This window comes from Sminthopsis crassicaudata, chromosome 6 (genome assembly GCF_048593235.1).
Source record: "Sminthopsis crassicaudata isolate SCR6 chromosome 6, ASM4859323v1, whole genome shotgun sequence".
Classification (NCBI taxonomy): Eukaryota; Metazoa; Chordata; class Mammalia; order Dasyuromorphia; family Dasyuridae; genus Sminthopsis; species Sminthopsis crassicaudata.
Window position 1 is genome coordinate 252,368,536 of NC_133622.1, and position 122,151 is coordinate 252,490,686.

The 122,151-nt window shown below is 53.8% G+C and overlaps 9 protein-coding genes and 1 long non-coding RNA gene across 16 annotated transcripts in view; 6 read left to right on the forward strand and 4 right to left on the reverse strand.

The window, feature by feature from the left end:
* Positions 1–1,059: 1,059 nt before the first annotated feature.
* Positions 1,060–5,518, reverse strand: GPR152 (G protein-coupled receptor 152). The gene is made up of 3 exons (XM_074272597.1): positions 5,262–5,518; positions 4,275–4,490; positions 1,060–3,066 (listed from the first exon to the last, which is right to left on the reverse strand). Exons 1-3 carry the CDS (start codon positions 5,268–5,270, stop codon positions 1,702–1,704), a joined length of 1,590 nt encoding a protein of 529 aa, XP_074128698.1. The 5' UTR covers positions 5,271–5,518; the 3' UTR covers positions 1,060–1,701.
* Positions 5,519–7,719: 2,201 nt separating this feature from the next.
* CABP4 (calcium binding protein 4) lies at positions 7,720–13,842 on the forward strand. Its single transcript, XM_074275988.1, has 6 exons — positions 7,720–8,121; positions 9,060–9,090; positions 9,302–9,445; positions 10,501–10,610; positions 10,911–11,058; positions 11,196–13,842. Exons 1-6 carry the CDS (start codon positions 7,720–7,722, stop codon positions 11,222–11,224), a joined length of 864 nt encoding a protein of 287 aa, XP_074132089.1. The 3' UTR covers positions 11,225–13,842.
* Positions 13,843–13,848: 6 nt separating this feature from the next.
* Positions 13,849–17,900, reverse strand: TMEM134 (transmembrane protein 134). Of its 6 annotated transcripts, none has more exons than XM_074272598.1 (7): positions 17,446–17,894; positions 16,814–16,878; positions 16,645–16,737; positions 16,266–16,342; positions 15,423–15,467; positions 15,171–15,224; positions 13,849–14,895 (listed from the first exon to the last, which is right to left on the reverse strand). In XM_074272598.1, the coding sequence occupies exons 1-7, from the start codon at positions 17,602–17,604 to the stop codon at positions 14,813–14,815; spliced, it is 576 nt and encodes a 191-aa protein (XP_074128699.1). In that variant the 5' UTR covers positions 17,605–17,894; the 3' UTR covers positions 13,849–14,812. The 6 variants fall into 6 exon arrangements, with proteins under 6 accessions (XP_074128699.1, XP_074128700.1, XP_074128701.1 ...); XM_074272599.1 differs by having other exon boundaries at positions 16,645–16,734; positions 17,446–17,892; XM_074272600.1 differs by lacking the exon at positions 16,266–16,342 and having other exon boundaries at positions 17,446–17,900.
* A 5,774-nt stretch (positions 17,901–23,674) lies between these two features.
* On the forward strand, positions 23,675–27,779 carry AIP (AHR interacting HSP90 co-chaperone). The gene is made up of 6 exons (XM_074272605.1): positions 23,675–24,697; positions 25,307–25,486; positions 26,413–26,601; positions 27,047–27,223; positions 27,302–27,443; positions 27,538–27,779. The coding sequence occupies exons 1-6, from the start codon at positions 24,599–24,601 to the stop codon at positions 27,738–27,740; spliced, it is 990 nt and encodes a 329-aa protein (XP_074128706.1). The 5' UTR covers positions 23,675–24,598; the 3' UTR covers positions 27,741–27,779.
* A 172-nt stretch (positions 27,780–27,951) lies between these two features.
* On the reverse strand, positions 27,952–38,508 carry PITPNM1 (phosphatidylinositol transfer protein membrane associated 1). Its single transcript, XM_074272604.1, is given in 24 exon segments — positions 27,952–28,449; positions 28,729–28,857; positions 28,968–29,151; positions 29,341–29,490; positions 29,573–29,721; positions 29,854–29,970; positions 30,045–30,155; positions 30,492–30,640; positions 31,065–31,229; positions 31,731–31,901; positions 32,149–32,327; positions 32,758–32,912; positions 33,187–33,294; positions 33,778–33,967; positions 34,141–34,388; positions 34,739–34,809; positions 35,047–35,154; positions 36,133–36,228; positions 36,374–36,700; positions 36,802–37,026; positions 37,408–37,529; positions 37,750–37,814; positions 37,817–37,966; positions 38,265–38,508. Coding segments are annotated over 24 exon segments (3,708 nt in total). The 5' UTR covers positions 38,343–38,508; the 3' UTR covers positions 27,952–28,188.
* LOC141545521 (uncharacterized) lies at positions 37,920–55,950 on the forward strand. The gene is made up of 3 exons (XR_012483049.1): positions 37,920–37,986; positions 55,302–55,505; positions 55,618–55,950. It is a non-coding gene; the product is annotated as an uncharacterized LOC141545521 (long non-coding RNA).
* On the reverse strand, positions 41,278–44,284 carry CDK2AP2 (cyclin dependent kinase 2 associated protein 2). Of its 2 annotated transcripts, none has more exons than XM_074272606.1 (4): positions 44,150–44,284; positions 42,112–42,212; positions 41,888–42,020; positions 41,278–41,763 (listed from the first exon to the last, which is right to left on the reverse strand). In XM_074272606.1, exons 1-4 carry the CDS (start codon positions 44,229–44,231, stop codon positions 41,696–41,698), a joined length of 384 nt encoding a protein of 127 aa, XP_074128707.1. In that variant the 5' UTR covers positions 44,232–44,284; the 3' UTR covers positions 41,278–41,695. The 2 variants fall into 2 exon arrangements, with proteins under 2 accessions (XP_074128707.1, XP_074128708.1); XM_074272607.1 differs by lacking the exon at positions 44,150–44,284 and adding an exon at positions 43,487–43,597.
* Positions 55,951–74,832: 18,882 nt separating the features above from the next.
* Positions 74,833–76,752, forward strand: GSTP1 (glutathione S-transferase pi 1). The gene is made up of 7 exons (XM_074276804.1): positions 74,833–74,953; positions 75,044–75,079; positions 75,233–75,339; positions 75,520–75,607; positions 75,800–75,903; positions 76,262–76,369; positions 76,518–76,752. Coding segments are annotated over exons 1-7 (633 nt in total). The 5' UTR covers positions 74,833–74,952; the 3' UTR covers positions 76,707–76,752.
* A 27,071-nt stretch (positions 76,753–103,823) lies between these two features.
* On the forward strand, positions 103,824–106,381 carry LOC141546185 (glutathione S-transferase P-like). The gene is made up of 7 exons (XM_074273817.1): positions 103,824–103,911; positions 104,017–104,052; positions 104,246–104,352; positions 104,431–104,518; positions 105,244–105,347; positions 105,834–105,941; positions 106,159–106,381. Coding segments are annotated over exons 1-7 (633 nt in total). The 5' UTR covers positions 103,824–103,910; the 3' UTR covers positions 106,348–106,381.
* Positions 106,382–121,556: 15,175 nt separating this feature from the next.
* Positions 121,557–122,151, forward strand: part of NDUFV1 (NADH:ubiquinone oxidoreductase core subunit V1) — a gene marked incomplete in the record, with an annotated part of 2,665 nt that continues 2,070 nt past the window's right edge. Inside the window, 1 exon segment of the mRNA XM_074276501.1 lies at positions 121,557–121,779. Coding sequence (XP_074132602.1) covers positions 121,709–121,779 — 71 coding nt within the window.

Sequence of the window (122,151 nt, forward strand, 5' to 3'; positions counted from 1 at the left end):
ATAATCTACTAATCTATATATAGTGGATTTTTTTGGGAGGGTCCAGAGTTGTGGATAAAGGAACTCCTGGTGGGGAAAGTCCCTTCCTCAGTACCCACAAGCAGATGGGCAACCCAGAAGCATGGAGAGAGTCAGGGCCCGCTAAGCCGGCGGGGACAGTTGGTTGAGAACACCGAGAGGTTCCTCAGCTGCCCAGAGTCACACAGCCGGTTTGGAGCCGAGGCAAGCCTCCACCCCAGCTTTACTCGGACTGGGAAGCCAGTGGTCTCTCCACTGCACCCTGCTGCCTGTCAGGGATGGCACGCTTCTCTAATTTGCAAATGCTACATAGCTTGGAAGGACAGCGGACATGCTAGATCCAAAAAGATCCAAAGATCCCGAGTGATTTCACCTGGTTAGAATATTTGGCTGATTTTTAAAAGATGAAATTCGACAAGGGTAAATGTAAAGTCTTACCCTTAGGTCACACATGCTTTCCAAGAGCAAGATGGAAGAAGTGTGTTTAGAAAACGTGTCGAAAAAAAAAAAAAAAAAACTGAGGGGGGTTTGAATCTGAAAAAAAAAGATCTGAAGGTCTGAGTAGTCCACAAGATCAAGGTGAGTCACATGTATGACATGGAAGCCAGGAGAGTTAATGCCATTTTAATCCGCCCACATTTGCAGAGCCGTGCTCCACTTTGGGAACCACGTTTTTAGCAAAGCCGTTGGCTGGACGAGCATCGGGACCGCTTAAAATGCTTACATACAGCAAGCACTCGATGGATGTTTGTCCGATTGTCTCGATGGACCATTACATGAGACGTGCTTGGCGGTGGGGAAGCTTAGACTTGGGCCTATGTTCCTGTTGTCATGGAGAGGGAAGCTGAGGCTTCTTCGGCCCTTGAGTGTAAGGCCCGGAGCAGTGGGTGGGCAGAAGACAGAAAAGCGGAGGAGACAGAGTTGTAGAGAGGAAAAGTGCCTGGCAGAGAGGGTGTTGGAGGGAGGCACTTCCGCTCCCGAGCAGGGATGCTCTGGACGTCCTCCCATGAGTCTCTGGGGAGGGGCCTTCCAACCCCGAGATTCTGTAAAAATAGAGGAAAGGCTGGAGGCAAAGTGGGGCAGACGGGTCCCCAGTGGGGGCTTCCTGAAAAGCTGAGCATGGAACAGGCAAATTGTAGCCCACTGACCAGCATGGGCACTCGGGGAAAGGGCCTTCTGGGTAACTCCCGCTGACCCCTCGCCACCTGCTCCATCTTGGGTGCTGCCATTTGCTAGGGCTCCCTTCGGAGGGAGCCATGAGAGTGTCCCAGAGGCCACTTGGTGCAGGGCTCCCCCCCCAGAATTTCCAGTCTCCTCTTGGCATTTGGTGGGAAGGCAGAGGCGGCAGGGGACGGGGGGTTTGAGAAGCTGCTCCTTCGGGGAGGCTGGGGCCGCTCCTAGGCTCCGGGGAGGGGGGAGGGGACCAATAGCACCCTCCTTTTTGCTGCTCTGAGTCCTCAAGTCAGCGGGCCAGGGGAGCCACTGGTTCCTTTGATGCAACTTATGGCTTTCGCTCCCCATGGAGCTGGGGTCGCCTCCTCCAGCTCAGGTGATCAAGGGGGATTTTCCTTTGACTCCCTTCTCCGTCCACTCTCAGCCATCGGCGAGGGATGGATGCTTCTCTAGCTCCCTGGGGTAAGGCTGCCTTGTCTGCTTCCCTCCCCCCAGCCCATCTCTACCTTCTCAGGAGGGGGCTTGGGTAGGGGATGCCTCTGGAGGAGCATCTCCAGAGCCGTCCCCCTGGGGGGCCAGGGGCACGGCTGTCTCTTCTGGGGGTGCTGCTGTTGGCTGTTCTGTGGCTAGACCCGCTGCGGGTCCTTCAGGGGGGTCGGAGACTGAGACAGGGGGGGGGTCGGAGACTGAGACAGGGGGAGGCTCAGAGGGCTGAGCCGGAGGGTTGAGCAGCGGCTGCTCGGCCAGGTTTGGCTGGGACTGGGCCGTGGGGTTCACCTGGGCCTGGGCCACGGGGTTCACCTGGGGCCCGTCCTGGGGGGGCGGAACCGGCTGCAGCTGGACCACGGGCTCTGGCTGAGCTGGCGGCGAGGCTGCGGGCATGGTGCCCCCGAACCGCTCCTCAGCCAGGGCAGCAGCAAAGGAGGAGAGCGTAGCATGGAGGAGGGCCCGGATGTTGGTGCTGGCCAGGACGCAGAGGAAGGGGCTCAGGCAGCTGTTGAGCACCAGCAGGTAGTCAGAGTAGACTAGCGCCTCCCAGAGGAAGTAGCCGGGGTAGAAGTCCCACAGGTAGGCCAGATAGAGCAGCTGGGCCAGCTGGTAGGGCAGCCGGAGCACCACGTAGGCCGAGAGCACGGTGGAGGCCACGTGGGAGAAGCCGGGCGTCCGGGCCCCATGCTCCCTGGGCTGGCGGCGGCGCACCCGGCACGCTTGGATCTGGGTCAGCACATGAGAGCCCAGGAGTAGGAGGAAGGGCAGCAGCCCCCCGAAGATCTCCAGCACCCTCAGGGGCAGCTCCTCCGTGTCCCAGAAGTCCAGGCAGATGACCAGGTCGTACCACCACACGTTGGCCTCTGGGAAGATGAGCCAGGGGACGCTGAAGAGCGTGGCCAGCACCCAGGCTCCCGAGCACAGCCAGAGCGGCAGGCGGGCCGGCCGGCGGCAGGGATACCGGCGGGGCAGCAGCGCCATCAGGCAGCGGTCCAGGCTGAGTGCCGCCAGCAGGAAGAGTCCCGACGAGTAAGAGACGCCCCACAGGAAGTAGTAGAGGCGGCAGGCGGCCGTTCCTAGCGGCCAGTGGCCCTGAAGCCGGATCTCCATGACCTGGAAGGCGGTGGCCACTAGGAAGAGGAAGTCGGAGACGGCCAGGCTGAGCAGGAGGAGGGCCAGGCGCCTGCCCACCCTGAGCCGCGCCTGGGAGCCCGCTAGCCACCCCATGAGCCCATTGGCCGGCAGCCCCAGCAGCAGCAGGACCACCAGGAAGGCCGTGTCCCAGCCGCCCTGGGGATAATAGTCATCGTCCAGCTCGGATCTCGGCCTCCAGGCTGGAGCCCGCCGGGCACTGCCCGCCTCCATGGCGTGGTTGGGCTGATGGGCCTGCACAGGGAGAAGAGAGAAGGAGGAAGGGGGGATGGGGTGGGGGTGAGGGAGGTGAGATCTTCACGGCATTGGCTCTGTGCTGGGGGGTGGGGGGGCTGAACCTCACTGCCAGTGCCCATTTCCCAGAACCTCAGGGAAGGACACTGCAGAGCCAGGGGGCTTCTCCCAAAAAGACTGTCCTCCCTCCTCCTTTCTTCCTTTTTTTCCTTCCTTCCATTCTTTCCTCCCTCCTTCCTTCCCTCCCTTCCTCCCTTCTTTCCTTCTTTCTTTCTTTCTTTTCTTCCTTCTTTCTTTCCTTCCTTCCTCCTCACCCTCCCTTCTTTCCTTCCACCCTCCTTCCCTCTCTTCCTTTCTCCCTCCCTCCCTTCCTTCCTTCCTTCTTTCTTTCTTTCTTTTCTTCCTTCTTTCTTTCCTTCCTTCCTCCTCACCCTCCCTTCTTCTTTCTTTCCTCTTCCTTCCCTCCTTCCCTCTCTTCCTTCCTTCATTCCTTCCTTTTTTCCCTTCCTTCTTCCCCACCCTCCTTTCTTCTTTCCTCCCTCCCTCCCTCCCTCTCTCCCTCCTTCCCTCCCTCCCTCCCTTCCTTCCTTCCTTCCTTCCTTCCTTCCTTCCTTCCTTCCTTCCTTCCTTCCTTCCTTCCTTCCTTCCTTCCTTCCTTCCTTCCTTCCTTCCTTCTTTCCTTCCTTCCTTCCTTCCTTCCTTCCTTCCTTCCTTCCTTCCTTCCTTCCTTCCTTCCTTCCTTCCTTCCTTCCTTCCTTCCTAAGCACTAATTTCCCCCTCTGCAAAATGGGCTGCATGACTCTGAAGACTCTTGCAGACACTGGAATTCTCTTTCCCAGGAGGGGTTCTCAGATTGATCCTTCTTGAAACAATGAGTTTCCTGGGTCCCAGAGGAATAACAGGGACTGAGTTCTTTCTTCTGACTCAGCTGTGAGGTTTGGGGCAAGTCCCTCCCTTCCTCTGGGCCTCGGTTTCCCCCTCTGTAAAAGGAGAGGGTCCCTTCCAGTATTAAATCCCATCAGCTTTTGCTTCTGCCTTCAGTTTCCTGCCTAGGAGCCAACTCCTCTTGGTGGGGGGGAGACACTCGCCTGTCGGAAGCTCTCTGTTTAAAAGTCACCCTACCAGAGCCCTACCCTAGGAAGCTCCTCCCCAGAGCTCCCGGGCCTGGACAAAGCCCTGACCAGGCTCCTGAAGGTAGATGGGCTTACCAGCACGTGGGGAGTGGCCACCAGGGACCCAGACGAGTGGGGCAGAGAGCTGGGTGCACACACACAAGCCGGCTCCCCTGCACTGGCTCCCAGTTCCTCTGCGCTGGCTCCAGCTCCCCTCGCCGGACAGCGAAGGCCCAGGGCTGTGCCACCGTCTGCCAGTCTGTCTGTCTGGGGCCGGGCTCTGGTTGTAGTGGACGGTCGCCCTGTGCACTTCTGCGGTGGGAGAGGTAACCCAAGCCCAGTGGGCCATTAAACATTCATAGAGCTCCTCTCCTGGAGAAACTCTAACCCCAGTCCCTGCCGGGCAGTGCTCTGGAGTCCCGCGGCTGCCCCCCTTCCCCCAGCCGGGCCGCCGGTCCTGCCGCAACTCTGCTTCCAGCCCACCCCCCTGGGAGCTGGCCGGTCCCTGCCAAGTAGCACCCCCTTCTCTCCAGGACGGGGAGATCAGTCGTCAGGGGGACGAATCCGGAGGCAGAAGGGGGAGCCAGAGAGAAGCAAGGACCGCCCTCACTCATCACGTGCAGCCAGAGGCCTGAGGGACCCTCGGAAGGCTTGGGCTCCTTGTGGGTTGCTCTCACAGAGGTTCCCCAGGCACCTGAGTCCCAGCTAACATCCCTCCTTCTCTCCTTTTTTTCCTTCCTCCCTCCTTCCCTCCTTCTTCCTCCCTCCCTCCTTCCTTCCTTCCTTCCTTCCTTCCTTCCTTCCTTCCTTCCTTCCTTCCTTCCTTCCTCCCTTCCTTCCTTCCTTCCTTCCTTCCTTCCTTCCTTCCTTCCTTCCTTCCTTCCTTCCTTCCTTCCTTCCTTCCTTCCTTCCTTCCTTCCTTCCTTCCCTTCTTCCTTCCTTCCTCAGAGGAGCCTCTTAATGATCTCATCTCCAGCACGTTCTTGCCCCATGAGAGTGAGAGAAGGCACTGGGCTTCGCTTCCCTTCACTTCCCTCTCTTTCCATTTTTTCTCCTTTGGACACTCAGTTCTTTGTAGAGTACCTGGTGCATAGTAGGTGCTTAATAACTTCTGGGCCATCATACTCCTTGCTCATGTGCCTCGGTGGCCCCCACGGACTCGCTTTTCAGAGGACCAGTGATGTCAGGAGATGACGTCTTGACTTGCAGGTGAATTGGATTTCCGGCAGCAGAGCCCAAAGGCTCCGGCTTCCCTCTCTCATCAAAGCCATTGAAGTCCAGCTACGAGACAAGGTGTGACAGTGACGGTCCAGGACACAGCACATGACCTTGGTGTCTTCCCTGGCCGACCAAGCTCTAAGCTTCCCCCCATTCCATCGTGCTTGAGGGAGACGCCCCCCTGACTCACTGATGGAGCCCTGAGCAAGCTCAGTGTGCGTGGGTCCTCAGCTATATCACAGCCCAGCCATTGGGACTGCACGTGATGTCCCTGGGCGCCCGCTGGTCCCAGCATCTTGAGGAGTCCCCCTCCCAATCATGCAGCTCTGCAGATTTGCAGGATTTGTTCCCCACGTCTGGAGGGCATCCTCTCCTTCGTCTTCCAGCTGGAGCGGAGCCACCTTCTTTTGGTGAATAATAATAATAATAACAGCAGCGCGCATTGTAGAGAGCTTCAAGGTTTGCCACACATCCAACAGATCTTATCTCACTTGTTCTTTGTTGCCACTGCCAGGGATTTTTACATTATCCCCATTTTGCGGGTGAGAAAATTGAGGCAGACAGAGGTTAAGTCACATGCCCAGGGACAAATAACTAGTTAAGTGTCTGAGGCTGGATTTGAACTCAGATCCTCCTTATTTCAGGCCCTGCCTCTAGTCTGTAAAAGTACATGGTATTTCCTTCAATGAAATGTAAAGTTTTTTGTATCTTCAGCACCTAGGACAGCACTTGTCCCTTAGTCACTTGAGAAAGGCTAGTTGATGGATTAATCAATTGATATCAACAGCCTAAAATCCCTCAGTTGCATGAAGTGCTGTCTCCAGAAGGCCCCAGTGGAAATGGGAATAGTTGGGGGGATGGGGAGGGTGTATGGGGGCTCACCTAACAGTCACATCATACATTAATGTTGTAACGACCCCTCCCATTTCTACATGACTGATTGGCTCGTTCTCACTCTCCTACACACAGGAATGTGATCCTCAGAGAGAAGAAATGGCTACATCTGGCATCAGAGAACCTGGATTCAAGTCTCGACGGCCTGTGTGGCCCCGAGCCCCCTTCTCGGGCCTCTGTGAAATGTGAAGGTTGTGCCCTTCACACTTAGCTCCAAGGGGTGACTAGATGGCTCAGTGGATAGAGCACCCACTCTGCTGTCGGGAGAATTTGAGTTGAGACCTAGCTATGTGATCCTGGGCAAGTCACTTTCATCTCAATTGCCTCTCAAAAACATACAACCAAAGAAGCAAATAAATAAAAAAGCAAACAAACAAAAAGCCCCAACCTTCTCTAAATCATGAAAAGTTTGAGATTTCCAACGAATGTGACTCCAGGAGGCCCTCCCTTTTCCAAGAGAAACTGGGCACTGGCGGGGGATCTTGAGCTGCCCACTCATTTTTTTTTTTCTTCTTGTTCTCAATGGTATTTTATTTTTCCAAATGTGTGTAAAGATGTTTCCTACATTTACTTTTGCAAAACTTTGGTTCTCAATTTCTCTCCCTTTTCCTTCCCTCTCCCCTCCCTAAGAAAACAAGTCATCTCATTTAAGTTAAACATGTGCAATTCTTTCCAACATATTTCCATATTTGTCATGTTGTGCAAGAAAAATCAGCACAAAAGGTGAGAAAAAGACAAAAAGTGAAATCTGCCTTCATCCACATTGTCTCCAAAGCGCTCTGTGTGTGTGTGTCTGTCTGTCTCTGTCTGTCTGTCTCTCTGTCTCTGTCTCTCTGTCTCTTCTCTCTCTCTCTCTCTCTCTCTCTCTCTCTCTCTCTCTCTCTCTCTCTGTGTGTGTCTCCTGTCTCTCTCTCTCTCTCTCTCTCTCTCTCTCTCTCTCTCTCTCTCTCTCTCTCTCTCTCTCTCTCTCTCTCTCTCTCTCTCTCTCTCTCTGTGTGTGTGTGTGTGTGTCTCCTGTTTCTCTCTTTCTGTCTCTGTCTCTCTCTGTGGGTGTCTCTGTGTCTGTATCTGTGTCTCTCTCTGACTCTCTCTCCCTCCATGGTTGACATTTTCCATCCCAAGTCTATTGACATTTTGGCCACTGTTTCTACTGTCTCGATCTGCTTGGAGCCCAGGGGGCCCAGGGGGCCCAGGGACCCTGAGCTGGGCATCTCGGTGGTTCCTGGGCGGGGGTCGGGAGAGGGTTGAGCCCCATTGGGTAATCAGCCTGGGCAATGTCCTTCTTACTTACCTTAATCCCCAGTCAGCGACCTGACCCCAGCCTTGCTGTCCCCAGGGTGGGGGTGGAGGGTGGAATTAAGCTGCTTTCCTGGATCCTTGAGGACTGTACGTGAACTCAGTCACACCATCCCCTTGGGTCCGGCCCCGCATGGCTGCTAAGCATGGGAGCAAATCGAGGAAGGAAGGGGAGAGCCAAGGTGGGGGCCCCGAGAAGCCTCCCTCGGAGGACACTGTCAAGGCCAGGTCTGAAGGGGGGCTCCTGAGAGACTGGAGCACGAGGAAGAGCAAGAGGGAGCGGGAGCGAGGGGAAGCCCCGAAAGCCAAAGGTGGAGGGGACAAGGCTGAGGAGCGGGACAGGCCCTCCCTCAGGGGCCGCGAGGTGGACAAGAGTGTGGGGGGCCCTGCCGAGGGAGAGGCCGGGCCTGGGGAAGGCTCCCAGGCGGCCCTGGCTCCTGCCCCCCGAAGGCTGTCTCATCGGCACCGGGGCGACTCTCACCATGATCCTGCCCACAAGGCTTACTGGCCCCTGCTGAACACTGTCTTTGGCAAGGTGAGGGCCTGGCTGCTGGGATTATAGGGCTGGGAACCCACCCCTGGGGGGTGCAGGGATGAACTCTCTGGCCTCGTCTTCTTTCTTGGGAGCCCCCAGCTTGGTAAGGGGGGATGGGGGGCAGGGACCCCAAACTATCCTACTCAACCACCCTCCCACTCCCACACACACATTCCCAAACACTGTCTCTGTCTTTCTCTCTCTCTGTCTCTGTCTCTGTCACACACACACACACACACACACACACACACACACACACACACGGATAATCTCCCCACAGCAGGTCCCTGAGAGAGGATGGGGGTCCAGGCTGGGCTGGGAGCAGTGGCCGGGCCATTGATCTCGGGGACATTTATCACTCAGCTGTTCTGCTCAGGCTTGGTGCTGGCCTGGAGAAACAGGGCATCTAGATAAGGCAGTTTCTACACCCCCACAGGCAGTTCTTACCCAGGCCAGGTGTTGGCGCTAGAGAGGACGCTTGTTCTGGGCACAGCAATTGCTGAGTGACTTTGGACCAGTCACAGCATCTCTGAGCCTCAGGGGCTGCATTTGTAAACTGGGGGGGGGTCAGTTTCTTCCCTGCCAACCCGCACTCGTGGGGCTGCCAAAAGCCTCCCAGGAGCCAAGGGATGAGAAACCTCTCTGTGGAACGCCGGCAGACGTGGGCTAGAAGAGCTGGCAAGGCCTTTAGTTCAGTCCAGTTCAACCTCGTTTCACAGATGAGGAAACTGAGATGACTAAGGCCCCCAGGTGGGGGAGGGAGTGACAGCCTAGGAGCCCATACCCCACTCTCAGCTCTTCCCATCCCACGGAGCAGGCGGCCCCTTCCCTGACTACAGTGACGGGCATGAAGGGCACCTGGGGGCGGGAGCTAGCGAGTGGGCATGAGTGGAGGAGCCAGAGGCTTTGGGAACTTTCTCTGACCTCTCTCTTTGCAGGATCGGGAACTGGGCCCCGAGGAGCTGGATGGTGAGCTGCTGTGGAAACTGAGGCAGGGAGGGGGGAGGGACCTTGTGGAGCTGGGAACAGAGAAATGAGCAGGGGCTGGCCGGTCCTGGTGTTGGTGTAGATGGATGGTGGGGGCCAGTAGGGCCACAGGGGATCTGCATCTGTGATGGGGGGAGAGGGTGCTGAGTTCTGACCTTCCTTTCTCCCCCATCATGCCCTTGGGCCCGGATAGAGCTGTTCCAGGCCTTCAACGAATTCGACACGGACCAGGATGGCTACATCAGCTACCGGGAGCTGGGGGCCTGCATGCGGACGCTGGGCTACATGCCCACCGAGATGGAGCTCATCGAGATCTCCCAGCATGTCAAGATGAAAAGTCAGTGTCCGAGACCCTGGGCGTGGGGCGGGGGTCACGTGCCCAGTATGATTGTTAGTGTGTGTGTGTGAGTGTGATTGTGTATGTGAGTGTGTATGAGTGTGAGTAGGTGTTAGGATTACTAAGTGAGAACTCGGGTTGTCTTAGAGGAAGAAAAGAATGGGCGTGGGATAATGCAAGGGCTTCTGGGAAGAACCACCTCAGCCAATGAGCCTGCTCCTTCCATCAAGTCAACCTGAGTTCTCACCTTGTAATTGTCCAACCTGAATTCTCACCTTGTCACTATCCAGACAACCCGAGTTCTCACTTAGTAATCCTAACAAGTAGGAGTTGGGGGGGGGGGGCAGAAGTCTCCTGGTGGCCATATTGGAGCAGAATCTTGAAGGATGCTTGGAAAACCAAGCAGGTGAGGAGGGGGTGCAGCATGGCATCGATGGGCAAAGGCTCTGAGGTGGGAGGTGGGGAAGAGCAAGGAAGCCTGTCATTGGGTGTTTGGAGGGTTTAAAAACCAAGCGAAGGGTTCTGGATCCGCTCTCGGTGGGACTTTTTGATAGGTAGTTGGCCCAACCCTGGGCCAACCCGGGGTTCTGTCCTAGACTCCGTGGAGGCCGAGGAGGCCGGCCAGTGAGATAAGGGGGAGGAAGGCCCCTGGCGGGTCTTTGGGAGTCTCCAGGGAGGTCAGCTTTCCCCAAAGACCTGGCCAAGAGGCACCGAGGAATGGCCAGAGAGGGAGGAGGACGGGGGTCCCAGAGAAGCCCCCCCAGTATGAAGGGCTGCAGAGGGACCCACAGAGAGAGACGGGGACAGAGCCACCGAGTCCGGCCATTGCAGGGACTGGAGGGAGGGCGGCTGGCACCCCGGAGTGAGACTGTGGGGTCTACGCGGGCTGTAGCAGGAGCAGTCAGGGCAAAGCCCCTCCCAGGTTTGCAAATGCAAGGGAGGCTCTAAGGGAGCGGGCAGGGGAGCCGAGGCCCGGCCAGGGTGAGGGCTCCGGGCAGACGCGCTCTGGGCACAGAGCTCCCAGGCCGCCCGCTAACGCTCCCCGGGCTCCGCAGTGGGCGGCTGCGTGGACTTCGAAGAATTTGTGGAGATGATGGCGCCCAAGCTCCGGGAGGAGACGGCCCACATGCTGGGCATCCGGGAGCTCCGCATCGCTTTCCGAGAGGTAGGGAGAGCGGTGTGAGTGTGAGAGCGGGAGTGTGTGTGTGAGTGTGTGTGAGTGTGAGAGAGGGAGTGGCCAGCCCTTTCCCTGGGGGCGGGGCAGGGGCTGAGCCCTTTCCCTGGGGGCGGGGCAGGGGCTGAGCCCTTTCCCTGGGGGCGGGGCAGGGGGCTGAGCCCTTTCCCTGGGGGCGGGGCAGGGGGGCTGAGCCCTTAACCTGGGGGCGGGGCAGGGGGCTGAGTGAGCCCTTTTCTCAGGGGGCCTGAGGGGCAGGCGTCTGAGCCCCTCTCCCCGGCTCTCCCGCAGTTCGATGCCGACAGGGACGGCCGGATCACGGTGGCCGAGCTGCGCACTGCCGCCCCGGCCCTGCTCGGGGAGCCCCTGGTGGGACCTGAGCTGGAGGAGATCCTTCGCGAGGTCGATCTCAACGGAGACGGCCACGTGGACTTTGACGGTGAGACTGAAGTGCGCACGTGGCCCGGGCCCCGTCCCACTCGCCCCCCCCCACGGGGGCACTCCCAGGACTCCCCGCTGCTCCCCCCTTTCCCCCCTCCCCCCCGCCCAGACATTCATCGGCTTCCCCCTCCCCAGAGTTCGTGATGATGCTGTCAGCACCTTAAGCTGCAGCTCCGGCCCGAGGCCAGACCGGGCCCAGCGCGCCTCCTGCTGTGACGTCACCGCGCTGGCTGGCCCCGACCCCGCGGAGTCCGAGGCCTTCTCCAGCGTTCCCGGCACGCCCCTCGCCCCGTGGCTCCCCCCCCACTCAGCCGGTGGAGAGGCCATCTAGTCCCAGCCTGTGCGGCAGGGAACCGGAAGGCCGGGCCGGGAGGGGCCGCCCCGCCTCCGAGCCCCTCCTGCCCGCCTCCCACTGCCTTGGGCTCCAGTTGTGAGAGGGGGGATCGGGCTCAGCTCCGAGGTCCTCTCCGCTGCCCCGGGAGCAGCTCGTCACACACTTGATGGCAGAGTCGGGACTTGAACCCAGTCCTGTCTCCAGGTTCACACCTCCCCAGGAAGCCCTCCTTGGCCCGCCCACTGTCCCGGCGCCTCCAGCTGCGCCAGGAGCCAGCGGGATTCGCCCTTTTCCGGCTCTCCCAGAGCTCAGCCCACCAGGGCTCCGGCGGTCCCCGCCGGGCCAGCAGAGGTCCCCCAGAGGCGAGGTTTCCCATCTCCAGCTGCCCCGGGGCCTCGGGACTTGCTCCGCATGGGTTCTCTGGGCGCCTCCTGCGCTGGCTGCTCCCGGCTCCCCCCGGCAGAGCTGAGCTCAGAGGGCCCCGCCAGCCCCTTCCCAAGAAGCGACAGGAAAGGGCTCGGGCTCAGCCGGAGCTAGGGCCTGCCAGCTCCTTGGCGTGGCCCACATTCTGGGCTGGCTCAGACCGACCCGGGCCAAGAACTGGGACGCCGGCCCCCAGTTCCCCCGTCCGCGTCAGTCTCTGGATGCCCTTGGCCCCCGCCTCGGCCAGCTGCCACCCTGGGGCCCGGAGGAAGCCGCCCGCTCGCCGGCCCCAGAGCATCTGCCCGGCCCCCAGACTCCTTGGGAGGAAAGCCTGGCACTCAGAAAGCTGGGCTGCTAACGCGCTCGGGGAGGGGAGGGGGCTAAGGTCCTAAGGGATGCAGCTTCCGATACCAGAAGCAGGAAGGAGGGCTACAGGTGCGGAACAGCCCCCAGGCCCGGGCCGGACCACGTGTCCGGCAAAGAGTTCTGGAGGGGGAGCACAGATGGAGCACCTTCCCTTTGTCCCTGTATTCCATGTCCAGCTCCCTCTGTGCCTGCAAGTCCTGGGACCCAAAGTAAAGCGTATCTCCCGTGGCACCCAAGCACAAGAGCCCCTCCCCCCCAAATCCCAGCCCCTCCTCTCTGGCTTCCTAATCACTCACTGCAGGGTTTGCAGAGCGCTGCCCTTTTAGGGATGGAGACAAGTGCTCCTCTCCCCCCATTAGACGGACATTCGTCCATCTTTTATCTGCATAGTCAGGGCCTGAGGCAGGATCTGGCCTCCCTTTCTGGACCATTCAGCCAGCCTGCAGATCCTGCCTCTGACTGGTGAGCCGCGTGCCAGAGGCTGAAGATCCCCATCTAGGAGATGGGGATACACTGGCAGGGCTGCTATGAGAATCAGATGGAATCCCTCTCCATGTCAAGCCCTTGGAAAATGGCGAAGTGGGCTGTTCTTAGAAGGGGTGACCGCAGGAGGGGAGGGTGCCAAGCCTTCTCCCCAGGCCTAGGGCCCGAGGAATCCATTCTGGACCCGCATCCAGAGCTCGTCGTCCCAGGGGGCCAACTTAAAGCTCCTCCCCGGGTCCTGCAGCGGGAGGCTGGCCGCCTGACCAGACCCAGACCTTCACGCACTCACACACAATCACACTCAGACACACACTCACGGGGAAGGCTTCAGCCACTCTGAGGGAGCTTCCGGGGTGTTGAGCCCAGTTCTGGGCCTCACAGTTTAAAAAGGAAGGGCCCAGAGGAGAGTGAAGACGGTTACTGCCCTTGAAGGACCTGGGGGTGCCCTAAGCCGGCTTCAAGCATGGAAGGTTAATGGAGGAGAGACCAGCCTTGTGCTGCTGGCTGCCCCCCTCTCCCCAGAGGGCACAACTGGCAGCAGTGAATGAAGTGAATTAGGGGGTACCAGGAAGAGCTTCCTAGAAACCAGAGGGGAGGCAGCCCAAAGAGAGCCTGGGGATCCCTTCCTCAGAGATCTGCGTGTGGAGGCCCAGGACTACTGCCAGCCTCTGGAGGGGGCCAGGATCCCTTGAGATATAGTCGGGATCCCAGGACTTGGCATGAGCAGGATGGAAAGAGGTGAAGGGTTCTTCCAGAGCGCCGGGAACCTTCCTCCCTCACTAGCCAGGTCCCCGATCCAGAGTCCAGGGAAGGGGAGGGAGAGGCCCAAGGGCGTGGAACCCAATGGGATGTTGTGTAGGGAGAAATAGGAACAATCCAAAGTTTTGTATGGAATGACCCAAAGCCAAGAAAATCGAACCATGAGACAATTTCCAGGAGGACCCCAGTTCTATAAAGAACTAGAAGAGCAAGACTCAAGAACTGTGACCGAGGCAGTGACAGCTCAGTGGTGAAGCCAGCTGCAGACCTTTAGGCGGAGGTGGTGGGCTGCAAGTTTTGAATGAGTCATGCACTGGCCACCCAGTTGTTTTGCTGTGTTATGCTCTGTTACAAGGGAAAGATCTATTGGACGAGAGGGTGGGGTCTGTGCTAGAATAAATAAATAAAATAAACAAATAAAAATCCCAAACCTTCTCACCTTTATTTCCTGAGGGCAACCCTTTGCAGGAGGGGGGCAGGCAACAGGTGTGGAATAGTACATATGTGACCAGCCTGCTCCTCCATTTCCTTTTAATCATGTGACAAGAGGAGACTCTCTAAGGAAAGGAGCTGGGATCTCTTTGGAAGTGAGGGCGATATAAAGCTGATAGAAAGCCGGAAAAAAGGCCGGCCTGGTGAGGGGCGAGGTCCCCCTCCAGCCACAGTGGCAGAGCCAAGGCTGCACCTCAGGGACCCACGGCCAAGCCCTCGGTAAACCAAGCCCTTCTGGGTCAGCTGCCTCTGCGTGATGGGGATCCTCCCAGTCGGGTGCCTGAGTTAAGAGGTGGAGTCTTTAAACTTGGCCACTTGGGGGCGGCCGAGAGTGGGGACAGAAGCAGGGCGAGTAGGGAGGAAAGAGCCAGTTCTCCCAGACAGGATCAAAGCCATTTTGTTGAGACAGAAGGCCCAGAATGCAAGGATGCCTCGAGCCCCCTAATAAGTTAAAGGCACCGGGATTGAAGACTGGACGGGCTAAGGAAGGAGGAGGGACAGGGGCAGGAAACTTCCTGAGAAAAAGCAAAGCTCGGATCCCAGGGGTCCTGGGCCAAAGGCCTAGGTTAGGAGCCAGAGGCCTAGCAGGGTCGGAGCTGCCTTGGTGTTGAGGTCAGGAGGCAGAGGCCAGGGTGGGGATCCAGACTTGCTGCCCCCCAAGCTGGCCGCCTCTGGCCAAGGTACTGGTTATTGCTCCTCTCCGGGAAGAGCCAAGCCCAGAGGTCTCTTTCCACTCTGCATCCCAGGAGGGGGAAGGGATCCGTCCCCAGCCAGGCCCCTTCCCCAGCCTCTTCCTCCTGCCCAGGCTGGAGTTGTCCGGCCTCAGTGACTGGCCTCAGTATCCGGCCAGCTGCAGTCATTTCCGGGCTGCTGACGTAGCAGCCGGGCCCCGGGCTCATTTCTCAAAGTAAGGCAAGTAGAAAAACTGGAAACCTCGGTGGCCCTTGACAGCGAAGTAAATGAAGATGACGTGGTAGACTGGAAGGGAGAGGCTTGTCAGCACCTTGGCCTCCATCACCCCCGCCCAGGCCCCAGGAAGTGGCCTCCCCTCCCCCTCCCAGAACCCAGGAAGTAGAGACCCTTCCCCCCCTCCCAGACCCTTGGAAGTGGAGACTCTCCCCTCTCCCCCAGACCCCAGGAAGATGAGACCCGACCCTCCCCCTCCCAGACCCCAGGAAGTGGAGACTCTCCCCTCCCCCTCCCAGACCCCAGGAAAAGGAGGGCTCCCCCTTCCCCCCAGGCTTGGGACACACCTCCAGGAATGAGCAGCAGGAAGCCAGGGACAAGGAAGATGGCACTGGAGACGCCTGCAGGGGGAGAGGTAGGCAGGCTGGACTCCAGCCCAGGCTCTGGGCCCAGACTAAAGAGAAATGGGCAGGAGGCAGCCGAGGGCCCAGCCATCCTATCCCCAGAGCCCAGGAAGGAGCCTCTTTTCTCTTTCCCAATCCTGTTCTTCCTTCTCCCAAGTACAAATAAACTGCAGGGAAGGAGATCAGGGTGCTCACCTGGAGAAGGGTTCACCTGCAGTCCTATCCCGGTGAGGATGAGTACTTCAGTTTGAAGGCCAGGAGAGAAATGGGGGGGAAAGAAGTGGGGTGGGGGGGAGAAAAGGGTGCTAGGTCAGAGACTCTGGTGATCCCTGGATTGTTCCCCTTAATACTTCCCGGGCCCCCTCCCCCTTGGAGGCCCTCAGGATCTTCCCCACCCCCCAGTCAGAGTCAGATTTAGAGGCCAGCCTGCCCAAGCCCCCATTTTCCAGTTGACAAGACAGAGGCCCAGAGGTCACTCAGACATTAAGTGGGGGCTTTTCTGCCTCCAGATCCACTACTGCCCTCTCGGCCCCACCTCTGCCAAACACACCCATTCCCCCATCTTGCTTTGGGGATGGGAATCTGGGGGAGGGGCTTTCCCTAGAAGGGCATCAGCTCCTTGGGGTCCCCGGGGCTTCCTCGATCGCTGCCTTGGGGCCTTGCCACCACTAGCTTAGAGCGGGGCACATGGTCCCCTCTGCGGAGACGATGGGGGTCTGGCCCAGCTCCTGCCACTGTTCCAGGACTGTAGGCAAGGAGACTCGTGGGGGTGGAAGTATCTGTGAAACTGGGGCCCCCAGCCCCTCCCTTATCTCCAGAGGCCCCGCTGCTCATTAGCCTAAACGGTCTCCATTGTCTCTGGGGCACGATTAGGAGGCGGGAAGGAAGCCCCGGGGCCATCTTACCTGAAGCAGGACCTCCCCCCTTCCTTCCTTCCCTCCCCCTCCCAGCCCCCCCCTCCACTTCCCCCAGTGCAAAATGGGAAGGCCGCTGGGAGCCTCGGGTGGGAGGGGGCAGGCCGCGGAGTCCCACACTCACTGAGGCCCAACAACAGCAGCAGAAAGGAGGCCAGAACCACCCGGCGATTCTTCTGGATCAGAGGGTGCTGGGTCCAGCTGCGGCCATACCAAAAGTCAGAAACAGGGCGGCAAACATCACATCGCGGTTGTAAAGGCAGCAGCCAATCGGCTCCCTCCCTCCCGTTTTACGCCGGGGGAAACTGAGTCCCGAAGAGGTTAAAGTCACAGACAAGTCAGGGGCGGATTGACTGGTCTCCGCATTGGAAGCCTAGTGCCCCCGTGGGCCGAGTTTAGAAAAGGAGGGGGCAGGGGCAGGAGCGGGCTCCGGGAGAGCAGGGACGGAGGAGGGGGAGGGGCGGGGCGGGAGCGGGGGAGGGGCGGGACAGGGCCGCGCTCACCTGCAGCAGGCCCGGTAGGAGCGCTGGGTGCCGTTGCTGATGGTGCTGAAGGACCACTGGGAGCTGCGGGTGGAGGAGGGGCCGGAGTCCCTGCTGGGAGAGGCCGCACTGAGCAGGGGGTCTCCCGCCAGGAGCTGGGGGAGGGGCGGGGGGCGGGGGCAGCCCTAACCTGATCTTCGGAGCTCCGTCGGGGTCCGAGGGGATCCGGGGCCCGTCCTCGTCGTTCTCCAAGTTCTGCTCCAAAACAACCGAGGGATGGCTGGGCGGCGGGGAGGGCGGGGGAGGGGCGATCCCGGGGCCCCCTCCCCCACCGGCCCGGCCTCCGCCAGCTGCCACCAGCCCGACGAGTTGGATGATTCACAGAAACCGAAACCGGTCGAGGCGGGAGGCTCGGAGGCTGAGCCCGACCTGAGGTGTCTGCCCAGGCAGGGCTGCCGCGGGCCGGGGCTCTTTCTCTGGGGGCGCAGGGGGACTGGCGGGGGGCGGCGTGTGCTTACGGAAGGGAAAGGGGCCTGGCTGGGAAGGTGCCGCTCGCCAGGAAGGGACTCCAGGGCCTCGGAAGCGCGTCTTCCCTAAGTGTAATGGGGGGGGGGGGCTTGATTTCCAGGGTCTCCTCCAGTTTGGAGGCTTATGACTTGGGCTTGGGGCCAGATTGGGGCCCAGTCAGATCCTGGGATTCGAAGCTGGAAGGGGCCTTGGTGAGGATCCAGCGCGATGCTCCCATTTTATAGATGGGGAAACTGAGGCCGAGAAGCCGGGGAGCCGGCCAGGGACCTGGGGAGGCGGACGCTGTTCTCTCACCTGGTACTTGAGACGAGACTGCTTCTCGCCCTCCTCGCTTTTGCGCTCAAAGTGCAGCGCCCCGAAGCGCGCGGGGGCCCCCCCGGCTCCCGGGCCCCCCTCCTCCAGGGACAGCTCAAAGGCATCATCGATGCTGAACTCGGAGCGGCCGCCGCTCATGGCTCGGCGCCCGCATGGAGCGGCCCGCAGCTGGCCGCCCGGGCCGGCCTCAGAGCCCCATGGGCCGCGCGCCGCTGGGCTGCGCCGACCACTCGGCACCCGGAGCCACCTCGAACCTCGCCTCCGCCTCCCGGGACGCGGCCGCTCGCTCCAGCCCGGAGTGGCTGGGGGAGGGGAGAAGGGGGCTGCTGGGGGAGGGGGGGGAGGAGGAGCTAGGGTCCCCACCCCCCCACGGGAGACGAGGCAGGAGCAGTCAACCGCCTATGGCCGGATAGCTTCACCTAACCCCGGGTGGAAGAGGAGGGAGGGGCGCCAGTTAGGGGTGGGGGTGAGCTGGGAGGGAGGAGCGGAGAGGAGGAAGAAGGAAGGAGGAAACTCCCCTTCACTTATGAGTATTGATGTGGGAGGCCACATTAAACTGTTCCTCTGAAAAAGATCCCACGGTTCCAGTGGCCTGTGAATTCCATCTGAGTCAGTTGTGTGAACTCGCTGAACGACAATCGGCCATTAATTATCTTCTAAGAACAGACAGCCGGATGGTGCAGTGGATAGTGCCGGGCCTGGAGTCCGGACTTCCGACTCAAACATTTACTCGTGACTGCCCCCGGCTCTGGGTTGTCAGAGAGCTCACCCGACACCCTGAATGGGGGGTTAGGGACGGGGTCCCAAGGGGACAATTTTCCATTTTTCTTGTTTTCTTGTATCCATCTACACCAGGAAAAGCCGATATTCTTCGCATCTAATGCCCTTCCTTTCTAGGCACTTGAGGTAACAAATATATATTGAGAGCAGGACAGCCTTTATTTCTGGCCACAGAAAATTCCCAAAGCACAAAGCACTGCGGAAGTCTATAAAGATCCCAGAGCTCTGGAAGAGTTCCTGAGCTGCCCCGGGAGGAACCTGAGGCTGGATTGCTCCGCAAGGACTCAGGGAGACCTCGACATTCTGCCCTGGGGCTCTTTCCCCCAGAATTATGCCCAATTTCCCTCCTCCCAATACAATCTAGAGACTCAGATGGAAAGGGAACCTTGCGGGCTGCATATTGACTTCAAGAACCACAGGCTCTCCCCGATCCGAGAACCATAGGCCATCCCACTCCATACTGACTCCGAGAACCACAGGCTCTCCCTCTCCGTGTTGCACTTATTCAGCTAAACTCTTCCCAGTGCCATCCATCTGGTTCCTGACTCACTCTGGAGTTTGGAGAGCAGGGGGTTTGGACTCTAGATCAAGCCCCGCCCTTCCTGTGGCACTCCGGGGTAAACCCCTGGCTCTGCTGTGCCCTATAAATAGGACCTAGCAGCCAGGACTGGGGATTATCCTTTTCTTTCTCCAAGGAGGAAATCCTATCTCCTGAAGGTCAATCAAGCCCAGAAGAAAGAGGAGTTGCAGAACCACCCCCCTTCTCTCAGCCCCCCACCCCCACTACATGATTTAGAACTAAGTTGAGCCTTGGGAAGTGCTATCATTTATCCTCATTTTACAGATGAGGAAACTGAGGCAAACGGTAAATAGCTACTCGGTATCTGAGGTCACACTGGAATTGAGGTCCTTCTGACTCTAGGTCGGGATCCATGGGGAGGTGTCCCCACATGCTTCCAAACCCCTGTTTGCCTTGTCATCTCATTAGACAGAGAAGATGCTGTTCTGATGACCCCCCCCCTTTCCCTCCCCATCCTTCCTCTTCACCTGATTTATCTGAATGGAGGAAAATGACATTTACAAAGGCAATCAATTCAAAGGCTGAACTGGGGGGAGGGACCAAACCTGAGATTTCCTGGAGAACTCCCAGGGAGGAGTGCAGCTGAGCACCTTCTTCTTAATCTATGATCTCTGGGAGCCTTTAGCCACTGAATGGGTGTTGCCTCTGGGAAAGACCTCCACTTAGGAGGGAAGGGCCCGGTCTCCATCCCTAATTGTCCTGAATGATGTCTTGCCACTGGACTCAGGGGGCTCTGGAGGACAGAGGAAGGCTGGTGCCTTGCACAGCTGTGCCTCACTCACAGCCCATTCACGTGCAAGGCAAGACATCACCCTCCTGATGTCACGGGTCCTCTTGGAGAATGAAAGAGGAACCACGAGTCAGAGAGTTGCTTAGAGCATTGAGAAGTTAAATGACTTGCCCAGAGTCACCCAGCCAAAGATGGTGCTTGAACCCAGGTCTTCCTGCTTCTGAGATGGTTCTTTGGGTACACTGCCATCGAATTTATTGAGGGGTGTGTGTGTGTGTGTGTGTGTGAGTGTGTTTGAGTGAGAGTGTGTGAGAAAGAGACAGGCAGGTGGGCAATCGAGGGTGATAGTCAAAGACAGAAAGGGAAGAGAGAGAAGGAGACAAATGGGGAGAGCAAAGCCATGGTCAGATGTGCATTTTGGGAAAATCAGCTTGGCAGGAAGAAAGATTGGAGTGGGGAGAAACTGAGGTAGTGGCACCAGCGGAAGGCGACAGGAGGCCTCCCATCTCCAGCCTGTTAGGACTCACCAGAACCGACAAAGTTCCTCATGAACCTCGAGTCACCTTTACAACAAAATGAGACTAGGAGAAGCTGCTAACAACCTGCAAGCCCCAGCCTCCTGGACTGTTTGGCATTACCCCCCCTTTCCTGCTGGGAGCTGGGGAGGCTGCACCACTGGGTTCTCTTCCTCCTCTTTCTCCTCCCCTCCATCTCTCCCAGTGTCTCTGTGTTTCCACTAAGTCACCCCATTGAGGCCACTTGAAAGTCTCCATCAGTTCCTCAGTTTCCCTCACCCCACCCCATCATCAGAGAATCAGTGGCCAGATCCAAGGGCAGCTGCCCCACTCTACCTCTGGCCTTGGCCTGGGGCTCTCTAGCAGGATGAGGATAGCCTCCCCAGGCGGCCAGATGGACCTTCCTAAAGCACGGATCTGACCACTGGACTCCTCTGCTCAAGAATGGCCAGCGACTCCTTATTGCCTTTGAGAGAAGCAGCCGTTGTCCCTAGGGCACATTGCTCCTTCAGCCCCCCCCCTTTCCCAGGCTGTCCCCTTTCTCCGGGTCCTCCGGCCCCTTTGCCCAGGATGCTGCCTCCTAAACTCGGCCTCTGGGGTCCCGGCCCTCCTCCCAAGCTCTACTCAAATTGCACTTCTTGCTGCAAACCGTCGGATCCATTATTGGTTCGTGCCATGCCTGGGCTGGGACCAAATGGAATCCGGGGTGCCTTTCCTAGCCGGTGCGCTCACCTGAGGCCGCTAGAGGGCGACACAGTGCACAAATGACTAGGCCTGGCATTAGGAGTTCCAGTACACCTTCAGACACCTGTGAGACCCTGAACAAATCACTGAATGGAATCTGCCTCAGTTTCTTCACTTCTGAAATGGGGATAATAACAACACCTCACATTTATATCCCAAGATAATCGAATAAAAAAGGTTGTTTTGTTTTTTTTTTCCATTCCAAATTCTTTAGAAGATGTAACAACAGACAAAACTGCCCAATGATCAGATATCAGGTAGGGCATAAAAAAAAAGATGCACGCCCTTTTCGTAGTGGCTAGAAACTGGAAAATTAATGGATGCCCATCCATTGGAGAATGGTTGGGTAAATTGTGGTATATGAATGTTATGGAATATTATTGTTCTGTAAGAAATGAGCAGCAGGAGGAATACAGAGAGGCTTGGAGAGACTTACATCAACTGATGCTGAGTGAAATGAGCAGAATCAGGAGATCATTATATACTGCAACAAAATACTGTATGAGGATTAATTCTGGTGGAAGTGGAAATCTTCAACAAAGAGAAGATCTAATTCAGTTTCAATTGATCAATGATGGACAGAATCAGCTACACCCAGAGAAGGAACATTGGGAAATGAGTGTAAACTGTTTGCATTTTTGTTTTTCTTCCCAGGTTATTTTTACCTTCTGAATCCAATTCTTCCTATGCCACAAGAAATTCGGCTCTGCACACATATATTGTATTTAGGATATACTATAACACATTTAACATGTATGGGACTGCCTGTCATTTAGGGGAGAGGGTAGAGGGAAGGAGGGGAATAGAAGGGAGTGCGAGGGTCAATATTGTAAAAAATTGTAAAATTTTTTTGTAAATTTTTTGTAAAAAAAAATAATTGTAAAAAATTGTAAAAAAAAAAATATTGTCAAAAAATGTTATAATTATAAAATTAAAAAAAAAATGCATGCTCCACAAAAGTGCTCACCCAGCACAGTGAGGGTCAAGGTGTGATTCTCTGTGGCCAGTGAGGTCCCTAGGTGTTCTCATCCAAGGCTTACATTTCATTGGTTGCCTTGAGCTCAAAGGGATTGCAGAGCCTCTTGGGAGAAATCCACTATCTTGTCCAGTCATCAACACAAGAAAAACCAAGTGGATGAAAATGTCTAGTGTGCAGATTTCTACATGCCTCAGAGGGTCATTCTAGAATCTGACTTGTAGTATTTGTGTCTGGGATAGACAATATGGATGGACGTGGGACTGGGCCCAGAGATGAAAAAGAGAATGAAGGGCCGCAAAGGCTGCCTTTGGGAAACTGCAAAGAACTTTCACTCATTCCAATCTGGCTGTAAAGCTAAAGCCTGGCTTTTCAATATGTACTTTAAAAAATTAATCCATGTTCTGTGTGGCAATGAGATGTTGGGCCCTAAAGATGATGGCCACACAGATGACAATGGAAAAAGACAAGGTGGACATAAACACAAAGGAACTCAGAAAAAAGAATAGGAGTAAAGGAGGTCATCAAGGTACTGAAAGACACTAAGAGAATGTGGGATGATCACATGGCAAGAGAGAGGCCAAGAGGAGATGATGGGAGAGAGAGGAAGGCTTTTACATCAAGTGAGGAGCTTTGGGGAGGATCTGGACATGAAGCACCAATCGAGAAACATCTATAAAGTGCCTTCTGTGTGCCAGGAACTACACTAAATTCTAGGGATACAAAGAAAGGGAAAAGACAGTTTCAGGCCACAAGCAGCTCACCTAATGGGGAGACAAGAAGCAAACAAAGCAAGCTAGGATAAACAGGAAATACTTAGCAGAGGGAATGCACTGGGAATTAAGAGGGTTTATAGAAGGCAGAATTTCAGCTAAGACAAGGGAAACTGGTGAGGTCTGTGGGAAGAGATGAGGAAGAAAAAATTCCAGGTATGAGGGACAGTCTGAGAAAAAGATCTAGAGCTGGAAAATGGAGGATTTTGTTCATGGAACAGTTGGGGGACTGTTGTCACTGGAACAAAGTGTGAGGGAATAAAGTATAAAATGACTGGAAAGGTAAAGGCAATTAGGGTTATAAAAGGCTTTGAGTGCCAAACAAAGCATTTTGCATTTGGTTTGGGAGATAATAGGGACCTATAAGTTTATTTTTTGTTTTGTTTTTTGTTTGTTTTAGGCAATTGGGATGAAGCGAATTGCTTAGTATTAAGCTGGTAAGTATTAAGTAGCTGAGGTTGCATTTTTTTTTATTAATTTTATAATTATAACATTTTTTTCGACAGTACATATGCATAGGTAAATTTTTTTTTTTTTTTTTTTTACATTATCCCTTGTACTCCCTTCTGTTCCGAATTTTTCCCCTCCTTCCCTCCACCCCCTCCCCTAGATGGCAGGCTTTCCTATACATATTAAATATCTTACAGTATATCCTAGGTACAATATATATGTGCAAACCGAATTTTGTCGTTGTTGCTGTTGCAAAGGAAGAATTGTATTCGGAAGGTAAAAATAATCTGGGAAGAAAAACAAAAACAGTGCTCACAGTTTACACTCATTTCCCAGTGTTCCTTCTCTGGATGTAGCAGATTCTGTCCATCATTGATCAATTGGAATTGGATTAGCTCTTCTCTATGTTAAAGAATTCCACTTCCATCAGAATCCATCCTCATACAGTATCACTGTTGAAGTGTATAATGATCCCCTAGTTCTGCTCCTATAGTAGGTCCTACATAAATGCTCATTCCCTTCCCCCAGTAACTTCGAGTTTATAGGATAGAAGCATACTGGAAACAGCACATAAGTTTATTTCTTTTTTTCTTCTCTAGTTTATCTTTAAAAATATGTGATAGTAGCTTTTAATTTTCCAAACACACGCAAAGATAGCTTTCAAAAAGTTTATTTCATGAAAGTTTTTTGGGGCAGGTCATGTCATAAATTCAGTTCATGAAATCATTGAACAACTTCTGAAAAGCTGTTGGAATAACGTGTACAAAGGGTGGCAGTGACCCAGGAAGTTAAGACAATCCTGGTCAGAGGTTAAAGCACAGGGACGGGAGATGCTTAGATGTTGCCTCACAAAACACCAAAGCCTGTGCCAGCATCCCACAGGTAGCAAGTGGAAGGCAGCATTTGAAAACATCTCTCCCGACGCTGAACACTGAGGGGTTCCAGTAACTGAGCCGTTGTCCTTTAAGTGGAAGATCAGCCTTGGAGTCCATCGAGTCCCTCCCTCCACCCTCATTTTTAGGTGAGGAAACTGAGGCACGAGGGGTCGCGTGACCTGCCCAAGTTCACATAGGCCAGCAGGGCCTCTCCTAGTGCTTCTCCCGGTGCCGGGACCAGAAAAAGTGAGGCGAGATATGAAGAGGAAGACTTCATGAAAAGAATCACTTCCGAACACCCTGCGCCATCCTCAGAGAGGTAGTGAGCTCTCCATGGCCAGAAGTCTTCGAGTACAGGGCTAAATTGCGCCCTCGGGCCGTCATCGCAGGGGGAGGGAACTTCTGGTTCCGCCGCGGAGCCGGGCTAGATTTAAAAGTCTCTAGTTTGCCGATTTGGTGACTGCTCGGCCTTTCCGAGCTCAGAGTTACCAAGCCGCATCTCCAGGGAACTGGAAGGAGCAGGGGGCGGAGGAGGGCTGTATCTGCGCATGTGCCACCCTCTCTGGCTTCTACCCTCAGTAAAGATGGAGCCGCAGCCGTTTCCGGAAGTTTCCGAAACTGCGGTTCCGGAAGTTGCCAAAACGAAGCGTTTCCGGAAGTTGCCGAGATCGTCCGGAAGGTTCCGAGAGCAGAGCATCGGAGAAGCAGGATGGCGGACTTGATTAAGAAGCTGCGGGCAGAGGGCATCGAGAAGCGGGTTGTACAGGAGGGCACCGGGGAGCTGCCCGATTTCCAGGACGGGACCAAGGTACTCTCCGCCGTTCTGCGGGCCCGCTATGTGTACGGGGCGGGGGGAGGCGCCGGAGCGGGCGGCCGCGCAACCTCAGGGACCCCGTTGGCCCGTGACCGCAGCACTCACGTGCTTGCTCGCCCCGATTGGCCAGAGCTTGCCGTGGGGGCGGATCCGGGCGCGTCTGCTCCGCCCCTAGTCGTTAAACACCGCCCCTGTCGTCCTGGGCGTTGCCTGTCATTGGTCCTCCAGCGCCGCCTTGTGGTCGAGCAGGAGGCCCCGCCCCGTGCAGGGCCAGCTGGGGACTGGGGTTTGAAGCCCAGGTTTAGGTCCTGTCCCGATGGTCTGTGCCAGGTTCGGGAGGAATGGGCCGGCGGGACAGCTGAGCCTCAGTTTCTCGCTCCGTGAAATGGGAAGGCCGGTAGCAGCTTGTTCTCCTGCAGTACCCACGCACGGAGCGCTTTGCGGGGCGGGAAGTGCTACCCTGCTGCTGTTCTTACCGGGGTCCCCCTCGGCATCGGCCCCCCCCCCCCGCCCTCGCCCAGAGGGGCCCCACAAGAGGGCCTCCCGGGGGGGCGCGGGGACCCCCGATCTCGGGCGGCTGACCGGCTGCCCCCCCCTCCCCAGGCCACCTTCCATTTCCGGACCCTGCGCAGCGACGAGGAGGGAGCGGTCATCGATGACAGCCGCCAGCGGGGGAAGCCCATGGAGCTCATCCTGGGCAAGCAGTTCAAGCTGCCCGTGTGGGAGACCATCGTGCGCAGCATGCGGCCCGGGGAGGTGGCCGAGTTCCTGTGCGACGTCAAGGTGGGGGTAGGGAAAGAGGGAGGGGGGGCGTCACCCCGGCGGAGATGGGCGGGAGCGCTCTGAGGTCACCAGGACCTGGAGATGGCGGGCGGCGGTCAGCGGGGTGGGGGGCGCAGACCGGATGGCGGGGCAGCGGTCTTAGAGTCCCTGGGACATGGGGGGGGGCCGGAGCGGTCAGCAGAGTGGAGACGGGACTGGAGTGGTCACTTCCGCTTAGCCCCAAGGGCCGGAGGGCTCCCCCCACCAGCGCATCCGCTGCACCGGCCTAATGGACGTAACCTCAGCATCGGCTTCTTGTGCTGGGCGCCCGGGGCCCCCTTATCCAGCTGAATCCTGGGCCCCAGGGCAGGGCCAGCTTCGCCAGGACCTTATCACAGGATCTCATGGAGGCCCGCAGCGCCACCCAGCCCTGGCCTGAAGAAAGCCGCCCCCCAGTCCCTGCCCCGGGGTCTTCTGGCCTTTCCCCAGAGCTTCCAGGAAGTGGGGACAGCCCTGGTGCGGACCTCGGGCATCACTGGGAAGCTTCTTCCTGATGTGGAACCCAAACTTGCCTTTTTGCAACCCCTCCCCCCGGGAGCCCCCTCCCTGTGATGAGCCTCAGATTCCAAATCTGGTGGGGGGGGCAGAGGGGGCGGCACCTCCTGGACATCAGGCCTCTGGGTGTGCTGGTCCATTAGCACCTTTGGTGGCCCCCCACTTCCTCCCCCTTTTCTGGGCCCCTGGGAGAAGGCGTCCAGGCTCCACTGGTCCCCGGGCCGAAAAGCAGCCGGGCAGTGGGCAGTGAGTCTAGACCCCTCTACTCTGACCGCCTGGGGTCCCACATTCTTGGTCCTATGTCTAGCTCTCACAGTCACAGGTCCCTCCCCGCCTGCCATCCCCTATGCCCAGCCCCCTCCCAGCTCTAACGTCTTGTTCCTCATCCACAGCACGTGGTCCTGTACCCGCTGGTATCAAAGAGTCTCCGTAACATCGCGGCGGGCAAGGACCCCCTGGAGGGCCAGCGGCATTGCTGCGGCATCGCCCAGATGCAGGAGCACAGCTCCCTGGGCCACGCCGACCTGGACGAGCTGCAGCAGCGCCCCCAGCCCCTCATCTTCCACATAGAAATGATCAAGGTGAGGCTCAAGGGGACGCCCTGGGAGGCACCGGCTGGGGGATGCCCCCAGGGGCATTGGATGGCCCATGTTCCAAGACCCCCCAGCTGTGATGTTCCGTGTTCTCACGGCCCCTTGTAGCATGGATGGTCTATGTTTGTTCTCTCTCTCTAGTTATATACATGTGTAGATGCCCCCTCACAGCTGCCATGCTCTAAGGCCCCCAGGTTCTAACGGTCCATGTTCCAAGGCCCCCCAGCTCTGATGTTCCCTTTTCTCACGCCCCCTTGCGGCTCGGATGGCCCTCGTCCTGAGGCCCCTCCCAGCCTGGATGGTCTGCGTTCCAGGGCCCCGCTCTGACCCCGGAGAGGATGGCACGGGAGGGTCTCCTCCGTGGGAATGCCCTCGTCCTTGTTCCGGGCCTCGATGCCCTCTCGAGCTGTGACCCCGCCCCCTGTGCCCGCAGGTCGAGGCTCCGGGCACGTACCAGCAGGACCCGTGGGCCATGAGCGACGAGGAGAAGATGAAGGCTGTCCCCCTGATCCACGAGGAGGGCAACCGCCTATACCGGGAGGGGCGCATCAAGGAGGCCTCCGTCAAGTACTACGACGCCATCGCCTGCCTCAAGAACCTGCAGATGAAGGTGGGGGCCCGGAGAGGGGCCCCGGGCGGCCCTGGCCCCCGGGCGCCTCGCTGACGCCCCCTCTCTGCCCGCCCCCAGGAGCAGCCCGGCTCTGCCGACTGGATCCAGCTGGACCTGCAGATCACGCCGCTGCTGCTCAACTACTGCCAGTGCAAGCTGGTGGCCCAGGAGTACTACGAGGTTCTGGATCACTGCTCCTCCATCCTCAATAAGTACGAGGGTGAGTGCGGGGCGGCCGGGGGAGGGGCACTGAGGAGGGGGTGGGGAGAAGAGGCCCCGCCCCTCCCCTCACCCCCTGCGCACTTCTCCCACAGACAACGTGAAGGCCTATTTCAAGCGGGGCAAGGCCCATGCGGCCGTGTGGAACGCGCAGGAGGCGCAGGCCGACTTCGCCAAAGTGCTGCAGCTGCAGCCGGCGCTGGGCCCGGTGGTGAGCCGCGAGCTGCGGGAGCTGCAGCAGCGGCTGCGCCAGAAGGACCTGGAGGACAAGGCCCGCTTCCAGGGCATCTTCTCGTGACCCGCCCCGCCCCCCGCATAAATCTCGTATTTATCTGCCCTCCCGAGTCCGGCCTCTCTGTGCCCGCGGGGGGTGGGGGGAGGGCCTGGGTGCGAATTCCGGCTCAGCCGCTCACTCTGGCGCCCCCTCTCGTGGGGTCCTTCCTGGGGGCCTGGGAGGGAGGGGGCGGCGGGACCCTGCGGGCCGGCACCACAGAGCACGCTACGCCACGTCGGGGTGGGGGTTTAATGTTCACAGTTTCACACGTAGTGGAAGCCTGGGGGCCGCCCCCTCCCCCGCGGTCCCCTCACATTCAAGGGATTTGTAACACATTGACTGGGAATGGGGGGTGGGAGACACAGAATCGAAGGGCACGCGCGGGGGCGGAGTCTGGGGAGGTGGGCACAGGGCCGGCCCCCCGGGGCGGGGCCGGGGATCGTCCATCCGCGAGCAGGTCCCTGGGGGCGGGTCACTCCTCGCTGTCCAGCTTGAGGCTGACGCTGCGCGCCTTGGCCCGGGCCAGGCCCGTGGGCGGGGTCCCGGGGCCCTCCCGGTCCGCCTGACTGGGCCCCCGCGAGCGCAGCAGTTGGCTCTGCTTGCGGAGAAAGTCCACGGGGGCCGCCACGTAGCTGCTCTTGGCCAGCCCTGTCCTTGGCGGGGCCTGCGGGGCGTGGGGGTGGGCGCCGGCTTCCAGCTGGGCCAGGTGGGCCACATAGCCCTCAGACAAGAACTGCGGGGAGAGAAGGTGCTGGGGGGCGAGCGGGGCAGGGACCCCCCAAGGCTGAGGGGGTAAGCCTCGGTTTCAGGGGGAACACCGAGACCCCCGCACTGTGCAGAGCGCTCACCGGATCCACTACAAACCTGGGAAGTGCTATCAGCCCCATTTTAGAACTGAGGAAACTGGGCAGGCGGGCCCACAAGGGGTGCTGGAGGCTGGATTTGAACTTGGGCCCTCCCGTCCTGGCCCTGAGAGTCACAACCGCCCCCTCAATCCCAGCCGGCCGCTCACCTGGCATTGGGCCTGAAGCTTGCGGACCGCCCGGCCCACGATGTACGTCTGGCTGGGGGGGAGCCCCAGGGCCCCGTACACGGCCACGTCTTTGGGGGACCCGTAGCCGGCCACGATGTTCAGCTCCACCTGTGGTCGCAGGCAGGCCCGTCAGCCACAGAAGTTCCACCGGCCCTGCCCCCCCAGCGGCTCCGGGTGGGATTTCCCCAGGGCCCCAGGGAGCTGGGGGGGAACCTCACCTCCTGTACCAGGCTCTGCAGGAACACGGCCTTCTGCCGCAGGGGGTCGTGGGTGAGGCCGTCACAGAAGGAGACCACCCCGTGGGGGAAGTTGTGCTGGGACAGCCAGGCCACCACGCGGTGCTTCTGCATGTCCGGCCGGCCCGTCACGTACACAATCAGGTAGCCCGAGTCTTGCCAGTGCCTGTGGGGGGCAGCGACGGTGACGGGCCGGCCCCCGCGGCGAGTGGGCGAGATCCCCCCCCTTTGGATGGCGCAGCCCAGCCCGGGGCCCAGAGAGACCCAGCCCAGTGTCTGAGGTGGGCTGGGAAGGTCCCACTGAGAGCAAGGCCGGGAAGCGTGGGGGTGGGGCAGGCAGGGAGGCCACTCGAACCTGACCACATCCACGGCTCCGGCCCTCACTTTGGGGTCGCTGCCCATGATGGAGACGCTGGCCGTGAAGGACCCGTCGATGCTGAAGACCACGGCCTCGGTGCCTCGGGCCACCACGGTCAGGCAGCACTCGGCGTGAGTGTGATCCCCCCTGCGCAGACGGGACAGGGTCCTGGGCGCGAGGCCCGCGGAGAGCCGACCGCCCGCCTCCCCCCGCCCGTTCTGGCCCCTACCTGACCACCATGCGGACGGGGTAGACGCCGATGCCCAGGGAGCGCTCGGGGGGCACCGGGAAGGTGAGCCGGCCCGAGCTGTTGGTCACTTCGGTGCCAAAGTGGATCCACTTGCCGGAGAGGGGCTGGGTCATGATGTAGACGTCCACCTAACATGGAGGGGACGGGGGAAGGAGCAGCTGGTGTCCCTGGGCACAGGCAGCAGGGGCGGAGCTGGGGTTCCCAGGGGGTGTCCCCGCCACTGCCCCCCCCCATCAGCCCCCTTCCCACCGGGCGCTGACCTTCTCTCCAGTGAGCGTCACCACGTCCAAGGGCCCGTACATGAAGCGCCCGCTCAGTACCTGCGGCCGGCCCTCACACACGATGATGTCGCTGGCCCGGTGGTTGGAGGTCACGTTCTGCGGGAGAGGGGAGGGCCTGGGGTGAAGCCTGAACCAGGAGGAGGGGGCGGGGGGGGCAGAGAGTGCCATACCCGAATCTTGACTTGGGTCCGCTTCCTCTGCCACTTCTCCCGAGGGAAGGCCGGGCTGTACATGGACGGCTCCTCACACTCGGCCAGCTGGGGCCTCTCCTTCTCGATGACCTGGGGCCGAGAGGGGGGCTGCGCTCCCATCCGCCTCCCCCATGGGGCTGGCCTCCTGCGGGCCCCCCATCTGCCAAGGGAGACTGACCCCTGGCTGTGCCCGCTGTTCGAGGGCGGGGGGCCCAGGCCTGATGCTCCGAGCCCTAGTTCTACGAATGTTCCCAGCCCTGATGTTCCTGGTCCTGGTTCTAAGGGCCCTCCCAGCCCTGAAGTTCCATGTTGTGGTTCTGTGGATTCCAGGCTCTTCTCTGGTTGGCTCCCCATGTGTAAAAGGGGACCAGGGAGAGGAGAAGCTCAAGTGCCCCACAGAGCCCCTCCCCCCCCCTGCCCACCCACCTGACGCAAGATGAAGGCCACCACGTCTGCAGACTCCCAGTAGCTGGCGTGGAAGAGGTGGGGCAGGGTCACTGTGGGGAAGGCCGTGAGCGCCTCGGGGCAGTACAGGGAATAGTCAATCCGCTTGGTCCCCCACCAGCGCTCCAGGACTGTTGATGCAAGTCCAGTCAGAACCCCCTCCTGCCAGGCTGGGCCCCTCCCCCGAGCGGGTGCTGCCCCCTCCTGCCAGGCTGGGCCCCTCCGCCACAGGGTGCTGCCCCCTCCTGCCAGGCTGGGCCCCTCCCCTGAGCGGGTACTGCCCCCTCCTGCCAGGCTGGGCCCCTCCCCTGAGCGGGTGCTGCCCCCTCCTGCCAGGCTGGGCCCCTCCCCCGAGCAGGTGCTGCCCCCTCCTGCCAGGCTGGGCCCCTCCCCCGAGCGGGTGCTGCCCCCTCCTGCCAGGCTGGGCCCCTCCCCTGAGTGGGTGCTGCCCCCTCCTGCCAGGCTGGGCCCCTCCCCTGAGTGGGTGCTGCCCCCTCCTGCCAGGCTGGGCCTCTCCCCCGAGCGGGTGCTGCCCCCTCCTGCCCTGGCACTCACTCTTGACCACCTCGCTGGCCATGCTGGGGGTGCCTGTGGGGGCCGGGGGGTCGGAGCCCAGCTCGCCGCCCCGCCAGAAGCCGCCGCTGGCTGAGGTGGGGGTGGATGGCACCATCATCTCCAGCTCCTCCAAGAACAGGCCTGAGTGGGTCTGCAAAGTGTCGGCTGGCCAGGGCACAGAGGGGCGTGGGTGAGGGGCCGCTCCCAGGCTGCAGCTGCCTCCCCCAACAGCCCAGACAGGTAGCCAACAGGCATCATCTTCCCTGAGCCCGGATTGGAACCCAGGACCCATCCCCACCCTTGTCTAGTCCTTAGGGGAGATAGGGGGGACAGTGCTATGGGAAGAGCGGGGGCTTTGGGAGCTCTCGTAATACTGGGGGGGTGTGGCTATTTGGACCCGGGCCCCTTGGGCTCCTGCTTCTCAGGCCTCATGCTGGCAGGAAGGCCGCCAGTGCCCATCTGCCTCCTACAAGTGGCCGGCCACTGGCACAGCGGGCCGCGGGCTCCTGGCTGTTTGTATTCCCCAACAGCATACAATAGGTGCTTCATAAATGCTCATACACAGTACACTGCCATGTGCACAGGTGCCCCCTCCACCCCGCTCCCCCGACTTTGGCGAGGGTCCCCTGGAGCTGCTGGCCCTCCGGTCCCCTGGCCGAACCTTACCCAGCAGCAGGGAGGTACCGTCTCCCAGGGGGAATTTCTGATAGCGGGGCACGGTGAGCGGGGCGATGGCCTGGAACTTGGGGGCCAGCAGAGGCTCCAGGCGGGAGGCACAGGGGTCAGCGGCGTGGAAGAGGTTGTAGATCTGCTCGCAGGCTGGGCGCATCTGGGTCACTGGGCAGGGAGAAGGGGCAGGGGTCTTCAGGGACCTGGCAGCGCCCGGCGGGGGGGGCCATGCCCAGGTCCCTTCTCCCAGCGGGGCGCCCCGGGCAGGCTGAAGGGGCTGATGCTTTGGGGGCGGCTCTGGGGCTGGCGCGGGTGCGTGGGGACCGGACTCGGGGGATTTCACAGGCTTTGGGAGGACAAGCACGTGACCCCTGGCTTGCCTTGGCCCCCCCAGTGCCCCAGCTTGGCCCCTCACCCTCCAGGGCGGGCATCACGGTCTTGCGGAGGGCTAGCACCAGGCCCAGGGGTGAGCCAAAGAGGAAGAAGCCAGACACCCTGAAGTCAAGGCGGGCGGGGCCGTCCGCGGCCTCCGGGGCTGGGCAGGAGACGGTGCTCCCCCGCCGCGGTTCTGCCGGGGCTGTGCCAGCCTGCAGGCTGGCCCGCGAGGAGGCAAGGGGGGAGAGAGGGGGAACAGCGTGGGTGGCCGAGGAGAGCGCCAGCGGGGCCCCAGTCTCCTCTCTAGGGCGCTGCCCAGACAGTCCTGGTGCCCGGCGTGCCCTCCCTCCTGGCTCGGCCCGGCCTCCCCGCCCCGCACTGCCTTGACCCGGCACTTCCCCGAGCCAGTCTAAGGAGCAGTTTGGCGCCTGGTCCGCCCACTTGGTCAGAGCTGGGAATTAATGAAATGGCCCAAGGCCCCCTAAGGCCGGCCCCTCCGATCCCCTCACTTTGCAGGGAAGAAACTGAGGGCAGAGACCTTACAGAACTTCCCAAGAGCCGGCTGGGAGGGGGGGCCATGATTGAGATCACTCACGCTACCAGGGGCCAGAGGAACGCTAACGGGCCCGGGGAGCTTGGAGGCACCAACCTGCAGGCTGAGTCGGGCTCCGGGGCCGGGCCGTCACTGGGCGGGCGCTGGGCACCGAGAGACCCGGGCTCCGGGCTGGCCCGGCCCAGGGCCTCCACGCTGTCGGCCAGTGGGTCCCGTCCTGGGCCTTGTTCCGGGGAAAGCAGCTCGTTGTTCTGGAAGGAAGGAGGCGTCCTTTGGCTTGGGGAAGGTGGCAGGGTGCCCACAGCTCTCTGCCGGACCCCGCAGGCAGTAGAAAAGGGCCACAGGAAGGAGGGTGGAGGGGGAAAGAGGGAGGGAGGAGGGGGGAAGGGAGGGAGGAGGGGGGGAGAGGGAGGGAGGAGAGGGAAGGAGGGAGGGAAGAGGAGGAAAGAGAAGGGAGGGAGGAGGGCCCAGCCAGGCCTCTGGGGTAAGGGAAGCAGACAGGGGCAGGGAGGCGCCAGCACTGACCACGCTGCCTCGGCGGCTGCTGCCCAGGCTGCCAGAGCTGGCGTTGGCGCTGTAGCACAGCGCATCGAAGCCCAGGATGCCTCCGACGCCGTCCCCGATCAGTACCACCTGGCAGGGGCAGACACCCTGAGCGCTGCCCAGCCCAGAGCCCTACCCAGTGTAAGGAGCAGGGGACGAGGCGACTGGCGGAGGGACTGCTGAGGGGGATGAAGATGGGAGCCAGAAGGGAGGGGCTCACTGCCACTGCCCGGCTCTCGGGGGTCTCCAGTGGGGGCCTGCACGCTGGCCAGCTCCTTTCTGAGGTCCAGGGGCCCAGCTGGCTGGGGAGCCCCTGGGAGGCTTTGGGCGGGGACTCAGTGGGTGCCGAGTCCAGATACCTGGGGGGCTGGGTGCACCAGGAAGCTCTCTCTCCTCCCACCAAGGAAGGAGCCCACACTCCTCCCCCTTCCCCCTCAGTGCAGATTTGGTCTCTGTGGGGTCCAGGACCTCTGACCCCCAGGCCATCCTTTCCCCTGCCCCCCACCTCATCCTTTCCCCTTCCCCCAGGCTGTCCTTTCAGGGTGTCCCGCTGTCCCTCCGGTGCCCCCTGACCTGCCCACAGAAGCCGGCGCCCTCGGGCGAGCGCAGGAAGGCGGCGTAGGCCTGGTTGGTGCGGGCGATGACCGTGGCCACGGCCCCTTGGTACCGGGAGGACGAGGTGGCCAGCAGCGGCAGGGCGGCCAGCGGGATGTGGTCCTGGGAGCGGGACAGGCTGTCGCCGTCGTGGCTGTAGGGGCTCAGGCTGTGGGGGGACAGCCAACGTTGGTGGCCAAGCTGGCACCGGGCGTCCCCTCCCCTGCCCGGCCTATTCTTCAGGAGGTGGTGCCCCCGGCCCAGAGCTGCCCCTTCCCGTCTCCTCCCTAGCTCACCTCCCATCACCCCCCCGCCTTCCCCAGAGCCCGCCCAGGCTGGTACTTGGAGACTAGGGCATAGGCCGCAGCACAGATTGGGGGGCAGGGCACCAGGCGCAGTGCCACGTGGCCCAGGGCCTCAGGAAAGTGGACGCGGGTGACGGCGTCGAAGGCCGCGCTCAGGGTCTGCACATCGGCCTGCTTGGAGTCCACGTCTCCGGGCCCCGAGTCCAGGATGTTCCCGCTATGCAGGATGAGGAACAGGGCGTGGACAGCACAGGCCTCGGGGCCCAGCTCCCCAGCCCCAAGACCCTGCGGGAGGGACAAAACGTCAGCCCCGGGGCCAGACTGGGCTGGGCATTCTGCTGCTGGTGCCCACCTCCTAATGCAGCAGGCAGGGCAGAGGGTACTTCCAGTCAGGAATCCCCTCCCGGGTGAGGGCACCACAGGTTCGTCCCCACCCGGGACTTTTAGCAGGAGGTAATCTGCTGTTTCTCACCCCGGCACCCTCCAAATGCAGGGCCCTGTGGTAAGACCCTGGCTACACCACCCTTGTTCTGGATCCCTGGCTCATGGATCACACCACGTTTATTACACATCTGGCGCCACAAATGGATCTAAAAGTCCCTGAGATTCCCAGGACTCCTGGGGGGAGGGCTCACCTCGGAGTCCCTGGATGCGCCAGCCCCATCTCCTTCGCCCTTGGTGACCTCGGCCCCGGGGTCTGTGGGGTCTGCAGGAGGAGGAGGAGGAGGAGGCCAGTGGGTGTGCCAGAAGCAGAGCCCACCCCTCTGCCTTTTCCACAAGGGAGGGACCCTGGACAGCTCCCACTGTCCCTTGCTCCAGCCACTGTCCACTGCACTGGGAGGGCTGCAAGGGGCCTCTAATCAGGGGGCTCTCTGGGGTCAAAGGCTGGGATCAGGTTCCAAAGCCAGGGTGCAGGAGGAGCCCAGGGAAGTCTGGGGCTCACCGGAAGCCCCCGAAACCGCAGCTGGGGACGCAAAGGCGTCAATAAAGTCATTAGAGTTCCACTTGGTCATCTCCTTGGGGAAGACATCCTCGCTGTCTGAGAAGCCTTCTGCAGAGAAGGGGGGGCATGAGCAGAGTGAAGGGGCCAGGGGCAGAGTGAGGGGCTGGGGTAGAGTGAGGGAGAGCTAGCAAGCCTGCCCCCAATCTCCCAGCAGCCGCCCAAGGCCACCGCCACCATCTCCAGGGAGCCCTTCGGGGTTCCCCAGTGACCCTCTCCTCTCCTAGCCTGTTTTCGGCTCCTCCGGGCTGTCTGTGACAGAAATTTGTGCCTTAGAGTCTAATCTGTGGCCTCTTAACAGGACGCTGCAGGAAGGCCAGACCCAGGGGGGAACCCCTCCCCTCAGGATGTACGCCCCCCACTCCAGGCCCTGACCCCATGGCTCTGGGCAGGCCCTGGAGCCCGTGGGACCTGTTGGCCCTTGGCGGCACTGGGTGCTGTGGACATAGTCCGGGGACCTTCTGCTCACTCCCTGCAGAATGGTGGTGGCCACGGGTGGGTCTGTGGCCCCTAGCTTCAGGCGGGGGGTAGGGAGGGGGAGAGTGAGGGAAGGAAAAGGAAAAGAGTGAGAATGGAAGGAAGGAGGGAGGAAAGGGAAGAAGGGAGAGAGGAACAGAGGAAAGGAAAGGAGGGAAGGAAGGAAGAAGGGAGGGAGAGAGGGAAGGAAGAAGGGAGGGAGAGAGGGAAGAAAGAAGGAAGGAGGAAGGAAGAAAGGGAGGGAAGGAGAGAGAAGGAAAGGAGGAAGGGAAGAAGAGAGGGAAGGAAGGAAGGGAGGGAGGAAAGAGGGAAGGAAGCAAAGAAGGAAGGAAGGGAAGAAGGAAGAGAGGAAGAGGAGCTGAGGGAGGAAACTAGGAAGAGAGGAAGGAGAAGGGGGAGAAGGGATAAGGAGAGAGGGAAATGGAGGAAGGGAAGGAGGAAGAGAAGGAAAGAGAAAGGGAAAAGCTAGGAAGGGAGGGAGGAAGGATGGAAAGAAAAGAAGGGAGGAAAAAAAGGAGAGAGAGGAAAGGAAGGAGGGAGGGAGGCACATACCATGTGCATCAAAGAACTCGTCCTCGGAGCTGTTCTCTGAGTCCCGCGCGATATTCTGCATCCGCCACTCGGACAAGCTCTGCGGGGACACCCCCCCTGCACAGGCCCCTCCTGTCACGCCCCTGCCCCAGTCAGAGCCTCCCAAAGACCCCGTTTAAAGGGGGGCTCCCTAGAGCCGTCTGGGGGGAGTTTACAAAGGGGGAGGCGAGGCCCGAAGGCCGGCAGCTGTCCCGCGCCTCACCTCCGTGTTGGGAGGAGTAGGAGGAGCGCGGGGACGCAGACCACTGCTTGGAGAAGCTCTCGGAGTCCGGGGACGCGTCGGCCACGGCCGGGCCCTCCGGCCCCTCGGGCGTCCCCTCGGCGCTTGCGGCCGGCCCGCCCTCGGGCCCCGGCTTCCCGGCCGCCTCGGCCCCTTCCCCTTCGGGAGCGGCGCACTTGGCCATCTTTCTGGCCAGCATGCGGGCCGTCTCTTCCTCCAGGGCCCGGATGTCCGCCATGCTCAGCTCCGTCCACTCGTCCTGCCAGCACCAGGCCTGCCGGTGGGCCCGGAGCATCACCCGCCGGAGACCTGCGGGGCGGAGCCGGGCTTGAGGCGGCCCGGGCCGCAGGGCCCTCCCCCCGCCCCTCCCCCGGCCCCCAGACCCCCGCCCCCTCCCCCCAGGCCCTCACCGACGTCGTGGATGAACTGCTCGATCTTGGCCTGCATGCCCCAGTAGCGGAACTCCACCTTGCAGAGTTTGTAGGCGCACATCAGGGGCCCCGCCTGCGCCGCCTGCCGCGCCCAGTCGTCCCCCAGCGGCCCGCGGCCCGTCTTGGCGGAGCGGTAGAGTCTGGGGTCCTCCTCGGCCTTGTACTCGCCGGGGGCCACCGCGTCCCGGACGATGTCGATGGTGTCTGGGCCAAGGAGGCGGGCCCTCAGCCAGGTCCCGGAGGGCCGGGGGCCGTGCCATCCAACCCATGTTACAGGTGGGGAAACTGAGGCCGCGGAGCTCAGTGACTTTTAAACAGCGGGGCGGGAGACTGGGGTCCCCAAATTGTGCGGCCTCCCGGGTGCCGCCCCCAAGGTGACTGCCCTTTCCCAGTTCCTTCTCCCGGATCAGGAAGCTCCGCAGGCCGGGGATCCTCACACTCAGCGGGCTTTGCACTTGGGGGGGAGCTCCTGGTGTGGAATCTCCCTCCCAGGCCCATGGGGGGCACTGAGGGGCCCAGAGGGCGGTGATTCCCGCCCGAGCCCCCCCCCCCCCCCCCCCCCCCCCCGCCCTTCCCCAGCCGTACCCAGGATGCGCTGCCTCCTCTCGGCCCCGCTCAGGTTGAAGACATTGGGCTGCTGGCCCCCGTCGGGCCGGTAGTAGGTTTCTATTTCAATGGAGAATTTCTCCACAAAGGGACAGGTGTAGCTGTGGGAGGGCCGGGGGCACACTGGGAGTGAGGGCGGGCAGGGCTGCAGCCCAGTGCCCCAGGGCGGCCTCCCGGCCCCTCCCCACGCCCCCAGGGCAGCCCCTCCCCCGCGCCCCCAGGACAGCCCCTCCCCCACGCCCCCAGGACAGCCTCCTCCCTATGCCCCAGGACAGCCTCACGCCCCCGGGGCAGCCTCCCGCCCCTCCCCCCCAGCCTCACCGGGTCCTGGTGTAGGGGTAAGCGTTCCAGGACTCCTCCTCCACCTGCAGGGCGGCCCTTGGGCAGGCAGGGCCCGGAACCACCCGGGGATGTGGGAGCCCACGTGGTAGACCTTGTGGGTGTACTGCCCGCTGCCCCCGGGCCCATCCTCGTAGGGCCTGTTGGCCAAGATCTCCACCCCGCTGCCCTCGCCGCTGGATTCCTCTCGGCTCTTCTTCTGCAGCGGCCGGGGGTCAGGTCAGGGGCCCGCGGGCCCGGCCCCGCCCTCCGGGGCTCCCCGGGCCCCCCTTCGGGGCCCCCCTCCCCCATCCTCGGTGGCACTGGCTCCCCCACTCAGCGCTTCCCTCCCCCACCTCGAGCTGCTCTGCAATCTCCTGTCACCTTTCCCGGCTCTGCTCCCCTCCCCCTTTCTTCGGCGCCTCGCGGGGGTCTCCCCCTCGCCATCGGCCCCCCCTTCCCCAGCGCCCCCTCCCCTCCCCTCCAGCGCCCCTCCCCCAGCCCCCTGCGGGGCCCACCTGGATCATGTAGAGCTGGGCCACCTGGTACTCTTCCAGGCTCATGGGCAGCAGGATGTGGTACTCCTTGATCAGCATGGTGCCCGCCGCCCGCCGCAGGGCCGCTGCCCGCCCGCCTCGCCTGGCCTCCCCTCCTGGGTCGGGATCGGGGCGCGCCCGTCAGGGCTGGGGCGCGCTCCGGGTGTCCGGTCCCCCGGCTCGGGGAGGAGCCCGGCCCTGGCCCCGGCCGCCCTGCGCTTCCCCGCAGCCCCCCGCCCCCATCGCCCGGCCCGGCCCCGGCCCCGCGCCCGCCCCCCGCATGGAGGAGGAGAGGGGAGCCTAGGAGCCGCTAGCACAGGATAGGGGAGAGGAGGGAGGAGCGGCCAGGCGGGAGGAGGGAGGAGAAGGGAGGAGGGGAGAGGGAGGAGGAAGGAGGGCTGGGGCAGAGGAGGGGAGCAGCGGCGGCTGGCCTGCCGCAGGAGGGAGGCGGGAGGCGGGAGGCTGGAGGCGGGAGGCAGGAGGCAGGAGGCTGGAGGCAGGAGCCGCTGCTGCCTCCCGCCTCCCTCGCTCTCAAACCGAGCTCCCTCTGACCTCCTTTCAAACGCCACCGCCGCGGCCCCCCTTCCCCGTTACCGCGGCAACGGGATGCTGACGCGGCCACCCCTGGGGGAGCCGAGCCAGCCCAGCCAGCCGCCCGTGCCAGCCCCCCTTTCTCCCCCCCTGTCTCCGGCTTCCCGGCGCTCGGTCTCTCCCCCATCACCCCTCCCTCAGCGGGCCTCCTCCCCGGTCCCTCTCCTAGGTCCTGACACCCTGCCCTCCCCCACCACTTCCACAACCCCCTGCCCCGTCCTCCCCGCTGGCCTCCACTTCCTCCTCCCCTGCCCAACATCCTGCTCCCTCTTCCTTTCCCTCTCTTTCTATTCCTCTGCCTCGTTTCCCCTTTCTATCCCTTGTCTCCCTTTAATCCCTTCCCTTATCCCCAGCATCCCTCTTCCAGTCTCTTTATCCTTCCCCTCCCCCAAATCTTCCTCTCCGAGCACAGCTCTCCTCCCTCCCCCCCATCCATCCTTTATCTTCCAACCTTCCCCCCCATTCCTCAATGGCTCTTCCAGGCAAGGGATGGGGAGAAAGGAACCCCCATCCCCCCACCGCCCTCCAGGCTCCCTTATTGCCCTCCCCCTCCCCTTTCTACTCTTCCCCCCCTTTCTGCCTGAACCTCACCCTGGGCCAGGACACCCCCTCCCCAGCAGAGCAGCCCAGGTTCAGGTCCCCTCTCGAAGCCCACCTCCCAGGCCCCCCTGAGTTGGGACCAGCAGGCTCCATCCCCCGCAGCGCTTCGCTGCTCAGGGTCCCCTCGGGTGCCAGGCCGGGCAGGGCCTCCTGCCTCTTCTCCCCCCTGCCCAGGTACCACCTCCTGGAGCCACCGTCTCCCAAGCCACAGGGACCCGGGCTGGGGGCTCCCACTCACTGGCAGGAACTTGCCTTCTGGGTCAGTCTCGGAGCAGGAGCCCCCAGGCCTGGCCCCTCTTGCTCTGGAAGGAGATATCCCAGAAGGGGAAGTAGGGCCGGGCGATCTGAGCAGGCTCAGGCCTGGCCCACAGAGCTCCCCGGGGCCGGGTGGGCTGGGGCCCTGGGGGAAACTTCCCAGAAGGGGAAGGAGGGCGCAGGGGTTGGGGCTGGCTCAAACGGAGCTCAGCAGACAGGGAGCCTTTCCTGGCCTCCCCTGTTGCTTAGCCCTTCACCCTTCTGCCAGCGGCCCAGGGACAGGTGTCACCGAGTAACCGTGTGACCCCGGCTGAGTTACTTCCTCTCTGCCTGTCTTTCTGTAAAAAGGGCCTCGCTGGGCTTCAGGGACCCTCCCAGCTTTGGCATCCGCTTTCCTAACGGCCCGAGCCTCCCCGCAGCACCCACGCCTCCCACCTCCTCCGGCCAGCTCCGGGCGGGCCCCATCCCCGAGGCCCGCCCCCCCTCCCCAGGGTCCACATAGTTGCCCCAGGTCTGGGCCAAGCCCCACTTCTGCCAGCTAGGGCTCTGGGGAGGAAAGGCATCTGCACAGCCCGTGACCCCTCACCCCGCCCCCCACCCCCACGCCAAGCACGGAAGGGGAAGGAGCAGGCCAGGCTGCCCGAACCTGCCTTAGGTCTCCACTTCAGCTCGCCCCCCAGTGACTACACAGCCCCGCTGTCAGTCATGCAGTGGGAGCTAGGAGCCCCAGGAAGGGGCCAAGCTTAGCTGTTGGGCCAACGGCCTCCTTGATGGCATTGCCAAGCCGCCAGGCCCACCTGCGACAGGATGTGGGGGCAGGGGTGGGGGGCTACGGAAGGACTCTCCCTGTGCGTAGGCCTGCCAATCAGAAGGCCCGCTAAGCTCCTCAATGCTCGTGTTTCCTGAGGGGGCCTGAGCTGGGCAAAGGGTAAGTGGCTGGGGGACTTTTGGCTTGGCTGTGCCGAGAGCCCTGCCCAGCTCCACCCTGGGACCTTGCCCTGGGCAGGCCAGGGGCCTAACTGGCATCCCTCCCAGACAAGGAGGCAGGGCAAGAACTCCACTGAAGGATAATGGCTGGAGGGGGGAGGGGGAATCTCTAAACCTAAGGAGCCACAGCTAGGGCCAAGAGGCAGGCACCTGCCACTCCCTGACCTGGGACCCACCCTGTTTTCCAGACAAGGAAACTGAGCTGGTTTTCCCATGACCCTCCAAGTCATTGGGGAGAGAGCTGGGGTTTGAAGCCAAGCTCTGACCTCTAACCTTTATCCCTACTGTCCCCTCAGTCCTGGAGGGTCTGTATTCTGAGATCCTGCCAATTTCAGCAAATGATCCCAGAACACAGAACATCAGTGCCCAGGAAGGATGGCGGAACGCCAACTGTGACGTGGACGGGCTGACTGCTGGCACCTTCTCTGAGTGTCCCCAGCCCCTCTCCAGCCCCGCAGGGTCATAGCCAGCCCCCCTCTGGCCCCACAGGCACACAGCCGGCCCACCCCCCCCTCTGGCCCCGCAGGCCCACAGCCAGCCAGCGATGTCCAAAGAGAACAACTCCAAATCTCCTTTTATTTATAGAAAAAGAGCATTTTAGTAAAAGACGCTGAGAAAAGGCACCACCTTGAGCAGCCCAGAGGCAGGGCTGGAAGGTGGTGGGTGCCAGGGAGGCCCCAGGCAGAGGAGGGAGGAGATCCAGCGTGGGACAGGGAGGGATGGGGGCCGAAGGTCAGTATTGAGTCGGGCTGGAGATGGGGCCGGGCCAAGGACTCTCCAAGGCCCACTGAGGCCGAGGCATTGGCTCTGCTGCTTTTGCTGGGCGCTGGATCCAGCTTCTCCCATGCCACCCTGTGTGGCTGGAGGTCACAGGACAGGAGGAGGTCAGGAAAAGAAGGGCACGAGGGGAGGGGCTCTGCTCCAAAAGGTGATGCAAATAGGTGGGAAGGTCCATAGGGTAGAGAGGGGATGGCACGCCGTTACGTGCGGGCGTTGCGCTCTGTCTCTGCCAGGCATTCTCTGACTAGTGCCCGAGCATGGATGATGCCTAAGGAGAAAAAGAGAAGGCTAAAGTGACGGGCAGCCCGGAGCAGCCCACCCCTGCGGCCTCTTCCTTGGCCTTTCGGCCTGCTGTCCCCACAGGAGTTGGGAAGGGGCCCATTCCCACACACCTCGCTTCAGCCGCTCCATGGCGCTCTTGCTGCCGGCATAGGTGGGCCGGATCTCCTTGCCCATCTCTTCGATGACGGACAGCAGGTCTGTGTAGGTGCTCTGGGAGCCCTGGGAGCCGGGGGGCTTCATAGCCTGCAAGAAGATGTGGTGCTGGAAGCCTCGGCCCAGCCTGGGCCTGGCCCTCCCCCTCCTCTCCCCGGGGCCCCACCTCTCAGCCACTCACCTGCACGTAACCCATGGAAGGTGGCCCAAAGTCATTGAAGAGGGGGCGGAAGGCAGCGGTGGCTCCAGGAACTGAGCCCGAAGGGGAAGGGACGCTGGTGGCTGCAAGTTTTGGAAGATTGGGGAGAAGGAAGTGGTTAGAGGGCGGCCTTGGGGGGCCAGTGCTCCCCAGCTCCTCCTTCCCTCAGATGGCTCCTCCCAGGAGCTGTCTAGGCCAGGCCTTCCCTCTGCCAAGGGCCTCTGTGGCTCTCAGCCGGGCCTGTAGGGCCTGCCTTTGAGTCCCCGGCCCTGGGCACATTCTGCTTCCAGCTGACAGACAACCAGCCCTGAGTTACTTTTCCCACTCCCACCCGTGCCTGAGCCCCCCTGCTGTGGGCCATCTCTTGGGGACAAAGACAAAAAGCTCAAGCGCCGGGCCCCTGGCTTGGACAGGTGAACAGCCTGTGACTCTTTGTGGGGGGGGGGGAGGTGCCCGGTTCTTTCCTCTTCTCCTGAGCCTACTGTTGTTGCCAATTGTTTTCAGTCCTGTCTGACTCTCGGTGACGCCATTTGGGGTTTTCCTGGCACAGACACTGGAGGGGTTTCCATTCCCTTCCCATGCTCATTTTACAAACGAGGAAACAGAGGCAAGCGGGGTGAAGGGACTTTCGGAGGGTTACACGGCTAGCGAGTGTCTGAGGCCGGATGTTAGTCTCCCGGACTGCAGGCCCAGGGCTCTCACCACTGCACCACCTCCAGAGCTGAGGCTCCACCTGCTTCTCAGGGTTCCTGCGGCTTTGCACCAACTGCCCTTTCCCTCCCCCGGGGTCACTCCCCTCAACTGCCTTATGTCAAGCGTCTCTGGCTGCAGCTCAAGGAACCCGGCCTGTGTTAAACCGGGGCACTGCCCCAAGTGCTCTGCGGCTCTGCTCAGAATGTCAGGGATAAGAGAACACAGAAGAGTGGGGAGGGGCTTAGAACCTGAAGCGTGGCACAGAACCTAGAACACACACAGGTCAGTCTGGACCCATGGAGGTGGGGCTCAGAATGTAGAACATAGCTTCAGAACCTGGGGATATTAGAACTCTAGAATGTGCAAGTCAGAAGCTACAAGACGGCCTCCAGAGCTGGAGGGAGAAGGATGGGCTTGGGATCTAAAACATGGCGTGGTAGAGCTGTGCACTCAGAACCTAGAACGTGTAAGTCAGAGTGTGGGGGGGTCTTAGGACTCAGACTGTGCACGTCGACAGGAACAGAAGCTTAAAACCTACAAAGAGGCGCCAGAGCTGGGAGTTTGGGACCTAGAACAGAGCATAGAGGGGGGGGGCTTAGAACCTAGAACAAGCCATGTCAGAGCTGGGGGCTCAGAACTTAGAATGGGGAGTATTAGAACTTACAGTGTGCAAGTTGGATGGAGTAGATGGGTTTGTGCTAGTGCTGGAGGTGAGCTCCGCCCCAAAACAAGGCAAGTCGGAGAACTTCACAAGCCAGACCCCGGGCCTTGGATCCTATAAAGCTAGAGCTAGGGTAAAAGGCTTGGAACCCGGAATGTGGCCCTCAGAACTTAAAACAGCAGCGTGCCAGTACCTAGAACCCGGCACAGAGAGCCCAGAACCTAGAACAAGGCTTATCATGGGAGGGGGGGAGTACAGGGGAAAGGAGCTCAGAACACAGAACATGGCATGTCAGAGCCCAGGTGGAAGGGCTAGGAAGCCAGAATGCTGCACCCCAGAGCCCAGAATCAGGAGCATGGCGCACTGGGGCTCGGAGGACTAACTTCAGGGTCTGACCCGGGCCTTCCCCACCCCCCCCTTGCCTCAGTTTCTCCCCCTAGCGCACCCCCCATGCCTCAGTTTCTCTCCCTCGCCCATCCCCCCCTGCCTCAGTTTCTCTCCCTCGCCCACCCCCCGTGCCTCAGTTTCTCCCCCTCGCCCATCCCCCCCTGCCTCAGTTTCTCTCCCTCGCCCATCCCCCCTTGCCTCAGTTTCTCCCCCTCGCCCATCCCCTCCCTCAGTTTCTCCGACTTGCCCCCCACGCTGGTTCCGCAGCCCGTGACTCACCGGACGGGATGGGAGTGCCGGGCCCCTGCGTGCCGGAGCCGGAGGTGCTGCTGGGCGCTGGAGCGATGGGTTTGTAGGACATTCCCAACTCTTCGGGAGGGCAGGGACCAAGCGATTCTCCTCTGGATTGGCCGGGCCGCTGAGGAGCGCGCGCTCTAATAGGCGCGCCGCCAGGAAGAGCCCGAAGCTCGCACTTCCGATTGGTGGGGACGCACGTCACTCGCCGCTCCCAGGCCGCCGAGTCATTGGCCGAGAGCCCCGGCCCGGACCTGCTGCGGATTGGCCCCCGTCGCGTCGGGCTTCGCACCTGTCTGGCCGGGATTGGCGGGCGGAGAATGGCGCCTGCGATTGGAGGGTTCGGGGAGGCAGGCTAGCGCGCTCCCAGCCCGATTGGCCCGGGAGGCAGGAGGGCGGGGCCGGCTAGCACCGGGAAAGGAGTCTCCGGTGTCGGGCCGCCTCGGCTCGCGCTGAAGGGTCCCTTGGGCGAGGCTCAGCCGCACGCGCCGTCCTTCCGACCGGCTAGACTGGACTGCTCGCGCCTCCTTGGGCGAGCTCGCACCGTTGCCCGCGCCGCCTCCGGGGCCGAGCCGCTCGCGCTCTGGGGCCGCCGCCGGAGTCGCCGGAGACGCGCGCCGCCGCTCTCCCTCTTCGGACACCACTGGGCGCGAGGCTGTGACGTCGGATCGCGCCCCGCCCCGACGCAGAAGCATCACCGCACGTGGCCCCGCCTCTCCTGGCCCGCGCGCCCTGCAGGCTCCGCCCCGTCGCCATGGCAACCGCTCCGCCCAGCCACCTCCCTAGCGAGAGACCCCCTTACTCCCAGGAGGCTTGATTTCCTTGTCTTGCTCTAAAGGTGCCCCTCGTTACTTCTCCGAGACACACCCTTCCCTCTGCTTCGTGACCCCCCGGAGACCCCCGCCTCAGGGGCCCCCCTCATTTATCTGCTCCAGGAGACCAGGCCCCTTGTCCCCCAGGAGCCTGTTATCCTCTTTGTCCCCAGGAGACTTCCTCCTCCCCCCACAAGACCCTCAGGACAACCCCTCCCCCACTTTTCCCGAAGGGGCCTCCTCTTCTCCTGGTCCTCCCGGGAGTACCCGGCGTGATTTGTCCCTGCCCCCCCCATAACCCCTCCTCTTCCTCTGGAAGACCCAGCCCCTTTCCCCAATAATCCCTTCTCATCTTCCCAAGGCGCCTCCCTCAGCCCCTCCAGAAGGCTCTCTATTCTTCCCCTGGGGATTGCCCCCCACCCCGTCTCTGACCTTCGTTCCACCCCAGGAGAAGGCCCCCTCCTCCAAGAGACCCTCTCCCCACCATCAGGAGCCCCCACTTTCTCCCCTAGGAGACAGCCCACTCCATTGGAGACCCTCCTCAGACTTCCCGGGGGCCCCTCTGCCGGACTCCTGAATACTGTCGAGGTTCTCGTGCCATCGCTCTGCGGCCCATAATATCTTCAAGTCTCTGACCGCGGGGGTCCCCGAGATGGCGCCGAGCCCCCTCCTCTCCCTGCGCTCTGTGTCTTCCTCCGAGTCTCCTCTGACCGTGGGGGTCCCCAGATGGCGCCGAGCCCCCTCCTCTCCCTGCGCTCTGTGTCTTCCTCCGAGTCTCCTCTGACCGCGGGGGTCCCTGAGATGGCGCCGAGCCCCCTCCTCTCTGCACTTCTCCCTTGGCTCTCTGTGCGCTTGATTTGCAGATGGGCGCGTCTCTCGGGCTCCGTGCTGGGCCCGTCTCCCCGCATAAGCTGCCCTTTGCACATGTTGAGCGCGGGTCCTGCAGACCAACTTCTCCCCCTCCTCTCGGCGCTCCTCCTCCCATTCTCCCGGGCTCTGGGCCAGCGGGACCTTCTCCCCGCATTGCCCCCCCCCCCCCAGGGGCCTGGCCGGCTAGAAGCCTCCTGGGGTCAGCTTCGAGGACTGCCGAGGAGCAGAGCCAAGCATGTGCCTGTGTCTGTGGCGGAGTTTTTCAGCGGGTCTGATGCCTTGGCCCCTCTGGGGTTTCCTTGGCAGAGGGGTGGAGTGGTCCTCCTCCAGCTCATTTTACAGAAGAGGAAACTGAGGCAATTAGGGTGAAGTGACGTGGTGGGGTCACACAGCTACAACGTTGTCTCAGGTGGATTCGAACTCAGGAAAATGTGTTGTGGGCACGCTGGGGCCCCCTTGGCCCCCAGTAAACCCTGCTGGCTTCTTATCCCGTGATGACGTAGGAAAGCCTCTTCCTGCCCTTCCAGTTCTGCACAGACGCCCCCTCCACTAGTTTCTTTGGCACTTTCTATGCCAGCCCCAGAGGCCCCCCCGCCCTTCAGCGTCCTGGCTGGCTTTAAGGCTGCTCACACCCGCTTCCCCAGCTCCCCCTTCCCAGGGCCTTCTGTGTCTCTTGGGGGCACACAGTCGGCTCTGAGGCTGGCGCTTGGCACAGGACAAGCGCTTGGTTGGTGACTCTGTTGCTGAGGTGGTGCCGTCCAGGCAGGGCCCCGGTTCTCTGAAGGGAACGCAGGCAAAGAGGGGGCAGACGTGGGCTTCGGGGTGGGAACCGGTGCCGCGGAGTCGGCTTCTCCCTGGCCCGGGGAAAGGCGAGTCCGGGACCCAGGGGGAGCAGCTTGTCTGGCCCCTGCCACCGGCCTTCCTCCCACCCCAAGTGCTCCGAGCTTTGAGAGGATTAATAGCTGGGATGCTGCATCTGCTTCGGGTTTTTTTCGTTTGAGCAATGGGGGCCGGCCAGAGGATCAGCTGCCCAGGGATGAGGGCGTGGGGGGCAGGGGGAGGCCCGGAAACCCTGATGGGACTTGGGGCCGTTCCCGTGGGGGGGGGGGGGAGGTGGGCGTCCTGAAGGTGCTCGACTTCCTCAGAATTGTTTCCCTTAGTCATGTTGTTCCTCGTGGCCCGTTGCTGCAGCCAGGCCCATGCAAGCCCAGCTCCCCAGCTTCCTGTCTCCCTTCCCCCCAGCTTCGCTTCGGGATCTTGGGCACGCCATTTCCCCCTCTGGGGGGCTCAGGTCCTGCAGGTGCCTTCCCTCAGCACTTCCTCCTTTCTGGACCTTGGAGAGAGGAGTGTGTGGGTCCTTGAAGCCCTGGGGTCTGGGTTATAGAAATGGCCCCTGGGCCAGAACCACCCTTGGCCAGTGCAGGGCCGGACTTCTCCCCGGCAGGCCCGGGGCCGTCTGAAGGCCCTTCTGGGGTCCTACTGGCTCTCGTAGTGGGGTCAGGGAGGAACTGCAGCCCATGGCACTTGTGCCCCTGATGCTGCAGATTGTGGAGAGAAATCTAATTAAGGAGGATGAAGGATTAATTGGGATTTTCCAGGCTAAGTGATGCTGGAGCCTGCCCTGGCCAGCCCTGGCACCTCCTGCTCGGACGTTGTGGGAGGTGGTAAGGGAGGGCCTGGCGGCAGCTGCCATCATCATCCCGCTCTCCCCTTCCCAGGCCCGCCCCTGCGTTCCTAGATGATTGCTTTCTTTTCCAAACCTCCCCCGCCGGTCCAGACTCAATTCCAGCATCCAAGGCCAAGCTGCCACAATGGGCGCCTCCCCTTCGAGCAAACTGGCCCTGCCCAGCGCCTGCCCGGGGTCCGTTCTGGGGCCCATCCCTCGGTTTCCACACCCTGCCTGTCCCTCAGACATTACTTGTTCGCTGTTTGGAACCCACAAAGCAGGTGACCCCAAAGGCCGGGGTTTGCCCTAGTGTGCGCCCCCCGGTTCTCAGTTCTGTGACAGTGGGCGACTGAGATGACCCGCACAGGATAGGGCTCTGCACATAGTAGGTACTTCATGAATGTTACATTCAGAAAAGGCGCCACGGTCTTGTCTTACAGACAAGGGCACCCTCTTTTTGTTTCCGAACTCGAGAAGTCCAGGGCCAGGAGGCACGGGGCTCCATGCCAGAGGCAGGGTTGAGATGCTATCTCCACCCAGGGGCTCTGCCACAGGTTCTAGGTTGGGAGAACCTGCTTGGACAGCGGTAACCCAGCAAGGGCAGAGTCTTTGCACGGAACGTTGGTTAAAGGCCACGGTGCTTGGTCCCAAGTCTCCCTGAGATTTCTCCCAAATGGAGCCTCAAGCACCCAGTCAGTGTCCAAAGAAGAGGCGAGAGTCCCCGGTGGTCAGACATCCAGAAGCTTTATGATTAAGGGAGAGGGTGGGGATGGGGAGGGACACACAGAGCCACCATGGGAGCAGGATTGTGGGGAGTGCGGAGGAGTCGGGGGTTTAAATCAGGGAGAAGGGAGGAAGCTTCTGGAGAGTGCTCCAGGAGGGGACTGGATGACCCCTGGTGCGACTGAGCTATTTCCAGGGCTGAAGCTGCTGCCCTCGGGGGTCTCTGCAGGCGGCTCAGGTCAGCGGGACATCATCCGGACAAACTCTGTGGGGGCAGGGCCCTCAGCTCCCGGCTTTCCACTGGGGAGGTCCGGGGCTAATCGGAATGCTCGGCCCTGACGCAAACTGGGCCCGGCCGGAACCAGACCAGTCCTTGGGCTCTGGAGCCGACTCTGGGCAAGGGGCTCCCACTTGGTCTGGGGCCTTGGGTGCCGTGGCTTGCCCTTTGAGGTCCCTGCTAGCATTTCCGGGGGGGGGAATATGCTTTTCTAGGGGGCTTCCGGGAGGGCCAGGAGGAGCTACCTTCAAAGTCAATGAGCCCGTCCCCGTTGAGGTCAGTGTCGTGCAGGATCTCGTCCACCTCCCTCTGGCTGAGGCGCTCTCCCAGCAGGGCCTTCAGGGCCGCCCGCAGCTCCATCAGACTGATCTGGCCGTCGCCATTGGTGTCGAACTGGGAGCCCCCGAGGAACCCCCTCAGCCGGGGAACCAGCTGAGCGGCCCCCACCGAGCCCCGGCCCAGCCCCCTCCTCGGCGCCCCGCCCTCACCTCCCGGAAGGCATCCCGCAGCTCTCTGACGCCAATCATGTCCGCCGTCTCCGCCAGCATTTTGGGGCCCATCAGCTCCACGAAGTCTTCGAAGTCCACCTTCCCCCCAGCTGGCATTCGGGGCAAGCAGAGAGCTCCCAGCCTTAGCTCTGGGCCCCCTCCTCCCCTCCAAAATGGCCACCTGGAGGGCTCTGTGCCCAGGCCAGGCCCGTGCCCCTCCCCTCCCCCTCCTTTTAGGCTCAGCCTCCCCCATCACTTCTGTGTTTTCTCCTAATCTGGGATTTCCTGGTTGTCAGAAAGTCCCTCTAAGAGCTAACTTCCTCTGTCAATGCAGACAGGAGCCTTTTCGTTTTCATTTTTTGTCTGGGACACTTGAGAAGTTCTGGCTGGGGCCCAGGGCTTTCTGACCCCATTACTGTCCATCACGTATATAGTAGGCACTTAATAAGTGCTTATTGGATAAATGGAAATAGTCGTGTTTTGTGCTCTGTCTCTGAGACAGCAAGGTGTATGTAATGCAGAGAGGGTCTTAGAAAGGCTCGAGGTTTCGGTCCAAGGGGCTTGTTCGGCCGGGCGAGCATCAGAGGGGCTGCCCCCAGAGGTCCAGCCTTCTGAGGGGGGGCGTGGGGAGGACGAGGCCCACCAGAGACTTACTGATCTGCTGGGAGATCTCGATGAGCTCCATCTCGGTGGGCATGTAGCCCAGAGTGCGCATGCAGGCCCCCAGCTCTCGGTAGCCGATGTAACCATCCCTGTCCCGGTCAAACTCCTGGAAGGCGGTCTGTAGTTCTAGGAGAGGGGCCGGGTGAGTGTCCCGCTCCTCCCATCCCTTCCCAGCTCTCCCAGGTCCGTTGGGCATTCACTCCACCCCCAATAGTGATCCTCCTTCCCTCCAGATTTTTCTCAGACTCCTCCCTGTCCCTCCCTCTGGTCCTCCATCCTCCCCAGCTCTGAGCCCCTACTTACAAGAATTCTGGGTGTAGAACCTGAAGTGGGGGCAGGGAGGGGTTAAAGGATAGAGGGCTGAGAAATGAGGGGGGATGGAGGTGGTCAGGAGGCCGGCTCCATTTTACCTTCTATCTCTTCTGGACGAAGCTCCCTGTCCTGAGAGGGAGACAGAGCCAGGTTATGGGTGGGGGCTCCCCCAGGCCACTGCCCTTCCCAAAGTGGACCCTTCCCATCTTTTGCTCTCTCTCCTGCTCAAACCCTCCTTAGGTTTTCCCTTCTCCCTGATCCCTCCTGGGCATTGTGGTGACTCCCTTTGGTCATTGAGCTCTCATGCTGTACTTGGGGTGCTGAGGGCAGACCTCTGGAAGCCCTGGGCCCCTGGGCAAAAGGGACAGAGAAGTCAGGGAGGGGGCTGGTGGGGGGCCGGTCCTGCAGGGGACTCCCTTTCCCACCCCTCTCCTTCAGGGCTCCCTTTTCCTCACGTGTCTTTGCTCTCCTAGCTCTGCCTTGCAGCATCAGGGGCCACCTGGTTTTCCTTGGACCCTCTTGGCTTTCCTTGGGGGCCTCTGACTTTCCTTGGGCCCTCCTGGATTTCCTTGGACCCTCCTGGCTTTCCTTGGGGACCTCCTGGCTTTCCTTGGGGACCTCCTGGCTTTCCTTGGGGACCTCTGACTTTCCTTGGGCCCTCCTGGCTTTCGTTGGGGACCTCTTGGCTTTCCTTGGGGACCTCCTGGCTTTCCTTGGGGACCTCCTGGCTTTCCTTGGGGACCTCCTGGCTTTCCTTGGGGCCTCCTGGCTTTCCTTGGCTCTCTCCCACAAATCTCATCTCCTTGGGCAGATGCTTTACTGGATTTAAGTCACCGATGCACAGAGAACCATGCTAAGTCCTTTCCTCCAGGGGCCTCTTCCTTGCTCATCCACCCTCACCCCACTCCAGCATTCTCCATCCCTCCTGGACGCATCCCTCTGGACTGTTTTCCCTCCTGGGGCCCCTTTTTCCATCTGGGTACCCCGGTGTTTTTTTCTACAAAGACTTGAGCCTTGACAGAGTTTTCAGGGGGTGGCAATGGTAAGGAAGGAGAAAGGTCAGGATGGGGGACAGCCCTGGGGAGATCCAAGGAGAGCAGGGGCAGACCGTAGGACCAAACGGGTGGGCGTGTGGTGGGCCAGGAGCAGCATAAGTACATACAATCTGGGTGGCTGCGATGCTGGGCCGGAGGAAGATACAGGCTGGGCTCACCAGGCTGTTAAGTACTGAATAGGCTGGGGACTGGGACTCAGAAGCCTCTCCCTGCTCCTCTGAGACCGTGCGGTGGCAGGAAGTCCCAGGGGACTCCAGCCGTGGCCAGCGGTCCTATGACAAAGCAGGGAATGAGGTGCTCTGGGAGGAGGACACTGCCAAGGGCTGGTTGGCCCTCTGCTCATCTGGACTAGGTGATCCCTACGGCCTGAAGGGCGCCGAGCTGGCCCTCTGAGCCCAGAGAAACAGCCCTTCCTGGCCCAGGCATTAGCCCTCTCCAGCTCTGGCACATGTTAAATATGTTCCCTGTGTTGCCTGGGAGGGGAGGGAAGACCAACGCACTCCTATGTCAATGAAGTGCTAATCGGGGAGAGCCTGGGACAGGCTATAAGAAGCCTGGTCATCCAGAGGACATGCTGGCAGTGGGGACCAGGTGGCGGGGCCGGGGGGATCAGAGGCAGGGGGCATTCCCTCCAAACCCAGGAAAAGCAGGAACTGGGCAGGAGGGAGTGAAGCTGGGCGGCAGGATTGTCACAGGGCCCAGGAGCACAGTGGGGAAATGTATTTACAATTGTACTCGGGCTCAGCCCCTTGGGGATTCAGGCAACTCAACAGAACATAGATTAAAAGAACTGGGAGGGACCTTAGAATGTACCAGAGATCTTCAGAGCCTAGAACGTCTTAGAACACAGAACATAGAATATTGGAGCTGGGAGATCTTAGGACACAGAACATAGAATATCGGAGCTGGGAGATCTTAGGACACAGAACATAGAATATCCGAGCTGGGAGATCTTAGGACACAGAACATAGAATATCAGAGCTGGGAGATCTTAGGACACAGAACATAGAATATCGGAGCTGGGAGATCTTAGGACACAACAGAATATCGGAGCTGGGAGATCTTAGGACACAACATAGAATATCGGAGCTGGGAGATCTTAGGACACAGAACATAGAATATCGGAGCTGGGAGATCTTAGGACACAACAGAATATCGGAGCTGGGAGATCTTAGGACACAACATAGAATATCGGAGCTGGGAGATCTTAGGACACAGAACATAGAATATCGGAGCTGGGAGATCTTAGGACACAACAGAATATCGGAGCTGGGAGATCTTAGGACACAACAGAATATCGGAGCTGGGAGATCTTAGGACACAACAGAATATCGGAGCTGGGAGATCTTAGGACATAGAATATCGGAGCTGGGAGATCTTAGGACATAGAATATCGGAGCTGGGAGATCTTAGGACACAACAGAATATCGGAGCTGGGAGATCTTAGGACACAACATAGAATATCGGAGCTGGGAGATCTTAGGACACAACAGAATATCGGAGCTGGGAGATCTTAGGACATAGAATATCGGAGCTGGGAGATCTTAGGACACAACAGAATATCGGAGCTGGGAGATCTTAGGACACAACATAGAATATCGGAGCTGGGAGATCTTAGGACACAGAACATAGAATATCGGAGCTGGGAGATCTTAGGACACAACAGAATATCGGAGCTGGGAGATCTTAGGACACAACATAGAATATCGGAGCTGGGAGATCTTAGGACACAACAGAATATCGGAGCTGGGAGATCTTAGGACACAACATAGAATATCGGAGCTGGGAGATCTTAGGACACAACAGAATATCGGAGCTGGGAGATCTTAGGACACAACAGAATATCGGAGCTGGGAGATCTTAGGACACAGAACATAGAATATCGGATCTGAGAGAGGTCTTAGAACAGAGAACAGATTGCTACTGCCAGAAAGCACCTTAGAACACAGGCGGGCTTCTATTTTACTCTAGGAAATCTGGGCAGGGACTGCCAGCAAGGGATCTCTCCCTCCCCCACCCCGATATGCCCAGAACCCCGTTCCCCTACCAGCTTTCGTTGCCTCCCACCCCTCAGCCAGCCCAGAGGTCCAGCTCCCCAGCGCCATATCTGCCTTTCTGAGCATCTCCTGCCCAGCGCCCCATCTCATCGGCAGCCCCTGGCCCCGGCCCTCCCTCCTCTCTCCCCCGTCTCCCCTCCCATACCTTGAGTGCCCTGTGCCTGGGCCGTTTGGCACAGTTTCCCATGAGTTCCCGAACCATGCCAGGCCCAGGGGTCTTGAGAGGGAGGGAGAGCTGGCAGGTCTAGCCCTGTGAGCTGCTCTGCCCACCCCCCCCAGCCCTGCAGTTGGGTCCAGTGACCTCAGCTTGTTCCCTCCGTTGCTCTGGGCTCCCTGGTTGTGAGAGCTTTAGGAGATTTTCCAGGGTTTTGTTTGGGAAGATTGGGGGCAGGTGGGTGGCACCCGGCCCTGGGCACAGGGGCTGGGGCCCTAATCCTGGGATTATCTCCATCTTCAAGGGAAGGGGACACAGCTGGCCCATGGGAGCAGGCTGGGGTCCCCATTCCCCCAGAAGCCTCTACTCATGGGGTGCCCCCTCCCCCCTGGGGTTTTCCTCCTCCAGAGTCCCCTCCCCCTCACCCATTCTGTGCCATCCTTAATCTCTCTACAATCTATGGAGATTGAAGACTTCCCCAGGCTGAGGGCTGCCTCCTGGCAGGGACTTCCTGGGGCTGGGACCCACAAGTAATGAGGCTTTCCTGAAATAAGGGGGCTCCGACTGCCCTCAGCAACTCCTTGCCCCTGTCCTTGCCCTGAGCTCCAGAGCCGCTGGCTCTCCTGCCCTCTCCCCTCACAGCTTCCCGAGGAACGAGGCAGCCTATGGGCAATCAGGAGAAGACAAGGGCTCCCTGCCCAGGGAGAGCTGCTCACAACGGGCCTTCCCTTCCGCCCCGGGCCCTTACCGGACCATAAGCAGCCTCGATCTGGGCCGCAAGCTCATCAGAGTCCTGGAGCCCAAGAGCCCCGGGGCCGGAGCAAGGGCTGGCACTCAGTTGCCCCCCCGTCCCTGATAGGCCGGTCGGTGCCTGACTGGGGCCAGGGTCTTCCTCTGGAGTCCTCGAGGGGGGGTTCTGAGGCTGGGCCATGAGCTCCCCGGACTGGGCCTGGCTTTGGAGGGAGATGCTTCTCCTGGCCTTCGGTCCTCTGGGAAGCCCCCATGAAAAGGAAGAAGCCGCTCAAGGACTGCTCCCAGTCCTTGGCCAGAGCCCTCCCGGGGTACTGGGCTTTAGTCTGAGTCGGGGCGCCCCCAGGGTCGGCTCCTGCCTCCTGACCGGACCCTCTCCCTACCCCCATTTTTTGCTCTCTTTCCATCATCCCACTTTCCTGCCTTGGATTCCAGGATGTGCTTGCTGGAGGCCGGGAGGGGAACCTTAGAGAATTAGGGGAACCTGAGCCCTGCCTCACTGGCTGGGAGGCAGACTCCTAGCCCTAACCCTTGGTGGGGGAGCTGTGACTCTGCTGGGGGGGGCAGGGAGGAGGAAGAACAGGCGCCATGTTGGGGCTCAACCTTGCCCTCCCTATGGCCTGGAAGAACCCCGCAGTGGGAGCTCGAGCTGCCTCGGCCACATTCCAAGCAGCCTTCGGCCTTCCCTGAAGCCCCCGACCGCCCCCCCCGGCCTCTGCCTTCTGCCTCCCCCAATCCAAGCTTTCAGCCCCACTCAATCCCAGTCCTGCCCCTCAGAGTGTAGGAAATGCTTCCTCATTCTTCCAGGGATCTCTCCCCCTAAAGCCTAAGTCCTCGCCCTCCCGGGCAGGAGCCCTCCTGCCCAGCCCCTCTCACCAGCCCCGCTCCGGCTCCCTGCCGCTGGACAGAATGAGGTCAGCTCGCCTCCAGCCCGGCCTAGCACCAGGCCCCTCTCATGTTTTATTCACCTGCCCCACCTCACGGGCCCTTTGTCACTGGGAACCAGATCCCCTCCCGTCTTCCTGCCACCTGAGCTAGGTCCTGCCCGCCCGCCTGCCCCTCCTGGGCCTCCTCCCCAGCTCAGGCCTGCAGCCTGCAGCTCTCCCACCAGGACACGGTGCTGGGGGTGAGGGCGGGAAGGAGGCCCCTCTTGCCCAACCTTGATATGGCTACATGGCCCAGAGATGGCATCTGGAAATCCCCTCACTCAATAGCTGTGTTCCCCTACAAGTGACATCATCAAAGCTATCCAGCCAGGATATTCATTCATTCATTCATTCATTCATTCATTCATTCATTCATTCACACAGTATTGCTGGAATGTAATGGATCCCTGCAGGACCATGCCCAGTTCTGTGCCTACCAATGTCCAGGAAAGCCACTGACAGACCCAGGGAAGGGTGACCAGGACAGTGGAGAGACTGGACGTCTTGCCTTAGGAGGAGCTGGGGGTGTTAGGCCTGGAGGACACAAGGCTTGAGTGGGACCTGGTGGCTTTCTTCAAGGACTGGAAGGTCCGTCATGGTGAATAGACTTGTTTCACTTGACCCCAGAGGGCAAAAGGAGGAGCCCCCTCCCCAGGTCCCACTCTCATTGTGTTGTCTGCGGTTTGTCCTTGAATTCCAGGCGAGGAGAATCCTCCCAGTCATTGGAGCTCCCAGAGGACGGATGAACTCCCTTGGCAGGTCTGGAGCTCCAATTACAGTGTGTGCTGGGACAGCAAGGAGGCAGGGAGGCCAGCCTTGACTCCAGGGGCTGCTGCTGCTGAAGTGTGCTGCCCACCTCCCGACACAGAAAGCAGGCTCAGGAGGCAGAGCGCATTTGTGGGCACGGTCAACGCTAAAATTTGTAATCTTTTGCTCATTTCCTTTTTCTGTTTTTTCCCCCCAAAGGGAGAATGGGAGAGAAAAAAGTAAATGAAAATTATTAATTTAAATAAAAATTAAATGAAATAACAAACCAAAGGATTGCTGTGACCTACTTCTTGCCGAAGCCAACGGGCCAACGGGTTCTCCTGGGGCAAGGAGAGTCATTGTCCCCATTGCCCCCTCCCCCAGCACGCAGGACTGGGACTGAGCCCTCCACATCTACACGCATGTAGCAAGAGGCAGCTCTGCCCTTTTCTTAGTGACTACATTTTGGCTCTGGTGTTTTCGAGGGAGGGAAGGGCTCCTCCTCGGGCTGCAGGAGTCGGATACCTCAGGCTGAAGCTGCCAGGGAGCATTGAGGAAAGGATTCTTTCCTGACTCTCTCAGCCTGGGGAGACCCTCAGTGGTCCCAGGAAGCTGTTCTGCCCACTGCATCCTCCCCCTGCACTAAATGGCCCTTCCTAGGCAGCAAGGTAGAGCAGCGGATGTATCCTTCAGGAAGGCTTGTGTTCAAATCCAATCTTAGCCACTTACTACCTGTGTGACCTTGAGCAAGTCACTTAAAAAAAAAAAATCTCTCTTTGCCTCAGTTTCCCCAGCTGTACAATGGGGATAATAACAGCACTTACTTCTCAGGCACATAGTGAGGCTCACTGTGAGGAGCTGCACGCATGCTATTTCCCTTTAAGCTTTCAAGGACTGAGGGAGGGCTGTAGACATCAATGACCCTCTGAGCCTCAGTTTCTCCATCTGTAAAGCCAAAATGTTCCTCCTTGCTCCAGCTATATCATGGAATTGGACATTCAGTCCTGGAATGCTCCGGGGAAAATCTTAAGCATGAGCTAGAAACGTGAATCTGGCACATTATTGTCAGAATCAAAACTGGAGACCTGGACGGACCTCGGACCACAGGTGGGAGGTTTGGGTTCCAGGTCCAGGCCTGCCCCAAAGCCAGCTCTGTGCCTGCTGGTGTATGCAGTGAACGAGCACCTACTGTGTGCCGTGCATGGGGCTGGCGGTGTATGCAGTGCACGAGCACCTACTGTGTGCCGTGCATGGGGCTGGCGGTGTATGCAGTGAACGAGCACTTACTGTGTGCCGTGCATGGGGCTGGCGGTGTATGCAGTACTGTGTGCCGTGCATGGGGCTGGCAGTGTATGCAGTGAACGAGCACCTACTGTGTGCCGTGCATGGGGCTGGCGGTGTATGCAGTGCACGAGCACCTACTGTGTGCCGTGCATGGGGCTGGCGGTGTATGCAGTGCACGAGCACCTACTGTGTGCCGTGCATGGGGCTGGCGGTGTATGCAGTGAACGAGCACCTACTGTGTGCCGTGCATGGGGCTGGCGGTGTATGCAGTGAACAAGCACCTACTGTGTGCCATGCATGTGCCAGGTGCCTGAGTGCAGAGACACAAGCAAAGCTTGCCCCGCTGTTGGCAGAAACAACAGGCCCGCTAATAGGAATGGAGGGGGCGTCCCAGAAGAGCCGGGAGCAGGGGCCGGGAAGGAGTAGCTGCCCCCCAGCCTGCTTGGTCCGCCCCTCCCTCCTGAAGCGCCTTCCCCTTCCCCCGGGGCTCCTTTCCCCTCCCCCCTCCCCCCTCCTCCCCCAGCACCTCCCCTCCCCCCGTTCTTCGCCCCCGCTCCCCAGCGGCCAGGGCCCTGCACATCTGTGCTGCAGGGTTTTTTTCCTCCAGCAGAAGCTTCGGTAAGCAGGTCAGCAAAGCCTGGCCACCGTGGGCCGGGCTCCAGGGGCCAGGCCCGACCCAGAATTCCGGGCATTTGCCTGGCCTCGGGCCAGGACCCGGGCTGAGCTCCGGCACCCTCTGGGCGGGCTCCTGGCACGGAGCCTGCAGAATGCGGGGCACTCCTGGCCTGCTCCCACCGCACTGGCCCAGGCAGCGGGAGGCTCCCCAGCCCCCGGGGGTGCGCCCCCAGCCCCGAGCCCCGAAGGCCGGACGCCCCTCAGAAGGTCACGGGGAAGGCGCCCGCAGGATCCTATTTCCCTCCTTCCCTGGCTCGAGAGCCCCGAGGTGCCCTCAGCTGCTCGGTCGCTCCCCTGCCCCTGGGCCCGCCTTTGGCCGGAGGTCAGTAATGTCCCCAGTGGGATGGCAGCCCCTCCCCCCCAAGGCAGACACCTGCTCTTGGGTCTCTAGCTCCAGGGTCCAGCACACAGTAAGTGCTTAATAAATGCTCTAAGCTGAGTTTGCATTTTGTCCCTAGGCCTCTCTGCCTTTCTCTGCAGGAAACCTTCCCCTGCAGGACGGCAGCCCCCTCCCCCCCAGGGCAGAGGGCTTCTGGGTCTCTGGCCTTGCACAGCCCCGGGCACTTAGGAGCCTTGGGATTCGCGGTCTATGGGAAGTAAGGGCGAGGGCACATCCGGGCATTTAGGGGCCCGGTGGCTCTGGAGTAACAGCAGCAGCCAGCTGAGAGGCCTCCCTTCTCGTGTGGGGTCCGGGGGTTCGGGCTGGGAGCCCCCTCGTGCCCAGGAAGGGCCTGCTGAGCTGCCTGGGGGCCGCTGGGACCTCAGGGCCGCGCTCCCCGCCTGGCTTCCTGCAGACTGGGCCCCATCTGCTCCCTCTCAGCTGCCCCAAGGGAGGAGGAGGCAACAGACAAAGCGGGGCCTGTTCTGGACCACGTCTGACAAGCTGCTGGCCGTCAGGGCACGGGGCGGGGGAGGGGGGGGGCAGCCGGCCCGCACACGCGGTCTCCTGCCCAAACCTCCGCTCTGGGAGACCCAACTTCTGACACAAAGTGGAGAGGGGGACCCCAGGAACCCCGTGCTCCCAGCCCAGCCCACCCAGTTTACAGGGAGGAAACTGAGCTCTACAGAAAGGGACTGAGACGGCGCCCAGGGGACTGACAAACCTGCCTTCAAATACTCTCTGCTACGCAATGGCCCAGTGACTGGGCCTCAGTTTCCCCACCTGTACAATGGGCAGAGTGCGATTCCTGATCCCTCGGGCCCTTTCAGCTCTGGATGGGGGCGGCCAAAGTCCCCCAGCACGTCGGCCCAAGTCCAGGACTGGCCCCAGCCCCACAGGCAGCATCGGACCCTCCCCTGGGTAGCAAGCCTTCCCTTTGGACCTTGAGGATGCGGCCGCTTTGCTCTCCTGTATTCCTGGAGCTGAGCACAGTGACACAGGAATAACAAACACAGGGATTAAGAAATGACTGCAGCTGGGGGGCGCAGGGGGTAGAGCATCAGCCCTGGAGTCCGGAGGACCCGAGTTCAAATCTGCCCTGAGACGCTTAACACTCAGCTGTGTGACCCTGGCGAGTCCCTTCACCCCAATTATTAATGGTAATTCAATCAATCTATACAGACAAGCAGGAATTAGCGCACACGCATGGATGGATTCGTGACAATAACGCTTGCATTCATGCAGCTGCCGCCTCGCACAGGAGGGGGGGTCCTCCTCAAGCCCGTTTTACGGCGAGGACAGACAGGGCTCACGCGGGAGTGTCTGGGGCAGGATTAGAATCCAGCGCTTCCTGATCCCAGAGCCGCTCCACCTGGCTGCCTCGGTGACTGGTGCAGGTAGCCATCCCACCCTCCTGCGCTCTGGAGCTGCGCCCGGTGCGCCCCTTCCCTTCTTTATTAATGCGGTGGGCCCCTTGGAAGGCCGTTCTGGCCCCAGCGCTGGAGAGGGCGGGGGGGGGGGGGGAGGGGCTCCCACAGGGCCCGGCCCGGCCCCTGGGGGCTGATGGAGGGCGCTCCCAATGAGGGGGAGAACAGATTCTGCTGTGACCTTTCTGAGGACGGGGCTATTCTTTTGCCTCTTTTTGTCCCCCTAGAGCTCAGTACAAGGCACTCAGTACTTTGCTCTTGTCGGAGTACTGGACTTCTGAAGACTCTGGGTGGACCACCTGTGGCGCCGGGGAAATGCTGACTTTCTTTGATTATTGATTGGCAGAGACGGCTGTCGGAGCCACAGGAGCTCTCTTCAAGTGTTCGGATCCGGAGGAGCATCCGGCCCTAATTTTGTAGGACCAGGAGCCAGGTGAAGGGAGCAGGAGCTACATCCGGAAGACAGCAGCTCCTAGGGGAGCGCCTTGTGGGCGAGGCCTGAGCCCCACGGGGGAGGAGAGGCTGGCTGGAGCCCTCTTGGGACGGCAGAGAGCCGCTGGCCTGGGGCTCCTCTATCCGGGATTCTGGCCCTTGGGGCATCTTCTCCCCTCCTTCCACAGGAGTTGGCCGGAAGTGCGGGGCTCCGCCCTTTGAGAAGGAGGGAAGGGACTGTGCATTGTGAAGCACCTACTATGTGTCCCGGGCTGTGCTAAGAGCTTTACCACTATCCCCTCATTGGGGAACAGATAAATCCAGGAGTGGTTTGTGCAAGTCCCTCACCTGAACAACTTCCCTGGGCCTGAGTGTGTCACTAAACCCCCTTCTTACCGGTCTCCCTCCTAGAGCCCTGGCTCCCAAGGTCGAGTCAGTTCAGCCCGGCCAGTCTGGCTCAGCCAAAGCATCTGTTTCTCTTAAGCTTGCGGACAGTTGTAACTTGATGAGAAAATCTCTCTCACAAATCCTTAGGAACAAGAAAAAGCAGGAGAGGAACCCCCCCCCCAAATCCACCGTACAACAAGAGCATGTAACAGTGGGGGAGGAGGGAGAAAAAGTACTGGTCTTCTTCCATCAGGCTTAAAGGCTTTGGCTTTTGTTGTCCTAAACTAGGAGGATACCTTTTTTTTTTTTTTAAGCCTTATTAATGCCTTTGTTCTCTTATCACTTCTGGAAATCATGTTCTTTCCTTATACCAAAGAAAAAGAATTAAGCAGAAAACCAAACCCTAATATAGTGATTGCATCTGACTCTCCCTCTCTCCCCCCTCTCTGTCTCTGTCTCTCTCTGGGACTATGGGTATGGGAGTTTATATACATTGCCAGATTTGGTTATTATGTTAGTTTATTCTTGCTGAACCATTTTTCTTTTTCTCCTTTTTTTCTATTTTCCTCTTTTATTTTTCCTTTCTTTTCCTTTCCCTCCCTCCCTCCCTTCCTTCCTTCCTTCCTCCCTCCCTCCCTTCTTCCTTCCTTCTTCCCTCTCTCCCTCCCTCCCTTCTTCCTTCCTTCTTCCCTCCCTCCCTCCCTTCTTCCTTCCTTCCTTCCTTCTTCTCTCCCTCCCTCCCTCCCTTCTTCCTTTCTTCCTTCCTTCCTTTCTTTTTCTTCCTTCCTTCCTTCCTTCCTTCCTTCCTTCCTTCCTTCCTTCCTTCCTTCCTTCCTTCCATTATCCCTCCCACTCTCCCATCCCTTCCTTCCTACCCACTTTGTCTTCCTTCTTCCCTCCATTCCTCCCTCTCTTTCTTCCTTCCTTTCTCCCTCCTTCTCTTTCTCTCTTCTTTCCTTCCTTTGTTCTTTTTTGTTCCTTCTTTTCTCTCTTCCTCCCACGCTTCCTTTTTCTTTCTTTCTCTTTTCTTTCATTCTTTCTCAGTTTCTTTCTTTCTCTCGCTTTTTCTCTCTTTCTTTTTGTTGTTGCTAGAGATGCTCTGCTGAGTAGGGAAAGGGGGAAGGATATATTTAGAAATAAAAATGCCAGAAAAAAAGATCTCGATAAACTGCATTTAAAAAGAAAGTTAATAGTGTTGTGTAGAAGCTTAGCCTCTCATGTGGGAGGTAGGAGTAGGTGGTAGAGAGACAGCAGAGAATGAAGCAGGTGACAACGTCAGATCGATATAAAAGATTTCAGAGAAGTAACTGAGTAAGGGGGAGATTTTAATCGTTAAGGTTGGAACTGTGGGGAAAGAGGAAGGAAGTATGGGTGGAACGAGGCTGGTTTAGTGATGGGCCGGGGGGTTTTCAGGGAAATTTGGCAGTCTTTGTCTGGGGAACAGATCATCTGGACCCTGCTCTTAGAATGTCGGATATTTGGGTCAAGACAAAGAAGCTGGGAAGAAGAGACCTTTCTGATACTGAAATCCATCAATCAGCCAATGAGAAAGCGTTTATCAAGTGCTCCTTCTGTGCCTTCCTCTGGAAAAGAAAGCGCAAAGCACTCCAGCGTCTCTGCCAAGAAAGGCCCAAATGGGGTCACGAAGAGTCAGCCTTGACTGGAAAAAAACTCAACAAGAAGCAATAATACATGTCAAGTATGCCCAGTGCCAGGGCAGGGAGGCAGAAGCAAAGCCCGACCCGAACAGTCTCTGCCCTCAAGGAACCCGAGTTCTTCTGGGGGCGAAGGGGAGACAGTGGACCCTTCACCGCAGAGGACATAGAGGGATGGAGGTTGAGGGGGATGGGTAGTCACTAGCAGGATGAGTGGGAGGTGGGGGGCAGGAGAAGCCCCCCCCCCATAGATGGGAAACTCGAGCTGCCATGGGTTTTGAATGCATCGGTCACCAACGTGGCAGAGTGGGATTGTGTTTTATGCATAAGAGGGGCTTGGGAGCAAGTGTGAGATCCGAAGGGACGGTGGAGGGAGAAGATGGGGATGGTGGTGGGCGGCGATCACCAATAGCCAGTGCCGGGCCGTGCGGACAGAACAAAGATGGCTGAAGTCCCTGTCGCCAAAGACCCCTGGGAACGTGTCTGATGTTAGGAAGGCTGCTGAGCTGACATCTGGCCAGAGGAAGGTGACCGAGGACGGAGGGGTCTGCGACCCCCTGAGAACACTGGGACCACTGACCTGGAACACGAGGGCTGGGAACAGAGAGCCGCCTGCCACTATTTGAAGGACTGTCCTCCAGAGGAAGAGGACGGACGCGTTCTGCCCGGCCCCAGAGGTCAGGACCAAGGCCAGAGGGGACACTGTCTTACTAGTGAAAACTGTCCAGGGCCGGGCTGAGCTCCTAGAACTCTTCTCTCTCTGGCTGCGAGACTGAGCTCTCCTGTCAGGGCTATTTTGGAGCAGTGACGTCAAACTCTAAAAGAAGCAGAAGGTCACCGAGCTCCCACGGGATCCCTGGAAACTGCACATTAACAGCGAGTCTGTTCTACTGGACTTCTCTTTGTGCTGTTCAATATTTGCTGATGACATTTTAGTCAGCAGTGTGGCTCGGGGGCATGTGATGCTCTGTTTAGGGCAAAGCCGCTGCAGGCAGGGAGGGGACCACAGAACTGCCAGAGTCCCTTCTGCGCCCAAGAGTCAGGAAGAGACATCCCGGCACCTTTCCCCCGCCGTTCCCCCTCTGACTGGGACACAGGGCAAAGAGGCTGGCCCCTCGATACTGCTGGGGGCTCGGTCTCTCCTGAGCCACCAAGAACCCATTGGCTTTGTGGATGGACACATCGTGCTGCCGAATTCTACTGAACTTCCAGTCCTCAAAGACCCCTGGATCCTCTTCTGACAGTGCTCTCTCATCTTGCCCCCCCTGCCTTGGACATATGGGTGAATTTTGAGCCCAAGTATCAGCTTCCCATTGGCTCTGAGCAGATTTCATCTGTTCCATTCAGTCCAGTGCTTTGAGAGTCTGTCAAGATCCTTCGGGACTGTGCCTGGGTCCCCCAGTGTGTCCTCTAAGCTTTGTGTCCCCTACAAGCTAAAAGAGCTTACTGTCTCTCCCTTCTCCAAAGCACTGATGAAAATGAAAGTTAATGGCACAGCTCCCTGGGACACTCTGCTGGAGATGTCCCTTCAAGTGGCCATTGACTCATTAAGGCCAGCCTGCTCTGGGAATCTGGCCAGCCCGGCAGTAGCGAATCTATTTATCTGTCTCTCTCTTGCTTTGTGAAGACTGAAATTCTTCTAAACTTGAAAAAGTGATCTTATTTCGAGTTCCAAATGTTTGCCCTTCGCCTTTCCTCTTCCACCTATTAAAAGGGAAAGAAACACAATATATGTGTGTGTATATTTATAACCAAGAGAAATGTGTGTATATATATATATATATATATATATATATATATATGTATAGTCATGTAAAACACATTTCTGCATTAGTTATGATCTCCAACAAAGGAGAAAATTTCAGAAAAAGAAAGAGGAAAAAATAAGGTTTCTGGCTCTATTCTGGGTCTATCAATTCAGGTGGATCATAGGTCTCATCATGAGTCCTTTGGAATTGTGGGTGGATCACTGTTCCCATCACAGTAGCTGCCTGCCCCAGTTCATTTCCTTTAAATATTGCTGCCCCTGTGGGGATTATTCTGGTTCTGCTCACTTCACTTTGCATCTTGCCAGGTTATTCTAAGACCGTCCCCATAAGGCTCTCTTAGGCTCACTAGCATTCACATGCCATTACTTATTTTGTGGTTCCCCAAGATTGGGGAGCCCTATTTGGGATGGTTAGGTGGTGTCAGAATCCAGAGAGCCCTGGATGTCAGGAAGACATCTTGCTGAGTTAAAATCTGGCTTCAGACTCTTCCTAACTACATGAGCCTCGCCAAGTCACGTCACTGTTTGCCTCAGTTTTCTCATCTGTAAAATGACCTGGAGATAGAAATGGCAAAGGATTTTACTAAGTATCTTTGCCAGGAAAAGTGCCAGTGGGGTTGTGAAGAGCTGGACACACCTGAAGAACAAAATTTGAGGGAGATCCTTTCATTTTCCAATTCTTTGCCACCACAAAAAGAGCTGCTGTAAATATTTTCATACATAGGAGTTTTTTCTGTTTTTTTTTTTTTTTTTTTTTTGAGGGGGGGATTTATTTAACCTAATAGCAGCATTTCTGGGTCAGAAGGTCTGGTTTTATAGCTTTGGGGCATAGTTTCAAATTGCTTTGCAGAAGGGTTGCCCTAATTCAGCAATAGTGCACTGCTGTGCCTATTTCCCAAGGCTCTCCGGCCTTGTAATTCTCCTGTTATCGAAAACAATCTGACGAGCATGAGGTGGCACCTCAGAGTTGTTTTAATTTGTATCTCTAGAATTATAGGGATTTAGACTTTTTTCCTATGACTTGAATTTTCTTTTCTGAAAACTGCTTCTGCACATCCTTGTACCATTTGTTAATTAGGGAATGGCTCATTTTTTTTAGTTATAAATTCACTCTAGTTCTCTATTTGAGAAATGAGACTTTCATCAGAGAGATTTATTGCAAAGATCCCCTCCCCATTTCCTGCTTTTTCTTCTCATTGTGATTGTATTAATTGTGTTTGTACAAAACCCTTTTAATTTGATATAATCAAAATTATACACTTACTTCCTGGAACCTCTCTAAGATCTCATGTTTTCTTTTTTTCTTTCTTTTTTTCCCTGAGGCTGGGGTTAAGTGACTTGCCCAGAGTCACACAGCTGGGAAGTGTTGAGTGTCTGAGAGATCTCATGTTTTCAATGACGTCTTCCACAGATCTGACGAGAAATTCCTTCTGTGATCTCCTAATGTGCTTCTGTATCGCTTCTGTAGCCATTTGGGGCTCCCCTTTGAATGAGATGTGAGTTGCTGGTCCAGGTCTACTTTCTCCCAGACTCCATCCTAATTTCACGGACAGTTTTTGTCAAATAGTGAATTGTCTTGTTTGCAAAAGTACAGGAGCGGGTGAGGATGTCAGGTGGGCAGCAGACTTTCCTCTGCCCTGGGGCACCCTGGCTCCGGGGCTCTGGGGAGCTGTGAGTTGGAACCACTGGACCGGGGGAATTGTAACGTCCTGGTTGGCTTTCTGGAGGTCTTGGGAGCAGCCTTCGTTTTAGCAGAGTAAACACCAGGAGAACAGCCAGGGATAAAGTCCAAATTCTTTGTTGTCTCCTTGCCTGGGCCTGGCCGGCTTTCTGGGGGCCCTCAGAGGGGCCTTGGTCTCAGTGGGGGAAGCAGGAGGGCAGGCCGGCCTCCGAGCGGCTGAGGAAGATGGACTGTCTCTCCGAGTCAGACCCTGGCTCCGGGTGTCCCCGTTTCTGTGCGCTATTACAGTTACATCATGATGTCAGTGGGGCAGTCATACTGGAGGGAGGGAACCCACATCTAAACTAGACACCGTTTCTTACTGATTCCCCTGAGCGGTAAATCAATCATACTGAGCCTCAGGTATACCTGTCCACAGTTCCTGCCCTTCACAGGGAACCACCGGGCCGTGCTCCCTGGCTGTTGGTCAGTCACTTCGGTCGTGGCCGACACTCCAGTCCCTGTTTGGGGTTTTCTTGGCAAAGACACTGGAATGGTCTGTCATTTCCTGCTCAAGAGCATTGTTCAGAGGGGGAAACCGAAGCAAACCGGGTAAGGTGACTCGTCCAGGGTCACAGGGCTGGTGAGAGTCTGAGGCTGGATTTGAACTCAGGAAGATGAGCCTTCCTGGCTTCAGGCCCAGCACTCTGTGCTCTGTGGTGCCCCCTAGTGCCCTGACATGGACGAGATGAGAAGACAATTGCATAGACTCCAAGAGATGCAGAGGAAGCTTTGGACAAACTGCATCCCCCAAACCCGGCTCTGCTGCAGCCTCCATCACCTGCCCCCTCCTCCTGGGCCTGGGTCTCCTCCTTCCAGGAAGGGGAAGCAGGTCCTGCCTTGGGGAAGCAGCAGCCCCAGGTTCTTGGCTCTCAGACTGACCCCCTCCCCTTCTGGGTAAGAGGAGACTTTGAAGGCTGCTCCTGTGCAGGAGGAGATTAATGGGGACAGAGGGAGGAGATTCAGGGGGAGCTTTTATCTCCTTAGGGAGGGGAAGGACACGTCCCCACTTCATACAGTTGGGGCAGAAGGAGGGAGGAAGAGCAGACTCTGATCCCAGAGGGAGCCCCCAGAGCAGCCTTTGGCAACTATAAGTTTATATATATATACACACACCTGCCAAAGAGGAGAAAGAGAAAGTGAGAGAGGGACAGACAGAGACACCGAGAGAGAGAGAGTCAGACAGAGACAAGATATACAGACATAGATTTAGAAGTTACTTTTTGACCAGATTCTAAAGGTAATCACTAAGGATTTTGTATCTATTTGTCTATCTGTCTGTCTGTTTGTCTGTCTATGTCCGTCTGCCTATCCATCACCTCCTGGGATAGCAACTGAGCTTTCTTGAGACAAATGGAGCTATTCTGGGGGCAGGACCAGACCTTCTTGAATGAAGGGCTTGCTACATGTGGGATACACAGCCCTAAAAGCTGCTGAAAGAAAGCAGGTGGTGAGAAGCATTAAGATCAGTATAATCTCTTTCCCGTGAGGGATTGCAAAGCTCATCAAAGTCAAGTCCACTAGTTTGCTATTTGCAGATGCCATTTCTTCCTTCACCTCTTGAGTGATAAAAGTATCACTGAAGAAAGTAAAAATACTAATTGTTGCTCTTCTTTTAGTGGGGGGGGGGAGAGAAGGGAGAGGGGTGGAGGGAAGGGGAGGGACAGAGAGAGATCGAGCTCTAGCAGACATCTGGATGGTCCCCCATCGCTAGTACACTATGTCTCTGTACCAGGGTTATAAAGTTTCCTAAACACATCATCTGGTTCTTCCTTCTGACCAAGTGGGCTGCAGTACAGTCCAGTGACAAAACCCCTTCTGTTTCCTCCTTCTTCGATCTTTACCCAAAGGCTTTATGCCTGCTTCCCTCCTCTCTGGTTTCTGGACTAATTCTAATGAGGAACATACCATTGTCCCATGCCTTCACGTCTCCCCTTTGACCCATCCTCTTTCTTTTGAATAAGGCAGGACTCCCAGGGCCGTGTTCAGTCTTGGCTTTTGTCCCAGAGCAGAGAGATCTCTAAGGTTCATTTTCCTTCTTGAATTAAAACCTCATTTATCTTGTTTGCTGCTCTAATTTTGGGCACTTATAGAAGGACATTTGAGGCCAGATGTTTTACTGTGGCTCTTTTTGCAGGGGGGGGAAGGGTTGTCTTTCGTGCTGTCTCAATTCGTGCTGTCACAATTTCTTTCCTGTTAGCTGTTTTGTATGATATCCACCTTAATGGACAGACATTTTCCACCTTTTCATTTTGACTTGAGTGTCTTTTTCAACAAAAACAACCAGTTTTTATTATACTTGTTATTATATTTTATTATTATTATATTATTATACTTCCATTTATTAATACTTCAAACACAATGCTCAATGTTGGGATTATTAAGCAAGGCAAGAACCATCCCTCTCCTTCTAATGGAGGATTAGATCTGATGGGTGATGGTGAAGAGATTTGTATCTCATCTAGCAAATTTATTTATTCCCTTTAGCCTTTATGAAGGTCCTTTTCTGGTTAGGAACTTGAAAATCACCTTGACTTCATTCCATTTTGGGGGGTGTGGGAGGAAGGGGCAGATACAAGGCTTAGACAAATCAAAAAGCCATTTTGAGTTGTGGTCCAGAAATCCAAAGCCCATTCTCAGATATCATCTTCTTAGAAGTTAACTTCTTAACTCAATTTCTTCATCATTTGGGCAACAATAAGAAAAACTCAAGTGGTGCCCCTCACGTCTTCAGTTTCTTGCCCAACACTTGGTCATCCTTGGTTACCCTTCTCAGGCTCTTTTGCCAGAATACTGCTCTTCCCACCCTCCTTTGACCTTTACTGTATGATATCACTTCATAGCATGTGATAGATAGCGGTCTGAGATGTAAAATGTAAAATTTCATTTACATGAAATTAAAAACAATTTTAGTAGTCAAGCTCAGAAGGAAAGTTGAAAATAGTGTGGGGCGGAATTTTACAGGCAGTCTCTCAGATCAAGGTCTCATATTTCAAATATATAAGGAATTTTATCAAATCTACAAGAATTCAAGTCATTTCTCAATTGCTAAATAGTCAAAAAACATGAGCAGGCAGTTTTTTGATGAGTAAATCAAAACCATTTAGAGTCATATAAAAATGTTCTAAATCATTATTGATTATAGAAATGCAAATTAAAACAATCTTGAGACATCATTGTACTCCTACTAGATTGGCTAAAATTCTTCAAGGGGAAAGTGACAAATGTTGACAGGGAGGTGGAAAAATTGGGACATTTATTCACTATTCATGGAATTGTGAACTGATCCAATGATTTTGGAGAGCAGTCTGGGTTATTAAACTTATTATACCTTTGGATTCACAGTATCACTATTGATTGGGTCTTTATTCAAAGCTGATTAGGAAAAAAGAGAAAAAAAAACCCTATACATTCTAAAATGCTTTCTTAATGATGGCAAAGAACTGGAAATTGCAGGGAATGACTAACAGTTGAAGAATAGTTGGAGGAGCTATGGTGCGTGATTGTGATGGAAAATTACCTTGACTTCATTCTATTTTGGGGGGTGTGGGAGGAAGGAAGGGGCAGATACAAGGCTTCGACATCAGACACACATGAGGAGAGTGAGGAGGGTGGCAAGGATTCTGAAAGGGCGCAGTGAGGAGGAGACACGCTTCAGGCTTCAGGCCCCAGGGTCATTTTGTGCAAATGAAGGGACTGGGGAAGGTGAGTGAAAGTCAGGGAAAGATTGGCGATAATACAAGGTGACTGCAGAATGGAGCAGGTAAAGAGGAGGCTGGGAGACAAGATTGGAACAGATAGGTCTGGGACGGGTTAAATTCTACAGCCCTAGGGAGCCACTAAAGGTGTCTGAGCTAGGGATTGTGCCTTAGGAAGTTGAGTGGGTAACTGAGAAAAGACAGGTAGAATAGCCTAGAGCAGGTCCCCAAAAGGCTGGTCCTGGAGAGTGGGTTCTCAGCATTAGGCAGCTCAGAAAACACAAAGACTCCAGAATGGCCCTTAGGACTGTCCCCTCTTCCCATCTCTGCCTTAAGGATGCAAAGTGGAGGATGAGGCAACAGCAGGGAAATGCAGTCTGTCTACAAACTTTCCTTAGCTCTTGGGGTTCTATGAGGGAGATGTTGTTCAGTCCAGCTTTGCAGGGTGACTTGAATCACATCAGTAGGAAAGAAAGAAAATAGAAGATGGGAAAAGAAAAATAGCCTTTGTTTTTAAAATGTTGAGTTCTACATCCTCTCCCTTCTTCCCCATATCTCCTCTCCCCCATGGAGAAGGGCCATGTGAAATTGTGCAAAACATTTCCATAAAAGTCATGTTGCAAAAGAAAACACAGATTCCTGCTCCCTCCCCTGGAAAAAAAAACCCTCAAGAAAAAAAAGAAAGTTAAAAAAAAAAAAAGATATGCTTCATTCTGTAATCAGACACAATCCGTTCTTTCTCTGGGTATGGATAGCATTTTTCATCATTAAATCCTTCAGAATAGTCTTAGGTCATTGTATTGTTGAGAATAGCAAAGCCATTCACAACTGATCATTCCACAGCACTGCTATCACTTTCCACTTCATGGAGGACTCTCCAGGTTTTTCTGATGGCATCCTGCTCATCATTTCTTATAGAATAATAATATTATAACATTACACATGTGTAATATATAATAATAACAGTCCTTCATAAGCATACACCAAAACTTATTCAGCCATTCCCAGTTGATGGGCATACCCTCAATTTCCAATTCTTTGCCCTGAGAAAAGAGCTACTATAAATATTTTTATACATATAGGTTCTTTATCTTTAAAAAAAATCTCTTTTTGGATTCATGGATTCAGTAATAGTATTGTAAGGTCGAAAGATATACATGCTTTTATAGCTCTTTGGGCATAGTTCATTTCTTTTGACCATTTATTTGTCAAGTGGGTAAGTGACCCTTATTTTTTTTTTTCATAAATTTGATTTAATTCCCTCTTCATTAAAAAAAAAATGAGGTATTCGAGGCAGCTAGGTGGCACAGTGAATAGAGCACCAGCGTTGAATTCAGGAGGACCTGAATTCAAATCTGGTCTCAGACACTTAACACTTCCTAGCTGTGTGACCCTGGGCAAGTCACTTAACCCCAGCCTCAGAAAGAAAAAAAAAAAAAAAGAGGGATTTAATCAGAGAAACTTGCTTAAAAATTTCACTTGTTCCTTTCCCTTTTTCTCAGTAAATTCCTTTCTTACTCCTTGATTTCATTTTTTAAAATATTACCCCTTTATGTTCAACTCATACTTGTGCCTTCTGTCTATATATATACTCTTTCTAATTTCCATAATAATGAAAAACTTCTTATGAATCATAAGTGTCATTCATTCATGTAGGAATATAAACAGATTAACTTTAAGTGTTTTATGATTTCTTTTTTTCTGATTACTTCCTTATGCTTCTCCAGAAAATTTGAAAGCCAAATTTTCTATTCAGCTCTGATCTTTTTATCATGAATGCTTGAAAGCTTCCAATTTCATTGAATATCCCACCTTTTTACTTTGTAATTATTATCATTATTTATTATTATTATATATAAGGATGATTCTCAGTTTTGTTGGATAGATGATTCTTGGTTGTAATTTTAGCTCCATTGCTGTCTGGAATATTACATTTCAAGTCCTCTAATCTTTGAATGTAGAAGCTATTAAATCTTGTGTTAACCTGACTATGGCTCCACTGTATTAGGATTATTTCTTTCTGGATGCTTGTAATATTTTCTCCTTGACCTGGGAGTCCCAGGTTTTGGTTATAATATTCCTGAGAATTTTCATCTTGCTATCTCTTTCAGGAGATGATTGATGGATTTTATTTTTATTTTTATTTTATTTTTTTACTCTCTGGCTCTTGAATACGTCAGTTTTTCTTGAAAAATTTTTAAAAGATGGTGTTCTGGCTCTTTTTAAAATCATGACTTTCAGGTAGACCAATAATTTTTAAATTATCTCCTCTGAATCTATTTTCTAGGTCAGTTGTTTTTCCAGTGAGATATTTCACTTCCCCCCTCCCTTTTTTTCATTCTTTTGATTTTGTTTTATTGTATCTTGATTTCTCATAAAGTCATTAGCTTCCATTTGCCCAATTCTAAACTTTAAGCAATTATTTTCCTAAGTGAGCTTTTGTACCTCCTTTTCCATTTGTCCAGGTTTGCCTTTTAAGTCAGTCATTTCCTTGTTAGTTTTTTGGTTTTTTTTTTTTTTTTTTTTTTTTTTTTTGCATCACTCTCATTTCTCTTCCCAATTTTTCCTTACCTCTCTTACTTGATTTTCCAAATCACTTTTGAGTTCTTCCATGACCTGAGACTAATTCTTATTGTCTTGGAAGCTTTGGATGTAGGAGCTTTGACTTTGTTATCATCTTCTGAGTTTGCATTTTGATCTTCCTTGTCTCTATCTTTCTATGGTCAGAATCTTTTCCTGTTGTTTGCTCATTTTCCCAGCCTGTGACTTGGCTTTTTAAGTGTTTGTTGAAGCAGGGTTCTGTTTCTAGGGTGGAAGGTCCCATGTTTCAGGAATTTTGTGCAGCTATTTTCAGACATCTTTCCCAGGATCTGTGCTGTGAGCTAGCACTGCTGCTCAAATCTGAGTATGGGCAAAGCAACAAAGTCCTGTGCAGTGCCAGCCAAGGGCCCTGCTATCTCCCTCTGATCAGCTGTTTTGGCCCTTCTGCCTATGGCATGAGATCTCTAGAAGCTACTGCTGTTGCTGTCTCCACTGCTGCCCAGTCGCTCTTACTGCCCTCTTGATCCAATGGCTCCCAAAGCCGGATCCTGGGCTGGAGCTCCCTCACCACCTTGCTGGGCTGTCCTTGGCCTTTATGGGCTGAGAGGTCTGAAGACCAACAGTGCTGCCACAGATCCAGAGGTCCCATGGCTTATTTCTGGTTTTCTGGGGCCTGGGCTCCCCAGACCTATCCCATTGCAATAGACCTTCCAAGCCGCCTTTGGCTGGAAAATTGTCCCATTCCAGATTTTTTGTGGGGTCTGATGCTCCAAAATTTGTTTGAAATCATCACTTAATGGTATTTGTTGGGGTTTGGTGGAAAACTGGGGTGAGTCCCAACCTTCCCTCTGCCTCTCATTTGGGGCTTTCTTGGCAGATACTGAAGGGGTTTGCATTTCTTTCTCTAGCTCTTTTTAATGAGAAAACTGAGGCAAACAAGGGGATGTGACTTGCCTAGGGTCACTCAATTGTCCATAACTGGCCCAAGATGGAGGACTATTGTCTGGAAAGACTGACATACAAAGCAAAATGAGCAGAATTCCTCGTACATCGTGTACAGCAAGAGCATTATTGTATGGTGACAAACTGTGACTGATTTAGCTATTAGTAATACAAAGATACTAGTTTGAAGGACAGGATGAAAAATGTTCTCCTGCTTCAGAGAAAACACTGAGAGGGTCTGAATGCAGATGGAAGCACCTTTATTTTCTTTATTTTTCTTGTTTTTTTTTTTTAATCTATATTTTCTTCTTACACAATGTGACCTACATAGAAATATGTTTTGCAAACTGCACATGTGTCACTTATGTCAAATTGCTGGGCTTCTCTGAGAAGAGTGGGGAGGGAAGGAGAGAATCTGGGACTCAAAAAGTTAAAGCAATGCTCAAAACGGTTATTGCGCATACTTGGGGGGAAATATTCAATTAAAAATAAATCCTCCATATCCTTTCTCCCCAAGATCCCAGTACTGGACACGGGCTTCGAGAAGGCCAACGGCAGGAAGAAAGGTCCCAATGGACCCAAATCATCCTAGTTCACTGATCCCTGAGCGTTTGTGTGAAGCAGGAGGTTCCGGGAGGGGGAAGACCCTAGTGCGTTGGAAGCAGCCCCTTTGCGCAGCCCTGGCGCTCCTGGGCCGGGATTGGGGGCCCCCTCCCCAGGGAGATTTGAAGTTCTGGAAGCAGATGGGCTCATGCGCTGGCTGGGAGGTGGTGCACAAGGGGAGGGGCCCGACCTGACGGACAGATAAGTGGGAGGAGAAGGGACAGAAAAAATTTCAGGAAAACAATGGAAGGAAGAGTCTGGGCTGGGGGGGGGGGGCGTTGGAAGGGAGGCTCAGAAATTCCAGAGGAAGGTCTGGGGCCTTTGCAGTTAAGAAAGGCATAAACTGAGGTGTGATTGCACCGGGAGGGAGGGGCTGGGAAGGGCCGGCCAGTGTGCTGGGGGGGGGGGGGGGGGATCCTCTCCGGGATCGCTGGGATTGCCGCAGCTGCGCTCGGTTGGCCAGAGCCAGGGCAGCCTTTGAGGGGTCCTCGGGGCTCCGGAGGACGCAGGGGAGGCGCGCGCGCCGGGAGAGAGGACCCGACCCGGGGCCGAACAGGATGGGGGTGGGGCAGAGGTCCGGAGAAAGTCCCACTCCTCCGAGCCCGAGAAGAAACTGCTAGAGAAGGGCGCACGCAGGGGCGCAGCCTCGCCCCGGCCCCAGGTTTCTCTATGAAGGGGGCCCGGAGGGGAGCCGAGGGCCCGGTCTCCGTCCCGGCAGCTCGGACGTTCCGTCGGCTCAGACCCGGGGCCTGTTCCGCCCCTTGGGATCTCGGCCCGGCTTTGCCCCGGAGGCTTAAAGGGCACGAGGCTCGCGTGATGCTGCTGTCCCGGAGCGGTGGGCCGCCGCGCCCCCCCCTCCGTCCCCCCCCTCCGTCTCCCCCCCCCCCCCAGGACACGCGGCCGCCTGGCAGAATCACGGCCGGCTGCCCCTGGGGCGATCCCCGCTGGGGGCGGGGCACGTGAGCCAGGGGCGGTCCCCTCCGAGAGCACGGGACTTTCTCCCCCCCTCCCCGGGGGTGCTCTGAGGCGGCCCCAGTGGCCCCCGGAGCTCCCGCCGCGGCCAAAGCAGGTCCCAGATCGCTCTCATTTGGGGCGGCGAGCAGGTGCTGCTCCCGCGGGGTCCGGAGCTCCCGGCGGTGGCGGGAAGGGGCCTCCGGCCCTAAGTTTTTTTTAAGGAGTCGAAAAGGCCATGTAATGTGTTTATTTTTAAAATGGCACTTATTTTCATGCGCGGGTAATTTTAAGCACTGACCATTGCCAAGCCTCTCGCCCCCCCCCCCCCCCCGGCGGGGTGACCCGTCCGTGTAACTACCACACGTGTGCGCGTCAGCCCCAACTCTTAGGGAGGTGGAGCCTGAGGCCCGGAAGGTCCGGGACCAGTCCGCACCGGCCCGGGGGCGCGGGGGCTCCTCTCCCCCGGCCCCGCGCGAGCCCCCCCCATTAGCCCTGGCCGGGCCCTCAGTTCCCTCCTTCCCCGCCCCGTGACGCCAGCGCCTTCCCCCCGTTAATCAGCGCCCCTTTATGGGCTCCGGACTTTCAGCTCCGCGCCCCCCTCGGTCCCGGGCCGCTCGCCCCGCCCCGCCCCCCGGCCGAGCCCCCGCCCCGCCCCCTCCCGGCCGAGCCTCCGTGACTCAGCACATTTTGGGGCCCCGGGGCAGGGGGAGTGGGGGCGGGGTCGGGGCGGGGCTGGGGCGGAGTCCGGATTTATTAAGCTCCGGGCCGCGCGGGGATTCAGCTTCCGGTTTGCGCTGGTGCTTGTGGTCCTGAGTCCCTGGAGAGTAAGGCTCGGGTCTGCCGGGGGCCGGCGGGGAGGGGGGATGGCTTTGGGGGAAGGGCCCCCCTGACCTCGCGCTCTCCTTCTCTCCCAGTGCCTCCCTACACCATCACCTACTTCCCTGTCCGAGGTGAGTGGCGGCCCCGGGACGGAGGGCAGGGGGGAGGAGGGAGGGGCTCGGGAGGGGACCGTGGGAGCCCCCTCCCCCCGGCTGGGCCTGGGCCCCGGGATTCTCCCGCCCCGGAGGGGGTCCCAGGAGGCGGCTGACCCCCCCGCCCCCCAGGGCGATGCGAGGCCACGAGGATGCTCCTGGCGGACCAGGGCCAGACCTGGAAGGAAGAAGTCGTGACCAAAGACATGTGGATGAAGGGGGACCTCAAGGCCACTTGTGTGAGTGACCCGGGTGTGGGGGAGGGGTCCGCGTCGGGGGGCGGGGTGGGCGGCGTTGGGGGGGCATCCGAGACGCGGGAGGAGGCAGTGGGGGAGGGGTCCTGGGAAGCTTGGGAGGCTGGCCCGGGTGGGTGGGGCGAGTGCATTTTGTCCAGCCCCTCCCCCGCGCTCTGCCCCCAGCTCTATGGCCAGCTCCCCAAGTTCACCGACGGAGACTTCATCCTGTACCAGAGCAACGCCATCCTGAGACACCTGGGGCGCCAGCTCGGTAGGCGGGGAGGGGGGGGGGAACCGTGGGGGGGGAGGGGGAAGGGGGGGGTCTGTCCGGCCCCTGAGCGAGGCTCCCCTCCCCGAGACCCCCAGCAGCCCAGGGGGCGGAGCTTGTGCCAGGCTGGAGGGGGCGGGGCTCCCAGGGGGACCAGGTGGCTCCCGAACCGGTCCCTGCCCCCTCCCCGCTCAGGGCTCTACGGGAAGGACAACCGAGAAGCGGCGCTCTTGGATATCGCCAATGACGGGGTGGAGGATCTTCGGCTCAAATATGGCCGCCTCATCTACCAGAATTACGTGAGTGAGCGCGGGCCGGCGGCCCGGGCTCGGGAGCCCTGGTTAAGCCCACGCTGCCCCCAGTGATCCTTGTTGCTGCCTCGGAGGGAAGGGGGGGCTCCTCCCCGTCCCACTACACGCCTCCCCTGGGGTTTGTCCCCTGTAAGAGTTCTGTCCAGTTCTTCCTCCCAGCAGCCCCGGGGGTGGGGGGGTAACTGAGGCTGGGAGGCAGCAGGTCTCCCCTCCGTCCAGCGGCTGTGGGGGAGGCGCTGGTTTGCATGGGCAGGGAAGGCCTGGCCACTGGGGGGGGCACCGCTGGGGCTCCCACTTCTTCCCCGCCCCCCTGTCTCCTAACGGAGCTGGGGTCCGGGGTTTGCAGGACCAGGGCAAGGACGATTATGTGAAGGACCTGCCCAACCAGCTGAAGCCTTTTGAGAGCCTGCTGAGCCAGAACCAAGGAGGCAAAGCCTTCATTGTGGGGGACCAGGTGAGCTCTGGGGGCCAGGTGGGGTTCTTGAGGTCAGGGGGGCTCTGTGAAGGACCTCTGGGATCCGCAGACTCGTGCCCCCGACCAGGGCTGCCCTCCCTCCCCGCTCCCCTTGGCTGACCTGGCTGGGGCCCCCTCTCCCTGGCAGATCTCTTTTGTGGATTACAACCTGCTGGACCTGCTGCTGAACCACCAGGTCCTGGCCCCCGGCTGCCTGGACGCCTTCCCCTTGCTCTCCGCCTATGTGGCCCGGCTCTCCTCCCGACCCAAGCTCAAGGCCTTCCTGACCTCCCCCCAGCACACTGACCTCCCCATCAATGGCAATGGCAAACAGTGAGGGCTCCCCAGGCCCTCGGCTTGTAATAAAGGCTTTCCAGCAAACACCTCCTGCTGTGCTCACTTAATCGGGAGGGGAAGGGACAGGGGCTCCGCAGCGGCCAGTGTTCTGAGAGGAAGGAGGATGGGTTGAGGGAGCCACTGGTCATCTCCTTCCATCCTCTCCTTGGTTTTCCTAACATTGTTCCCTCCTGGTCAGAAGTGTAACAGGGAGGGGGCAAGTGGGGCTTTGTTTCAGGTGCCAACATGGTAGGGGGCAGCAGGAGGGACTTCTCCCTGGTCTTCTCCACACCTTCAGCCCTCGGAAACCAGAGTCCCCCAGGACTGGGAGGGGAAGGGGATTGCTAGGAGAGGGGAAGGTCGAACAGAATTCGACGGACAGTGATGGGAGGAGAAAGACGGGCATCCATCCCCTCTCCTGCCACAGACCCAAGGTTGGCCTTGTGCCAGGGCCCATCTGTGCTCCTCCCCCCTTCTGCATTGGTCACAGGTCCTGAGCTTTCTCGTTTTTGACCCTGCCCTGAATCTTTTATTTTCTTTCTTTCTTCTTGTTATTTATTTTTGGCTCCGTGGCATTCTACTTCTTTTCCAGTTACACTCTTCCACGTCATTGAGTTCCCAATCCCACTTAATCAAAAGAGGGCATGTAGTCGGAACTAGGTTATTGTACTCTATGGGACTGAAAGCTGAATCTGAGAGTGCCGAGCACTCACGGCTAATTACTATTCGATGTGAGATAATAGCTCTTTAAGCATATATTTAGATGATATGGTAATATGATGGCTCTCATGATTGGGGCTTGCTGAATGTTTAGTGGTGAGATAATCGAAGGCAAGGATTGGGGGGGGGCAGAGAGAAGTGAGAGTGGCAGGACGAGGAGGGGAGAGGCTGGAGACTCCAGGACCCATCTATGGCAGGGCCCTTCACTTCTCCCCCTAAAGACCAAGGACTTTGACTGACTCAGGCTGAGTCTGAGGCCCTCCAGGGAGCTGTCCGGACGTTATATTGTACTATCATGTCAAACATACTTCCACATCCATCCATCAGTGAAAGAAGACTCAGAACAAAATGGAAAACCACGAGCAAGAAAAACCCAAACCAGAAAAATAAAGTGAAAATCGTATGCTTGGATCTGCCTAAGGACCCCACGGTTCTTTCTCTGGAGGCGGGTAGTAGCATTTTGCACCCAGAGTCCCTTGGGATTGGGCTAGGGCATTGATTGTATCCCTGAGAAGGGCCAAGTTCCTCAGGTAATCTTTGTTACTTCGTCGCTGTGTACAATGTTCTGCTTCTGCTCACGGCCCTTGGCGTCAGCTCATACGAGTCTTTCTGGAACTCCCCCTGTTCCCGATTTCCTACTGAGCAACTATCCCTACTCCACAGCTTGTTCAGCCGTTCCCCAAGGGATCCATTTCCGGTTCTTCATCACCACAAAAAGAGCCATTGTGACATCTTTATGGTCGAGGCTCTTTTCCCCTTTTTTATGATCGCTTTAGGGTATAAACTTAATAAATTGCTGGGTCAGAGGTCGCACCCAGTTTTATAGCCCTTTGCCTGCCCCTCACCTTCCCACTCTTCCCCAGCCGCATCCCAGACTTCAGTCAACCTCATCCCTCTCCCCGCCCAATTCCAATCAGTTGCCAAGTTTGTCTTCTCTCCCCTGGTTCTACACTCAAGTCTCTTCCCATCAGCCCCTCCTGAGTCCCAACCCCATCTCCACTGGTTCCTGGATGTCCCCCGAGAAACTTCAGCTCAATAGGAACAAAATGGATTCTCTTCTCTGCCTCCCCCATCCCACCCAGCTACTCAACTTCCCATTTCCGAGGACGACTCCTGGTCTCCTCTCTTACTCCAGAATGCCCTCGAGCCCTTCTCTTCCCTCCCACGGCCAGGATCCCCCACTCAGTCCTCATCACCCGGTGCCACTGGAGCAGCTGTCTGCTGTTCCCCAGAATTTCTGCAAACGATCGTGCTCTTAAAACTCCTCAAACTCAGGTCTGACCTTGTCATCTCCCCAGTCAAAAATCTGAGATTTCCTGCCCAAGCAGCCTCCCTCCTGACCCCAGGCAAACCCTGAAAATTGGACCAGTGGGGGAAAGGCAGCTGCCCTGAGAACTGCCCCCAAAGCCCCGAGGTAATAGGGAGGGGCCCCTCACGCAGAGACCCAGAGAAGGGAAAGTGGGTGTCTGGAGGCGGTCAGATCTGAGGGCTCCTCTGAGGAGCCTCAGGCAGCCACCAGCCTTGTGACATCCCCAAAATGGGATTGGGGATGAAGTCAGGGAGACCTGACAATTAACTAGCTAGGTGACCTTGAGCCAGTCATCTGGCATTGTTTACCTAAATTCCTTCAGTATCCTAGGATTGTGGAGGTCAAATGAGATATTTGTAAATTAAAAAAAAAAAAAAAAAAAAAAAAAAAAAAAAAGTAAAAGTCTTAGCACAACCTAAGTTCGATAGAAATGCTTATTTCCTTTGTCCCTTCTTCCTTTCTCTTGGTAATTTGAGGTCCCTAACACTGTCTTGAAATACCAGAAAGTTCCCTGAATATATAGGATTCTGAACCTCAAAGATTCAGGAAGGGCCCAAGTCTGGAAGTTGAGAATCAGGAACTGAAGATGACTATATGGAAGAAAGCAACCAAGTATCAAGAATTATTGGAAATATAACTCCACAATTGCAAGCAGAGACTTGTGGATAGAAAATGGACTTTCCACAAGAACTCTATAAATACCTGGAAGAAGTTAATCAAGAGGTGAAAAATAAGCCCTGTTATTTTTTATTTTTCTCTCTGTTGTTGTTGAGGCAATTGAGGGTTTAAATGGTTTGTTTAGGAATTGTTAGAGTATTTGAGGACAGATTTGAACTTGAGTTTGAACTCAACTCCAAGGGCATCACTCTAGCTATAGCCATTTAGCTGCCCCCAAAAGAAGCCCTTTAAAAAAAAAATGTCATTTAAAGACATTTTTGAGTTCCAAATTTTTCCCCTCCACCCCCTCCCCGCCCCTCCCCATTGAGAAGGCAAACAATAGGATTTCTAGTATCTGTGTGAAGTCATGCAATACATATTTTCATGTTAACAAAGGACAAAATTATATTTTAATTTTCATTCATGAAGGTCATTGGTTCTCTCTCTGAAAGGGCATCCCATTCTTTATCACGAATCCTTTGGAATTCAAATAAGTTCTTGAAGAAAAGATTGAGAGAATGTCACTTAGAAGAGAACAGAAAACCTTGCCCCAAAAAACAGATTGCCTGAAAAAAAAAAAAAAAAAGAAGAGACTTCATAGAAATCAAGGACTCCCTCCAAAAGCAAGAAATGGTAGAATAAAATTAAAAGATTTTTTGATAATAGCTTTTTATTTTCAAAATAAATGCAAAAATAGTTTTCCACATTCACCCTTACAAAACTCCAAATGTTTCTTCCTCCCTTCCTCCCCTCCCCATAGACGGCAAGGAATCCAATACATGTTAAACTTGTGCTATTCTTCTATACATAAAACTAACAGATTTAGAAAAATGGGAGGAAATTGCAAAAAACAAAAACAAAATCAAAAAACTAAGCTGGAAACAGGCCAAGAATAGAGAATTCAAGAGTCATTGCATTCCGTGAAAAACTCAGTTTAAAAAAAAAAGGGGCCTGCACATTATATCAAGCAATTTTAAACCAAGCCTATTTTGATTAGAAGAGGTCCAAATAAATATAGAATCCACCGTCTCCCCAAAGAACATCCAAAAAGAAAAGTCTGAGAAACATCCCAGCCAGAATCCAGAGCTTCCTTGTCAAAACCCAAACCAAACCAAACCCCAGCCCAACGTGGCCGCTTTTTAGTCCCAGAAACTATGGTCAGGATTGGAGGGAAACAAGTTTCCTTAATGGAGTAGAGGATGTTAGGCAATGAGGAGGAGCAGAGTCCAAAGTAGCTTAGCAAGTGAAATTATCTGCCCCCTTGGGAGAAGCTATAAGACAACGCAATGGTAATGATTTTCTAGGCGGTGGAGAAGAAACAATTAATTTCTTCAAGGGGTATGCTGGGAAGAACAGGTCCTGAGTGGCTTTAGGTTTGGGTCTGTTTCTTTAAGAAGAAAGAGCTCTCCAACAATGAGATGAACCACATCAGCTCCAGGAGAGCAGAAATGAGCTGCACCAGCTGCACCCAGCGAGAGAACTCTGGGAGCCGACTCTGAACCACTCCGGAGAATTCCCAATCCCTCTGGTTTTCCCGCCTGCATTTTGGATTTCCTTCACAGGCTAATGGTACACTGTTTCAAAGTCCGATTCCTTTTGTACAGCAAAACAACCGTTTGGACAGGTAGACAGGTATTGTATTTAATTTATACTTTAACGCATTTAACATGAATTGGTCAACCTGCCATCTGGGGGGGAGGGGAAAATTAGAACAAAAGGTTTGGCAGTGGTCAATGTTGTAAAATTACCCAGGCATATGTCTAGTAAATAAAAAGCTATAAAAAAAGTAAGAAGAAAAAAGGGTTCCTTCTCTTTCTTCTTCTTACTTTTTTTTTTTTTTTTTTTTTAAATAGGGGAAATACATTAGTGTAGAAAAGAGGGAAAGGGGGAAGAGTTTATTTTTAAAAACTGTATAAAACTGTTTAAAACCCATTATTAACCCCTGGTTAAGTGTAGACAATCAGCTAAAGAGTAAATCAGTCCCGCTCTTTCTGAGGTGTCAGTGCTCACCCCGGGCCCGTTCCTGATTTTTTTCTCACTCAACGAGTGGGTGACGGTGAGGAAGTTCGGGAAGCAGTAATGAAGTGGGGGGGGGGAGGGAGAAGGGGCTGTTACTGAAATACCGCCAAACGACGCCTAGAGAGCCGAGGGAACTCGGCAGGTGCAGAAAAGTCGGATAATTTTGAAAAGGACGTGAACTATTTTTTGTGCATTTTGAAACCCAGCGGCGTGGGGGGGCTTTCCTCCGGAACCTTGGTTCTGAGTTCTGCCGGGTGCCCTTCGGGGTCTGCAGCACACTTATTTTGCAGAATTCACAAAAAGAACATAAGAAACGTAGGGGAATCCTCGGGCGGTCTCGGAGGCCCTCCTCAGTCTGGTCGCCTGCGCCTGAGCGGTCAGTGCTGCCCTCGCCGGCCTTCCCAGGACGCGCTCTCCCTCGCAGCCCGCGGCCCCCGCCAGCTCCTCGCACCGCGCGGCCTTCTCCTCTCCCCTGCCGTCGTGGCTGTTGGATGAACACGAAAACGGCCATGGCCTGCCCCGTTAGTGGTCCCCCTCTCCGCAAGCACCACCCAGGGGCATTGTGGGAAGCTCCTCCAGCCTCCGCAGATCCGCTCTCTCCGTCCCTGGGCTCTCCTCCAGCACCCGCCTTATGGGGAGGGCGGAGTCTCCCCCAACTGAGCCCACCCGGTGAAGCGGTGGGGGGAGGGGCAGCGGCGCTCCAGGCCTGGGGGACGACCCCACGTGGTTGTCCCCCCGCGGCGCCCCGAGAGCTCGGACCGCGGGCCGAGAAGGCCCGGCCTGACCCCTAGTGGCGGCCCCAGGACGGCCCGGGACGGCGAAGGGCTATGCGAGGCAGGAGGGCCGGGGCCGGCAGAATCTCGCCGAGAGAGACTCCCCCGGGTGGGAGCCCCGGCTTCCCCTCCCGCCCCTGCCCCGTCTGACTGCACACGGCGGCTCAGCTGGTCCCTTCTCGGCGCTGCAGCCCCCCTCCCCCCCCCGCACCCCCCTTCTCCCCCCTCCGCTCCTTCCCAGGCCGCCGGGCGGGGCCTTCCTCCCGCTGTGCCGGGACTCCTCCGCCCCTTCTCCCTCCCGCTGCCCCGCAGGGCTGGCTCAGCTCCCGCCGCTTCTAGACCCCCCACACTCAGCCCTGACCTCCCCGGCCCGAGTCCTTCTCCCTTCTCCTTTCTCACTGTCCCCACAGACCTCGGGCTGGAGCCCCCTCGGGCCCAGGAAGGGCCTGCTGAGCTGCCTGGGGGCCGCTGGGACCTCAGGGCCGTGCTCCCGCCTGGCTTCCTGCAGACAGGGCCCTCCTGCTCCCATGGGCTCCCTCTCAGCTGCCCCAAGGGAGGAGGCAGCAGACAAAGCGGGCCTGTTCTGGGCCCGCCGTCTGGGGCCGGTGTGGGGGATGGGCTGGGGGCGGCCAGCCCTGCCCACACCTCAGCGCTGGGAGACCTAAGGTCTGAGCTGCAGGCCTGACACAACTGGCCCTCAGCCGCCCTGGATTCCGGGCCCTTCCCATCCCGCTCTGGACACTCCCTGACCAAGGCAATGCTCAGAACCGGGCCCAAACCAGAGCCGGGCTCTGACTGGGGCACAGGGCACAAGGGCCGGCCCCTCGATCCTGCTGGCGCTGGGTCCTGCTGTGCCTCCTACTGAACTTGCAGTCCTCAGAGACCCCTGGATCCTCTTCTGACAGTCTGCTCCCTCATCTTGCCGCTCCCATCCTGGAAATGTGGGCGAAGTTTTGACCCCAAGTGTACGATTTCACATTGGTTCTAAGCCCCCGATTCCATTCAGTCCAGTCTCTGAGGGTCATTTAAGAAGGTGACCGGGTCATTCAGTGTCCTTTCGGCTTTGCGCCCCCTGCAGGCTGAGCGAGCTTACAGTCTATGTCTTTTCCAAACCATGGATAAAGCTGTTAACGGTGCAGGGCCAAGCCCAGATCCCCGTGCTCTCCATGGGAGGTGCCCCCCCCTTGAATCATTAAGGCCCACTCTTGGAAGCTGTCAGTAAGGAATCTATCCGTTTCTTTCTTATTTTTTGGAGACTTTAAAATTCTCATAAACTTTTACAAACAATATCTTATTGCATTTTACTTCTAAATTCTTTCCCTCCATTTCCCCCCTTCCATATATTAAGCAGGCAAGTAATACACCACCAGTTATATATGTATACCTGTCTTATATGTGTATACATATACATGGACCTGCATAAATTACATATAGACATAAACACACACATATAATTATGCAAAACATGATTCCACATTAGCCATGATCCTCCAAATGGGTAAAAACCAAAGTAACAAAGGAAGAGAAAAAAAATATGTTTCAGTCTCTACTCTGGGTCTATCAGTCCTCTCTCGTATTTCTTAATTGATTTTTTTTAATTTGGAATTTTTTTTCACAGTATATATGCATGAGTAATTTTTAAAATAATATTATCCCTTGTATTCATTTTTCCAAATTATCCCCCCTCCCTCCATTCCCTCCCCCCGATGACAGGCAATCCCATAAATTTTACATGTGTTACAATATAACCTAGATACAATATATGTGTGTAAATACCATTTTCTTGTTGCACGTTAAGTATTGGATTCCGAAGGTATAAGTAACCTGGGTAGATAGACAGTAGTGCTAACAATTTACATTCACTTCCCAGAGTTCCTTCTCTGGGTGTAGTTGTTTCTGTCCATCATTGATCAACTGGAAGTGAGTTGGATCTTCTCTATGTTGAAGATTTCCACTTCCATCAGAATACGTCCCCATACAGTATCATTGTTGAAGTGTACAGTGATCTCCTGGTTCTGCTCATTTCACTCAGCATCAGTGGATGTAAGTCTCTCCAGGCCTCTCTGTATTCCTCCTGCTGGTCATTTCTTACCGAGCAATAATATTCCATAACCTTCATATACCATAATTTACCCAACCATTCTCCAATGGATGGACATCCATTCAACTTCCAGTTTCTAGCTACAACAAAGAGAGCTGCCACAAACATTTTGGCACATACAGCTCCCTTTCCCTTCTTTAGTATTTCTTTGGTATATAGGTTCAGTAGTAGTACGGCTGGGTCAAAGGGTATGCACAGTTTGATAACTTTTTGGGCATAATTCCAGATTGCTCTCCAGAATGGCTGGATTCTTTCACAACTCCACCAACAATGTATCAGTGTCCCAGTTTTCCCACAGCCCCTCCAACATTCATCATTATTTGTTCCTGTCATTTTAGCCAATCTGACAGGTGTGTAGTGGTATCTCAGAGTTGTCTTAATATGCATTTCTCTGATCAGCAGTGATTTGGAACACTCTTTCATATGAGCAGAAATAGTTTCAATTTCATCCTCTGAAAATTGTCTGTTCATATCCTTTGACCATTTATCAGTTGGAGAATGGTTTGATTTCTTATAAATTAGGGTCAGTTCTCTATATATTTTGGAAATGACACCTTTGTCAGAACCATTTCTTAATTGATTTTAATACACAAACAAAAGGGAAAACTATGGGAGAGGAAAGAAACCCAGAAAAGAAGTGAACACTGCATGTGCTGATTTGCATTCAGTCTCCATAGTTCTTTTTCTGGGTGCAGATGGCATTTTCTGTCCAAGGATCACTGAGCCACTGAGAAGAACTGCGCCTTTCCGATCCGATCATCGCACGTTCTCCCTGTAATTGGGTACGAGCTATTCCTGGTTCTGCTTGTTTCTCTCAGCATCAGCTCCTGTCAGTCTCTCCAGGTCTTTCTAAAATCAGCTCATTCATCATTTTGTATAGAATAATAATATTCCATGACCTTCATGTACCACAGCTTGTTCAGCCGCTCCTCACTTGATGGGCATCCACTTATTTTCCAATTCCTTGCCACAAAAGGAGCTGCTACATTTTTGCAGCTGTGGGTCCTGTTCCTCCTTTCCCATTCCTGGGGGCACAGACCCACTTATGGCACCGAGGGATATTAGCTCTTTCTCAGGAGGTGGATTGTATGTTTCACCATGAGTGCTTTGTGGTAGATCACTCCTTACTCTCTTTATAATACTGCCTTCACTGTGGATTATCTTGGCTCTGCTCAGCTCACTTTGCATCAATTCATACAAATCTTTCCTGGTTTATTCCTGCCTCATCCTTATTTCTTACAGCACAATAGTATCCCCCATATTCATGGGAATTCTACCAGGGACGGCTAGGTGGTGCTATAGTCCAGAGAGAATGGATCTGAAGTCAGGAAGACATCTTCAAGAACTCAGATCTGTCAAACCACTCCATTATCTGCCAAGAAAAGCCCCAGTGGAGTCGTGAGGAGTTGTTCAGGACGGAAGAACAAAAATATTCCCTCGTTTTCCAATTCTTTGTCTTCACAAAAAGAGTTGCTACAAATATTTTCATACATATGAGTTCTTTTTCTTTTTCTTTGATTTTTTTTTGACCGAATAGCAGTATTGCTGGGTCAGAGGATATGATTTTATAGCTTTTGAGCCTAATTCCAAACTGCTCTTCAGAATGCTCCCTAATTTACCTCATTAGCAAGAATGCATTAGTGAACCTCTTTCCCACAGCCTCTACAGCATTTGCACTTTTCCTGACATCTAAGCCAATTTGATGAGTGTGAAGTGGTACCTAAGAGTTGTTTTAATTTGTATTTCTAGAATGATGAGTGATTTAGAGAATTTTTATATGTCCAGTGATAATTTGGATTTCTTTCTTTGAAAACTGCTTCTTCATATCATTGTACCATTTATCGATTAGAGAATGGCATTTTTTTTTTAACATTTTAACATTTTAAAAAATGTTTATAAATTTGTCCCAGTAATGCCTGCCATCTGGGGGGGAGAGGGGAGGGAAGGAGGGGAAAATTTGGAACAGAAGGGAGTACAAGGAATAATGTAAAAAATTACCTATGCATATGTAGTGCCAAAAAATGTTATAATTATAAAATTAATAAAAAGGGAAAAAATTTTTTAAAATTGCCCCAGTTCTCTATATATTTGAGAAATAAGATCTTTTTCAAAGAAATTTACTTCAATGATCCCTCTCTAGTTTCCTGCTTTTTTCTTCATTGTGACTGAATTAGTTGTGTTTGTGCAAAACACTTTTAATTTCATGTAATCAAAATTATCCACTCTACTTCCTTGAATCTATCTCATGTTTTTTATGAACTCTTCCATAGATCTAACAAGTAATTTCTTCCATGCTCCCCTCATGTGCTTATATTATCATTCTCAATGAATTAATCGTGTACCCATTTGGAGCTCACCATTGTATATGGAATAAGCTAGTCTAAGCTATTTTCTGCCAGACTACTTCCCAATTTCTCCAGCAGATTTTTGACAAATAGTGAATTCTTCTCCTAAGAGCTGGGATCTTTAGGCTCATCAAACACCACGTTACTGTGCTCATGGCTTCTGTATATTGTGGACCTAATCAGTTTCATCGAACAAACATTCCATTTCTTAGTTGGTAAAGTCATTTTGATAATTATACCTTTATAGTATACTTTGAAATTTAGTACTGCTAGTTCTCTTTTCTTTGCTTTTTTTTAATTCATTCCTTTAATATACTTGACCTTTTGTTTCTCCAGGTGAATCGTTATTTTTTCTACCTATAAAATAGCTCTTTGGTAGTTTGGTTGATAGGGCATTGAATATGTATATTAACTTAGATAGTACTGTCATTTTACTTGTCTTACCTACAAGCGATTCATATTTCTCCCAATTATTTATTTCTGTATTCATGTGAAAAGTGTTTTAAAAATTTTGTTCATATACTTCTTTTATGTGTCTTGGCAGGTAGACACCCAAATATTTTACGTTGTCAGCAATTCTTTATTTTTATTATAGCTTTTTATTGACAAAACATATGCATGGATAATTTTTCAGCATTGACCCTTGCAAAAATTTCTGTTCCAACTTTTCCCCTCCTTCCCCCCACTTCCTCCTCTAGATGGCAGGGAGTCCCATACATGTTAAACATGTTCAAGTATGTGTTAAATACAATGTATATATACATATTTGTACAGTTATCTTGTTGCACAAAAAAAAAATCAGATTTAGAAAGAAGGTAAAAATAACCTGGGAAGAAAAACCAAAAATGCAAGTGGACAGCAACAGAAAGAGTGGAAATGCAATGTTGTGGTCCACACTCATTTCCCAGAGTTCTTTTGCTGGGTGTAGCTGGTTCTGTTCGCCACGGATCAATTGGAACTGATTTGGATCCTCTCATTGTTGAAGAGGGCCCCATCCATCAGAATTGATCATCATACAGTATTGTTGTTGAAGTATATAAAGATCTCCTGGTCCTGCTCATTTCACTCAGCAACAGTTCTTGTAAATCTCTCCAGGCTTTTCTGAAGTTCTCCTGCTGGTCATTTCTTATAGAACAATAATGTTCCATAACATTCATATACCGCAATTTACTCAGCCATTCTCCAATTGATGGGCATCCACTCAGTTTCCAGTTTCTAGGCCCTACAAAGAGGGCTGCCACAAACATTTTGTCACACACAGGTCCCTTTCCCTTCTTTAAGATCTCTTTGGGACACAGGCCCACTAGTAACACTGCTGGATCAAAGGGTCGGCACAGTTTGACAACTTTTTGAGCTTAGTTCCAAATTGCTCTCCAGAATGCTTGGATCCGTTCACAACTCCACCAACAATGTCACCAGTTCTTTTAAAAAAATTTGTCTTTCTGTTTTTCTGCTGGATTTTGTTAGTAATACATACAATGCTGATAATCTGTGTTAATTTGCAATTTTGCTGGAATTGTTAATCATTTAGACTAGTTTTTTAAATTTATTTTTTAGTGTTTGTTAAGTAAACCATCATCTGCAAAAAAAAATTGTTTTTCCCCTTGTTTATGCTTCTTTCTTCAGTTTCTTTTTCTTGTCTTATTGCCATAGTTAGCAAATACAGTATAATATTGAATAGCAATGGTGGTAATGTGTATCTTTTCTTTAGTCTTGATTTTATTAGAAAGGCTTCTAAATCACATAATATTTACTGCTGCCTCTTGGATTTAGATATACCTTATCATTTTTTCCTTGAGGAAATTGGGGTTAAGTGACTTGCCCAGGGTCCCACAGCCAGGAAGTGTTAAGTGTCTGAGGTCAGATTTGAACTCAGGTCTTCTTGACTTCAGGGCTGGTGCTCTATCCACTGCGTCACCTAGTTTGCCTGTACTATTTTTAAAGAAAAACTTCATTTCCAATATTTTAAACAAGAATTCGTGTTGTATTTTGTCAAAACCTTTTTCTCCATCTACTGGAGCCCATCCGACCTTATTATGATCTAGTGTATCTCCCCATCTTTTCTACCAGAATAGAATGAGATACTTTGTAAAAAGCTTCACTAAATCACAACTCGAAAGGGCAGCATGAGAGGTTCCGAAGCAGAGATGGACGTTCATAAAAGGAACAGAAATAAGTTTCCAGGGTGATGTACCAACCGATTCCCCGGCATTGTCCAGTAAATCTAGTCCTCCATTAGACCTCAAGGGGAGGGCTGCTTTTGCCTTTCTTTGTATCCCCAGCGTTTAGCATCGTGCCTGGCTTATAATAAGCAGGTAGTAAAAACTAGTTGCTTTTGCTGAAAAAGACATTCAGCTCAAAATGAAAAGGGGAAAAGGCTGTCTGTCTGTCCCCCGAGATAGATACCACACAAAACAGCTGAAACAAAGGAAAACAAGGGGCAGCTAGGGGGCGCAGTGGGTAGAGCCCCAGTCCTGAGTTCAAATTCGACCTCAGACACTTAACACTTCCTGGCTGTGGGACCCGGGGCAAGTCCCTGAACCCCAATGGCCTCAGCAAAAAAAGAAAAAGAAAGGAAAACAAATAGCAAATCGAGACAGCACAAAAGACAATATCCCCTCCCCCTCCCAAGAAGTAAAACCTCAAATATCCTGTTACAAGTGTCCCAAATTAGAGCAAGAGACAAGAGAAATCTCAAGGAGACAAAAGAACCTCAGAGGTCTCACTGGTCGGTGATAAAAGCCCTGGCTTTTTCTAGAGGAAGGGGATGGGTCAGAGGGGTGAGTGAAGAGATGGAACAAGACATTCCTCACGAGAACTGATCCAGAAGGGGCAGCTAGGTGGCGCAGTGGCTAGAGCACCAGCCCTGAAGTCAAACGTCTGCTAAAGCTTTCTGTCTGTTTTTGTCTGTCTGTCTCTCTCCCTTCCTCCTTCCCTCCCTCCCTCTCTGTCTGCATCTATCTCTTGTCTCCCTCTCTGGATCTCTGTCTCTGAATGTCCCTCTCTCTATGTCTCTGTCTGTCTGTCTTTCTTTCCTCCTTCCCTTCCTCTTTTTCTTTCCCCCTCCCAATCAAAAGGAGAGCAGCAACGATAACAGGCCTTCACAAGCCCTCATAGGTAAGAGATTGTACAGAGCAATGTGAATGAATGAATAAAATTATTTTTTAAAATTCCAATCTTTTTATACAAATAAAATCAGATTTAAGTAATGGGAGAGATATTAATTGTTCATGGGCAGGCAGGGTCAACATAGTTGAAAATGACAATTTTCCCTAAGCGAATTCATATGTTCAATGCCATCTCAATTAAAGTACCCCAAATAAATTTTCTGAGTTAGAAAACATAATAAGCAAACATTTGGGAGAACAAAAAGTCAAGAATATCAAAGGAAATAATGGGGAGAAAATGGTAAATGAAGGAAGTTCAGCAGTACTAGAACTTGAACTGTATTATAAAGCAATTATCAAAACTATCTGATAGTGGCTAAGAAATAGAAGGGTAGGTCAGTGGAGCTGAGTAAATATACAAATTCCAGCAGGAAATCACTAGGGAAAACTTGTGTTTGACTGGTGTCAAGAATTAAATTTGGGGCATAAGAATTTGTTATTTGGTAAAAAACTAGAAAGCAGTTTGAGAGAAAGTGGACATAGCAATCTCTTCATCATTTGCCAAGGGGTTCCCTGTAACGTGCTGTCGTCTCCAGAAGCTGCCGATCGCTCTCTGGGAGGAGATCTGCTGTGTCTACTCAAATCTCTCGGACAGATTCTTCTTCCTGTAGAGAGCCGTTGTCTCCAGACAGTTGCCGTTAACTCTGGTCCAGAGAAGTGACTTCCCTTCCTGCAGAGAGCCGCGTCAAGCCTGGTGTAGATTAGAGACTCTCTATCTCTGGAGTGCTGCCCTCTTTATCCTCCCAGAGAATGGGCGAGGGATAATGCAAGGGCTTCTGGGAAGAAGTACTTCAACCAATGAGCTTGCTCCTCCTAAGCATGCAAGGCTCTTCCCCAGGAATTCACAAGTCAAACTCCCAGGAAAGGCCGGAACTAGAGAATTGTCAAGTACCGACTTAGCACTTAGTAAAAACCCAAGATCTCATTAGCACTCAGTAAGAACCTAACAGTTCCCCATATTCTCTGCTCTGCGCTGAACCTCATCACCATCACCTACTTCCCTGTCCGAGGTAACTGGTGGTCCCAGACCAGGGTGTGGCAGGACAGGGGCTGTGGAGAGGAGCCCCTCCCTTCAGGGACATGGGAGGGAACAGTAAAGTTCCTGGGAAACATGCTGATTCCCTCTCCCTCCCTTTTTGGCTTCATGGTTGTAAACTGAATTTTTTTGAGGAAATTGATGTAACCTTTAACCTTTGGGGGCCCTGAAATTGCATCTCCCTTTTGGGGGAAGGGTCTTCTTGAGCCTCAAACACCTTTCCCAGACAACACCCATCCCCAGGTAAGTGGTCTCATTCAATTGGAGATCTTGACCAGGGGCATAATCAGAGGCACGTCCTGTAAAATTGGAGATTAGTCCCTGGAACTGCTCCCTGTTTGGGGGTCCTGGGCAAGCCCCCCAAAATCTTCAGAAGTATAAATAAAAGGCCACTCTGAACCCCAAATCTTTGCTAAGTCCTAATCAGGAAGGCCCACTGATGGCGATATTTTCTTCTCGGTGCAAACTCTCTGCAAAACTATCCTGCAGGATTCTTTGTTCACTAGAAAGCTATGTTCTTAGTGGAAATAAATTCCCTCTTGTCAACAGACTTTGGGTTTGGGAATTCTTTAGCAAAGTATCTGAGGGATCAGGCTTTCTGTTTTTCTTCTGGGTGAATCTGGGGGAGGGAAGATTAGGGGAAGTGCAGCTGTCAAGGCCATTAGAGGAACAATCTCCTGGTCTCCAGCTCCTTGGGCTCCTCAGGGGCTAAAGGGTTTCCCCTTGCCTCAAAAGAAGCTCCCAGGTGATGTCCCTTTGCATGTATACCTGCCAGATTCCTCGGGGTCAGAAGGTTCTCCAGAATCTCTCTGGCTAGAGTATGGAGGATCAGCTCTTTACCCTCCCTGTTTACAAACACTCTTTCTTCCAAATTGTTCCAAATCCATGCACCACCCCAGGCGCATTTGGAACCTATCTATCTATCTATCTACCTATCTATCTATCTATCATCTTCCCATCCTGGTCCGTCAATAACTTCAATTCTTGGTTTAAGGCATACAATTCACAAGTTGGAGCTGACTGGTGGGCAGGCAGACTGCCCTTGGCAACAGTGGAATTTTCTTCTTCATCCACAATAGCAAATCCACTTTTCCTTTTCCCATCTACCACTCTAGGAGAGCCATCTGGAAACCAATTTACTCCCCCAGATGTTGGAGATTCTTGTAAATCTTCTCTTACTCTGGTTTGAAAACCAATCAACTCTAAGCCCCAGTGTCCCTCTCCAGGGGATTGTCTTGATGCAGAGGAGGCTGGGTGAAGGTTATGATCTTGGGTGATTGTTAGATCCTCCTTTTCTGATAGTATTGCCTCATATTTCAATGTCCTGGAGTCTCTGAGCCACCTCCCAGCCTCTGATTTACTTACATCCTTTCCTGCTGTGGAACACTTTCTATGAAACTGCCTCCCAAGGGGAACTTCCTACTTTCTTCCACCAGTGGGCCGTAGCAGCTCCCGCTTGTGTTCAGGGAGGCCATCCTTTGGCTGCAGTAGCTAAACATTTGGAAAGGAACTCCATTGGTCTTCTCTGCCCCCTCTCATTTGAGCAAGGACTCCCAGGGTCACCCCTCCCTCAACACTGACAAAGGGGTGTAAAGGTTTTCTGGGGCGGGGGCGCTGGTACAGGTGGTGAAGTTAACAAAGGCCTCCAACTTCTGCTTGCTCTCTTGATCCCACAGGATAGAATTGGACTTTCCTCCAGCAGGATTTGGGGCTTGAATCCAGCCATGTCCGACAATATCCTACGGACCCCGGGAATTTGCCCAGCTCTTTCTTTGTCTCAGGGTTGGGCCGATGCCATATTCCCTGCATTCTGGCAGGGTCCAGTCTCTTGCTGCCTTAACTGATCAAATGCCCTAAATGTTTCCCCTCACTCTTCACTAATTGTAGTTTCTCTTTTAATGTTCTAAACCCCAATCCTCCCAAGAAGTTTAATGGATCAATGGGACAACTCCTGCTGTGTTCCCTTGTATTCCCACTACTAATAGGGCAGCTACATCCTGCAGAACCCCAGGTCCAGCGAAGTTTTCAAGGATTCGACCAAACAAGTTTGGGGGCCCCGGTATAGCCTTGAGGTAAAATGCACCTCCTCAATTGCTGCTTCCTTCTCTGGATCTTCCCATCCAAAAGCAAAGAGGTTTACTCTTCTCCTCTGAAGGGCAGTTCCAGACTGCGTCCTTCAGGTCCAGTACACTGAACCACTCAGCAGAGCTGGGAATCTGGGCCAGAATGGTGAATGGGCCCGGAACCATAGTGTAGGATGGTTACACAATCTTGTTAATCTCCCTCAAGTCCTGAACTTACCTTCCCATCCACTTCCTGACAGGAAGTATGGAGAGAAAAGCAGGGTTCTGTCAGTCCATTTCTCAATTAGCCTTTTATCACAGGTTGGAAAGCTCTCCATCCATCCAAGGAAATTGGCTGTTGCCTGACCCTCACTGCCTCCCTAGTAGCTTTCCAGGAGAACTTTATCAGAACTATGTCTGCTCTGCCCGGATTATCAGGCCCTGCCCAAAGCTCAGAGTTTATTTTAGTCTGTTCCTCCTCATTCCTTAGTGCCATTCTACTGGGCTATATGCTGGGTCCCTGTGCAATCACCTAATTTCTAGTTTACTTATTAAATGTCTCCCCAGCAAGTTTGAGATGAGCAGAAATCTGCCCAATGTTTCCCTTTTTCCCATATAAATTTACAGGCCACGGTCACAGGTACCAGGAAATTTTCTCATGTAATCCCAGAAATCACCAGGGTCTCCTTAGGATTAACCCTCAGGCAAACAGGTCACTGAGGATCCTGATGCCCCACTGTCTGCTAAGACCACCACAGCTTCCTGGTGGGGCCCCACCCTTAAATTTCTCCAGGGTTCCAGGTGGGAGCCTTTCAAGAGCCCCTGACTCCCCTAATCTTCATCAAGCTCAACAAGGGAATATAGCTGCTATTCCATCCTCTGCTGGGGGCAGTCTTTTGTCCCTTTCGACACCCCCAGTGAATGAAACTGATTGGGTGAAGTTTTCTCAGTTTATGAGACTAGCCTAAGTCACAGGTCAGGGAAAGGCTGGCAAAAAATTGGAGAGTTGCAGAATGGAGCTGGTGAAGAGGGGGCTGGGAGACAAGGTGGGAACAGTAGGCAGGAGCCGGGGGCACAAGGTCTGAGGTGCCAAGCCAAGAAGCCTTAAATTGTAGAAGCAAGGGAGCTGTTCAAGGTGTTGGAGTTAGGGAGTGAAGGGTCAGGTCTGTGACTTAGGAAGGTCACTGGGCATCTGTGAGGAAGGAAAGGGGATGCCCCCATTTCTGGGAAGAGCCTAGAACAGGCTAGCCAGATCCCTCCTCAGAAAGCTGGTTCTGGGTCTGGGGTTCTTGGCATTGGGCAGCTCATAAGATACAGACTCCAGAATGGCCCTCAGGGCTGGGGTCCCCTTCCATCTCTGCAGTAATGAGAGCAGAGTAGGGGAAGGGGGTCGCCAGACAAACACTGTCTGTGCACAGATTTTCACTTAACTCCTGGGGCTTTAGAAGGGAGGTGCTGTCCAGCACAGCTCTGCAGGTGGAATCTTCCTAATATTAACATCCACATCCAGGAGCAGCAAAGAAGGAAAGGGCCATGATACCTGGCAGTTTATTAGTCAGGAAGAGAATTTCTTTCTCCTTAAGGGGCTTGGGTGACACAGAAGGTCAAGGAGAACATCTCACACAACCTGACAATGTGTTTGCAAGCAAAAATGCAGCCCAAGCAGATGAGGGGAGTAGCCTAGAGTCTCCAAATCACCACCAAAGCAGCTCTGAAAAGTCTTGGATGGTCCCCGAGACTGATGGGGGGGACAAAAAGCAGGCAAACCTCAGATCCCTTCCCCCAGAGAGAAGTAAACAAGACCTGGAGGAGCATCCAAAAGAGAAGAAACTCAAAGAATCAACAACCAGATGAAAGATGCTCCAAAATAAATGAGTGATGGGGGCAGCTAGGTGGCTCAGTGGATAGAGCACCAGCCCTGAAGTCAGGAGGTCTTGAGTTCATGTCTGGTCTCAGACACTTGACACTTACTATCTGTATGACTTTAGGCAAGTCACTCAACCCCAATTGCCTTAGCAAAATAAAATAAAATAAATGAATGATGGAAAAAACATAAGTGAACTCACATCCCCCACTCCCAAACTGGCAAGGATGACAACAAAAAAAGCAGTTGTGGTAATGTAAATTCTGTCCCCTTTAACCTTTGGGGGGCCCCTGATGTACCTCTTAGGGGGGAATCTCAAACTCTCCCAGCCTTTGGGAGGGGCCACACCCATTCATGATAAATAATCTCATTTAATTAGAGATCTTGGCCAAGGGCATAATCATTACCCTCTATTGAATTGGATATTAGTCCCTGAACTGCTCCTAGCTTGGGGGTACTGGGCAAATCCCTATAAGGTCCCAGAAGGGTAATAAAAGATAACTCTGAACCCCAAATCTTTGCTAAGTCCTAAGAGAATTTCCCCCATTGATGAAGATATTCCCTTCTCAGTGTAAACACACCCTCACCAAAATTCCTAATCTGAAAGGCACACTAAGAAAACTGTTTTCTTAGTAAGTTATCTGCTTAGTGTAAATAAATCCCCTTTTGACACAGCCTTCAGGTTTGTGAATTCTATCACCAAGGATCTGCAACATCGACCAGAGGGAATCTCTTGCCCTCAATTCTCGCACCTCATCATTTGGTGGCCTGATACAGGAATCCCCTAGATTTTGACCAAGGTAAAGCCTTTTCTGGTTGTCTACTCTATAGCTAGGAAGACCCAAATTTTGGGAAAATCTAGGTTGTGGAGCTCCATGCTGGAGCGCTTCTCTCTCTGTCTCTCTCTGTCTCTCTCTCTGTGTCTCTCTCTCTCAGGAAAGCCTGAAATGGGAATTCCTCTTTTCTGACAAAAAGTCACCATAAGCAGGCAAGTTTTGTCATCTCTCTGTCCTTCTCTAGGGTCGCCTAAGAGAAGGAGGAGGCACTATGGAATCAAGGAAATCTAAGGCTTGTGGCAAAATGGGATACCCCTCCTCTATTCCTAAGGATTCTCCTTTAGCAAGTCTCTTAAAAACGAACAAATTCGACTTAAAAAATCTCAAAACTAAAAAGCTTAAATTAAAACAGCACTGCAGGATGCTGCTTAAAATTACTAAAGGGAAATCAAACTCTCTCCTTTTGCTCCTCTGGGACCCCTATGCAGTTCTTATCAGGAGGCTTCTGAATCCCTTCCAGAAGAGGACCTTATGTCCGACAATATTTCTTTAACCCTCAACTGAACCAGATCCTGAGACTTCCCAGCCCCCACTCCTCAATTCCTCTGATACAGGACTGGGACCCCTTTTTCTCCTCCTCAGGATACTGGTTTTTATCCTCTGCCCCCTGGAAGAAGCAGCAGACTCTCAGTGAGAGACACTCAGAGCAGAGGTGCCTCCTTCAATGTCCAATCTCTCCCAGACTCTCCCAGGAAATGACAAACCATTCCCGAGTCTTTGCTAAGAAAACCCCAAACAGGGACTCTGAGCATCCGCCATGACTGAAGTGACTGACCAACAATCAGGGAGCCACATCCCCTGGTCATTGCCCTGGTCCAATGGTTCCAACTCACAGCTCACCAGAGTCCCAGGAGTCAGGGTGCCCCAGGGCAGAAAGGAAAGTCCCATGCTGCATGAGGAGACTTTGATGGCTGCTCCTGTGGAGGGATGTGATTGATGCTGCCAATGGGGAGAGATTCAGGAGGAGGGTTTTATCCCCAAAGTGAAAGACACATCTCCACTTCCATGGAGTCTGGGCAGAAGGAGGAAGGAAGAGAAGACTCTAATTCTGTAGGGGAACCCCCAAAGCAAGGCAGGAGTAGCCCTTGGCAACTAGAAGTTTACATCTACAGGAAAGTCCCAAATGAGAGAGAGACAGAGTCTGAGAGTGAGAGAGACAGGGAAAGAAACAGAAAGGAGAGACAGAGAGACAGAGACAGAGACAGAGAGTCAGGGACAATTTGTCTCACCCAAACCTATTTTAACATGTGGTGTGAGGGGCTGTTCTAAGCCAATTGCTGCCAGAAGGCTATCTAGTTGCCTGACAATCTTTATCCAAGAATGAATTCTGGATTTCTTCAGGTTTATTGATCACTCTGCCAGTCATGGCTTCTGTAAATTGTGTTGGGTGGAGGAGAGGATGGATGGGAGGAAGAAGGAAAAGGATGGGAAGGGGACAGGCTACAGTCCTGCCCATTCTCTTCCAAACCCAAGGAACTCCATCTAAAACTGCCTAACAAAAGTGGAATGAATAAGAATGAAATGGGATAACACACAATCTGCTCCAGGAAAACCTTTAATCCTTCTCTGGAAACTAGTTACATCACCTGTAACAGACACCTGGTGGAAAGAGGATAGGGCTAGGGGCACTGACCTGTGCTAGTGCAGCCTAGAAGGAGACAGGGCTGGGAGGGCAGTCAGGATCCCTGAGTTCAAACGCAGTTTTAGACTTTGGCTAGCTCAGGGACACTGGGCAAGTCCCTTAACTTTGGCTTGCTTCAGTGCCCTCGTTTGTAAAATGTGCAGAAGAAGGGCAGCAATCTCTCTGGTTTTCTGAGAGGATTAAAGGGAACAAAATTTGTAAAATGCCTGTAAAATGAGATATGCTGATTCCCTCTCCCTCCCTCCCTCTCTCATGGTGATGTAAACTAAAATTTTTGGGGGAAATTGATGTAAATTGTGTCCCCTTTAACCTTTGGGGGGCCCTGAAATGGAATCCCCCTTTTGGGGAAGGGTCTTCCTGAGCCTCAAACACCTTTCCCAGACAACACCCTTCCCCAGTTAAGTGGTCTCATTCAATTGGAGATCTTGACCAAGGGCATAATCACCACCTTCTATAGAATGGAAATTAGCCCCTGGAACTGCTCTCTGCTTGGGGGTCCTGGGCAAGCCCCCCCCAAAGCTTCAGAAGGATAAATAAAAGGCCACTGTGAACCCTGAATCTTTGCTAAGTCTTAATCAGGAAGGCCCACTGATGGCAATATTTTCTTCTCATTGCAAACTCTCTGCAAAACTATCCTGCAGGATTCTTTGCTCACTAGAAAGCTGTGTTCTTAGTAGAAATAAATTCCTTCTTGCCAACAGACTTTGGTTTGGGAATTCTTTAGCAACGGATCTGAGGGTCCAGGCTTTCTGTTTTTCCTTCTGAGTGAAACTGGGGGAGGGAAGATTAGGGGAAGTGCAGCTGTCAAGGTCATTTAGAGGAACAATCTCCCAGTCTCCAGCTCTCTTTGATACTCTAAACCCCAATTTTCCCAAGAAGTTTAATGGATCAATGGTACAACTACTGGTTTATCTCCAGAAACTGCCGATCGCTCTCTGGTCTAGAGGAGAGACTTCTTCCTCTAGAGAGCCACCTCAAGTCTGGCCTAGACAAGACTCTCTATCTCTCAAGTGCCGCCCTCTTTTATCCTCCCAGAGAATGAGATAATGCAAGGGCTTCTGGGAAAAATTACTTCAATCAATGAACTTGCTCCTCCTAAGCATGCAAGCTCCTCCCCAGGAATTCAAAGGGGTTGAACTCCTAGTAAAGACCAGAACTAGAGAATTGTTAAATACCAACTTAGCACTTAGTAAGAACCTAATATCTCATTAGCACTTAGTAAGAACCTAACATCTCTCCCTTTCTTTTGATTTAGAACATAGGGTGGTCATGACCTGGAAACATAAATCCATCAATATGGGAGGCATTACACATAATTACATAGATTACATAAACACATAGTAACATAGTAACATAATACATGCTAGAAGTATGTAACAAATAACATGATCAAATAATCATAAATTGAGAATTTATACGTGTCCATAAGTCCATTGCCCATTAGTCTCATCTTGTGTTAGGAAATCCAATGATTCTTGCTGGTTTTAAAGTTCTTTAACAGTCTTCTTATTAGCCATGCTCTTTCAGTGTCAGATGTTTCTTAGATTTTCTCCTTTGTTTTGAGGTCTTTCTCTTTTTCTGTCTCTCTCTGATGGACAAGGTGAATACGACTCATTGGCACCCATCTGATTCCTTCTCCATCTGAAGAAATACAAGCAAACCCTCTCCCCCAGGCAGTTAACCTATCTAATTTCCTTCTATTTACCGCTTTCTAAATCTCTTCTCATCACCTGACAATTACATTGGAGTTGTTTGCACTGGACACAGCCCTGTTGGTTTAAAAGGCTTGTATTCTCCCCAAGTGTAATCCATTTTTGTAATCTGATTGCCTTTTGGCTGACTGATCAGGTAATCCCTTTCTTCCATGTGATTGCTTTTCAGCTGATAGATCACATCAGAGTCCCGACCTTCTAAAGGCTCTTTGGGTGTAACCTCAGCTGCCACCATGCCCCAAGTCTTTTTTGCCTGGGGCCCTAGACCTGGGCCCCTCATCCCATTTCCCTGAATTAGTCTATACTCTGATGCCCAATGGAGTCCTTTGTTGCATTTTGGACATGGGGTTTTAGATCTTCTTTCACCCTGTCTTCTCACTCTATCTCCATATTTACATCGAGTTCTTAGATGTCCAATTTTTCCACATTGGAAACATTGACGAATTTCTCTAGAAGTTGCTTGCCAGGAGGGACCCTGTCTTTCCATGTTCATCATAGTCCGGGTGTAAAAAGCATTTGTTCCCACTGTGGCACATCGTCTTATAATCTCCTCTAAAGGAGCATCTTTGTCTAATCCCCATATAATTCTTTTGTAAATCTCATTGGCATTTTCCTTAGACAGATGTCTGGTCCTTATTTCTGTAGCTGCATTTTCTCCAATAGTTCTTTTGACAGTAGTTTGCAAACATCCCACAAAATCCACAAAAGGTTCATTAGGACCTTGCTCTATTTTAGTGAAAGCCTCTCCCCGATCTTTCTGTCCAGGGAGGACACCCCAAGCTTTTATTGCAGCCTTAGCAATTTGTTCATATATTGTCATGGTATAATTAATCTGTTCTGAATTCTCTCCATACCAACCTTCACCAGCTAAGTGCTCAAAAGTGAATTGTGTGTTAACTCCTATTTCCAAATTGCATCTGACTTGGATTTTACATAATTCATGAAACTCCGTAAGCCATAACAAATTTTGTCCAGGTTCTAGACATGTCCTTGCATGGATTTCCAATCATTCGGGGTTAGGACTTCATAAGACAAACCATCTAGTAACATTTTAACATAAGCTGATGTAACCCCATAAAGGGTACAATCTTTTTTCAAATCTTTAATTTTATTCAAATCTAAAGGTGCATATCTTCTCCTTTTTTGACCTACAGAGTCACAGGATATGCATGTATAAAATCACTTATATCCTGTCCTTCTCTCTTAGCTTTAACCAATGCTTTTTCTAATCTTGTTATAGGCTTAGGCTGCTTCACAGGTGATTCTGTTTGTGTTTCTGCCTCTTCCCCGCCTCCTTCTTGCTCCACCTCTGAAGGGTTAATTGAGGGAGGAGATGGGAAATGCTCCTGTTGCTCAGAATTGTACTTAACTTCATTGCTATCTGATTCATCCTTTTCACCTAGTTTAGTTGACCCCTCCCTATTTTACTCCTTCTCTTCCTTTAGAATAACAATTTTTAAAGCCATTTGGATTAAATTATAGGTATGAAGTGTATCCTTGGAAATTGACTTTGGTTTGGAATTGTAGTGTTCACACAATTGCTTTCCTACTAATTCCCATTCATCTAGATCCAATTCTTCTTCTAGAGAAAAACAAGGACATATGACCTGCACAGTTTTTAAAAGTTCAGTAATCTCCTCCAAAATTATAATCAATCCTTGGTTTTTCATAACCTTGATAATGCTCTCCAAACATTTTCCTTGAACAGAAGGCATTTACCCCATTTCACTATGGTTTAGCCCTTAACAAGTTAAGTTACTTATTTGTCTATTAGAACATTCACTTAATCTTTAAAAAAGTTTCCTTGTTACTCACGGTTATTTCTGTGTCAGAAAGTCTTTTCCACTGGAATATGAATCAGAGGTTTTTCCACTGGAATCAGGATCGTGTCTGTCCCTGTTCGGGCGCCAAATTGCGATGGTCCGGTCTAGCTCCTCTGAAGGGCTCAGAATAAGTCCTTGTCAGGATAAGCAAAAGTCCTTGCCCCACGTTGTGGATGCCAATATGTAACATGGTGTTGACTCCAGAAACTGCCGATCCCTCTCTGGTCTAGAGGAAAGACTTCTTCCTTTAGAGAGCCACCTCAAGTCTGGCCTAGACAAGGCTCTATCTCTTGAGTGCCACCCTCTTTTATCCTCCCAGAGAATGGGCGTGGGATAATGCAAGGGCTTCTGGGAAAAAAATTACTTCAACCAATGAACTTGCTCCTCCTAAGCATGCAAGCTCTCCCTAGGAATTCAAAGGGGTTGAACTCCTAGTAAAGACCAGAACTAGAGAATTGTTAAGTACCAACTTAGCACTTAGTAAAAACCTAATATCTCATTAGCACTTAGTAAGAACCTAACACTGCAGCACCCAAGTTCCTATTACTAGAGGGAAGTCTCCCGTACAGTTTTCCAGGATTTGACCAAGAAATTTCGATTTCCCATCCACTTCTGGACAGGAAGTATAGGGCGAAATGCAGGGTTCTGTTAGTCCATTTTTCAATTAGCCTTTTATCACAGATTGGAAAGCTCTCCATCCTTCCAGGGAAATTGGGTGTTGCTGACCCTCACTGCCTCCCTAAGAGCTTTCAAGAAGATCTTTATGGGAACTATGCTCTGCCCAGATGATCAGGCCCTGCCCAAGAGTTTATTTTAGTCTGTTCCTCCTCATTCCTTAGTGCCATTCTACTGGGCTATATGCTGGGTCCCTGTGGAATCAACCCAATTTCTAGTTTACTTATTAAATGTCTCCCCAGCAAGTTTGAGATGAGCAGAAATCTGTCCAATGTTTCCCTTTTTCCCATATAAATTTTACAGGCCATGGTCACAGGTACCAGGAAATTTTCTCATGTAACCCCAGAAACCACCAAGTTCTCCTTAGACAATTTAACCCTTTAGGCAAACAGGTCATTGAGGATCCTGATGCCCCAGTGTCCACTAAGAACTATTGGGAGTGATCCTGGGCTAATCTTTCACTCAGTAGAGGGTGAGACCATACCTCTGGTCAGATCTCCAAATGAATGAGACCACTTCACTGCCCTGAAGGGTGGGTCTCTGTCAGGAGGGTTTTAGAGTTCATCCCTGTCACCTCTATCTGTCTGTCTCTGCCTATCTCTCTCTTTTTCTCTCCATCCATCTCTCTGTCTCTCTCTCTCTCCCTGTGTCTCTGTCTTTTTCACTTTCTCTTTCTCCTCTTTGGGATTTATATTCATTCATTCATTTGTTTGTTTATTTATTTGTGTCCCCCCCCCCCCCCCCGCCTATTTTAATGTGTGGTGAGGAGCTGGTTTTAAGCCAATTGCTGCCAGAAGTCTATCTAGTTTCCTGGCAATCTTTATCAGAGAAGGAATTCTGGATTTCCTCAGGTTTGTTGCTGACTCTGCCACTGGTTGCTTCTGAATATTGTGCTGGGTGGGGGAGAGAGGGAGGAAGAGGGAGGGGATGGGAAAGGGACAGGCTGCAGTCCTGCCACTCTCTCACAAACCTCAAAGAACCTGCCTAAAATCCCTTAACAAAAGTGTAAAGAGTTGTGATAAAATGGGATAAAACATAATCCACCTCATGTAAACCTTTAATCCTTCTCTGGAAATCAGTGACATCGACTGTTGGAAAGAGTTCAGGGCACTGACTTGTGCTAGGGGGAACCTCAGTGAAGGAAAGGACAATCAGGAATTCAAATACAGCCTCAGACTTTGGCTACCTGTGGGACACTGGGCAAGTCCTTTCACTTCTGCCTGCCTCAGTGTCCTCATCTGCAAAATGGGCAGGAAAGGAGCAGCTATCTCCCTGGGTTGTTGAGAGGATTCCAGGAGATACAATTTGTAAAGTGCCTGGGAAAGAGGAAGCCACAGAGAGGTGCCGATTCCCTCTCCCTTCCTCTTTGCCTTTAGGGTTCCCTGTGCTGTGCACCCTTAGGAGCTGGCTCTCAGAAGGAACAGTCTCTGATTGAAGACTCCCCCTGCCCCAGATCTGCTCCCCCAGGGGCTAAGGGCCCTCCTGGCCCTGACTTTTCAGACTGTTCTCACCCCATGTTCCATGTTCTAAGGCCCCTCGGTTCCCCCATATTCTCTGTTCTCTTCAGTTTATAGAGTGTCCCGCGTGTGCTGGCACAGTCACTGCCATGGGTCGGCTTTCATTTTATTCTGGGGCTGGAGGGGGAGCAGTCGGTGGAGAGAAGAGACAGAAATCAGACACAAAGAGGGAAACTGAGGAGGGAGAGGGCGCTGAGAGCTCTGGGCTTGGGGAAAGCTTCCCCACCATGGCTCTGAGAGGGGACAACGAGGAGGGGGGGCTTCAGGGCCATTTTGTGCAAATGGGGGCCGGGGAAGGAGAGGGGAGGTCAGGGAAAGGCTGGCAAAAAATTGGAGGCTGCAGAAGGGCGCTGGTGAAGGGGGGGAGCTTGGAACAGCGGGCAGGAGCCGGGGCCACAAGGCCTGAGGGGCCAGGCTAGAAGCCTGAACTTGCAGAAGCTAGGGAGCCACTGAAGGTGCTGGAGCCAGGGAGAGACAGGGTCAGGTGAGTGGGCAGCTGTGAGGAAGCGCAGGGGATGCGCCTTTCCCGGGAAGAGCCTAGCACAGGCTCGCAAGCCCCCTGCGAAGGCCGGCCCCGGTGCGGGGATCTTGGCACTGGGCAGCGCATGAGCCCCGACTCCAGAACGGCGAGGGAGGAGGGAGCCTCGGGATGTAGCTGCCCCAGGGGCCGGAGTCGGGGGGGGGGGGGGGGGGAGGAGAGAATTTTCGGGAAGGCAGTGGGGGAAGGAGCAGGGGGAGGAGAGGACGCGGGGGGGGGGGGGTTGTGGGCGCACGGAATCCGGTGTGGGGTTTGCACTGACCTGTGGGGGACCTGGGGGCGGAGCCGGGCGAGGCCTGGGGCGGGGCCTGGGGCGGGGCCGGGCGCGGTTCGGGCTTATTAAACTGAGCACAGACCCTGGGCCCGCCACCTGCTCCCCTTCCAGCCTGTGGGCCGCGATCTGTGGAGAGTACGCCTGGCACTGTCCGGGAGGGCCCGGGAGCTGGGGGATGGGTTCGGGGGGAGGGGCTGCAGGGGGCTCGGGGCCTGACCTCGCTCTCTCCTTCTCTCCTAGTGCCTCCCTACACCATCACCTACTTCGATGTCCGAGGTAATGCGGGCCTGGGCCGGGAGGGGGCGGGGCAGGGGTCGCTGCAGAGGAGCCCCTCCCCGAGGGACGCGGGAGGGAACCGTGGAAGCCCCCTCCCCGGGCTGGGCCTGGGCCCCGGAGGGGAGGTCCCAGGAGGCGGCTGCCGGGGTCCCCGCGGGGCTGCCGGCCAGGGGCTGACCCCCCCGCCCCCCAGGCCGGTGCGAGCCCATCCGGATGCTCCTGGCGGACCAGGGCCAGACCTGGAGGAAGGAAGTTCTGAACCAACGCCTGTGCCAGGCGGGGGAAGTGAAGAGCAGCTGTGTGAGTGCCGGGCGGGGGCCGGGGGGGGGGGCGGCAGCGGGGGCCGCGCGCTCAGCCCCCGCCGCTCTCTGCCCGCAGGACGCCGGCAGGTACCTCAAGCTCACGGACGAAGACTTCAGCGTTTACCAGAGCAGCGCCATCCTGAGATACCTGGGCCGCCAGCTTGGTAGGCACGGGAGCCTTCCGCCCAGCCTCCTCCCAGCCTCCTCCTAGCCTCCGCCCAGCCTCCTCCCAGCCTCCTCCCAGCCTCCTCCCTGCCTCCGCCCAGCCTCCGCCCAGCCTCCTCCCAGCCTCCTTCCTCCCTGCCTCCGCCCAGCCTCCTCCCTGCCTCCTCCCTGCCTCCTCCCTGCCTCCGCCCAGCCTCCTCCCTGCCTCCGCCCAGCCTCCGCCCAGCCTCCTCCCAGCCTCCTCCCTGCCTCCGCCCAGCCTCCGCCCAGCCTCCTCCCAGCCTCTTCCCTGCCTCCGCCCAGCCTCCTCCCAGCCTCTTCCCTGCCTCCGCCCAGCCTCCGCCCAGCCTCTTCCCTGCCTCCGCCCAGCCTCCTCCCTGCCTCCGCCCAGCCTCCGCCCAGCCTCCTCCCTGCCTCCGCCCAGCCTCCTCCCTGCCTCCTCCCTGCCTCCCCCCAGCCTCCTCCCTGCCTCCTCCCTGCCTCTGCCAGCCGCCTGGCCAAGCCTGCTCTCCCCGCACTCCCCCCTCCGCTCTCCCCCCCAAGTCCCCCACTGACACGAGGGGAACATGGGCTCCCAGGGGGCCGAGATGGCTGGAAGGAGGCGGGAGGAGGGGCTTCCCCGAGGCTGCGACATGGGAGCTGGAGCCTGGGGGAGGGGGCTGAGCAGGGCCCCGGGGTGGGGGATGGGTGGGAAGGACCCTTTTCCACCTCGCCCCCTGCTCAGGGCTGTACGGGAAGGATGACCGGGAAGCTACACTCTTGGATGTCACCAATGAGGACGTGGAGGACTTGAGGCGCAAGTACCTGAACTTCATCTACTTCCACTACGTGAGTGACAGGGGGGGGGGCCGGGCAGAGAGCCCGCCCAGGCTCAGGGGCCCCTGGTTCCAGCCCAAGCTGCCTCCGGTGGTCCTTGTTGCTCCCTGGGGCCCCCAGGCCCTGGGCGGGTGTGGGAGAGCCTTCTCCTGCCTGTCCCATTTGGTTGCGGCCCCTGGGACTTAGCGTCCTTGACAAGGGTTTTCTCCAGTTCTTCCTCCCAGCAGCTTTAGGAGGTGGGCGCCCCTGTGGGCTCCATTCTACAGTGGGGTAAACTGAGGCTGGGGGAATCTGTGAGGCAGCAGCCAGACTCAGGTCTTCTCCCTCCCTCCTTGCATGGCCTGTGGAGGAGGCGCAGATCTGCAGGGAGGGCAGGGGTGCCTGGGCACTCAGGAAGGGGGGAATCTGGGAAGTGAGAAGCAGGGCATGGGCTGGGGCTCCCACTTGTTCCCCTGCGCCCTCGTTTCCTAAGGGAGCTGGGGGGCCTTGGTTGTGCAGGATCATGGCAAGGAGGAGTATTTGAAGGACCTGGTTAAAGAGCTGAAGCTTTTTGAAGACTTGCTGAGCAAGAACCAAGGAGGCAAAGCCTTCATTGTGGGGGACCAGGTGAGGCTCTGGGGGAGCAGGGGGGTCTCTGGGGGCACAGAGCCCCGGAGCAACAGGTGGGCCCTCGAGGGGCAGGTGGGGCTCTGGGAGGGACCCTTGGGATCTAGCTGTCAGACCTGGGACAGCCCAGAGCCCAGACTGTTGCCCCCAGAACAGGGCTGCCCTCCCTCCCCGCTCCCCTTGGCTGACCTGGCCTGGGGCCCCCTCTCCCTGGCAGATCTCTTTTGTGGATTACAACCTGCTGGACCTGCTGCTGGTCCACAAGACTCTGGCCCCCGGCTGCCTGGACGCCTTCCCCTTCCTCTTTGCTTATGTGGCCCGGCTCTCCTCCCGACCCAAGCTCAATGTCTACCTGACCTCCCCCCAGCACACTGATCTCCCCATCAACTGCAATGGCAAACAGTGAGGGCTCCCCCATGTCCTTTGCTCTAATAAAGGCTTTCCAGCAATCACTTCCTGCTGTCCTCACTGACTTGGGAGGGGAAGGGACAGGGGCTCCGGAGGGGCCTGTGTGTCCTGAGCGTGAACCCCAAACCATCCACTTGCCCTCTTTCTGGGGACTGTTATTTAAATTCTTGTTTCTTATTATTCCCTTCTATCTTGCTCCCTTATTGAGGCGCGATTTAATGGTGAAATTAGGGGCCCAATTTTCTCTTCTCTGACCCCGCAACACTCCAAAGTCCCCAACACGAATGGGGAGTTTCTCATAGGGCAGGACCTCAGAGCGATTATTGAAGCAGCCACAGAAAGGCTCTCCACCCTAGATCTTTTGTCTACCCTTGCAGAAAGACTCCCTGTTTCTCTTTGCCTTTGAAGGGGACTTCCCCACCTACTACCTTGGACAGCTCTGCCCCAAGGTTTCCAGGATAGCTCCCACACATGCCTGCACTGGCTAAAGAGTTAAGGGAACCGGAGCTGCCGGGCAGCAGTCTCAGCCAGGACATGGATGACATTTTACTCTGTAGTCCCAGCAGAGAGGAGTCCCTAAATGCAGCCACAAAGACCCCAAATTTTCTAGCCTTCAGGGGCTACCCAAAGCCCACATTGCCGGCCAGTCTGGCCAATGTTTGGGCCACAATGTCACCCCCACTTCTCGCTCTCTAACCGAGGAGAGGAAAGAGACCATTTTAGACCCTGCCTCACAGGAGCAGCTCCCCACTTTCCTGGGCACGGCTGGCTTCTACAGGATCTGGAGTCCCAGTTTGGGGATTACTGCCAAGCCCCTCTAGGAGTCTATTCAAGGCTCTGATAATCTTCCCCTTGAATGGGGACCTGATCTTGCCAAAGCTTGTAAAACCTTGAAAGCCAAACTCACCTTTGCCCTGGCTCTGCCCAACTTAGAGAAGCCTTTCACTCTGTAAGAGGATGAAAGTCCCTGAGGGTCTTAACTCAGGCTCTGGGACCTGACCCCTAACCTTACTTCTCAAACAAGCTGGACTTGGTTTCTCTAGAATGGCCCTCCTGCCTCAGAGCAGAGCCTGCTCTGGCCCTTCTAATTGAAGAGGGCTCAAAACTCACCTTGGGACGGCCATTGGAGGTTTTAACCCGTCAGAGCATTTTAGGAGCCAAAGGGCACCAGGGACTGCTGGTGGGAGTCCCGCCAGGTATCAGGCTCTCCTACCTGACCTGACTCTCTGGGAATGTCACTCTTGACCCTGTGGCCCTGCTCCCTGACTCCACCCAATAGGGAGAAATTATCCATAATTGTGAGGAAGGTTTAGAGTTTGTCTGCTGCAGCCCACCTGACTTCAGGGACCGTCCTCTTCACAAATCAGATGGTGAATGGCTTACAGATGGGTCGAACTTTCTTGAAAATGGGTAAAGAAAGAAAGGTTATTCTGGGGTGACCCTCAGGAGTGCTCTTGAGGCTAAGCCACTCCCCCCCCCCCATTTCTGCCCAGAAAATGGAACCCATTGCCATGACTAGATCTTTGGAACTGAGGAAGGGAATGAGAGTGAACAGCTGTACTGACTCCAAATATGCTTTCCATATTTTGCGTGCTTACAGCGCTATGGGAAGAATGGGGACTTTTGGTAGCAAAGAACTCTCCTATTAACATGCAGGAGAAATTCTACAGCTACTACAGGCTGTCCATAAACCCAGGGAAATTTCAGTCATATTTCGTAAAGGACACGAAGGGAAATTCACTTCAAGCTAAGGGAAATAGGGCTGCAGATCTAGCTGCTGGGATAGCTGTCTGTTCACCCCTGGTTTTGATCCCCTAGCTCTCTGATTCTTATACTCCCCTTATAGCTCATCAGAACAAACACCCTGTTATGCCACAGTTCTCTTTTATTGTCCTGACTCAGTTTCCCTTATTTTCCTGACTCAGTGTTTTTAAATTGTTCTGCCTCAGTTTCCTTAAGACTGGTATAACTCAGAGATTATAAATTGTCAGTGTGTAAACTCAAAAAGGGGGAATCCAGACTTTCTGTCTCTAGCCACTTTTTTACCTCCCCTTAGGAAGAATTTATGGTCCTCCCACCTGTCAGAACCAGATTAATGTTCCTGCCTGGAGAATCCTGCTCACCAGAGTTTGGACTCCACCCCCTGCCTTTGTTTAGCTACTGGGTATAAATATGTCTTAGAGACCTCACATTCTCTGCTGGGTGCTGGATTCTTGGAGACCATAGTCTCCTTCAGCCCTGGGACCAAACCATGGATTCATTTGGTTGCAGTAAATCTCTCCCTTTCCAAAAAAGGGAAATAAAATATTAAAAACTCTCTAATCTCTATCTTGCCTCAGTTTTCCCAACCCTTAAGCCAACTTTTAGCTGTTAAACCTCCCCCTCTCCTGAAGCCTGTTCGGAGAAGGGGCACAGACCCAGGAGTGATTGGTTTCAAGTCCTAGTTGACACCTTTACTAATGGGGCAGAAGTTTCTCCCTGGAGGACTGAGAAGGCTCAGGAAGGATCAAGGTTCTTGCTAAAAGAGATATAAACCTGCCTAGCTCCTTGCAAAGCTACAAAGAGTCCAGGTTTACATGGCAGGTATTTCAGGTGCTCCTGTGAGCACTCTGGGGAAAGAAGAGTGAAATGGTCCGTGTCCTTCTTTCTCTCACTATAATCCCCTTCCTCCTTTCTCACCATGAGAACTTTGCTCCTAGCATTATTTCTACCAGCTTTTCTAGATGTCATTCTATGGCCCTGATTATTCATAATCTTGAGGATGTTATTTCTTCAATGAAGCAAAGCAGGCTTACAGATCAGCTGCCCATGATGCTGATTGTTTGTCCCTGACCATGGCAACTTGAATTCCCCAACTCCTGACTCCTTCATTCACTCATGTAGCTCCCAGGCAAGTAGATTCTGGAAAGGGCCTGCACATGTGCTCCCTGCAGGGGGTTCAAACAGCTTTCTGTTTTGTTAACACCTGTACTAACTGGGTAAAAACTGTCCCTTGTAAGGCTCTAAGGTTTTTGCTGGGAGAGATCATACTCACTGAAAGGCACATGTTCTACCCACTGCACCTACTCCTACTGTCCCTAATAACCTCCATATTAACTACACTTTTGTTTATTCTTTTTCTTTTACTCATATTTACTCCTTATATTTTTAATCTACTTGCGAGAGTTGCTTCTTCCAGACTGAATCATGAATTTCCAACCACATGGTCAACGTGAAATCACCTGAGACCTGATTCTGACATTCCGCACCGGATGCTGCTGCCGCCTACAACTCACTCATCTCCCCTCTTCAGGCTGGACCTCATTGAGAAGGGCCAGCTCTACGCCCCTTGCCAGCTTGAAGCATCTACTGAAGATGAGACCTTCGTCCCTTTGCCCAGATACATTTGGGGGACTGCTGGAGGGGGAGTGATGTAAACTGAGATCTTTTGTGGGGATGTGGAGAACAGGAACTCTGGAGAAGTGTACTTGAAACAGGGGTAGTTACAGCGAGGTGCTAACTCAGTGGAATTGATGAAATTATGTTTCTCTAGTATGCATATACTTAATGCTTAGTGTGGTGATGTCATGGTTCTCTAGTTCCCATATATACTTAGTGCTCAGTGTAATGATGTCATGGTTCTGTAGTTCCCATAAATACTCAGTACTCAGCATGGTGATGTCTTAGTTCTCTAGTTCCCATACACACTTAGTGCTCAGCCTGGTAACAAGGAAGGGGTAAGTGGGATTTTGCTTCAGGTGCCAACATGGTAGGGAGCAGCAGGAGGGATTTTTCCTGGTCCTCTTTACAGCTTCAACCCTCTGAAGCCAGAGTCCCCAAAGGGTGGGAGGGGAAGGGAATTGCTAGGAGAGGGAAAGAAGGAACAGAATTGGACTGATAGTGGTGGGAGAAGAAAGATCCAAATTTGGCTTTGTGCCAGAGCCCAGCTGTGTTCCTTCCTTTGCTCCAACTTAGGTGGCCACAGGTCCTGAGACTTTGAGCTCGGAGGCTGCCCCTGAGCCTTGGCCCCTGGGTATGGTCCCCTTCATCCTCACAGACTCCTCCACAGCAGCATCCCAGACTCTCCACAGCCTCACTTCCTTCCCTGCCCCACATCCATTCATTTGGCCAATCTTTCCTTCTCTCTTCCATCTCTACGGATGGCTCTCAAAACTCTTCCCATCAGCTTTCTAAGTCCTTCCTTAAATGCCCAAAATTAAAGCAAGAAACTAGGCAAAGGAGGTTTTAATTCAAGGAGGGAAATGAGTTATTACTGATCTGAGACAAAAGCCCATTGTGGCCCTGGGGGCCCCACCTTATTCAAAAGAAGGAGGATGGGTCAGAGGGGAAAGTGAAGAGATGGACAATGGTATATTCCTCCTTAGAGTTAATTCAGGAGCCAAAAGAAGCTCGGTGGGGAAAAAAGCCTCTGGGTCAAAATCAGAGGAGGAAACAAAAGGGATTGTGCCAGTGGAAGCTACTGCAGCCCACTGGGCCAGAAAGAGAGAAGAGATGATGAGTTTAGGAAACAGATTATAAACCTGGTAGAGACACATAATGAATGTAGTAGTGATGGGGGACTATCCGGATGTCTGCTAGAGCTCTCTCAATCTCTGTCTCTGTCTTTTTGACTCCCTCTCTCTCCCTGTCTCCCTTTCTCTGTCTGTCTCTTTTTCTCTTTTCCCCTGTCTCTCCCTCTCTCTTTCCCGTTTTCTCCCTCTTCTTCATCTCCACCCCACTCCAGATAAAAGAAGAGGAGTAAATAATGCCCTTACTCTCCTCAATGATTATTTCATCACCCAAAAAGTGAAGGAAAAAATCAGAATCTGCAAACTGTAGGCCAGTGACCTTGACCTTGGTTCCTAGAGTAAGATTTTCCCAGTTATGATTGCCAGTGTCTTTGCAAGTTCCTGGAGAGGAGATTTGCTGATCTCAGTACTTGCTTATCTTCAGGGTTCTTCTTTTCTTTCAGCAAACTTTTAGGGGTGTGTGCCTCCCACGTGGCAAGCATTTTTTTAAAAAGAAAGAAAATAAAGTTTTATATAATATTTAAAAAAAAAAAAAAAAAAAAAAAAAAGAAAGCTTAGTTGGGGGCAGATAGGTGGTGCAGTAGATAGAGCAGCAGCCTGAAGCCAGAAGGACCTAAGTTCAAATCTGGTCTCAGACACTTAACACTTCCTAGCTGTGGGACCCTGGACAGGTCACTTATCCCCAATCCCCTGAGGGAAAAAAGAGCTTAGTTGATGTCTCAGGATATAAATATTTAGATGGATGGATGGATGAATGAATGGGTGGATAGATATGTAGAAGGATGGATGGATGGATGAATACATAGATATATAGATGGATGAATTGCTGACAGAGATAGATAAATAGGTGGATATTGATAGGCAAACAGAGAGAGGTGAAATCCGTAGGGAATAGTCTTTCATCTGGTGTACAAGTCAATTCTGAATCTACATGTCTGTCTATCTATACATCTACCTCTGTCTGTCCATGTCCATGTCGCGCTCTCTCTCTCTCTCTCTCTCTCTCTCTCTCTCTCTCTCTCTCTCTCTCTCTCTCTCTCTCTCTCTCTCTCTTTCTCTCTCTCTCTCTCTCTCTCTCTCTCTCTCTCTCTCTCTCTCTCTCTCTCGATAGAGAGACAAGGTCACTTTCTCTATTCTGGAGGTATTTTAGCCTGTGGTGACTGGTTTTAAGACAATTGCTGCCAGAAGCCTGTCTAGTTTCTGGACAATCTTTATCAGAGAAGGAATTCTGGATTTCCTCAGGTTTGTTGCTGACTCTGCCACTGGTTGCTTCTGAAGATTGTGCTGGGTGGGGAAGAGAGGGAGGAAGAGGGAGGGGATGGGAAAGGGACAGGCTGCAGTCCTGCCACTCTCCCACAAACCTCAAAGAACCTGCCTAAAACCTCTTAACAAAAGTGGAATGAATATGGATAAAATGGGATAAAACACAATCCACCTCATGTAAACCTTTAATCCTTCTCTGGAAATCAGTGACATCAACTGTTGGAAAGAGTTCAGGGCACTGACTTGTGCTAGGGGGAACCTCAGTGAAGGAAAGGGCAATCAGGAATTCAAATACAGCCTCAGACTTTGGCTACCTGTGGGACACTGGGCAAGTCCTTTAACTTCTGCCTGCCTCAGTGTCCTTATCTGCAAAATGGGCAGGAAAGGAGCAGCTATCTCCCTGGGTTGTTGAGAGGATTCAAGGAGATAGAATTTGTAAAGTGCCTGGGAAAGAGGAAGCCACAGAGAGGTGCCGATTCCCTCTCCCTTCCTCTTTGCCTTTAGGGTTCCCTGTGCTGTGCACCCTTAGGAGCTGGCTCTCAGAAGGAACAGTCTCTGATTGAAGACTCCCCCTGCCCCAGATCTGCTCCCCCAGGGGCTAAAGGCCCTCCTGGCCCTGACTTTTCAGGTTCAAAGACTGTTCTCATGTTGATGTTCTATGTTCTTAGGGCCTTTCTTCTCTTGACCTTTCCTGACCTAACATTGCTCCCAGGCCTGACTGTCCATGTTCCACGTTCTAAGGTCTCTGTCTTCCCCATATTCTCTATTCTATTCAGTTTATCCAGTGTCCCCCATGTGCTGGGACAGTCACTACCATGGGTCAGCTTTCATTTTATTCTGGGGGGTGGAGGGGGAGCAGTTGGTGGAGAGAAGAGAGAGAAATCAGACTCAAAGAGGGAAATTGAGGAGGGAGAGGGCACTGAGAGCTCTGGGCTTGGGGAAAGCTTCCCCACCATGGCTCTGAGAGGGGGCAACGAGGAGGGGGGAGGCTTCAGGGCCCAGGGATATTTTTAAAAAATTAATTTTATAATTAATAATTTTTTGACAGTACATATGCATGAGTAGTTTTTTTTTTTTACGACATTATCCCTTGTATTCATTTTTCAAAATTTTCCCCTCCCTCCTTTTACTCCCTCCCCTAAATGACAGGCAATCCCACACATATTAAATGTGTTACAGTATAACCTAGATACAATATTTGTGTGTAAATCCAATTTTCTTGTTGCACAGTAAGAATTGGATTCCGAAGGTATAAGTAACCTGGGTAGATAGACAGTAGTGCAAACAGTTTATATTCAATTCCCAGTGTTCCTTCTTTGGGTGTAGTTGTTTCTGTCCATCATTGATCAACTGGAAGTGAATTGGATCTTCTTTATGTTGAAGATATCCACTTCCACCAGAATACATCCTCATACAGTATTGTTGTTGAAGTGTATAATGATCTCCTAGTTCTGCTCGTTTCACTCAGCATCAGTTGATGTAAGTCTCTCCAAACATCTCTGTATTCATCCTGCTGTTCATTTCTTACAGAGCAATAATATTCCATAACCTTCATATACCATAATTTATACAACCATTCTCCAATTGATGGACATCCGTTAATCTTCCAGTTTCTAGCCACTACAAAAAGAGCTGCCACAAACATTTTGGCACATACAGGTCCCTTTCCCCTCTTTAGTATTTCTTTGGTATATAGGTTCAGTAGTAGCACTGCTGGATCAAACGGTATGCACAGTTTGATAACTTTTTGGGCATGGTTCCAAATTGCTCTCCAGAATGGCTTGATTCTTTTGCAACTCCACCAACAATGCATTAGTGTCCCAGTTTTCCCACATCCCCTCCAACATTCATCATTATCTTTTGCTGTCATCTTAGCCAATCTGACAGGTGTGTAGTGGTATCTCAGAGTTGTCTTAATTTGCATTTCTCTGATTAATAATGATTTGGAACACTCTTTCATATGAGTGGATATAGTTTCAATTTCATCATCTGGAAATTGTCTGTTCATATCCTTTGACCATTTATCAATTGGTGAATGGTTTGATTTCTTATAAATTAGAGTCAGTTCTCTATATATTTTGGAAATGAGACCTTTATCAGAACCTTTAATTGTAAAAATATTTTCCCAATTTGTTACTTCTCTTCTAATCTTGTTTGCATTAGTTTTGTTTGTACAAAAGCTTTTTAATTTGATGTAATCAAAATCTTCTATTTTGTGATCAATAATGAGCTCTAGTTCTCCTTTGGTCATAAATTCCTTCCTCCTCCACAGGTCTGAAAGGTAGACTATCCTCTGTTCCTCTAGTCTATTTATGATCTCATTCTTTATTCCTAAATCATGGACCCATTTTGATCTTATGTTGGTATATGGTGTTAAGTGTGGGTCCATATCTAATTTCTGCCATATTAATTTCCAGTTTTCCCAACAGTTTTTTTGAAATAATGAATTTTTATCCCAAATGTTGGTATCTTTGGGTTTGTCAAACACTAGATTGCTATAGTTGTACCCTATTTTGTCCTGTGTACCTAATCTGTTCCACTGATCGACTAGTCTATTTCTTAACCAATACCAAATGGTTTTTGTGACTGCTGCTTTATAATATAGCTTTAGATCAGGTATAGCTAGACTTTTTTTTCATTAATTCCCTTGAAATTCTCGACCTCTTATTCTTCCATATGAATTTTGTTGTTATTTTTTCTAGGTCATTAAAATAGTTTCTTGGGAGTCTGATTGGTATAGCACTAAAAAAATAGATTACTTTTGGGAGTATTGTCATCTTTATTATATTTGCTTGGCCTATCCAAGAGCAATTAATGTCTTTCCAATTATTTAAATCTGACTTTATTTTTGTGGCAAGTGTTTTGTAATTTTGCTCATATAATTGCCCAGGGCTATTTTGTGCAAATGGAGGGACTTGGGGAAAGAGAGGGAAGGTCAGAGAAAGACTGGGAAAAAAATTGGAGAGCTGCAGAATGGAGCTGGTGAAGGCAGGGGAGAAGCTTGGAACAGCGGGCAGGAGCCAGGAGCACAAGGTCTGAGGGGCCAGGCTAGGAAGCTTGAACTTGTAGAAGCTAGGGAGCCTACAAAGTAACTAGGCAGCACACAGGGAGAGCAGTAGACCTGGAGTAAGGAATAACTAAATTCAAATTCGACCTCAGACAATTACAGCACTTGATCTATAGGTAAGTCACTTATCCTATGTTTGCCTCAATTTTCTCAATTGTAAAATGTGAGTAATAACAGTGCCTACCTCACAGAGTTGTCATAAGGAACAAATGAAGTAATATTTGTAAACCAATTTTACATAATGTCTGAAATATGGTAGGCACTCAATAAATGTTTGCTTCCTCCCTTTTAGAGCTGAGGAAACAGACCGAGAGAGATTAAATGACTTGCTTAGGTTTACCCAGCATTTGAGGGATTGAGAAAAATCTCAGCTCCCATCTTGCTGTCTTCAAGTCCAGAGCTCCATACACTGCTCCGTCTATCAATAAGACAACAAATAGAAATTAAGAGAATGATCATAGATAAACAGAAAAGTATGGTTTTTTGCAGATGATATGATGATATATTTAAAGGACCCTAGAGAGTTAACTAAATTAACTAAAAATTGACTTCTAAAAAAATTTCAATGAAAGTATTTATTTTTCAAGTTATATAACACTTTTTTACATTTGTTTTCAAAACTTTTGAGTTCCAGATTCTTCCTCTTATTTACAGCCCATCTCCATTAAGAAATTACATGTGAATATGCAAAACTTTTCCATAAAAATCATGTTGTAAAAGAAAACACAGCTCTTTCACCCTAATTTAAAAAAAAAAAAAAAACCTTCAAGAAAAGTAAAGTTTAAAAGAGAGACAGAGAGAGGAGAGAATGCTTCAATCTGTATTCAGACACAATCAGTTTCTTCTCTGAATTTTGATAGGATAAAAAATTAATTGAAATAATAACTCTAGTAAAGTTGTAGAATGTAATAATAAATCCATATAAATCATCAGGATTACTGTATATAGAGTCAATAAAATCCAAGAAGAAAATCTAGCAAGAGAAATTCTTTTTTTTTTTTTTTTTTTGAGGCTGGGGTTAAGTGACTTGCCCAGGGTCACACAGCTAGGAAGTGTCAAGTGTCTGAGACTAGATTTGAACTCGGGTCCTCCTGAATTCAGGGCTGGTGCTCTATCCACTGCGCCACCTAGCTGCCCCAGCAAGAGAAATTCTAATCAAAATTCTATAGAAGTAATAAAATATTTAGGAATGTTATCTATTAAGATGTACCCAGTAGCTATATGCCTGTAACTATAAAGTGCTCTTAGCAGAAATAAACACAAACTTAAACAAATGGAAGAAACATTAGTTACTAATGGGTGGATTAAGCCAATATAATAAAAACAATAATTTTAAATAAGTTAATTTGCTTATTCTGGGCTGTACTAAGAAAAATACCAAAAGAATACTTTGTAGACCTAGAAAAATAATAAGAAAAATCATATGGAGCAAGAAAAGCTTAAGACTCTCAAGAATAATAATGAAAAAAGTGGAAAGGGAATCTGTCATTACCACATTTCAAATTGTATTACAAAGCAGTAATCATTAAAAATCATTTGATGGGGGCACCGGGTGGTGCAGTGGATAGAGCTCCCTGAAAGTCAGGAAGACCTGAGTTCAAATCTGCTCTCAGACATTTAATACTTCCTAGCAGTGTGTTCCTAGGCAAGTCACTTAATCCCAATTGCCTCAGGGGGAAAAAATCGGTTGATACTAGCTAAAAAAATGAGAGAGGAAAGTCCATCATTGGAACAGATTTAGTTCACACAACACCACACACTAAAATAGGCTCTGAATAGACAAGGTGCTTAAACATCAAAAGTCATATTATCTTTCTTCTTTCATTTATTTATTTTGATTTTGTGTTTTGAAATCTCTTTCCATTTTGTCCCTCCATCACACATAGAGAAGACTAGTGATTATAAATTAATAACATTAAATTAGAGGAGCAAGAAATACATTTTAGGAGGGATTTATGGAGAGGGCAAGAGTTCATGAATACATAAAAAGGGATCACAGAAGATAAAATGGACAATTTTACGATATAAAATTTGAAAAATATTTGCAAAAAGAAATCTAATCATGAAATTAGAAGGGAAATAGGCAACTGGCAAAAAAAAAATCCCTACTTTTTCTGATAAAGGTCCAATATCCAAGATATATAAGGAATTGATTCAAATATATAAAACTCAGAGCCAGTCCAGAGCTAATAAATGGTAAAAGGACATAAACAGGTAGTTTTCAGAGGGAGAAATCCAAGCTAACCACATGAAAAAAAAAGTTCTAAATCATTAATTAGAGAAATGCAAATTAAAGCAATTTTGAAGTTTCATCTCACATATATCAGGTTGACAAAGATGTCAAAAGAGAAAAATGGCAAATGTTGGAGAGGTTCTGGGAAAATGGCCATATTAATACATTGTTAATGAAATTGTAAATAGGACTAGCTATTTGGAACAGTGTCTCTAAAGTTACTAAAGTTTGTATTCCTTTTCCCTAACTCACCTATCTTTTTTAATAGCTTTTTATTTAAAAGATATATACAAGATACAATTTAACATTGACAATTGCAAAACCCTTTGTTCCAACTCTTCCTTCCTTCCCCCCAACCCCTCCCCAGGTGCCAGGTTAACTAATACATGTTAAATATGTTAAAGTATAAGTTAAATACAATATATGTATACATGTCCATACAGTTATTTTGCTGCACAAAAAGAATCTGACTTTAAAATAGTGTACAATTAGCCTGTGAAGGAAATCAAAAATGCAGGAGGAGAAGAATAGAGGGATTGGGAATTCTAGGTAGGCTCACCTATTATTGATTGATAATTCTTGATAACTTCTTTTCAAGATCATTAAAAAATTTATTTGTTTGGTCAAATGATATAAATAGACAATTTTCAGATGATGAAATTGAACCTATTTCTATTCATATGAAAGAGTGTTCCAAATCACTATTGATCAGAGAAATGCACTTTAAGACCACTCTGAGATACCATTACACACCTGTCAGATTGCTAAGATGACAGGAAAAGATAATGACAAATGTTGGAGGGGATGTGGGAAAACTGGGACACTGATGCATTGTTGGTGGAGTTGTGAAAGAATCCAGCCATTCTGGAGAGCAATCTGGAACTGTGCCCAAAAAGTTATCAAACTGTGCATACCCTTTGTTCCAGCAGTGTTACTGCTAGGTTTATATCCCAAGGAAATACTAAAGAAGGGAAAGGGACCCACAGGTGCAAAAATGTTTGTGGCAACCATCTTTGTCATGGCCAGAAACTGGAAATTGAATGAATACCCATCAATTAGAGAATGGTTGAATAAGTTGTGGTATATGAATGTTGTGGAATATTCTTGTTCTGTAAGAAATGACCAGCAGGATGATTTCAGAAGGGCCTGGAGAGAGTTACATGAACTGATGTTGAGGGAAGTGAGCAGGACCAGGAGATCATTATACACGGTAACAACAATACTATATGAGGATCAATTCTGATGGACGTGGCTCTCTTCAACAATGAGAGGATCCAAATCAGTTCCAATTGATCAATGATGAACTGAACCAGTTACACCCAGAGAAAGAACACTGAGAAATGAGTGTGGAACACAACATAGCATTTGCACTCTTTCTGTTATCATTTGCTTGCTTTTTGTTTTTCTTCCCAGGTTATTTTTATCTTCTTTCTAAATCCGATTTTTCTTAAGCAGCAAGACAACTGTATACATATGTGTACATATATTATATTTAACATATCCTTTAGCATATTTAACATGTATGGGACTACCTGCCATCTAGGGGAGGGCGTGGGGGAGGGAGGGGAAAAGTTGGAACAGAAGTTTTTGCAAGGGTCAATGTTGAAAAATTACCCGTGTATATGTTTCGTAAATAAAAAGCTATAATAAAAAAATGATTTGTCTCTCTTTTGGTTCAAGTAAATGGATCTAGGATGCAAAGAGAGAGAATAGAAAAATAGCTCAAACTATCATGAATGTTAAAATACACAAACTCTTCAGAGTCACTTGTGACTTGCCCAGAATCATATAGCTAGGAAGTGTTAAGTGGCTGAGGCTGGATTTGACTCGGAACTTCCTCCTTCAGGGCTGGTGTTCTGTCCACTGTGCCATCTGGCTTTGCCCCAGAGAGGTCATGGTTGGAGAAATGGAAGCGCAGGAGAGTGAATGACTACTTGTCCACTCTCACACTCTCATAAAGTCGGGATTTGAATTCATGTCCCAGGGTCCTACTTCCCAAGTTTTGCTGATTTTGATTGAATCTGTGATTTCACTGGTATAGGGACCTTCTAGAGTAGAAGCCCTCTACCAGCACTGATTGGCACCTGATCCGCAATTGGCCACAGGACCCGGAGACTGATTTGTGTGTACATGTGTTTATGATGTTGCTGTATGACCAGGTGTTTTGTGTACAGAGTGTGATTTGTATGATGAGTGGCGTACAGGTATCATCAAGCTGAAATCATGAAGAAAGTCCTCTTGTTGAAGTCACAGAGGATGGAATGTAGTAGGCTGAGAAAACTGAGAGTACTCGATTACTGTGGAATTTGTAACATTCAAGTATGCAGTTTGGTCCATGCTCTGAACATCTGACTGATCCCATTGCCTTTCCCTGATTGATTGGTCACAACCTCCCAAAGAAAGCTCATGAGTTTGGTCCTAATGCAGTGAGAGATAAACCCTGAAGGATCAGTTGGGTGTTACCATGAGGAAAACCCACAAAAATTGGCCAGTTTGATGTGTTTTCTTGGATCTCAACTGATTTTAATGATTGTAGCCTTAATACATGGCATGGGGAGTGGCCCAGAGTAGGTGCTTGGTAAATGTTTGCTGCGGCTCATGAGATGTGTCACCAGTGCAGGAACCGTGGGCAGGCGGTATTTATGGAAAAGGGGAGACTTCTCAGTAGAAACCAGAGGACCAGGAAGGCAGGATCCCCCTTCTAGATGATGACAGTCCAGCAAAGCTGTGAGAACCCCAGGATGGTAAGGGGAGGCAATCAATCAATATTTATTATCATGTACGGGTCGCCTCCTTGTCTGCAGGAGGAAGATGCTCTTCTGGAATGCAGATCCAGGGATGAATTCTGACCAGCTGTCCTGTTCTGGACATTGCTTTCAATCTTGCCCTCCCTGCCCGGCCACTCCTGCCCCACTTCCTGTCGAGGACATCCGGACTACTGTCCCCGTCCCCTGCAGACACGCAACTTTGGTGTCCTTGGAGACTTTTCACTTACCCTGCCCCCACAGAAGCAGCCTGTGGCATCTGCACTCCCTTAGTCCAGCTGACCCCTGACCCCAGAGTGGACGGAGGTCGACTGCCAATAGCTGACTTTTCTTTTCTTTTTCTTTCCTTCTTTCTTTGCTCCCTTCCTCCCTTCCTTCCTTCCTTCCTCTTCTTTCTTTCTTTCTTTCTTTCTTTTCTTTCTTTCTTTCTTTCTTTCTTTCTTTCTTTCTTTCTTTCTTTCTTCTTTCTTTCTTTCTTTCTTTCTTTCTTCTTTCTTTCTTTCTTTTCTTTCTTTCTCTCTCTCTCTCTCTCTCTCTCTCTCTCTCTCTCTCTCTCTCTCTCTCTCTCTCATCTCTCTCTCTCTCTCTCTCTCTCCCTCTCTCTCCCTCCTCCCTCCCTCCCTCCCTCCTCTTCCTTCCTTCCTTCCTTCCTTTTTCTCTCTCTTTCTTTTTTAAAAATGATAGCTTTTTATTTTCAAAATACATGCACAGATAGCTCTTGGTATTCACCCTTGCAAAACTCTGTGTACAGTCTCGCTGCTGCCAGGCCGGGATCCCGCTCCTGCCACCTTCCCTCAGCCCTCAGCTCCCGTGGGTCTCTGCGGCCGCTCTGACATCCCCCTGCTGATCGTTCCTTCCAGAACAGAATGTTCCACACACCACACTGTTCTCCCCCCCCCCCCCCCCCCCCCCCCCCCCCGCACTTTCCAGTTTCTGGCCGCTACAAAATTTGTTCCCCTCCTTTCCGGGCCTCCTTGGGATATGAGACGGACAGTTCCTTTAGACGCGTTTGCCTTGGTTCCCGGAGCGGACATTTCTAAGGCCCCTCGCTTTCTGCACGTGACCTGCACTGGAGGCCACTACGATTATCCCCATTTAGCTCCTGACGCTCCCAAGCGGCCACATAGTAGCGTAACCTTGGCTCCAACCCTCATTTTCCGCCACCAGATGTAAACCAGGCGCCGGCGGGGCGGAGGGAGGAGCCTCAGAGCGCAGGCGCGAGCACCAGCCGGGGAGCCCACACGACCAGGAGCGGGAGGCCGTACTACAATTCCCAGAAGGGCCCGGGACAGAACGGCGCGGCGCGGGGGACGGACGCCAGGCGTGGAGGCGGAGCCTCGCGGCCCCGTGACGCCAGCGCGCGCTGCTGCGTGTGACGTTAAACTCCTGCGCCGGGGCCCGGCTTCTGCCTGTCCGCGGGAGCGAAGGTGACAGCAGGAAGGTCCGCGCCTTGGGAGGCAGCGGGCGCTGCGAAACCTCGGTCCTCCCTCCCGCCGCCCGCGCTCCCCTCTCCGGCCCGCACCATGCTGGCGGCGCAGCGGCTTGTGCGGGGGGCGCTCTCCCCAAGGAGTCTGGCCCGGCTCACCTTCCAGGAGGGCGGGGACGGTGAGTCCGTCTCGCTGGGTCTAGAGGGGCGGGGGCGGGGCCGCGGGGGCGGGGCCGCGGGGCGGGTGTGGCCGGGGGCGGAGTCCCTGGGGTCTGGGAGTGGGGCAGGGGCGGGGACTTACTGGGGGGAGCTTGGGAGAGGGGCGGGGCTTGGTGCTGCTCTGGGACCACAGGCAATGGGGGCGGGGGCGGGGGCAGTGAGAGGGCTGAGCACCCCCCCCCCCCCCCCCCCCCCCCCCCCCCGTCACTCAGCCCAGCCTCCGTTTTCCCATCTGCACAATGGACTGGGCGGAGGTGTGGCCGTCATATGACGTCAGCTTTGGAAAGTGAACCCCGAAATGCCACCTGAGCCCGTTTATTT

Excerpts from the sequence above, each read along its gene's own strand:
- TMEM134 (XM_074272598.1), bottom strand. The coding sequence starts at position 17,604 with ATGAGCGGCGGCCGCTCCGAGTTCAGCATCGATGATGCCTTTGAGCTG. Across the intron at positions 16,343-16,644 it reads TCCTACCGGGCCTGCTGCAG|CTGGACCCAGCACCCTCTGA; the intron begins GTGAGCGCGGCC and ends GTATGGCCGCAG. Across the intron at positions 15,468-16,265 it reads GCTGCTGTTGTTGGGCCTCA|TACTCATCCTCACCGGGATA; the intron begins GTGAGTGTGGGA and ends TTCAAACTGAAG.
- GPR152 (XM_074272597.1), bottom strand. Across the intron at positions 3,067-4,274 it reads TGGCCACTCCCCACGTGCTG|GCCCATCAGCCCAACCACGC; the intron begins GTAAGCCCATCT and ends CTCCCTGTGCAG.
- LOC141546185 (XM_074273817.1), top strand. Across the intron at positions 104,053-104,245 it reads CACCTACTTCGATGTCCGAG|GCCGGTGCGAGCCCATCCGG; the intron begins GTAATGCGGGCC and ends CCCGCCCCCCAG. Across the intron at positions 104,519-105,243 it reads ATACCTGGGCCGCCAGCTTG|GGCTGTACGGGAAGGATGAC; the intron begins GTAGGCACGGGA and ends CCCCCTGCTCAG.
- CDK2AP2 (XM_074272606.1), bottom strand. The coding sequence starts at position 44,231 with ATGTCCTACAAACCCATCGCTCCAGCGCCCAGCAGCACCTCCGGCTCC. Across the intron at positions 42,213-44,149 it reads CGGCACTCCCATCCCGTCCG|CCACCAGCGTCCCTTCCCCT; the intron begins GTGAGTCACGGG and ends CAAAACTTGCAG. Across the intron at positions 41,764-41,887 it reads CATGGAGCGGCTGAAGCGAG|GCATCATCCATGCTCGGGCA; the intron begins GTGTGTGGGAAT and ends TTTTCTCCTTAG.
- AIP (XM_074272605.1), top strand. The coding sequence starts at position 24,599 with ATGGCGGACTTGATTAAGAAGCTGCGGGCAGAGGGCATCGAGAAGCGG. Across the intron at positions 26,602-27,046 it reads TCCACATAGAAATGATCAAG|GTCGAGGCTCCGGGCACGTA; the intron begins GTGAGGCTCAAG and ends CTGTGCCCGCAG. Across the intron at positions 27,224-27,301 it reads TCAAGAACCTGCAGATGAAG|GAGCAGCCCGGCTCTGCCGA; the intron begins GTGGGGGCCCGG and ends GCCCGCCCCCAG.
- GSTP1 (XM_074276804.1), top strand. Across the intron at positions 75,904-76,261 it reads GCCTCATCTACCAGAATTAC|GACCAGGGCAAGGACGATTA; the intron begins GTGAGTGAGCGC and ends CGGGGTTTGCAG. Across the intron at positions 76,370-76,517 it reads CCTTCATTGTGGGGGACCAG|ATCTCTTTTGTGGATTACAA; the intron begins GTGAGCTCTGGG and ends TCTCCCTGGCAG.
- CABP4 (XM_074275988.1), top strand. The coding sequence starts at position 7,720 with ATGGCTGCTAAGCATGGGAGCAAATCGAGGAAGGAAGGGGAGAGCCAA. Across the intron at positions 8,122-9,059 it reads TGAACACTGTCTTTGGCAAG|GATCGGGAACTGGGCCCCGA; the intron begins GTGAGGGCCTGG and ends CTCTCTTTGCAG. Across the intron at positions 9,091-9,301 it reads GGGCCCCGAGGAGCTGGATG|AGCTGTTCCAGGCCTTCAAC; the intron begins GTGAGCTGCTGT and ends GGGCCCGGATAG.